Raw genomic sequence first — 138499 nt, forward strand, 5'->3', positions numbered from 1 at the left:
TTTTGAACTACCAGTGAGCTGTTGCATGCCTTCGGTAGCCCAATTTAAACCTCAGACTAATTGAGAAATCCTGAAGTAGACTGCAACTGTGACAAGTCCCCTGGCCTCGGGGCATCCATCACTGCTTGAACTTTCACACATTTGTGAAATCCTTATGCGTCAATTGTGTCACCAGATTAAGTGATGCTTGTTTAAAGAACTCACAGCTCTCACATTGAGCTCTGTGCCCATAATCTTTTGAATTTTTTTGGAGATGGAGCATAGATCAGTACAGCACAGGAACGGGCCCTTCAGTCCACAATATTGTGCCAAACCAGCTAAAAAGCAAAACACCAATCTCTCCTATCTACACTATGTCCATATCCCTCCATCTTCCTTACATTCATGTGCCTATCCAAATGTCTCTTAAAAACCTCTGATGTATTTGTCTCTACCACCATACCAGGCAGTGTATTCCAGGCATCCATCCCTCTCTGAGTAAAAAACTTCCCCTCTCACCTTCAATGCATACCCTTTGGTTTTAGACATTTCAACCCTAGATATTCTCTATTCACTCTATCTACCACTCATAATCTTGTTAACTTCTATCAGATCTCCTCTCAGCCTCTGCCCCTTCAGAGAAAACAACCCAAGTTTATCCAGCCTTTCATGATAGCACATGCCCTCTAAACCAGGCAACATCCTGGTGAACCCCTTTTGCTCCCTCTTCAAAACCTCGGCATCTTTCCTCAGTGGAGTGACCAGAACTGTATGTAATACTCCAGATGTGGCCTAACCAGAGTGGTATAACCTCCTGAACTTTGAACTCAGTGCCTTGACCAATAGCAGCAAGCATTCCATAAGCCTTCTTAACCACTCTATCAACCTGTGTAGCCAATTTTAAAAAGCAATGAACATGAATCCCAAGGTCCCTCTGCTCAGCAACACTGTTAAGGGTCTTATCCTTAACAGTGTACTGTCTCCTTGCATTTGCCCTACTAAGGTGCAACACCTCATATCTATCGGAGTTAAATTCCATCTGTCATTTCTCAGCCCATATCTGCAAATGATCTATATTGTGCTGTGTTCTCCACAATTCCATCAATCTTAGTATCATCCGCAAACTTACTAATCCACCCATCTACATTTTCATCCAGGTCATTTATATACCACAATCAGCAGAGGTCCAAGCACAGGTCCCTGATTGTAATTTTGTCTTGGATAAGTCCCTTCAACCATTACCCATTGCCTTCTATGCCCAAGCTAGTTCTGAAGACAAACAGCCAATTTACCATGGACCCTTTGCATCCTAATCTTCTGGATTACACCTCATGGGGCGGGGTGGGGGACTAAAATCCAGGTAGACAACATCCACTGCCCTACCCACATCAGTCTCTCTCACCTCCTTGTCAAAAAACTCAATCAAGTTGGTAAGGCACAACCTGCCACCACAAAACCATGATGACTCTTCCTAATTTGACCATGGATTTCCAAATATTCTTTATCCCTAAGAATTTTCTCCAGCAATTTCACTACAACTGATGTGAGACTCAACAGTCTATAGCTCCCAGGATGTTTCCTTGTTCTCTTCTTAAATGGAGATACACACTCCTCCAGGACCTTGTCTGTGGCTAGCGAGGACTGAAAGATACTGGTCAAGGGCCCAGCAGTTTTGTGTATTGCTTCCTTCAATAACCTGGGGTGAATCTCATCAGGACCTGGGGATTTATCCACCTTAATACTCATTAGAAGGCCCAACACTTCCTTTTCCTTGACCTCTAAATGCCCTAAAGTATTTATATACACAGCACTGATCTCCTGGTTCTCTATTTCTTTGGTAAATACTGATCAAAGTACTCCACATTTTCTACATCCAAATAAATACTCCCCTATTAATTCTTGAGTGGTCGCACCCTCTCTCTAGTTATTGTCTTGATGTATGTATAGTATGCCTTGGGATTCACCATTCACTATTTGCCAAGGACTTTTCAAGGCCCCTTCTGGCTTTCCTAATTCACTGCTTTAGTTTTTCTCTGGCTTCTTTATATTCCTTATGTGCTTCGTTTGATATAACTTCTGAAGCTTTACATACTTTTTTTTTCTTCTTGACCAAATTCATCGCCTCTCTGGACATACAAGTTTCTCTTATCTATAAATCCCTGTCCTTCCTTCTAACAGGAACATACCTTTCCTGTACTCTGTGTACTTGAGCTTTAAACAACCTCCACATGGCCATTGTGGACTTGACAGAGAACAGGTGTTCCCAGTTAACATTTTTTTTGCTCCTGCCTAATGTCCTCATAATTTGTCCTACTCCAATTCAAAACTTCCCTGCTTAAAAAAAAGTGAAAAAGCTTACCTCTTCTTAACTATGTCTCCGGCAGTTCATGCCAAAGCCCGTTAAGCCAAAGCTTCCTCACTCTATCTCTCAAACAAATCATGCAACCAATGGCCACTCAGCTTGAGCCTACCTTTCCTTTATTTGCAGCTGATTTTAGGCCTCTGAAGCTCAAAAAGACAGCCTTCCATGGATCTGCTCTCTCTCCTGACTTCCATCGGGCTCTGACACCAACATCCACACTCACACTCCCTGTGCCTGAGCCACTGAAAAAAGATGGAAGATGAACCAATCCAAGAAAAGTGTATTTTATACAGAGGACCAATGTACATATTACAGTTTAATAGTCTCAACTATTCAGATATTACAGATAATTGTCTCAGGCCAATATAGGGTCAAGGATTTATTGACTGCAGTTTTACACACTTTGCTGGTGAATGAGCACCATTGAGCCTGAGATGATCTTGAACTCTCCCCCAGATTTGTGCTTCTCGATTATCATTTCCCTGACTTGTCTTGAATGCTCTTTCGTCTTCATTTTGGTCTGGCCTGCTGACAATCTACTCTACTGTTGGACCTTACAGAGAGAGGCAGTATTTACTTTTCCCTGGGTCCCTTTCTCCTACGATCCTCTCCTATCAGATTCCTCCTTCTCCAGCCTTTGACCTTTCCCATCCACCAGGCTTCACCTATCACCTGCCAGCTAGCCTCCTTCTCTCTCTCCCAACCTGTTTATCCTGGCATTTTCCCCTTCCTTCTCAGTCCTGAAGAAGGGTCTTGGCCTGAAACATCGACCATTTATTTATTTCCATAAAGGGAAATGATCAACACCAACTCCCATTTTAATAAGCCAATGATTTACAGCATCCAAGTTGTTAAATTGGTTTATTATCATTGCTTATGCCAAGGTACATAAAAACACATTGTTTTGCATGCCATGCAAATAATTACATCACGTTAGAATTTTGAAGTAGTAAAATTAAATGGCAAATTGGTTTATTATTGTTATGTGTATCAAGGTACAGTAAAAAATGTGTTGCATACACATCATTTTCACTATGTTAGTGCACTAGTTGGTATGAAAGAAAACAGCGGCAGAATGTAAGATAAGGTGGTACAGTTCCAGAGAAAGTGCAATGCAGGCCGACAATAAGATGCAAGGCCATAACCAGGTAGATTTCATCATACTAGTGAACCATTCAGCTACAGCAGGACAGAAGCTATCCTTGAGCCTGGCGGTATGTGATTTCAAGGGTTTGTACCTACTGTCTGATCGGAGGGGGGGAGGAGGTGTACTAGGGTAGTGTTAAGCAAGAGGAAAGCCATGCTTGCTAGAATGTGGAAGCAGGAAGGTGGATTCTTTTGTTAAAACATGTAACACTGAATTAAGAGTGAGCTAATCAGTACAAACCTTGCATGAATTGTTGGCCAGACGCTGTTGGGAAAGAAATTTCACTACTTAACCCTGGTGGCAATGAATGAATGGAAAATACATTTCCACATCAAGCCGCAGTGTCTTGGAGGGCATCATGCACATGCACATATAAGTGTTCTTATTTCCTTTGGCCTTGGTGGCTGAGCCTTGGACTTGACTGCCCAGCAGGCGTCTCACACAGTGTGCTAGTGGCTGTGTATATATTCTGAGTGGCAAACATATTACCGATCAAACAGTCTACTTTGCTCTGGATGGCGCCAGGCTTTTAGAGGGTTGGAGCAGCACTGATGCTGGCACACGGTGCATATTTCTTCATACACTCCTGTGCTGAGCTCTGCATATGATGGAAAGTTTTGGAGAGCCAAGAATGAAAGCACTCAAGCCAGGATGACGGAGAGCATTCTGCTCTAGTATTTGTATTCTGGTAGGAGTTAACATTTTTATCAACTGCAACCCACAAAATATTAACGTTGGGGCATTTTGCCATGGAAATGCCATTGAATTTCAAAGAGAAATGATCAGTCCACAAGACTGTAAGTTATAGGAGCAGAAGCAGGCCATTAGGCCCATCGAGTCTGCTCCACCATTCAATCATGGGCTGATCCAGTCATCCCCGCTCCCCTACTTTCACCCCATACCCTTTCAAGAACCTATCTATCCCTGCCTTAAATACATCCACAGCCACTCATGGCAACAAATTCCACAGATTTACCACCTTCTGACTAAAGTAATTTATCCACATCGCAGTTCTAAAAGGACATCCTTCAATCCTGAAGTTGTGCCCTCTTGTCCTTGAATCACCTACCATGGGAAATAACTTATCTAATCTGTATCTAATCTGTTCAGGCCCTTTAACATTCTTAGTATTTCTATGAGATCCCCTTCATTCTCCAGAACTCCAGGGAACAGAGCCCAAGAGCTGCCAGACCTCATACAGTAACCCTTGCATTACTGGAATCATTCTCATGAATCTTCTCTGAATCCTCTCTAATGTCAGTATATCCTTTCTAAAATAAGGAGCCTAAAACCCCAAACAATACTCCAAGTGTGGTGTCATGAGTGCCTTATAGAACCTCAACTTCACATCAATGCTCTTATATTCTATACCTCTAGAAATGAAAGCCAACATTGCATTCAACTTCTTCACCACCAACTCAAGCTGGAGGTTATTCTTTAGGGTATCCTGCACAAGGACTGCCAAGTCCCTTTGTATCTCTGTATCTTGAATTCTCTCCTCATCTAAATAATAGTCTGCCTATTTATTTCTTTCACCAAAGTGCATGACCATACACTTTCACACATTGTATTTCATTTGCCACTTCTTTACCCATTCCCCTAAACTATCTAAGTCTTTCTGCAGGCTCTTTGTTTCCTCAACACTATCCACTCCTCCACCTATTTTTGTATCATCAGCAAATTTAGCCACAAATCCATTAATACCGTAGTCCTAATCATTGACATACATCGTAAAAAACAGTCTCTCTTCCTTGTGGCCTGCAACACGTGCCTCACTACTGTAAAGACAATACAGAGTGGAGGCTTGGACAGTTTTGTTATCTGAGAAGTTACAAATGAACACTAGCAAGAAGTCTTCACTCTTGGGGAGCAAAAAACAATTTATGGTACATTAAGTGAGCTCCAGAGTTTCTTCCTTCATATTCTGAATGGATTTCTTATCAGTCTTTTAATACTGAGGGACATCAGGAAACAAGAAGTGGAAAAAACTGATGTAGGTCTTTCCCAGCATATATGACTCATAAACACTTCTCAGACTTCCAGTCAGGTCCAGATGTCAATTTCAACCAATGTTTCGATGACAAACTCCACCAAGAATCTTCATTAAGGATGATGCCTACGCATAGTCTGGTGGTAAATAATTTCAGATCCCGTCATCCATCTCTCCTGATTGGTTAGTCCTCAACCAATCAGGTTTCTGCTGTCCCCTCTTGTTTAAAATCATATTCAAGTTCTTACTTTGTCTGTGTTGAAATTCTTATTCTCTAGTTATATTTCAATGGCTTCCTTCACCAGGCATGGTACAGTAGTTCTGTGCTGTCGAAGTCAATCCTGTGGTGATTATGTATGCAATGCTCTGCTACTGCTGATCTTTATTTCTTTTTTTTTGTAATTTATTTTTTTATTGAAGTTCATCATCAAACAAACATTTCCATAAGATGTATTTCAGACATTGTACATATATATTATATAATCATACGTATCACAAATCTCCACAAAGTATTTATCTGAGGTATACACTTATAGAAAAGAGTGGAGAGAAAAAACAAGCAAAAGGAAAGAACTATGTACAAGTAGGGAGGGATTTTTTTTTACAACATTGGTTTGTGAGAATAAGATCAGGCCTATGAGGCATTATGTAATTAAACCATTTTTCCCAGTATGGATCAAATTGTTCCAGCTTATGATTAACAGATGCTGTTATCGTCTCCACTTTGTAAATGTCCATTGTAATTTCCATCCATGTATTTAAAGTTGGGCTCTCCTGTGATAACCATTTCCTAGTAAGAGTCTTTTTACCAGCCACCAACAGGATATTTTTTAAAAATTTAACTCTTTTCAACCATTCTTGAGGTATATATCCAAAATATATGGTCTTACTCTCCAAGGGTATTTCACATTTAAAGATGTCTTGTAGGGCATTGTGTATCCCCCTCCAATAGTTTTTGATAACAGGGCAGTCCCAAAAAAATATGATAATGATTTGCATCTTGATTTCCACACTTTCTCCAGCAAACAGGGATATCATAATGGGATTTCTGAGAGGGTGTAATAAAATATCTTATCAAGTTTTTCCATCCAAACTCCCTCCATTTCTGTGAACTGGTACACTTCCATTGATATCTCCATATTGTTGTCTATTCTTCCTCAGATATAATTATCCCTCCTTCCTTCTCCCATTTTGTTTTAATATATGAAGTCCAATATGTTTTAAGATTTAACAACCCTTATATGTGCTTTAAATGATTCTACTACCATTATCTGAATTATATGCTTTTCTAAAGAGCTCTATCAAGCATGTATTTGCCTTGGTTACATTTTTTTTAGCATCTTATTAGCATATTGTCGCATCTGTAAATACCGATATAAATCTTGTTTTTCTAATAAGTGTTTCTCTTTAAGCATTTCAAAACTGAAGTGTTCCTTCTTTCATTATGTTGCAAAGAACTGTTATTCCTTTAGCTGTCCAGTCCTTAAATCTAGCATCCAGTTTATTCGGCATAAAATCTGGGTCATATGCACACCATTTAAGAATTGCAATATTTTCCTCTAGATTAGATTCTTTTATAGTAGTTTTCCATATTTTAAGAGTCAATTTAACCCATGGGTTATCAATAGTATTTATGTACCTTTGCAGGTTGTTATCAGCCAAAATTGCTTGTATGGGGATGGGTAGTACCTGCTCGTCAATGTTTTTCCATTGAGCGTCATATGATGGGTTGCACCAACATATCACAGCTCTCAACTGTGCTGCAAAACAATAATCTCTAAGAGAAGGTAGGCCCCATCCCCCCTTTTCCTTTGCTAATTGCGAAGTTTTGAGACGAACTCTAGGCCTTTTACCCTGCCAAATATACCTTGATAACATCTTGTTCCATTCATTGAATTGATTTTGATTAATCTCTATTGGTAGGGTCTGAAAGAATATATTCATTTTAATAGACTCAATCCTTGAACTGAGACTGAAAAAAGGTATCAGGTTCCATCTTGCCACATCTTCCATAATTTTTTATATAAAGGCTGATAATTACATTCTGATAATTTTGCCAGATCTTTTGGCATAATGATGCCCAAATATTTGAAAGACTCTGTGTGCCATGCCCAGGGGTATCAACTTTCAATTTCTCTTGGTGGGCTATAGTAATATGAAAGTAATTGGGTTATATCTATGTTGATCTTGTATCTTGATAATTGACCATATTGTTCAAAGGATTGCATCAATTTAGGCAAAGTGTATGTTGGTTGCCCTAGATAGATCAAAATGTCATCCGCATAACAAGCTAATTTATGCTCTGTCTCTTTAATAGTAATTCCCCTGATATCTTCATTTTGTCTGATGTATTGAGCTAATGGTTCCAGATATAACGCAAAGAATAGTGGTGACCATGCACAAACCTGCCTAGTGCCCCTTTCTAGGGTAAGACTATTTGATAAATATCCATTGATTTTAATCCTAGCAGTAGGATTGTCATATAGTGTCTGTATAGTTTTAATAATTGTGTCTTGAAAACCAAATCTATGTAAAACTCTGTAAATTCCAATTAACTGAATCAAATGCTTCTTCAGCATCCATGCTTATCACTATTGCTTCGATTTTATTTTTTTGTATATGATCCATAATGTGAAGTGTCCTTCGTATATTGTCTTGTGTCTGATCATTACTTATCAGTATGGGTAGAAACTCCTCTAATCGTTTGGCCATGATGGAGGTAAATAACCTATAAACTACATTAAGAACAAATATTGGTCTAAATGACCCGCATCCCATTTTATCCTTGCCTTCTTTCAGTATAGCTGAGATTATCACTTTGTTCCAACTGGGTGGCATTTGTGCAGGAATTAACTCATTTTTAAATTATTTGTACCACTCTGCCGTATACCCATCTGATCCTGGTGACTTGCTTAATTGAAGCCTACTAATTGCAGCTTTTAATTCAACTTCAGTTATGTCAGCAGTCATCCTTCTATTTTGTTCTTCGCTTAATGTGGGTAACTCTAGAAAATTCAAAAAGGTGTCAATTTGGGTTATGCTTCCCCCTGGAACTTTGGAATATAGAGTTTTATAAAATACTTCAATAGCTTCTTGAATTTCACTTAGTTTATTTTTTTATCATTTTTGTTCTTGGGTCCCTAATTCTATGAATTGTATTTTCTGCTATTTTTTTTTTCAGTTTCCACGCCAGTATTTTCATAGATTTCGATCCACTTTCATAATGTCTCTGTTTCAGAAACATTGTTTTTCCTGATTTCTTGTGTAGCCAAATTATTTATTTCATTCCTAATTCTTTTAATTTCCCCTAATGTATCCTGTGTCAAATTCAATTTGTGTTTTTCTCTAGTTCCCTCAGCCTATTTTGTAATTCCTCTAATATTTTATTCGTTACTTTTTTCTTATATGAAGATATCGCTATAATTTTCCCTCTTAAGACTGCCTCCAGAGTATCCCATAAAATGGGAGGTGAAACCTCACCATTATCATTAAATTCTAAGTAGAGACCAACTTCTTTTTTAATTTGTTCCTTAAAGTACGGATCATTGAGTAGACTTGAATTTAGTTTCCAAATAGTATTCTTTGGTTGTAGGTCAAAATAAACAGATAAATATATAGAGCTCAGCCCAAAACATCGACAGTGCTTCTCCTTATAGATGCTGCCTGGCCTGCTGTGTTCCACCAGTATTTTGTGTGTGTTGTTTGAGATAAATATATAGTTGCATGGTCACTTACATCTATTGTACCAATTCCACAGGTGGTTATTTTGTCTTTGTCTTTTCCAAATGTTATGAAATAGTTTATTCTTGTATATACAGAATGGGGAACAGAATAATGAGTGTAATCCCTTCTGTCGGGGAAAAGATCCCTCCATATATCAATTAAACCAACATCCTCAAAAAGTGCAACTCCTCTCCTATGTCCTGATTTATATGAGGAGAAAAACAGATTAGTGAAGCCCATTCTCTTTAGTTTTTTATACTCATTATCATTTACATGAGTTTCCTACAAATATACTACATGGGCTTGTTCTTTTTTCATGCAAGGAAAGAAGACAATGGACGACAAGTTTTTCCACTGTTTGATTGTGATAACTATAAAGTAAATAAAGCAAGGCAAACTGGAGCAACAATTAATGCATTTTTCCATGATTGACCAACACATTTTTAATACATTATTTTCTTAATTTGAGACACTGAAAAGCACTTTGATTAACTGTTTTATTGGCATGAAAGGTAAAGTAGATCTCATAAATTGAATTTCAACCATAGTCTTATACAAAACACTAGGTTACTGCTATCGTACATATGCATACAGGACACACTTTCTAACAGCAGTTTAAAGCTGGATTTACTGTACAAAAGCAGCTTAACAAAATGCTGACATTATAGATGATTTTACGTTGTTTTAGTGTTGCAGCATTTCTGTTTCACATAGAGAGCAAGCCTACATGGGAAGGAGGCCCCAGGATTTTAACTAACTCATAGCCTGTGCCATCCCACAACTTCTGGCTACCCATATCTCTCCCTCCCTCCTCTTGAGATGCAATGTAAAACCTACCTCACTGACCAGGCTTTCAGTCATCAGATTTAATCTCGCCTAAAGCTTGGTGTAAATTTAAGTTGTCTGAAATTGACATCAGAAACTTCTACTTCTTTTTAAAATGGGATCTGCATTAATACAAGATTGCTTTCCACTTTCTGTACCTCCTCCAGCCTTATCCTTCAGAACTATTTGTGAAGATTGGACATTAGGAGGAGCAGGATCCCTCTTCAGCCTGCTGTTATTCAATACTACAGCCCATCTGATTTCAGTACAGCAGCTGGTGGTGACCCACGGCCAACAGCATCTGTGCTAATCATGAAGCCAAATTAAGTGAATTCTTACGGTCTGCATATGACCGTTAACCCTCGGTACCCTGCATATTCATGGGTCTATCTAAATTGCTCTTAAACTCTTGCTATCAAACTATCTACTTCCACCACAGCCTCTGCCATGTTTGCCAGGTATGTACAAATTTCACTATTATGACCATTCCTGAGTGTTTCCCAGAACCTTCAAGTTCCATAAAGATTAAAAATTTGTACAAGTCATCCATTTCCTAGGATAGAGCATTCCAGATATTTATGACTTTCAGAGAAGGAATTCCTCCTCAACTTTGTCTTTAATGGATGACTCACTCTTCCCAAACCATGTCTGTCACTCCAATTTCACTCTATCTTCTTAGCACATGCCTCAGAATCTTATGTTTGGATTACCTTTCATTTTTTTAAATATAAAAACTATAGACTCAATCTGATCAACATTTTCTCATAAAACAACATTCTTCCAAGGAATCAATGAAGCCAATCTTCTTTGTACTGACTCCAAAGCAATCACAGTTTGAGTTTACTTATTTTAAATAGTTCTCCAAGTGTGGTCTCATATCCCATCAATACTGAAATCAGGTGGGGGAAAAAAGGTATAATTTTGGACTTTATTAGAAAGTCACTTAAATAGTATTCCTTAGTTTTTAAAACACCAGTAGAATAATTGTGCTTTGTCTTAAATGTCTCTGAACTTAGTTTAGACAATAGTAATGATGACTTTTACTTGAAACATGTTTTCCAATCAAAATTATACTTTCAAACACACTACTGGGAACAAAAGCTGTGAATGTTTTCCAGGAAAAAAATACATCTATATAACTTCAACCCATTTTCTTAGATCTATCAAAACAAAATCACTGCAATATATTTGAATTTTGCACCAATAAATTTTCCAAGTTGGGTTAAGCTGAAGAGCTGGCTTTGCAAACATTCAAGATGTATATATAAATGGCTATTTCTGTGGAATATTGCCACTATCTAGGACATATTTTAACAGCTTCTAGATGCTGTGTATAATTAACAGTTATTGGAGCATGAACAGACTCAATTATGAATGACAAACAATGCCTTATTCTTCGTGAGGAATGCCATTTAGTGAGAAAGTCCAATGAGTTCACGTGCTACGAAACCCTAAATCATCTAGTTACACAGTTGTATCCTGTATTAAATAAAATGTAGGTCTGTAAATGATCTGTGTAATACAGTCAAGCATGAAATGTATAGTGCATTGGGCATTAAGAATCACTGTAACTGGTTAACACTGCACGAGTTAATAATTCTATTGCTCATTTATGTGCCCAATTACAAATATAAACTAGTGTAATCAGGCAAAATATACATATAAATAAACTAAGCATTAATTAGCTAATTTTATAAATTGTTGCTGGTTCTTACATCTTGCAGTTTTACATTTATTGTGAAGGCCTCTCAAGGGAACGTTTCTTTACATACACACAAAATTCAAGTTAAGGCAAGACATGGCAACAAAGGACGTGGAAAGAACAACTTTCAAAACAAAAAGTGGAAAATGTAGTGTAGCTACCATAAAACTGGCAGAAAACAGGAGTCATTTATGCTTTGGTGGGGTAAAAAAAAGCTTTTTTAAGTAAATCTTAAAAACAGAATGTGAGAAGTTATCATATTTGATTAATCCAAATGTTCCCAGTTACGTTTATTTCTGAAGAGCACACTTGTAAAATAATTCTCAATGAAACATAATTTCCAGAAATTTTATTATGACACATAGCATAAAATATTTATGAAGAATGATAAAAATATTATTCTCAATTTCATGGTTACATTTGAAGCAATTAAAACAACTGCCTTTGTCATCTATGACCTTTTGAAATGAATGGGTTTCCATCAGCATTATGATTTGAAAACCAATGCTTTCATGCTTATTATTGACCTGTTTAAATCAAAGGCATCATCTTAGCTCTTCCAATTGTGCCCCTTTCAGAATACATGAACGACATGCCCACACAATAAGACTTAAACCAAAAGCAAAGTTACTCTTTGGACTAAGAGTGTTAAAAGAGGCTCATACTACATTAGTCACCCAGGTAAATTGTCATTAATATTATCCTTCTGTACTGTATCCATTCCTCTTGGGATCTGTGTATACTTAACATTGAAACATTTTGCATCAGTTTTAAAATTAAGTGCATATAAAATACTTTTCTAAATTACATGAATAACAAAAATACTGGACTTGTAGTAACTGCTACCTAACTCTTCACCCAGGCTAGAATATCAATATGGCACAGCTGTGATGAAAGTTTTTTTTTTAAAAATGGACGTAGAATTTAATTCAAAGTTCCTTTGCATTGCTCAAATTAACTTCATTCCTAATTGAACAGTGAATTGAATAAAATGAAAACAAAATTGATTAATTCTTATAAAAATAAGCAATATTCACATAGAATTTTGTACAGTGAGAAAATTGACATTAAGTTAAATATAAAATTCAATATTTATGACTATTTACAATTATTTACAGATAATATTCACAATTCACTATTTACATGCTAAATAGAGTTACTGTTTTTTCTTCAAATTCCTTTGTACAAGATCTTCAAAGGCTTTTAGAAATTCTCTTACACTTTTTTCTTGAAATTCCTCACATGTCGTACAGCCCTAACATTGGATAAGAACACAAGTTTAGGATAGCACACTGTCACAGCTCTTAATTGAATATTAAATGTAAACCGTATTTTCCAAGAAAGGCATATAAATCAAATGGCAAGATACCAGGATTATTTCATAAGCATCACAGATGTGAAATGTTAAAGAGACACATCTGGACACACAGACTGACAAAAAAAAAATCGAGACAAGGAGGAAAATAAAACATTAGCAGCAACTTTGATCAAAGGTCACCAGCAAAAGAGAATTACACCATTTATTTTGGCCTGCCATAAGTTGGCATTATATCTTTGTCAATAACACAAACTTCAATTTTCTGCTTGCCTTTGTAAATCACTACCTTGGTGTCAAAAGAGAGAGATGACCTCAGTGTCAACAAACAGCTTCTGCTCCTGCCTAATGCAATCCATTTGGAATAAACGGCATATTTTACATGTTAGATTTTTAACACTGGTTCCATTGGAATACAAGAGTTTTAGTTGCAGGTGCCCTGGCAACTGTTTCAATTCTGTAAGGCTATATTGTTTTCTGGAAAGCTTCAGAGATAACATTTTAAATGTAGTTGTAAGTCATTTTGTGGCTGGATAAACAGCAGTGAAAATTGAAGGACAAATCTGAAGCAAGAATGGATCAAGAACATTCAAAAAGATGCAACACGCAAAAAAAAATCAAGATTGAACAACACACACAAAATGCTGGTGAAATGCAGCAGGCCAGGCAGCATCTATAAGGAGAAGCACTGTCGATGTTTCGGGGCGAGACCCTTCATCAGGACTAACCGAAAGGAAAGACAGTAAGAGATTTGAAAGTAGTGGGGGGGAGGGGGAATGCGAAATGATAGGTGAAGACCGGAGGGGGTGGGGTGAAGCTAAGAGCTGGAAAGGTGATTGGTGAAAGTGATACAGAGCTGGAGAAGGGAAAGGATCATTGGACTGAGGCCTCGGGAGGAAGAAAGGTTGGAGGCTACCAGCCGGTATACAAGGTGTTGTTCCTCCAACCTGAGTTTGGATTCATTTGTCCACTCGTCCCCCCCCCCCCCCCCATCCCTTCCCACTGATCTCCCTCCTGGCATTTATCCTTGTAAACGGAACACCCTCCCTTACACTTCCTCCCTCACCACCATTCAGGGCCCCAGACAGTCCTTCCAGGTGAGGCGACACTTCACCTTTGAGTTGGCTGGTGTGGTATACTGCGTCCGGTGCTCCCGGTGTGGCCTTTTATATATTGGCGAGACCCGACGCAGACTGGGAGACTGTTTCACTGAACACCTACGCTCGGTGGCCACACATTTTAATTCCACGTCTCATTCCCATTCTGATATGTCTATCTATGGCCTCCTCTACTGTCAAAATGAATCCAAACTCAGGTTGGAGGAACAACACCTTATATACCTCCAACCTGATGGCATGAACATTGACTTCTCTAACTTCTGTTAATGCCTCCCCTCCCTTTCTTACCCCATCCCTGACATATTTAGTTGTTTTTTCTCTCTCTCTGCCTATCACTCTGCCTGTTCTCCATCTCCCTCTGGTGTTTCCCCTCCCCTCCCCCTTTCTGTCTCCTGAGGCCTCCTGTCCCATGATCCTTTCCCTTCTCCAGCTCTGTATCACTTTCGCCAATCACCTTTCCAGCTCTTAGCTTCATCCCACCCCCTCCGGTCTTCTCCTATCATTTCGCATTTCCCCCTCACCCCACTACTTTCAAATCTCTTACTATCTTTCCTTTCAGTTAGTCCTAACGAAGGGTCTTGGCCTGAAATGTCGACAGTGCTTCTCTCTATAGATACTGCCTAGCCTGCTGTGTTCCACCAGCGTTTTGTGTGTGTTGTTTGAATTTCCAGCATCTGCAGATTTCCTCGTGTTTGCTCAAGATTGAAGAAGGTGTTTTTCCATAATGAAATTAACACAAGTAAAACTAACAAAGGAAGATTTTCTGGAAAACAACAAGAAAATGGACGATGGCAACTCTAGTCACAATGGCAGCTGCTTTCTCATGGTCTAAGCTCTGACATGATCTCATTTACAAGTAGCTGTTGGAAAGATTTATCTGCAGCCAATTCAACTGTAGATCAGTAGCACAAGTACGTTCAGCAAATTATTCAGTTAATCCCACTTATTTCTTTCATGCAGAGGAAAATGCTCTCTTCCACAAGCCTAACAAGCTAATGGCCAAGCTGTGGTTGGTTGTAAATAACCGAAAGCTTGGATGTAACTTTATATTACCTCAACAGGTCCAGAACTGAAAAATATAGCAGGATGAAAAAAATTTAATTTGATGTAACAATTCTATTTGATGAGTACTGAGAGCAGTTCTCATTGCTACATTGTAAGAAAGATGAGCAGCTGCCATCCAAAGCATGAAGAAGGCATAGCTCACTCAGCTTCACCAGTTGAGTAGGTAGGGAATACGAATTCCCAGCTCTCTACTTCACCCTCTCGCCTCACCTGGCTTCACCCATCACCTGCCGCCTTGTACTTCTTCCACCCCCACCCCCCCCCCCCACCTTCTCACTCTGACTTGGAACACAAGAACGTAAGAAACAGGAGCAGGAGTCGGCCATCCGGCCCGTCGAGCCTGCTCCGTCATTCAATAAGATCATGGCTGATCTGACCATGGACTCATCTCCACCCACCTGCCTTGTCCCCATAACCCTTAATTCCACTACTATGCAAAACTTTATCCAACCCTGTCTTAAATATATTTACTGAGGTAACCTCCACTGCTTCATTGGGCAGAGAATTCCACAGATTCACCAGTCCTAAGGAAAAGCTTTACACAGCGATTCAAGTGGAGTCTGACCAGTGTTTTGTCGAGCTCTAAAATAAAATCCTAGCTTTTACATTATATTGAAGTGTACAGCCCAGAGTGAGGGAGTGGGATGGAGAAAGGAAGTGTAATCTGGAAATGATGAAAACACCCAGCAGGTCAGACAGCATCTGTCAGAGCTCTTGTACGATGATGGTGAAATCCCAATCTTCCAACTGGCACTTTGTGGCCCTGATTGTTTACCTGCACCCTATTTTCCCTGTAACTCTAACACTGTTATATATTCTGTTTCCCATTTGCTCTGCCCTGATTTGTCAGGACAGCACACAAAACAAAACTCTTCAATACAAGTGAGAATAACAAAGCAATTATTAAAACAGAGAAGCAGGTCAATTGTCAATTGTGCTGTGGAACTGCAGAGGGGAGTGGGGGTGGAGGATGTCCCTGATGGGCTAAAACTGAGGTAACCATGGGGAGAAGGTGTGGACATGCTCAGAGTGATTGGGAGCAGTTGGGGAATGAAAACAGACAGGGGAACATACGTCACAGGTTTACAGAGACACAACCTGCACACCCTCACACTCCCAAACACCCAACCTGCACACCCTCACACTCCCAAACACCCAACTTACACACCCTCACACACCAAACACCCAACCTACACACACCAAACACCCAACCTACACACACCAAACACCCAACCCACACACTCTGTTGAAAATTTCCAGAAGGACGGGAGTGTTATCAGTGATGAACAGACCTGATGGACAATTGGGTGCAGAGTTAACTATTCCCCCTCCCTCCTGAGAACTACGAACTATTGCTGTTGCTATGCTGCTCATGAGAGAGATAAAGCCCAGGCAAGAACATCTGCTACAGATAAGACGGGGAGAGAGACTGTTGATTTACTGTATTATGACTCTTTCTGGATTAAATTACCTTCCACTACAAGGACTGTACTTTGCTCGTTAACATTCCTCAGGAGATAGCAGGAGTGGCCTGATTTGATGGACACATTCATTCAGAGTTGATGGATAGCTGAGACCCCGTGAGTGGGGATAAAAGACAGGTCTGGAGAGATACCCTTCAGACACCCCAGTGGACACTGACTGAGTATTGTGAACCCACAGAAAGGTGGGGGGGAGGGGCTTTGGAGACCGAACCAGGAGATCGGTCAGTAAAGCTCAGTGTTTCAGCAGGGCCGGTGGGGACTTGTGTGTGTGTGTGTGTGTGTGTGTGTGCCTACTCATGCCAGAGTGACAAGTCCACCACAGAACGGTCTAGCTGAAGAACAGAGGGGTCGTAACTGAATGGCCACAACGACACGACGGATTAAGAAAGCCACAAAAAAGGCTTGCCTGCCACAGCAGTTGCTGTTGCATCTCGCTCGCTCTCTCTCTCTCCCCAACTATTTCAATACGACAACCATAACCACCTCAGCATTTATGAACTGAACTCTATACTTTCCTATGACAATTCATTTACCCCGAGACATCGATAGAGCTTGTTTATTATTGATTATTATTATCATCCCTACACTTTTAGGTTTATTACTGCTAACTTGTTTTATATGTATATTTGTGTTTTTGATATTGTATTGTGTAGTTTACTAATAAACACCTTTAGTTTGGTACCACCAGACTCCAACGGATTCTTCTTTCTCTGCTGGTCAGACACCCAGTTACGGGGTATGTAACACCCTAAACACCCAACCTACACACAGCCTCACACCCCAAACACCCAACCTACACACAGCCTCACACCCTCACACCCAACCTACACACAGCCTCACACCCCAAACACCCAACCTACACACAGCCTCACACCCCAAACACCCAAACTACACACACCCTCACACCCAACCTACACACACCCTCACAGTCCCTTTCGTTCCAGTCCCGATGAAGGGGCTTGAAACGGTAATTATTCTTCTCATGGGTGCTGCCTGGCCTGCTGAGTTCCTCCAGTATTTTGTCTGTGTTGCTTTGGGTTTCCAGCATCTGCAGATTTTCTCATGTTTGACGCAAGGCATCGGTTCACAGCTGTTTGGTGTTTTGACAGCAGCCAAACAGCGATTGGAATTGATTGGCAAGAACGAATTAAAATAAGGCGGTGGCAAGCATAGCGGCCATTGCTGGAGAGGCTATTGTTGGAGCGGACAGTGTCAGAGTGGGATTCTGAGGCGTTACCTCTTTGAGGCTTTAGCAAAGAGAGGACTGAGTGAGAGAAGGTGAAAAAGTTGTGGGTAGATTCTCCCCCCCCCCCAGTTTTTTTATTGTTTTCCTTCTTTATACTTGCACAGTAAGAACAGTAGAGATGTTGGGCAGGATAGTGGGATGCACATCTTGCAGGATGTGGAAGGCAGGGAGACCTCCAGGGACCTGCAAGAGGTGCATCCATCTGCTGCTTCTAACAATTTGTCTTAAGGAGTTGGAGCTGGAACTGGATGAACTCCAGATCATTTCTGAGGTTGAGAGGGTGATATGTAGGACATATATTGAGGTAGTTATTCCCACGGTGCAGGATACAGGATACTGGGTGACAGTCAGGAATGGGAAGCAGGTTAGATAATCAATACAGAGCACCCCTGTGACCATCCCGCTCGACAATGGGTATACCACTTTGGAAACTGTTCGGTTGGGGGGGGGGGGGGGGGACCTAGCAGAGGTAAGTCACAGCGATTAAGTCTCTGGTACCATCTGACTCAGAAAGGGAGGGGGAAGAGTCAAACAGTGGTGATAGGGGACTTGTTAGCCGGAGAACAGCAGGTCGTCCTATGGACAAGAATGAGATTCCTGGATGACATGCTGCCTCCTGAGTGCCAGGGTCTGGGACATCTCAGCATTCTTAAGTGGGAGAGTAAGCAGCCAGAGGTTGTGGTCCGCGTGGGTGCTAATGACATAGGTAGGAAGAGAGATAAGGTTCTTCAAAGAGATTTCAGGGAATTAGGTGCTAAGTTAAAGGGTTGTGATCTCAGGATTGCTACCTGTAACTAGTGAGACCAGAACTAGGAAGACTTTAAAATTTAACACTTGGCTAAGGAGTTGGTGTAGCAAGGAGGGTGTCAGATTTTTTTTCCCCCACTGAGCTCTCTTCCAGGGTAGCTGGGCCCTGTACAGAAGGGATTGCTTGTACCTGAACTGGAAGGGGGATAATACCATAGTGGGAAGGTTTGCTAGTGTTGCTAGGGAGGGAGGGGGAGGGTTTGAACTAGAGTTGCAGGGTGATGGGAACCAGAGTGCTGGAATAGATAGTGGAGAGGCTGTGGACACAGATGTTGTTAAGACCTCAGATAAAGTCAGGAATGAAAAGGTTGAGCATGGTGCGACTAATGTCCCGAGCTGCCTATATCTTAATGCACCAAATATTGTAGGAAAGGCGGATAAGCTCAGGGCTTGAATCAACACATGGAATTATGTTACTATATCCTCTAGTGAGACTTGGTTGCAGGAGGGATTAAAGGAAGAGGGTTGGCATTACTAGTCCGGGAAAATGTCACTGCAGTGCTCAGTCAGGACAGACTGGATAACTCCTCTAGTGAGGCTTTATGGGTGGAACTGAGGAATAAGAAGAACTGTAAAGAGATCGCAGACTGTTGCAAGAAACTTAAGGCTGTTATAGTAAGTGATTTTAACTTTCTATATATTGACTGGAACTCCTACACTGTTAAAGGACTAGATGGGATTGAGTTTGACAAGTGTGATCAGGAAAGGTCTCTTAATCAGTACATAAAAGTCTCAACAAGACTGTGTGTATGAGGGAATGAGTCAGGGCAGGTGACAGAGGTTTGGGTAGGGGAATTGTGATGGTATAACAAAGGATCTGGCAGGCACAGATTGGGACAGGTTCTTTTCTAGCAAAGCTGTACTTGATAGTGGGAGGTCCTGAAAGGCGAAATGTTGAGAGTATGAAGCTTGTATGTGTCTGTATGAATAAAAGGAAAAGATTACAGGTGTAGTGAACCTTGGTTTTCCAAAGATATTGAGGCCCTGGTTAAGGGAAAAAAAAAGGAAGTGCATAGCAATTATGGGCAGGTAGGAAAAAATTAGGCACTTATGAGTATAAGAAATGCAAGCGAACACTAAAGAAATAAATCAGAGGGCTAGAAGAAGGCACGAGGCTGGCCCAGCAGACATGGTGACAGAGAATCCCAAGAGATTCTACAGAAATGTTAAGAGCAAAAGGACTGTAAGAGACAAAATTGATCCTCTGGAAGATCAGAATGGTAATCCATGTGTGAGGACGAAAGCGATGAGGAAGATCTTGAATGGAATTTTTGCACCTGTATTTACTCGAGAGATAGACACAAAGTCTATTGAATTGGGGCAAAGCAGCAGTGAGGTCATGGGCCCTGTACAAGTTACAGAAGAGGAGGGATTTCCTATCTCGAGGCAATTTAGGGTGGATAAATCTACTGGGACTGACAAGGTGTTACCTTGGACCCTGTGGGAGGCAAATGCAGAATTTACAGGGGCCCTAGCAGAGATATTTAAATCAACCTGCATGACTGGAGAACTAATGTTGTTTTGCTGTTGTAAGAAAGGCTCGAAGAATAGTCAGCATGGCTTTATGCGCAGTAGATCATGACTAACCAATCTTAAAGAGTTTTTTCAGGATGTTACCAGGAAAGTTGATGAAGCCAAGGCAGTGGATGTTGTCTACATGGACTTTAGCAAAACACTTGATAAGGTCTCGCAAGGGAGGTTGGTCAAAAAGGCTCAGTTGCTCTGCATTCAAGATGAGGTAATAAATTGGATTTAACATTGGCTTTGTGGGGGAGCTAGACAGTGGCAGTAAATATTTGCCTCTCTGACTGGAGGTCTGTGACAAGCCGGGTGCCACAGGGTTTGGTGCTGGTCCTGTTGCAGTTTGTCATCTTAGTCAATGATCTGGATGATAATGAGGAAGAGTGGATCATGAAATTTGTGGATGACACCAAGACTGGGGGGGGGGGTCTAGTGGACAGCGAGGAAGACTATTAGAACTTGCAAGTGGGATCTGGAACAGCTCGAAAAATGGGCTGAGAAATGGCAGACGGAATTCAATCAGACAAGTGTGAGGTCTTGCACTTTGGTCGGACCAACCAGGGTAGGTCTTACACAGTGAGCGATAGGGCACTGAGTGGAGTGCTAGAACAAATGTATCTGGGAATACAGGTCCAGAATTAAGTGAAAATGGTGTCACTGGTAGACAGGATCATAAAAAAAGCTTTTGGCATATCAGCCTTCATAAATCAAAGCACCGAGTACAGGAGATGTGATATTCTGCTGAAATTTTATAAGACATTGGTGTGGTCTAGTTTGGAGTATTGTGTGCAGTTTCGATCACCATCCTACAGGAAGGATGTAAATAAAGTTGAAAGAGTGAAGAGAAAACTTACAAGGATGTTACCAGGTCCGAGGGCCTAAGTTATTAGGAAAGATTGAATAGGTTAGGACTTTATTCACTGGAATGTAGAAGATTGAGGGGAGGTTTGATAGTGATGCACTAAGTTAGGAGGGGTGTAGATAGGATATTTACAAGCAGGTTACCTTGACTGAGGTTGGATGGAACTACAACTAGAGGCCACGGGTTAAAGGTGAAAGGAGAAATGTTTATGGGGAGCATGAAGGGAAAATTCTTCAACCAGAGGGCCATGAGAGTGTGAAACTGGTGGTTGCAAGCTCGGTTTCAACATTTAAGGAAGTTTGGATGGTACATGGAGGGCTATGGACTGGATACAGGTTGATGGGACTAGACCGGTTAAAGGGTTCAGTATGGATTAGATGAGCCAAGGGCCTGTTTCTGTGCTGTACTTTCCTATGACACTATGTGCTTTTACTGGAGAGAAATTCACCATGATATTGCTTGAAATAGATGATTTTAGTCCTATAGAGTGATTTGATAGTGCTGGGGTTACTTTCTTGGAGCAACGAGACTGACTGGTGAGTTGATAAAGGAATGAGATAGTAAAAAGTCTTTTCCCATCAAAAGAAGGCATAAGGTAAGCAGAAGGAATTTTAAAGGAGGACCTGAAGAGTAATTTTGTTTTCTAAGCAATGAGTAGTTGTTATCTGGAACACATTGTCAGGGGAGGTGGTGGAATCAGATAAAATTACTATGTATTACAGATATGTAAGCAGGCACTTAAATTGGAAAAGCAAAGGAGATACAGTCCTAATGAGTGGGCTTAAAACGAGAGGAAAAAGTTTTAAAAAAAGGAGTTGAAGGGAACTGGTTTTGTTCTAAAATACAGAGAATGATGATAACTGGGTATGCCTGCCAGAGGGACTGAAGTTCAAACACTAGGTTTAAGAGACATTTAGATAGGCAGTTACTTTGTATAGACAATGCAAAGAAGATGACACACCCAAAGCATGAAAATAGGATTAGTGCAGGCGAGCAAAATGGTAGACTTGGATTTGTTGGCTGAAGCCCATTTCTGCACTTCTGCACCGTACAACTTTCATTCTATAATAATCAACAATTTGCCAGGGAATCGTACAAGAAACCAAAGGCCCTAAATGACGTTCCTGTTTTGTGTGCTTGGCAACTTAACTGCCACAAAGTTTTAGTAAGATCCTACTACCCATGAATAATTGCTCAGCTCGTCCTAATATCCATGCAATTCCCATGTGTTTTTTCCTATTCCATTTGACTTTAATGACTTGGCCGTATGTCCAAGACATTGATAAAAAAAATTGAAATGGTTTATACCACAAGATACCTGCCTGCATATTAAAAAATTGTAGATTACCTCAGGCAATGAACATTATAGAGCTGACAGCAAAGAGACAGGCCTTCTGCCCACCAGAGCTATGACAACATTTTTGCCTGTATTAGATGTGTGTGTGTGTGTGTGTGTGTGTGTGTGTGTGTGTGTGTGTCTGTGTCTGTGTGTGTGTGTGTGTGTGTGTGTGTGTGTGTGTGTGTGTGTGTGTGTATATATATATATACACACACACACACATGCCTTGCCTATTTAAGTGCCCGTCTAAAGATCTGCGCAGCTTTGTGATTCTGAATCCACTAGCTCCTTTAGCAATTCTGGAAAATCCAGAAAGCTTAGGCACCTCAGCGCCCTTACATCTCTTGCATCCTAACTGCACAAAAGCAAAGAAAACTAATTATTTAAGAAGCACCTGAAATTAGGAAGAAGTCATTGCACATAGATAAACTTCATAACTCAATATGAGGAAGCAGATTTCTTATTTGCCATTATCCATTTAGTCAAAGATTCCTTGGCAAGTAATTTATATGTGGTGCTGAGTATTGTGGGCATCTGTACAACCCTCCCCCTCCACCCAGAAAAAGTTAAAATATTAAGGGTAAAACCCAGCAGAAACTCCACTATCTGTCCAGATGATATACACCTTACACTACATATTTTCTCATGCCTCACTTGTTGAGCAATCCCCTATTTTAGGGTCACAGAACATTGCAGCACAGAATTAAGCCTTTTGGCCCTTCTAGTCTATGCCGAACTGTTAATCTACCTAGTCCCATTGACCTGCACCCGGACCATAAGCCCTCCATACTCCTACCATCCATGTACCTATCCAAATTTCTCTTAAATGTTGAAAATGAACCACTTCTGCTGACAACTTGTTCCACATTCTTCACCACCCTCTTAGTGAAGTTCCCTCTCACGTTCTCCTTAAATCACCATTCATTCTTAACCCATTACCTCTAATTCTTGTTTTACCCAACCTCAGTGGAAAAAGCCTGCTTACATTTTCCTTATCAATACCCATCAAATCTATCAAGTCTCCATTAATTCTCCTACACTCTAGAGAACAAAGACCTAAACTATTCAACCTTTCCTTACAACTCAGGTTCTCAAGTCCCGGCAACATCCTAGTAAATTTTATCTACTGTCTTTCAATCTAATCGATAATTTTCCCGTAGGTAGGTGATCAGAACTGCACACAATACTCCAAATTAGGCCTCGTTAATGTCTTATACAAGTTCAACAAAATATCCTGACACCTGTAGTCAATATCTGTGATGCCACTTTCAAGGAATTTAAAGGAAATCCCTCTGTCTTCTGCTCTCTTCAGTGCTCTACCTCTCTGTGCAAGTCCTACCCAGGTTTGTCCTCGCAAAGTGCAACACCTCACATTTGTCTGCATTAAATTCCATCTGCCATTTTCCAACCCATTTTTCCAGCTGGTCTAGATCCTGCTTTAAGCTTTGAGGGCCTCCCTTGCTGTCCACAATGCCTCCAAGCTTGGTATCATCTGCAAATTTGCTGATCTCAGTTTACTATATTATTATCCAGATCGTCAATAAAGATGATAAACAACAAAGGACACAGCACCGATCCCTGAAGCACACCACTAGTCACAGGACTACAGTCAGAGAGACAACCATCTAATACAACTCTCTGGTTTCTCCCACGAGGCCAGTGGATAATCTAGCTTACTACCTCATCCTGAACACCGAACGACTGAACCTTCTTGACAAACTTCCCATGCCGGACCTTGATGGATGCATTTTTCTGATATTGAAGTAAATATGAATCATTTAATTTATTGGTGAGCTGGAATCAGCTATGATTTTCAGCACGTGATTTCACACAGAACATCATCATAGAGGAAAAGAGACATTTTTATTCTTCTTGGGACCAATGATCGGCTGTCAAGTTTAACAAAACTAGAAGTGGTATTTGGCGCAAGCATGCCTCTGCGACTGGTCCCACTTTGAATATAAATTGTTTTCAAAATATGGCACATTTCTTCTCTGCAATTTGTAGCACATAGGATAATGATAATTAAAAAGCCAGTATGCAGTTCTGTCACAGACAACAGACAGAATCCCCTCTCTTCCTCACTAATTACTATGGGGCAACATCACTCTGGGCACATATGGGAAAAGAAACTGGACAGCTCATTAAACTTGAAAAAAATGAAGCTTCTTATAGTTGGGACAAATTTTATTTGTTTTCAATGACAGCTGAGGGGAAAAGTTAATTATTTTCCATTTTTGGCAGCTTGGAAAGATCCATCCTGCAGATAAATGGCACAGTTCAAACTTCCCTTTCTCCTCCTCCACATCACTAAAACACCTCACACTTTGTAAAGCTAATAAGAATTAAGACTTTACCTCGGCACGTTTATTATATCCATTGGCGTTTGTAAATATGATGCCTAATGCAGCTATTTCAGGACAGTCAAGTTTGTATTCATAGTCTACAACGAACAACTCTGAAATGAAGCATTTGAATGCAGTTTCCAAACAGTCATCCTATAGGGGAAAAAAAATAAAAAGATTAGATATATCTGGGTAATTCTGAATCTTTTTGAGAGTCCTTCATTTCTTGCATGTCATTTAAGGAACTGCATGTTCCAACTAATGAACTGGAAAAGATCCTAATGTTTAAGAGTTTATAATGGGACATTGGTTCAATGTGTCAACTCACTATTACAGTTGTGGAACAGCTGCAATGAAAATACCAAACTCAATCATTAATAAAGCATGATACTAATAAAGCATTCTCATTCATTTTGAACTAGCTGATAAATTACAGAACATCATTCAGACTGGTTACTGATTACTTACTTGGGTGTTAAAATTACTAAGAAGCATAAGGATCTATTTAAAGTTAACTTTTTACCCTTAATTGATCACGTTAAACAACTGCTTACTAAATATTCCTCATTTGTTGATTGGTAGAATTAATACTATTAAGATGATTATTTTACCTAAACTTCTGTATCAATTTCAGGTGATATCAATTTTCATTTCTAAATCCTTTTTTGATATTATTGACTCCAAAATTTCTTCATATATATGGCAGAATAAAAATCCTAGATTAAGTAAGAAACATTTACAGAAATCAAAAAAGGAGGGCGGTTTGGCAATGCCGAATTTTAGATTCTATTATTGGGCAATTAATATTCGATATTTAATGGTTTGGACACAAGATCTGGATGAAATTCATTGTCCACGATGGGTGAACTTCCGAGTGTGAGTTTGTATAGGGGTTTTCACTGGCTTCTATCTTAGAGGCCTCACTTCCCTTTGCACTTACTAAATTATATAAAATAAGCTTAAGTATAATTTATTAAGGAAATTACTCTACATCCCTTATCTTTAGATCTAGATTCAGACAGTATAATACTAGCATCTTAGTAATATGAACAGGATGAAGTTGCCTGTTTGAACACTGTTGTAGACATTCAGTTCTGTAGGCCTTTGTGCTTAATAGAATATTGAGAAATCATCAATTTGATTCTGTAGTAGAAACAACTGGCATTCAAAGTGAGGGCAAGCACAAGGACTGTCAAAAGATCAATTCTCTCTCCAATTTCACAGTTAAGTTATAGGCCAACCTTATCTTGGATCTCTCAATAATATAGAGCTACTACTTAATCTTATCCCACAAAAAGATAAATTCCAGTATTCTTCAATTGATAACAGCCAGGTGTTGGAGCTAGGAAAGTTCATTTTGAGATAAATAAAATCTTGTTTTGATTCAAAAAGGTGGCTGTGTTGACCTTATGATTGCCCATATTTAAATTGAGTTGGTCACCCATTGAGCTCCTGAGAGCTGGAAATAATACAGCAGCACATGGGCTACACATCTTGCAATCCCCCGCCCCACCACACTCTCAGCAGATGTGGCCTGCTGAACAGAGGAAAGTTTCTGGCTGTGTGAAATCACAGCCAGGATTTTTAGCTTTGGATGTACAGTGGAGAGCAATCTGATTGGTCACATCACATTCTGGTACGGTGCCTTCAATGAACAAGATTGCAAGAGGCTGCAGAGGGCGAGAGACTCAGTCAGCTCCATTATGGACACAACCCTCCTCACCTTGGAGGACCATCGTCACCCAGGTCTCTTACTCTCCTTACCACCATATAGCAGTTACAGGAATCTGAAGATGCACGCTCAATTACTTAGAAACAGCTTCTCCTCCACTATTTCTGAACTGTCCATGAACACCACTTCATTATTCCTTTGTTCTTGGCACTATTCATTTATTCTGTAATTTCCAGCAACTGTATGCCTGTACTGCTGCTGCAAGACAACAGATTTCACATCGCATACAAATCTGATTCAGATTCTGAGCTCAGGGTTCACTGTGGTGGGGGAGGGAAGTGGTGAATGAACTGGGATGCCAATGTTATTGAATAAAATTGTACTTCAAACCTTAAAAGATTCTCAAGCATGATCATTATTGTCTCTTTAGTATTTATCAGGCTGTGATTAGAGGATGTGGTGGAACTTCTTATACAACAAAAGTTGACGTATGAAGGATTGCGATTCCCTCAGAACACACTGCAACAATTAGAAGCAATTCATGGACTTCTTTCTGCTTTTGAAAACTAATGTAATAGACTACAATTGTAATTTTAAAATTTCATACACAAATACTTATAAAAGGGAAACTTGTTATGTGAGATCCCAAAGCAGAAGGTAAGCTAAACTTTAATTTCAAATAAATAGTCTTGATATATACAAAATAATATATATCAAGTAACAAGCTGTGAGCTGAAAGGACTATTCCTGTTCTATATTCAATGCAAGTGACTGTGGTACTAAGTTTAGAGACAGACAAGTTCACAGTGTCACAGCATAATGTTGGGGTCTTCAGCTCACCACATCGGTGCAGATTATACTCCTCTGCAGTAATCCCACTTGCCTGCATTAATTCCATATCCCTCTGTGCCATGCTCATTCAACCAATTGTCCAGACTCTCCTTAAATAAAACGAGACAAATTGAGAGGGTAGATAGTCGTGGCTACTTCCCATTGTGGGGGTGTCTAAAACTAGAGGACTACCTCCCCAGCAACTCAGTCCAGATATCAAGTAACCTTTATACTTGTATGCCCTTATATCCCAAAATCACGGTATAACAATACACCCCAGTATACTGAAATCTTCCGTGCATGTCCTGCCCTGGTCTGACTTCACAAAATGCACCACTGAACACTTGTCCAAATTAACTTCCATCTGGCCATCTCCTTGCTAACTTTCCCAATTGATCTATATTCTGTTGTAACTTTAGACAACTTTTGTCACATCCATTGTGCCACCAATTCTGTCATCATCTGCAAACGTGCTAATCATGCCACATACATGCTCAGCTAAAACAGTAAATGACCATTCTTGTGACAGGCCCATTATAGGAAAAACAGCACACTCTACTTCCTACTACCAAGCCAATTTATGTATCTAATTCGCCACCTTACTCTGAATCCCAGAGGTTCAACTTTCTAGATGAGTATACCAAATGGGAGTTCGTCAAAGGTGTTACTAAGATCCATGCAAACAATATCTACTGAGCTGCTCTTGGTCAGCTTTTTCACAAAAAAAACTGAATAAAATTTGAGAGACACAGGTTCTCACACACAAAACCATGCTCATTATCCCTAAGCAGTCCTCATATTTCCAAATGCAAGAAAATCCTGCCCATTAGAATCCTTTCCAACAACTTTCCCACACTGAAGCAAAGCTCAACTGGCCTGTAGTTTACAGAATTATCCCAGCTGCCCTTTTTGAATAAAGGCACACTAGTTATTCTCCGACCTTCTGGTACCTCACCTGTGGCTAACAAAGATACAGAAATTTCTACATGACCCATGCAACCTCCTACATTTCTTCTCATGACACAATAAGGTACACCTGGTCAGGACCTGTCCAATATTCCTTTACAAGCAAACAGCAAGATCTAATGCCATTGATACTAGCCTACCCTTATTTTTTTCCTTCCACAAAGACCAGTTACAAGCTTCCTATATGACATCTTAAAACTATTGGAATATGAGGATTAGTTCCAAAGCACTCTCCCACAGTCACATCAAACACTTGATCAACCTCACTTCCTAAATTGTTAGGTGTAGCTCATTCACTATTAGGGCCATCTCTATAATCCCTTTAGAAAACTTGCCTGGACAAATTCTGCCTCATCTAATACCAAAGCAGGTCTAGTCAATATCAGGGAAGTTAAAATCACCTACTATTGCAACGCTATTATTCCGACAACTGTGTTTTCTCTACATAGCCTTTCCTCCAATAACCACTCTAAATCCCACTGACTATATTCATTCACAATCTTTTATCAACACTCAGCAAAACACCTTTGTCTAAAAAGGTCTCTTTATGTCACCTGTATTTCAAGTGACCCAATTCAATTGAGAGAGGAGGCCCCACACAGGTCGGGATGAGTGATTCAAAAAGGAGTGTTCACAGGTTTCCAACTTTTTCCAGCGACACAATCAGATCATGATTCATTAGCATGGGCAAATAAATTAAGGTAGGGACAAGCAGAGTGGTCATGGGGGATGTCATGTGATGACGGAGGATCGAGACGTGGAAATCCAGCTCTCCCGAAAAAAAAAACTAATAAATTAATGTTTAAGTGAAGAAAAGTTAGTAAATATTTTCTAAAAACTACGTCAAAACTACTCAGGATTTTCCTTAGATATGCCTCCTAAACAGACAAAGAAGAAAACTTCTACTTTGAAGACAGTACAAGCTGGGCCGGCCACCATGAAGAAGTCTCGGACTCAAGTGCATCTTACCTCTGGCGATACAGAACAGGAATCGGCGGCAACATCAACAGTCTCCAAGCAGGAACAACAGGAACTGCGCCTGCGCGCAGGAAAGGGCATGCACAAACATGAGCAATTGAACAACAAATCCCAGCTACGATTGGAAGTGGAAGTGAAAATGAATCCGAGGTGGATTCGGATTCTATGGAACATACAGATGAAGATGAGGAGGCAAAAGAACAACAGGAAGAGGTTGGAGGTGGAAGATCTTCTGGAGACATAAGAAAAGCTTTGGTGCAAAAAACGCATGAATTAAAAGAATTAAAAACATTAAAAATAATAAAAGATATTAAAAATATGAAGAATATGTTTGATGAAATGGTGAAAAAACAGGAGAAAATGGACATGAAAGTTAAAAAGCTGATAGAAATAATGGGAGACACTATTGAAAGAGTGAATAAAATGGAAGATAATATTCTTGCCTGGACATCAGAAAGAAAACGACTGTTGGAAAAAACAGACGTGCTTGAAAATTTTAGTAGACAAAATAATATTAAAATTGTTTCTCTTAAAGAAGGGATAGAGGGAGAGGATGCAATAAAATTTTTTCAATAATGGATCGCGGAAAATTTGGAAATGGAAGAGGGAACCCAGTTGATTGAAATCGAAAGGGTCCACAGAGTCTTGAGACCAAAACCTCAACCTGATCAAAACCCATGACCAATCTTGATAAAATGCTTAAGATATCAAGCTAAAGAAAAGATCCTGAAGGCGGCTGCCCAATGTGCAAGAAAGAGAAATGAGCCATTGATGATAGAAGGGAAAGCAGTTCTTTTCTATCCTGATATAATTTATGACCTTTTGAAGAGAAAGAAGGAATTTAATCCAGCGAAAAATGTTTTATGAGAAAAGGGTTATAAATTTATATTGCGCCACCTGGCAACACTGATAATTTTTTTGGATGACGGAAAAAGAAGATTTTTTACTGATCATCGGGATGCAGAGGAGTTTGCACAAGAACTCCCAAATATTCGCTAGACACAGTAAAGATTTTAAAGTGAAACAAATTAAAGACGAAGACGGGGACAGTGAAGTGAGTTGATGGACATCAAGGACAGAAGAATATTTAAATATACTTTTAATTATATGATACAGGGCGAGAAAGGTAAATATTTGAGAAATATTAATCGAGAGTAGTGACATTATTCTTTCTTCTCTTACATATACTTTCTTCATGCTACGGGGAGCTGGGGGAACTTCGAATCGATCGCTACGGGATTCACGTGTGTAATCATGGTGTTTGCCATGACCTGCACAACGGAGGGGGGTAATGTTGTGTTTTTTTTCATTCACAACATCAGCAGGGGAGTTTTTTGTTTTTTTTTTCCTTATAATCTAGTTTTCTTTTATCTTTCTTTCTTTGCCTGGATGATCGGAGGCGAGACACATAACAGCATGGAGAATTTTAAAATAATTCCCCAAGGTACTATGAGAGTTGAAATATTATGTATTATTATAGACTGGAGTAACCCTGTTAAAAATGGCTAATTTACTGAACTTTTAAAGTTTTAATGTAAATGGGCTTAATGGACCGGTGAAAAGAAAAAGAATTTTAACATATATTATGAAAATGAAAATAGATATAGCTTTTATACAAGAAACACATTTAACAGAGATAGAACATCAGAAATTAAAGAGAGATTGGCTCAGAAATGTTATTGCAGCTTCATTTAATTCAAAAGCGAGGGGAGTTGCAATTTTGGTTAACAAAACTTTACCAATTAAAATACAAAATGTATTAATTGATTCTGCAGAAAGATATGTAATTATACATTGTCAAATCTTTTCAGAACTATGGCCTCTTATGAATATTTATGCACCAAATGAAAATGACGTAAAATTTATACAAGAGGCTTTTTTGAATTTGGCTGACGCACACAATAGAATATTAATAGGCGGAGACTTTAACTTTTGTCTAGACCCAGTTTTAGATAGGTCAACAAAGGTTGTTACAAAACCAAAAGTAGCAAAATTAACTTCATCACTGATGAAAGATTTAAATTTGATTGATATATGGAGAAGAATTAACCCAAGAGAAAGAGATTATTCATTTTATTCAAATAGACATAAAACTTATTCAAGGATAGATTTTTTCCTACTATCAGCGAATAAACAAGAAAGAATGAAAAATATGGAATATAAAGCAAGAATATTGTCAGATCGTTTCCCCTTGATAATGACAATGATAATGATGGATAAGGAGGAATCGATTTACAGATGGAGATTTAATTCAATATTATTAAAACGTCAAGATTTTTGTGATTTTATGAAAAAACAGATTCAGTTTTTTTTAGATACAAACTCACATTCAGTTGATGATAAATTTATATTATGCAAAGCGATGAAGGCATATTTGAGAGGCCAGATAATAAGTTATACTTCTAAAATTAAGAAGGAATATATGGCAGAAATAGATCAATTGGAAAAAGAGATTACAAAATTAGAAAAAGAATCTCAAAGATATATGACTGAAGAAAAACAAAGACAATGTGTTAATAAGCTACAATACACTTCAGACATACCGAACAGAAAAAGCAATTATGAGAACTAAACAGAGATATTATGAACTAGGTGAAAGATCACACAAGATTCCTGCTTGGCAGTTAAAAACAGACCAGGCTTCCAAAACGATAAATGCAATTAGAACAAGTGTAAATAAAATTACTTATAAACCTTTAGAAATCAATGAAACTTTAAAAAAATTTTATTCTGAACTGTATCAATCAGAATCACAAAATGACATTGTTGAGATAGAAAGGTTTTTATCACAAATAACTCTCCCAAAATTGAATTCGGAAGAACAGAAGGGATTAGATGTGCCTTTTACATTAAAAGAGGTCGAAGAAGCTCTAGGATCACCTCAGAGTAATAAATCCCCAGAAGAAGATGGTTTTCCGCTTGAATTTTACAGAAAGTTTAAAGATTTATTAATTCCTCCTTTTATGGAGCTAATACACCAAGCGGAAAGAACGCATAAACTTCCAGAATCTTTTCTGACAGCTATTTTAATAGTATTGCCAAAAAAAGACAGAGATCTTTTAAAGCCAACATCATATAGACCTATTTCTTTGTTGAACACAGACTATGAAATAATAGCAAAGATTTTATCTAATAGATTATCTAAATACTTACCAAAATTAATACACATGGACCAAACAGGATTTATTAAAAATAGACAATCGGCAGATAATGTAACTCAGTTACTTAGCATAATTCATTTGGCACAAAAGAGGGAAGAAATGAGTGTGGCAGTTGCTTTGGATGCAGAAAAAGCATTTGATAGATTGGAATGGGATTTTTTATTTAAGGTATTGGAAAAATATGGATTTGGAGTATCTTTTATAAAATGGATTAAAACCTTAAAACTAACCCCAAAGCTAAAGTGGTGACAAATGGCAAAATTTCATCATCATTTCAGTTAACAAGGTCAACTGGACAAGGTTGTCCATTATCACCTTCATTTGTGTTGGCGATAGAACCATTAGCTGAATTAATTAGAACTGACTCAGATATTATGGGTTTCAGAGTTAATCAGGAGGAATATAAGATTAACTTATTTGCTGATGATGTTCTGATTTATCTAACTAACCCATTGCATTTGTTGTGTAAATTATCTTCTAGATTGGAAGAATATGGGAAAATATCAGGGTACAAAATAAATTGGGATAAAAGTGAAATTCTACCCCTTACTAAAGGAGATTATAGTCAATGTCGATTAATAACTCAATTTAGATGGCCGATAAATGGTATAAAGTATTTAGGTATAACAGTTGATAATGATATAAAGAATTTATATAAACTAAATTATTTGCCATTATTGAAAAAAATTCAAGAGGATATTGATAAATGGATGATGTTACCAATAACATTAATAGGTAGAGTCAATGCTGTAAAAATGAATATATTCCTTAGATTACAATATTTATTCCAAACACTACCAATACAATTACCGCAGAAGTTTTTTCAAGAGTTAAATAAATGTGTGAGGAAATTCCTTTGGAAAGGTAAGATGTCAAGAATATCGTTGGAAAAATTGACATGGAAATTTGACCTAGGAGGGTTACAATTACCAAATTGTAAGAATTATTACAAAGCAAATCAACTTAGATTTATTGCATCTTTTTTTGATGAAGATAAACCGGCATGGATTAGAATAGAATTAGACAAAATAGGAGAAAATATACCAGAAGATTTTATATATAAATGGGAATCTAAATGGATACAGGAAAAGAAAGAATCTCCTATACTAAAACATTTGATTGATTTATGGAATAAGATAAATGTTGATGATGAGATAAAGAAATCTTTATTAGCAAAGAGACCTTTAATTCAAAATAAACTTATCCCTTTTACAATGGATAATCAACTTCTATATAATTGGTTTCACAAAGGGATTGGGTATATAGGAGACTGTTTTGAAGGAGGTATATTAATGTCATTTGACCAATTAAAGAATAAATATAAAATATCAAATAACACTCTTTTCTGTTATTTCCAATTAAGGGCTTATTTAAGAGATAAACTGGGTCAAACAACGTTATTGCCGAAACCTAATGAAATAGAAACTTTAATTCATAAAGGAAAAATTTAAAAAATTATTTCTGGTATGTATAATTTGATACAAAAACAGGTAATTAAACAAGGAATTCATAAGTCAAGACAAAAATGGGCAACTGATTTGAATATTAAAATTGATGAAACAAGTTAGTCAAGATTATGTCTTGACAGTATGACAAATACAATAAATGTTCGACTAAGATTAGTACAATATAACTTTTTACATCAATTATATATTACACCACAAAAAATAAATAGATTGAACTCAAATTTATCTGATTAATGTTTTCGATGTAATCAAGAAATTGGTACTTTTTTACACTCTACTTGGTCTTGTTTTAAAATTCAACCTTTCTGGACAAATTTAAGAGTTTTACTGGAACAAATTATTGGAATACAACTTCCACATAATCCAACATTATTTTTACTAGGCGATATTGAAGGGATAAAATCGAAATCCAAATTGAATAAATATCAGAAAGAATTCATAAAAATTGCATTGGCAGTAGCCAAAAAGGCTATTGCAGTTACTTGGAAATCGGATTCATACTTAAGTATAGATCATCGGAAGAATGAAATTTTTAGCTGCATTCCACTTGAAAAAATTACTTATAATTTAAGAGATAAATAGGAAATATTTCTGAAAAATTGGCACCCTTATTTACAAAAGATAGGATTAAATATATTGGAGCTCTGAAGATAAAATTATTGGTTATCTGGGGAAAGAAATAAATATACATATTAAAGCTATTATGAACTCCATGGAGCATGTGGAGATCTTCCAATATCCAGGCATTCTTTCTTTTTTTCTTTTTTCTTCTCTTTTTTTTTCTATAGGGATATGTTAGGGGAAGAGGATAAGGGGAGGGGAGAAGGGTTGATAATTTTTTTTCTTCTGTAACCTATTTGAAAATTTTTTAAAAAAAGAGTGGTCATTGTGTGAATAGACCAGTGTTAGAGTATGGAGGATTTGGCTCAAAATGCTTAAGCGAGTTAACTTTCTTCTTCATCTGTTAATGCATAGATAGTGCAGGAGAATGGCTCCAGGGACTGTGTTGTGTTCTTTGTGTGAGATATGGGAATTCCGGGAGACCTCCAGACACTTGGATAACCGTATCTGACCAGGTGCACTGAGCTGCAGCTCCTCAGAGAATGTGTTAAGGAACTGGAGCCACAGCTCAATGACCTTTGGCTCATATAGGAAACTAAGGAGGTGATAGATTGGAGCTACAGGGAGGCAGTCACCCTTAAACTGCAGGAGGCAGGTACCTGGGTGACTATCAAGGGAGGGAAAGGAAATGGCAACCAGTTCAGAGTACCCCTGTGGCCATTCCCTGCAATAATAAGTATACCACTTTGGATACTGTTGAGGACAACGACCTACCAGGAGGGTAGCCACAACAACTGGGTTTCTGGCACTGTCTGGCTCTGTGGCTTAGAGGGGAAGTGGGGGGGGGGGGGGGTAAAAGAAGAGGACTGCAGTAGAGATAGAGGATTCCATAGTTAAAGGAGCAGAAAGCAGATTCTATGGAATTGATATCCGGATGGTAGGTTGCCTCCCAGGTGCCAGGGTCTCGGATTGGGTCCATGGCATTCTACAGGGCGAGGGTGAGCAGCCAGAGGTCCTGGTACATATTGGCACCAATGACATAGGTAGTAAAAGTGAAGTTGTCCTGAAGAGAGAATTTAGGGAGTTAGGTAGAAAGCTGAAAAACAGGACCTCCAGGATTGTAGGCCTGTACTACGTGCCAGTGAGGGTAAGAATAAGATGATTTGGCAGATGAATGCATGGCTGAGGAACTGGTGCAGGGAGTGGGGTTCCAGATAAATGGATTACTGGCATCTCTTCTGGGGAAGGTATGCCCTTTACAAAAGAGATAGGTTACATCTGAACCTGAGGGGGATCAATACCCAGCTGTTGGGGAGGATATAAACTAACTGGAGCCAGAGTGATAAGGTGAAGGATGGGACAGTTCACACCAGCAGCAGTGTGCAGCAAGCCTGACAGGAAAGACAGTCAGTGGGATAAGTTGCAATGCAACACGAGGACAAAATCAAAATCAAAAAGGGTGACCAATACAGGACTAAAGGTGTTATATTTGAATACACGCAGTATATGAAATAAGGTAGATGATTTTTTAGCACAATTAGAAATTGGTACGTATGACATTGTGGGCATCACTGAGTCATGGCTGAAAGATCATAGTTGGCCAAGGATACACCTGTATCAAAAGGACAGTCAGAGGGGGTTGGGTGGCTCTGTTGGTAAAAAGCGAAATCAAATCCTTAGAAAAAGAAAACATAGGATCAGAAGATGTAGAGTTTAGAAACTGCAAGGGAAAAAAGCCCCTGATGGAAGTTATATAAAGGCCTCCAAACAGTGGTCAGTAATGGGAGAGAGGTAATGCATGCCAAAAAGGCAATGTTATGATAGTCATGGAGGATTTCAATATGCAGGTAGTTTGGGAAAATTAGGTTGGAGCTGGATCACATGAGAGAAAATTTGTGGAATGCCTACAAAATGGATTTTTAGAGCAGCTTGTGGTTGAGCCCAATAGGGAAAGGCAATTCTGGACTGGGTGTTGTGTAATGAACCAGATTTGATTAGGGAGCTTAAGGTAAAGGAACCCTAAGGAGACAGTGATCTTAATATGCTATACCATGTTGCAATTTGAGAGGGAGAAGCTAAAGTCAGATATATCAGTATTACAGTAAAGTGAATTGGAGGCATGATAGGAGCTGGGCCAAGTTGAATGGAAGGGGACACTAGCAAGGATGATGGCAATGGCTTGAATTTCATTTTGAAGGACATTAGCAGTATGTTGGAAGTTCAAGAATGCCGGGGATATAAGTGAGTGTAATTGCTATTACAAGGGAGAATAAATCTCTTCCTCTCCCTCCTCCCCCACCGCCCATTTCAGTAAAAAGCATCAGCACCTACCAACAACAAAGCACCCAGAGACTATGATCTGCCGTCAACGAGAACTATTGTTCATCTGACAGTTCAATGTGCCACAGACTCTCTCTTAGTAACAAGGGAAAGAGAGATGTCACCCATTTTCACAGCATAAGGGGAGACTGACAGGGAAGGGGGCAGCTTGATGCATCGATGCTTGCTGCTGCTTGGGCGGGGGAGGGGGAGAGGGGGCTTTGGGGTTCTACGGTTTTCTGAATTCATTTTTTTGGGGATCTTCTGTTTCTGCAAAGACAAATATTTCAGATTGTGTAATGTATATATTCTCTGATAGGAAAAGAACCATTTGAAGAAGGAAAACAGAAAAAACAAAACTATAGGCCAGTTAGCCTGACTTCAGTGGATCTTCAGAAGGCCTTTGACAAGGTGCCACACATGAAGCTGCTTAACAAGAGCCCATGGTATTACAGGAAAGCTACTAGCATGGATAGAAGATTGGCTGACTGACAGGAAGCAAAGAGTGGAAAAAAAGAGGGCCTTTTCTGGTTGGCTGCAGGTGACTAGTGTTCAGTAGGGGTCAGTGTTGGGACGACTTATTTTTACATTATATGTCAAGGATGATGATACAATTAATGGTTTTGTGGCCAGTTTTATGGATGATACAAAAATAGGTGGAGGGGCAGAGAGTGTTGAGGAAGCAGGGAATCTGCACTTCCACCCCCCATCCTCATCACATTCTACAGGGGTTGTATTGAGAGCATCCTGAGCAGCTGCATCACTGCCTGGTTCGGAAATTGCTCCATCTCAGATCGCAAGACCCTGCAACGGATAGCGAGGTCAGCTGAGAAGATCATCGGGGTCTCTCTTCCTGCCATTACGGACATTTACACTACACGCTGCATCTGCAAACCAAACAGCATTATGAAGGACCCCAAGCACCCCTCATACAATCTCTTCTCCCTCCTGCCGTCTGGGAAAAGGCACCAAAGCGTTCAGGATCTTACGATCAGGCTATGAAATAGTTTCTTCCCCCAAGTTATCAGACTCCTCAATACCCAGAGCCTGGACTGACACCTTACTGCCCTATTATCTTGTTTATTATTTATTGTAATGCCTGCACTGTTTTGTGCACTTTATGCAGTCCTGGGTAGGTCTGCAGTCTAGTGTAACTTTTTTCTCTGTTGTTTTTACATAGTCCAGTCTAGTTTTTGTACTGTTTCATGTAGCACCATGGTCCTGAAAAACATCTTGTTTTTACTGTGTACTGTACCAGCAGTTATGGTTGAAATGACAATAAAAGGTGACTTGTCTTGACTTGTGGAAGGACTTAGACAGATTGGGAGAATGGACAAAGTAGTAGCAGATGGAATACAGTGTCAGGAAGTGTATGGTCATGCACCCTGGTAGAAGGAACAGAAGTATAGACTATTTTCTAAATGGGTAGAGAATTCAAAAATCGAAGGTCCAAAGAGACTTGGGAGTCGACTTGCAGGTTGATTCATTGGTGAGAAAGGCAAATGCAATTACAAAGTCAGCCTACCACAATCTTAAAAATTTAGTGAGAGTTAAAGGCTCAGCAAGATCTAAAAAAACTTGTCCATACATTTATTTTTATTTTGGTTGGCTACTATAACTGCATTTTCCCAGGTCTCGAAAATAGCCCTCGGACAGCTGCAGCTCATTTAGAACACTGTTGCTAGAGTCCTCTGGCAGACCAAGAAAACAGAACATAATACTCTAATTGTCAGATCGCTACACTGACTTCCTGTCCATCAGAGTATTGACTTTACGATATTACTGCTCGTTTATAAAGCACTTGAATGGTCTGGGGCCAAAATACACCTTCAAGCTCTTACTGCATTATTGACCTTCCCGAGCTCTCTGGTTATCTGGGGCAGCTCCAGAGCCAAAACAAAGCATGGTGAAGCAGCTTTTAGTTACTATGCTCTACATATCTGGAATAACTTTTCAGAGGACCTAAAGTCTGTTCCAACTTTAAGTTCTTTTAAAAGAAAAGTTTTAAGCTTTTCTTTACACTGTAGCTTTTAATTAGAATCTCGTACACTGTAACTTCGATTTATCACATCTATTTTGAGATTTTGTTCTCTTTTATATTGTCTGAAACTTGATAGTTTCATTTTTATATCTTGTTCTATGTAAAGCATTTTGAACTGCCTTTTGATCAAAAAATTCTACACAAATAAACTTGCCTTACATTCATTTTGAGAGGACTAAAATATAAAAGCAAGGATGTGATACTGACACTTTATAAGGCATTGGTCAGACCACACTTGGAGTATCATGAGCAGTTCTGGGACCCTTACTGTCATTGAAGAGGGTTCCAAGGAGGTTCACGAGAATAATTCAGGGAATTAAAAGGTTATCATATGATGAGTATTTTGATGGCCTTGGACCAGTAGTTGCTGGAATTTAGAAGAATGAGGGGGATCCCATTAAAACCAATCGAATATTGAAAGGGCCAGGTAGAAGATGTTTCTTATATGAGAGACACTAGGACCAGAGGGCACATCCTCAGAATATAGAGATGTCCATTAGAACAGAGATGAGGAGGAATTTCTTTAGCCAAAGGGTGGTGAATCTGTGGAATTCAATGCCACAGCAGATGTGGAGGCCTGGTCATTGAGGGAATTTAAGGCAGAGCTTAATAGGTTCTTAATTAGTCAGTGTGTGGAAGGTTATGGGGAGAAGACTGGAGAATGGTGTTGAGAGGGAAAAAGGATCGGCCATGATGAAATGGCTGAACAGACTTGATGGGCCAAATTACTTAATTCTGCTCTTATCTCTTATGACCTTATGGAACTATTGACTCACAATTTGTTGAGCATTATCAGTTGGAGTTGGCAAAGTCACAGATACTGAAAAAAATATGTTGCTTAGCACAAACTGCAAGCATAGAATGTATCACTATTATTTAAATATATTCGTATAAATCTACAAACTGGTCAATTCTTGGTTAATATGTCATGTCACAACAGAAAATGGGGCCTAATAAATATAGCAAGTTAACATTTTTCATGCAAACCTGATTGGCGTTTCTGGTGTCTGAAGTGGAAATACAAGTTAATCCTGACCAAGAGGAACTAATTTGTCACACAATTATGTGACATAAATAATGAGTGAAAAATGTTCTACACAATGGAAAAATATAACAAACAATTATCACAAAATGCAAAATTATCTCCAGGAGTTAAATGTATTATTACAATGACTGGAGTTTAAGAAATCAGGTTTGCTGTAGAACAAACCGTTACTTGCTGTTGAATGAGTGGTAAACTTATCTTGTTAAAAATGCATGAAACATTATTCAATCACCAATAATCATTCCATCCCCACATAGCTTGGTAGCATTTACTTTATTACTAGAAAGTTAATGAAGAAAATTAAAAAGGTTAAAAATTAATAAGCAGTTGACAAAAGTTGAAGGGAGAGAATTATTTAAGGGACTAATAAAAGTGTATTTATAGACTTCTATAAAACAATTTAAGAATTCTTGTAGGTAACGACATTGATTTAAAAATATTTGCTACTGCTGCAGGTAATGCTCGTGCTTGTACAGACTGGCAGTAAGTTATGCATGCCAACTACAGAAGTGCTTTGAATAAGCCGAGAAACAAGCTTTCTTGGTGTCAGGTTGCTAATCATAGATGCAAGGAAGGGACGATCGTGTGACCCTCCTCACACACCAATGACACTAGTAAGGTGCGATTCGTTGGTGGGATAAACCCCAGGAAGGTAGTTAATGTTACCATGCTGGAAAAGCACTCACTGTGCTGACGCCTTGAACTATTACACTAAAAGGCAGTCCTGGCTGGGATTGCTTAAGGATTCCATTTTTGAAAGGTGCTCATATGCTGACTGCTTGAGTCAGAAATGTGCGTCTTCTATAGCCGCCTACAGCATAACCACACTGAATCCTGTTTTATTTTATTACCTCCATGTATTACGCATGGCACGCTCTAAATGAATGGCACACGGGGGAAAGAAACATTTCACTGTACTGCAGTGCACGACAATAAACTGATGCACATACTCGCTAAAATCTTTCATGACCTTAACTTATCTATAATTAAACTAATGGCATACAGTATATACCACATCTGGTCATTAATAAACACCACTAAACATTTTGCTATTATAGAATCAGCATTCCACAGCTCGGAAACAGGCCACTTCTTTATACTATCTTCAAAGTACGAGTAAATTTGCATAAAGCTGAATTTCCATACATCTGGTTATCCATTATCAGCTGAAACACTGTATACTGGAGGACATGATAAGGAACCCAACAATAAATGTCATGTCCTGAAAATTTTATGTTAAGAGTTCAAAAGAAACCAAAAGGTTTCCTGCACTAAAACTCAAACACTTCCAAAAGCAAACATCGAGTTACTGCTGACGTCTGACTACAGAGCACACGGGAAAACTTTCATCTACAGGTTTGGTTACAGTATCAGGAATGGTTCTTAGTCAGACCTGAAAATATTAACTCTATTTCTCATTCCAGAGATTTTATTTAATCTGCTCAGCGTTTCAACAGTCTTGGATTTTATTTCAGAGTTCCAGTATCTGCTGTCTATTATTTGCTTTTCCAGATTCAAAGATGGCCTGTCAACTTGACAGATTAACTTTCTGCAGACCATCCTAGGTTCTGGGGCTACTTTTTTTTTACTGATTCATTGCGCTGAGATTAATGTCATTATTCTGTTAGGCAAAAAAAAAGCTATACAGTAAAAAGATTTAATTTAAACTTGTTTCGATCATGCAGAAGTGTTCTTTTTTCTTTTCTTTTTCAATCTTTTTATTGTTTCATATATAAAATAAACATAACATAATAATGAATAGGTTATAAGTGCAATAGACTTGAAATTGCATTAATAATAAGATAGCAATATCCTATTAAATATCAACAAAAAAAAGTACATTAATCAATCAAGCCTATAATAATTATATATTAAAAAAATAAAAATAATCATCAAAAGAAAAAAAATTTAAAAATAGAAGAAAAAATATATATTGAGAAAAAAAAACACTAAACTAAACTAACATGGGCAATAATAACAGTTTATATGTATATGATAGTGTCAAAAACTCCAGAACTCCATACCAGAACAAGAATAAGCAGAGAGAAGGTCTGGAAGAGGCCAAATTAATTCATATGAAAATGTCGAATGAACGGTCCCCAAGTTTCTTCAAATTTAATTGACGAGTCAAAAATAGTGCTTCTAATTTTTTCCAAGCTCAGATAAGAAATAGTTTGAGAGAACCACTGAAACGTGGTAGGAGGATTTACTTCTTTCCAATTTTGTAATATAGACCTTCTGGCTATTAATGTTACAAAAGCAATCATTCGTCTAATTGAAGGGGAAAACTGATTACCATCCTCATTTGGTATACCAAAAATTGCAGTAATAAAATGAGGTTGTAAATCGATATTCCAAATTGAGGAAATGGTAGCAAATATGTCCTTCCAATAGTTATGTAAAGTGGGACATGACCAAAACATGTGGGTCAATGAAGCCACATCTGAATGACATCTGTCACATTGAGGGTTAATATGAGAATAGAATCGAGAATAATATCGAGAATAGAATTTTAAATTGTATTAAAGCATGTTTAGCACATATAGAAGAAGAATTAACCATTTGTAAAATTTTTTCCCATTTTTCTGTTGATATATTATATTGAAGTTCTTTTTCCCATTCTTGTTTAATTCTACCTGATATTTCTGGTTGTATCTTCATAATCATATTATAAATAAAAGCCACTAATCCCTTCTGACAAGGATTTAAGGTAAAAATCAAATCTGAGAAATCCACTGAAGTTGAATTGGGGAAAGATCGTAGAACTTCATGTAAAAAATTTCTGATTTGTAAATATCTAAAAAAATTAGATTTAGGTAACTTAAATTTGTTGGAAAGTTGGTCGAAAGACATCAAACTACCTTCAAAAAAAAGATCACGAAAACATTTTATACCTTTCCTTTTCCATATGCTAAAAGCTTGATCTGTCAAAGAAGGTTTGAAAAAAAAATTAAGTAAAATAGGGCTATCAAGAACAAAGTTTTTCAGAGTAAAAAACTTACGAAATTGAAACCAAATTCGTAATGTATGTTTGACAACAGGATTAGATATCTGTTTATTGAATTTAACTAAATCAGCAGGAAGAGAAGAACCAAGAAAGGAGAATAAAGAATATCCCTGTGCCTCATTGCATCCTAAATTTACCCACTGTGGGCACGATGGTGAATTCCAATCTAATTTCCAATATATTAAGTTTCGAATATTATTCGCCCAATAGTAAAATCTAAAGTTAGGTAAAGCTAAACCACCATCTTTTTTAGATTTTTGTAATTGCCTTTTACTTAACCTGGGGTTTTTATTTTGCCAAACAAATGAGGAAATTTTTGAATCAATGTTATGAAAAATAGATTTAGGAATAAAAATTGGTAAAGCTTGAAATAAATATAAAAATTTCGGTAAAATCATCATTTTAATAGCATTAATCCGACCAACTAATGATAAGGATAGGGGAGACCATCTTGTAGTAAGTTGTTGAATTTGATGGAGCATAGGTAAAAAATTCAGTCTAAATAAATCTTTATATTTCTTGGTAATTTTTATACCTAAATAGATAAAGTTATCAGTAACAAATTTAAATGGTATCCTATCATTCAATAAAGTTTGCACGTTTAAAGGGAATAAATCACTCTTATCCAAGTTTAGTTTATAACCAGAAAAACTACCAAATTGAGCCAACAAGGATAAAATAGCGGGAATAGACCTGTCAGGATCAGAAATATATAACAAGTCATCAGCATAAAGTGATAATTTGTATAACTTCTCATTACGGGTAATACCAAAAATATTAGGAGATTCACGAATAGCAATGGCTAAAGGTTCTAATGCGATATTAAATAATAAAGGACTTAAGGGACAACCTTGTCTCCTACCACGAGATAATTGAAAAAAAGAGGATCTGTAATTATTTGTAAGAACAGAAGCAACAGGTTTATAATATATTAGTTTGATCCATGATATAAAATTAGGACTAAAATTAAAATATCTCAAAGCGTTAAATAAGTATGTCCATTCAACTCTATCAAAAGCTTTTGCAGCATCTAATGAAATAACACATTCTGGGATTATGGGTGATGAAGTATAAATTATATTAATCAATTTTCTAACATTAAAAAAGGAATACCGATTCCTAATAAAACCAGTTTGGTCTTCTAGAAGTGTTCTAGTGATTAGTACTTACAGTTACATCTGCAGGTGTGTATAACCTCAATTCCTAAGAAATGAGAAAGGTTCAATGAAAAATTGTTCTTTTAAATCACTACAGCAACCCCTTTAACTTCATATGCAAGCATAATGAGAAATGTAGCTTCTGTCCATACCATCTGACTCAAAAGAAGATTTCAAACACTGTTGCCTATTGCTAGAATCACTTTTTTTAATGTGCTGACGGTTAATATTTGTGGCATGCTTTGTGATTAAAAGGAGTTAAGTCAGTCTAACAAGTTCCATTCTAATTGGAGACCAGGGATTTTAAATATACAGGCATTATTGTCCATGTACCTCTTGTAGCATTTCTCTGATAGCAATCTTTTGTAGAAAAAAACTCTATTGCAACATCATCTGACATTTGAATCAAAATGGCTCATGGGTGAAATTTATTAGATTTCAAATAATTTAAGCAGTGACTAACTGGTTGTAAGAGCCATGAAATAGTGGGGTAGAGAATGCAGAGTGAAAAAATAATACTTAGTGGGAATGTGAATTGTTAGTGTTTACCAAGCACAGAAAAGTGAAGAGAAAATTATGTAAAAATATAGGGATTTTCAGGATAATGTATTGTTAGGTATTATATAGTAATTAATTTAATGCATGGCTCCTGGCAATAGGAATTTGGTACAGATTAGTCTGAATGGAGATGGTGCCAAAAATGAGCTCAAATATTGTGCAAGGTAATTACTGGTAAAGTAATTGGAGTTAACTATGAGAAACTGTGAGGATTGGAACTTGATTGCATTTAGTGATTTATAAATTATGGTTCCTTACCACGGGAGATCTATACTGGTTCCAAGACCTTTCAGGACAAATATCTCTAAAATTAAGAATGGAAGAAGGAAGGCTCGTAGAGTACAGACACTGGAAATGGGGGCACAAGAGTGTAGATATTGTAGACTCATTCACAGTACTCCCTGCCAAAGTTATAACTGAGTTATAACTCCTCAGAGAATAACTGTAAATATGCTCATCCCAGGAACACAAGAATATTTGATAAGCATAACACCATTCCAAATGTAGAAATAGGAATTTATACACATTTTCAGATCTCCTGTAACAATTTACTCCCACCTGAATACTCCCTTGATGAGGTTAATGTTGAGACTGTAACTTCCCGACACTTAAGCAAAAGTCATAAAAAGTTTTATTACTTAATGAGACAATGAAATATGCAATAAAATGGTTCAAGGCTTCAGTTTGTCTAAAGTGTAAAAAAAAGGCACTGTAGCCAAATACTTACGGACACCTCCGAAGTAGTTTTTATTTTCAAATTCTACAAATTAAAACAAAGTTATCTGATTAAAATGACACAGGATTTAACACAAACTTTCAGAAAAATAAGTCTGTGTAGTAATCTTTTGTCTTTACTTCATGTGTATGCAGAATTCTAACAACAGTATCCTTTCCCCAAAAAAATCAGTTACTGATGTTAATTCTATAGCTTTTATCAAACTAATTTTGTTTTGCATTTGCTAGAAACATTTATATGTTCGGAAGCTGCTCATAGACTTCAGTTCAGCATGCAACACAATCATCCCTCAGAAACTGACTGGAAAGCTGAGCCTACTGGGCCTGAACACCTCCCTCTGCAACTGGATACTAGACTTCCTGACTGGGAGACATCAGTCAGTCTGGATCGGGAGCAGCATCTCCAACACCATCACACTGAGCACGGGGGCTCCCCAGGGTTGCGTGCTCAGTCCACTGCTGTTCACTCTGCTGACCCACGACTGTGCTGCAACACACAGCTCGAACCACATCATCAAGTTCGCCGATGACACGACTGTTGTGGGTCTCATTAGCACACTCAGCTTACAGAGAGGAGGTGCAGTGGCTAACGGACTGGTGCGGAGCCAACAACCTGTCTCTGAATGTGAACAAAAGAGATGGTTGTTGACTTCAGGAGGGCATGGAGCGACCACTCCCCACTGAACATCGACGGCTCCTCGGTAGAGATCGTTAAGTGCACCAAATTTCTTGGTGTTCACCTGGCGGAGAATCTCACCTGGTCCCTCAACACCAGCTCCATAGCAAAGAAAGCCCAGCAGCGACTCTACTTTCTGCGAAGGCTGAGGAAAGTCCATCTCCCACCCCCCTATCCTCATCACATTCTACAGGGGTTGTATTGAGAGCAACCTGAGTAACTGCATCACTGCCTGGTTCGGAAATTGCACCATCTCGGATCGCAAGACCCTGCAGTGGATAGTGAGGTCAGCTGAGAAGATCATCAGGGTCTCTCTTCCCGCCAGTACAGATATTTACACTACACACTGCATCCGTAAAAGGCATCATGAAGGACCCTGCACACCCCTCATACAAACTTTTCTCCCACCTGCCACCTGGGAAAAGGCACTGAAGCATTCAAGCTCTCACAACCAGACTATGTAACAGTTTCTCCCCCAAGCCATCAGACTCCTCAATACCTAGAGCCTGGACTGACACCTTACTGCCCTATTGTCTTGTTTATTATTTATTGTAATGCCTGCACTGTTTTGTGCACTTTATGCAGTCCTGGGTAGGTCTGAGTCTAGTGTAGTTTTTTTCTGTTTTTTTTTTGTGTAGTTCAGTCTAGTTTTTGTAATGCATCATGTAACACCATGGTCCTGAAAAAACGTGGTCTCATTTTGATTATGTACTGTACCAGCAGTTATGGTCGAAGTGACAATAAAAGTGACTTGACTTGACTTTGTGGGGAGGTGTCATAAAAGAATAGAGAATAAAGGTTGGAATAGTAAGTAGTAATACACCAGAAAAGTAATATATTTACATGAAACTATCTCAGTAAAATTTTAGATTTCATTTCATGAATTCATGAAACAGTTCAGAAAACAATAAAAATGAGGCTACATCAGTCATAACTAAAATCTTGCTTATTAATATTAAATGTATTGCAATAACTAACATTATGGAATAGCCTATCCAGGGGTTTTCATGTGACACAAAAATAGGTGGAAAAAGTTATGAGAAAGCTGTGATACTGCAGAAGGACTTGGACAGATTAGGAGAATAGGCAAAGAGTTCACAGATGGAATACAGCGTGGGGAAGTGTGTGGTTATGCACTTTGGAAAAAGGAATAAAGACATAGAATAGTTTCTAAATGGGGAGTTAATTGGAGGTATAGAAAGACTTGAGAGTCCTAGTGTAGGATTTCCTAAAAGCTAACTTGTAGACTGAGTCCGCAGCAAGGAAGGTAAATGCAATGTTTCATTTCCAGAAGACTGGAATATATTATTTTATTTTTATTTAGAGATGTAGTGCAGAACAGGCTATTCCAGCCCTACTGTCTGTCTGTGATTATAAATTATGGTTCCTTACCATGGGAGATCTACACTGATTCCAAGATTCATCTCTAAAATTAAGAATTGAAGAAGGAAGCCTTAAGGAGTACAATCACAGGACAATTCACAATGACCAATTAACTTACTACTAACCTGTACACCCTTGCCTGTGAGAGGAAACTAGAGTACCCAGAGGAAATCCACGTAGTCACGCTGAGAATCTACAAACTCCTTGCAGACGGCTACAGAATTGAACTTCCAAACTCTGTCACCCCAAGCTGTAATACTATTACAAAAGCAAGGATGTAATGCTGAGGCTTTATAAGGCACCGGCCAGACCACATTTGGATTATTGTGAGCAGGTTCGGGCCCCTCATCTATCTAAGGAATCATGTGCTGGCATTGGAAAGGGTCCGGAGGCAGTTTACAAGAATGATCCCAGGAATGAAATGGTTAACATGTGAGGAGTGTTTGATGGTTCTGGGCCTGTACTCACTAATGTTTAGAAGAATAGGGGTGGGGGGTTGGAATCTCACGGGCATCTACTGAATATAGTAAGGCCTCAACAGTGTGGACATGGAGAGGATGTTTCCATTAGGACCGGAGAGCATAGACTCAAAATGGAAAGACGTCCCTTTAGAAACAGAGATGAGAAATTTCTTTAGCCCGAGGGTGGTGAATCTGTGGGATTCATTGCCACAGACAGCAGGGGGTTCTCTTCTAGGCCAACGTTCGTAGTGACAAGACTCTAACTACATTCAGTCAGCTCTAGTGGATAAACAACATTGTTTGCATGCACAGCACTCAACTCCCCAGGTCACCCTGCTCTGAGCTCCATCACAGCATGAGGTTATCTGAAACAGGCCTGCTGGTTTAGCTGTTGCAAAACAGGTAGTTCACAGTTATTGGACAGATGAGCCTGTTCTGGCATTCACTTTTAACGGCACTTCCACGTGCAAGGTTCTGCTACCATGCAGGTGTTCAGGGGATCCCGAGAACAGCAAGTTCACTCACTTAGTCTGCTTCCAGCACAAACAGCATGTTGCTATCTGGCCCAACACTTTACCGTCATAATAACATTAGCCCAATCTAATTTGTCAGTCGATAAGGGTAATACTTACATCACAAGAAAGGTTCACCACTTGATTCTAAAAGAAAATAACATTCAATAAGTAAAGGCAATTGTACAGGTAATAATGACAAATTGCTTCAGAAGTACATCGAATACTAACGTGAATATTTTTCAGTACTTTTAAGATTTCTTCCAGTTCGGCAGATCTCTTCACTTTCCTTGCTCTATGAGAGTCGGCACCATCTGCTTTTGGAAGACACATGGCAAGGCTGCTGAGCAACGCAGAGAGGAAACAAAAATCAGTAACCCAGTTAACTTTTGTGCTGTAGTGCTCTGTGACTGTACGACTTTCTCTTTCTTAACCACATTTTTTATGTAGTTTGGTGAGATAATTCTCCTGGTGTTGCTCAGCCAACATGCCGTGCAATTGTATCGTAACATTCCAACTCCGGTACCTAACAATAGAGGCAAGAATTAATGCATTCTCTTCACCACTCTATCTCCCCGTGTCACCACTTTCATGGAACTTGTGTCCCTGGGTCTCTCTGGACACTCCTCGGGTTCTGCCATTCACTACGCATGTCACGTTCCCAAAATGCACCACTTTGCATGTGCTGGAATTAAATTCCATCCATCATTCTTTTGTCCATTTCCCCAGATAGACATTACCCTGCTGCAACTTTAGACATCCTGGTTCACATTCTACTTTAACAACATTATTGGTGTCTCCTGCAGACTCATGCCTACTAATTCCCATCCAAATTATTAATATACATAACAAATAACAGAGGACATTGCACTATCCTTACACCACACCACTGCTTACAAGCCTCCAATTTGAGAAGCAACCCTGCGCTGGCACACTCCGACTCCTACCACTGAGGCAGTTCTGAACCCAAATCGGCCAGCTTACTCTGGATTCCAAATGCTCACGATTCAATTTTATTTGCCACGTGTATATTGGAACAAACAGTGAAATGCATCATGTACTGTATATTAATGACCAACACACTTGAGGGTCTGCTGGGGGCAGCCCACAAGGGTAATGGCACAGTCCAGTGCCAACCACACTTCAGCAGAACAGCAGCAGCAAAACAGGCCCCCTTCCTCCTACTGACCCACACACATACACAGTGCTGTAACTGCGGGACAAGCCTACAGACTCCAGCTTTCAACAGACTCTGACTTGGGACTGCAGACACCAGACTAAAACCTCCCCAGCAGATGTGGACAGACTTACAGACTCAGCTCCAGCCAATGGGCCTTGATTTCCAGACATCTGATTCAACACTCGGGCCTTGCTACTTCCATTGATCACAGGACAAGCCGATCACTGAAAACCAGCTCTTGAACCTTCCGGTCTAGGTGGGACCTGTGCAAAATGCTCTTTCAGTCACCATCTTCTGGCTAGATCATGAAAACCATATGCTTCATTTCCTTTATGTCTTTTATGTTTGTTTTTCGTCTTGGATGTGATTCCAGATCTGCTGGAGCCCGTGATTTGCTGTTTGGAGATTGTTTAGGTGTTCCAGCACTCTGCAGTCTCAGAGAGGATTTCAGGAGGCAGGGGCAGCACATGCGAACCTTGTGGTGGGAAGACTGAGGAATGGGGCGTGAGACGATGTTAAACTCCATTTCTCCGATTAAAGCTTCCACTGTTGCCAATTAAATCAATGACAGAGACTGAAACGTCAAGGTGAATGTGGAAGTTTGGAAATCGTTTGGGTGCTTCAGCACACCGCAGACTCCTAGAGGATTCTGGGTATGAACCTCATGGTGGGCAGGCCATGCGATGGGGCTAACGTTCCACTCCATTTTGCCGATTAAAGATTCCATTGTTTGCTGATTAAAGCAATGAGGGAGATTGAAACAGAGGCAAATGCGAAAGTTTGGAGATCCTTTGGGTGCTTCAGTGCTCTGCAGTCTCCGAGAGAATTGCGGGAGACTGAAGCAGTGTGCTCAGACCTCGTGGCGGGCAGGGTGTGGGACAAGGGCGCGAGCTGATGTTTGACTCCATTTTGTTGATTGAAGCGACGAGGGAGTTTGAAGCATCGAGGTGAGCGTGGAGGGCAAGTACTGGCTGACTGTCTTTTCATCGCTCTGCTACTGGAGAGGGAGGTCATTGTGCCCAAAGAGTGTTGCCCAGGTTTTCTGTGATTTGGATGTGGACTTGGGACTCCAGTCTTCATTTTTGGTCTTATAGTTTTTTTTAATATTCTGTGTTTTTCACCCAATCTTTCTCATTGTTTTTTTGAGCAGGGTGGGGGATTTTGGGGGTTATGTGCCTGTTCAGTTCTGTCCTTTTTTTTTGTGCAGTCGCAGAGATTGATGTGCCTGTTCAGTTTTTGTTTATTTCTTCTGCGGGGGAGTGGGTGTTTTGGTTGATGATCACACTGCCTTGCTTTTCTTTCTTGGTTTCATTGCTACCCGGAGAAGAATCTCAGAGTTGTAAACTTAGATCATAAATGAAACTTTGAACCTTTAAACTCCAAATCTGTTGATGATAAGATCCCAAACACTAGATGTCGAACTCCAGTCTCACCGATCCGTAAGCCTAGGGGCACAGTAGATCTTGTTCCTCCTGCCCACAGAGAAATCGGACTCTGGAGCCCACTGAATTGGGTGGAAGGGGCGAGGGAGTTGACCACTTTGCCCGTCTGGCATCGACTATACAAGTCCCATGTCCATGTCCCTAGTCTTTAAAACACAGAGTGGAGACTTAGACTCCAGCCTGATCTCTAATGCCCCCTCATCCCTATCCCAAAACCATAACCTGACCCCCAACTCCCCTCAGTGTCCTTAAAACCATCCTCACAATCCTAAAAAACAAATAAATCTGAGCTGTGATGTGCAAATGTTTAGTCACTGTCCTCACAAATCCCCTTCAATGACTGCTTCCAAAAAAAATGTCAGCCAAACTTGTGGGACAGATTTCCCACACACAATGTCATCATAACAATCGCTAATCAGTCCTAATCTTTCTAAGTGCAAATAAATCCCATCTCTCAGAATCTCTTCCAATAACTTTCCTGCCAATGATGACGGGCTCACCAACTGGTAGTCTTTGGCTTCGCCCTGTTGTGGTTTATAACAAAGTTTCAATATTGGCCATTCTCCAAAACCTCACCTATGGGAAATGAGGTTACAATCAGGGTCTTTGCAGACTTTGGTATCTCTAACACATCCTTCATAATTTGATAAGCTGCAGAATATCAATATTCCCTTCCGAGAACTTTGGAAGGACAAACTCCAAGGCAGAGTACAAAGTAAATGGCAGGATACTTGGTAGTGCAGAGGAGCAGAAGGATCTGGGGGTACATGTTGCCTCACAGGTAGATAGGGTAGTTAAGAATGCTTATGGGGTGTTAGCTTTCATAAGTCGAGGGATAGAATTTAAGAGTCGCGATGTAATGATGCAGCTCTATAACACTCTGGTTAGGCCACTTGGAGTACTGTGTCCAGTTCTGGTCACCTCAGTATAGGAAGGATGTGGAAGCATTGGAAAGGGTACAGAGGAGATTTACCAGGATGCTGCCTGGTTTAGAGAGTATGGATTATCATCAGAGATTAAGGGTGCTAGGGCTTTACTCTTAGAAGGAGGATGAGAGGAGACATGATAGAGGTGTACAGGATATTAAGAGGAATAGACACAGTGGACAACCAGCACCTCTTCCCCAGGGCACCACTGCTCAGTACAAGAGGACATGGCTTTACGGTAAGGGGTGGGTTCAAGGGGGATATTAGAAGGTGGTTTTTTTTAAACTCAGAGAGTGGTTGGTGCATGGAATGCACTGCCTAAGTCAGTGGTGGAGGCAGATACACTAGTGAAATTTAAAAAAACTACTAGACAGGTATATGGAGGAATTTAAGGTGGGGGGGGAGATATATGGGAGGCAGGGTTTAAGGGTCGGCACAACATTGTGGGCCGAAGGGTCTGTACTGTGCTGCACTCTTCCAGGTCTATGTCGAACTTGTTAGCTTGCATGTCTTTCTCTACAATAAATTCATACATAATAACTAACACAAGAATTTCTCTAGATACTTGATGCTGCCTGACGTGTTGAATTCCTCCAGCTGGTTCTGGACTACAGGAAGAATGGAGACTGGCTCACCCCTATTGACATTAATGGATCTGGGGTTGAGAGGGTAAACAGCTTCAAGTTCCTCGGCATCCACATCATTGAGGATCTCACATGGTCTGTACTAATCGGCTGTGTGGTGAAAAAGAAGCACATAAGCGCCTCTTCCACCTCAGACGGTTGAAGAGGTTTGACGTGAGTCCCCAAATCCCAAGGACTTTCTACAGGGGCACAATTGAGAGCATTCTGACTGGCTGCGTCACTGCCTGGTATGGGAACTGTATCTCCCTTTATCGCAGGACACTGCAGAGAGTGATGCGGACAGCCCAGCACATCTGTTGATATGAACTTCCCATGATTCAGGACATTTACAGAGACAGGTGGGTAAAAAAAAGGCCCAAAGGATCACTGGGGACCCAAGTCACCCCCAACTACAAACAGTTCCAGCTGCTACCATCCAGGAAATGGTAATGCAGCGTTAACAGGCTCCGGGACGGTTTCTTCCATCAGGCCATCATGCTGACACAATTGTATTTGAAATGAAACTACGAAATATCTTTGCCATTGTATAGTATAATTTACCATGCACCAATACAGCGAAAATGAGTTTCTAACTCTCATACTCAATGCTATAAAACAATAAATAAAATCAAGAAACCAGCCAGTACAAGCAATGTCTAGCAGTACAAAAGTGCAAGTCTGATGCATGACAGCCATAAAACCAGCATTAAAAGCAGCAACATAACAAATTTATGGATGATGCTTGATCGATTGCTTCAGAGCAATTATAGCTCTGGGGGGAAAAAGCTGTTTTTCAGTCTGGAAGTGCGGGCATAGAAAATCGTATAACGTCTGCCAGATGGAAGAAGTTCAAACAGATGATTGCATGGGTGCGTATTGTCCTTACAGATGCTTGTAGTTTCTGTAAGCGTGAGCTGTAGGTGTCCTCCAGGGCTGGGAGCTGTGTCCCGATGATCTTCTGGGAGCTGGAGACGACCCGCTGAAGTGCTCTATCAGCTGCTGTACAACTGAGATACCACACACACATGCAGTATGTTAAGATGTTCTCTCTTGTATTTCTGTTATATTGCCTGTTCTGTTGTATGTCTTACTGTATATACTATTTATTACAAATTACTATCATTTGCACATTGAGAAATGTAACAAAAAATTTTATTCCTTGTGTATGTGAAGGATGTAAGAAATAAAGTCAATTCAGTTCAATTTTGTGGGTGTTGCTTCAAACAATAAATATTTATTTATGACCTCACCCATTTCCTCTAGCACCACACATCAATTATTAAATTGGCCCTTAAAAAGACCTCCTCTCTCCCTAGCTATTCTTTTAACATACTTACACAAACCTTTAAGATTCTTCTTTATCTTATCTGTCACAGATATCTCATGGCCTCCTTTTTGCTTTCCTAACTTCCTTCTCATGTCTGCCGCTATATCCTTCATACATTTCAGGGGACTCACCCGATTCAGACTGCCTATATCTGACTTATAGATGCCTTGTTTCTCCAAACCAGGCCATCGATGTCCCCTGACAACCAGGTTCCTCAATCCTGCCAACTTTGCCCAACATTTGTACAGGAACACAATGCCCCCAAACTCTTCCTCTCTGACACTTATAGCTTCCCTCTTGCTAGATGCATTTATAGCTTCCCTCTTGCTAGATGTCTCTTTATCTGTAAACAGCCTCTTCCAATCAATTTTAAGAGACCCTGTTTGATGCCATCAAATTTAGCCTTCACCCAATTTACTCTGAGGGCTATCTATATATTGCTTTAGAAATCCCAAGAGTGAACAAAGAAAAAACTCACCAGTCTGATCTAAAGGCACTGCTCTTCCCACACCTGCAGTGAAAACACATCCTCTAATTCCAAAAAAAAATCTCATCCAACCATCCCTTTACCTCCATAGATACAGTTTGACCCACTGGGTTTTACCAGAAGTTTGATTTTCAGAATCAGGTTTATTATCACCGGCATGTGACGTGAAATTTGTTAACTTAGCTGCAGAGTTCAATGCAATACATAAACTAGCAGAGAGAGAGAAAAAAATTGTAATAAATAAAATGTAATAAATAAATCAATTACATATATTGAATAGATTATTAAAATGTGCAAAAACAGAAATACTGTATATTTAAAAAAGTGAGGTAGTGTCCAAAGCTTCAAAGTCCATTCAAAGTCCATCGGATGGCAGAGGGGAAGAAACTGTTCCTGAATCACTGAGTGTGTGCCTTCAGGCTTCTGTACCTCCTCCCTGGTGGTAAAAGTGAGAAAAGGACATGCCCTGGGTGCTGGAGGTCTTTGGACACTGCCTTTCTGAGACATCGCTCCCTAAAGATGTCTTGGGTACTTTGTAGGCTAGTGAATCTGTTCCAGATTCAAGTCTCTTGTATCTCTCAAGATTCCCACTGACTAACTCTTCCCAGTGGTAAAATGACTAAATTTTACTAAAGTCTAGCAGTCAGCTGGCTTCAATTATACACTATTAGTAACTGTAAAGATGCTAGAATATGAAGGCTAATATTTACTGAAGGATTTAATCGTAAAACCCAATAATTACTAATATTCACCTTAGGAATGAACTGTAATAATTAGAATCATCCCAAAAGGGTAGTGAGTAAATGCTACTGGTGTAGTCTAAATGAAAACAAAAAAAGTGTTACAAGTGTAATTTGGAAATCACTTTTACATTTGATACATCTTCATACTTTCTCAACAAGAGCAGGTTCTTGTTGAATTGAGGTGTACAAAATTGAGAGGTGGTGATTGGGTGGTTAGTGAGAAACTCTTCCTTTTGGCAGAAGAGTCTAACTCCTGAGGGCATAGATTGATGGGCAAGAGATGTGATGTTGGGATCAACGGGAAGTTGTTTGTTCCCCCCCCCACTCAGTGGGTAACTGGAAGCTGGAAATCACTGCCCAAGGCACAGACTTCAACTGTTATGCCCGCAGCCCCCTCCTTTGTGAGAATCGCAAGAGCACTAGTTGGGGGCTGGGGTCAGTAGACCCAGGAAATGGGAGAGAGACATGCCGGATGCCTCATTCCCTGGCGATGCAAAATAATGCGACATTGACCATTGTCTCCTGGAGACCACGTTTGTGGATTGGGGACTATGCTACGTGCAAGCCCTCGGGCAAAGTGGGCTGGTTGAGAGAGAGATTGCATCATCCCAACCTGATTGACTGGTAAGTGGGATTGGTATAGATGAGACTTGAGGGTCAGCATGGATCTGGTTGGCCAAAGGACCCATCTCATATGACTCTGCAAATTAATATAGATCATTATATTCCAAGATGCCACATCTATCCTTTTACTTCTTCCCTTCCCACCATCCAAGATTCAAAGTGCTGCCACTGATCACTTGCTCTTTTTTAGCTAAAACACTGCACTAAGTGTATTCTCCTCTCCACTGGAGAAGCTGAACTCAAATCAGGTGACTGCTTCTGCCGAGCACCGAAGGTCAAGTCACTGGCGTTTCCAGGAGCTTCCATGTTCCTGCCACTTTACACTCCTTACCACTCCTACTCTGACTTGTCAATATATGCCCTTGTGTTCAGGCTGATCTCAAGTTTGTAGAAGATCAGCTCATTTTCCACGTGAATACGTCTCGGTCTTCCTCACTCTGTATTGAGCATCAGCCAGCTGAGTCTTCAATTATTCCCAAAGCAACCCTGTCCTTGCCCCACCAGGGATTTACCCCTTTGTCTACAATTTAAAATTACATTCTCTCCCAGTTCCGAAGAAGGTCCTCAAAACTACTTTTCTTTCTGTAAACGCTACCTGACCTGCTGAGTTTTCTCTTTTATTTTAGATATCATGTGCTTCTACATACTTCTAGTCTGAGTCAGTTAAATGGAATTAAAGGATTGAACAATTCAAAACATAAAAATCAGTATTGCATCCACTTTTGATCCTTCAATAGATTACGCTAAGTAGTGAAGGTTAAGAATTTTATAGTGTACTAAATGATAAAGTAAAACAAAGAGAAAGAAAACGAGATTAAGGTTGTTAAAGAAAACAGAATATTAACTTTAAAATATACAACAATAAATAAAATCTGATGCCCTGACAATACTTCAAGTTTGTAATGTTAATTTTCAGACAGATCTTTGGGGTAGTAACTAAAACTTTCCACACCTGCTTTTCAAAAGATGAATCACTTTCCCTAGAATGGCCAAGACCTTTTCTTTTCAGGGATATTTAGTGGTCATCAGTCAACTCCGGCACCAAGGCTTTCAAGTGTTAGAATAGCATGATTATAGTTTGGGGCAGCTTTTTCGAATGGCAGTGCAACAGACAAATTTTAATTTCAAAATTTAATTGGTTACATGCAAATGATACAAGTTAATGTCCAATTATATAATTAAGTGTTTAACTTCCTATAATTCAGAGCAGCAGTATTATGCACTTAACCTATTATACCCTATGCTTAAGCTAGAACATACTTCTGAATACAATTAATAATGACATCACCAACCACCTCTTCCAACAACAGGAATTTCCAGTTTTATAACAGTGTCTGCCAATTTATGCAAAATGCAATTTTTAATAAATTTTACTTAGTGATGTTACTTAGTGCAAGGAAGAAATTTTAATTTAGTTTGAAGTTATTACAAGTACACAGTAACCAATACCAAACAAGAGAAAATGTGCATATGCTGGAATCACACACACACACACACCCCCCCCCACCCACCTACATAGGCTAGGCAGCATCTATGGAAAAAGAGTACAGCTGACATTTCAGACCAAGACTGCACTGATGACCCACTGTCCTGTCTTCAACCCTCCTCCTCTACCTGGACAGCCTGCTCTGGATCTTTTCATTACTAACTGCCAACCGGGCATCAACCATCTCAACTTCACCACTCCTCTCTCCAATTCCAACCTCACTTCTTCCAAATGCTCTGCTCGCCACTCTCTCTGCAATAATCCTAACCTCACCATCAAACCGGCAGATAAGGGAGGAGCTATCGTAGACTGGCGGATCAATCTCTTCCTTGCGGAGGCCCAACAACCACTGTCAGATACTTTCTCTTACTTACCCCTCAAAAAGGACCCAACAAAGGAGGGTCAGGCCATTGTCTCCCACACCATCACCGACCTTATTAACTCTGGGGATGCCCCATCCACTGCCACCAACCTCAGTTCCCTCACCCCATACCTCCTGTTTCTACCTCCTACCCAAGATCCATTTGTCCAGGTAGACCCATTGTTTCTGCTTGTTCCTGCCCCCCTGAACTTGTATCTGCAAACCTTGACTCAGTTATATCCCCCCCCGGTTCAGTCCCTTCCCAATTACATCCAAAACACATCACACACTCTGAATCTTTAAGGATTTCAGGTTCCCTGGTCCCAAATCATCTTATTTTCACTATGGCTGCCCAGTCCCCATACACCTCCATCCTCCCACCAGGAAGGCCTCAAATCTCCCCACTTCTTTCTGGACACCAGACCCGATCAGTTCCCTTCCACCACCGGTCTCCTGTCTGGCAGAACATCCTGACTCTCAATATTGTCTCCTTTGGCTCCTCCCACTTCCTTTAAACAAAAGGTGTAGCCATGGGCGCTCGCATGCGTCGCAGCTATGCCTGCCTTTCTGTCGGCTACATGTCTGTCTGTCTATGTTCCAACACTGGTATCACTCCCCAACTTTTCCTATGTTACACTGCTTCCAGCACCTATGCGAAGCTCGTTGACTTCATAAACTTTGTCTTCAACTAACACTCTGCCCTCAATTTAACTGGACCTTTTCTGACACCTCCCTCCCCTTTCTCAATCTGTCTCCATTTTTGGAGCCAGCTTATCTTCTGATGTCTATTATAAACTCACTGACTCTCATAGCTACATGGACTACACCTCTTCCCACTCTGCTACTTCTACAAACGCCACCCCCTTCTCTCAATTCCTTGGTCTCCACTGCATCTGCTGTCAGAATGAGGCTTTTTATTCCAGAACTAAGGAGATGTCCCTCTTCTTCAAAGAAGGGGCTTCCCTTCCTCCACCATCAAAGCTGCCCTCAATTTCATCTCTTGCATTTCGCAAACACGTGCCCTCACCCCATCGGGGATTGTAATGACTTTGTGTGATGATTCAAGTAGGAAAATAAAGGAACTGAAAACAAAAACAGCAAAGTAAACATTGTTAAATGCAATTACCCAAACACACCTTGGTCAAAGTTATATTAACCTCAACACCAAGCCACGAGACTTCACAGCAGATGACTGAAAGGTTACTCAAACAAATTTAAAAGAGGAATAGGAATAGATTTTGAAGTAGAATAGGAGGTAGAAGTGGAAGGGTTTAGGTCTAGGCAAGTGAAGTTATGGCTGTAATTGTTGAAAGGGAGGAGAATGTATTAAACTCACAGTTGATTAACAGCCTAGATTAGAGGCTGGAAGAAATTACAGAAAGAAAGGGAAGGCAGCATTGAACCAAGGGAGTAAACAAAAACAATCATTTTACCTAGAAAATTGCGGTCTTTGAAATAGCTTCTAAAGAACTCCGTCTGTCAGGTAGTGAAAATTCTATTTACTATTTCCTAAGCACTGCATGCTGATATTTTAATAGTACATTTCCTGGTGTCAGGACTAGATATGACATTAGACTCCTATCCTCTGTCCACTAAAATTTATTAGGCTGCAACACTGAAGCAGGCTGGTAGTTCCTCATTGAACTAACTATCCCAATCTGCCTGCTCTCTACCTAGACTTCAAGAATGGAATTTTAAGCTCAGGTACAATCTTCAGACACAAGGTACTGATCTGTTGATTAATTCATTAACTGCACTCTAAAATTTAACTGGCAAGAAGTGGCTCAATTGCATGACTCAACTGTATCCCTTACACACCACTGAACTTAAAACCGGTTCTTTGTCACATAGCTTCAGTAATTCCATGTTGTTACTAATCTTGCAATTAAATGGACTACAACACTTTCTGAGTCAAACATGACCGAAAAACACGAAAATATTGAAAATCATTTCAGCTGGCATCTGTGGAAACAGCAACTGGGTCAAAGTTCCATCCAGAAACAATTACTGTTTCTCTTCCCACAGCTGCTGTCTGACCTGATGACCATTTCTCACATTTTCTGATTTCATTTCAAATTTACTGAATATGAACTTCATTTCTGATTTCGACAGGGAGCCTCAGGTACATGGGGGGACGCTGGGGTTGTTTACAAGTTGGGAAAGATGACTTGAGGTAGAGAAAGAAAAGGCAGCTCCGAGGATAGCAAAGAGCGAGGGAGCTCGAGGGATCACAGAAACAAAAGGAATATAAAAATGGCGCAGGGAAGACATCAAGAAGAACAAAACAAGAAGAGGAATGTGGAAGACAAGATTTAGTAAAACATCTTTGTCAAGTCTGGAAAGAGTTCAAAGCCCCTTAAGCAACTCACACAAAATGCTGGAGGAACTCATCAGGTCAGACAGCACCTATCGAAGGGAATAAACAGTCTATGTTTCAGGCCGAGACCCTTCATCAGGACTGGAAAGGAAGGGGCAGAAACCAGAATAAGGTGGGGAAAGGAAACCCTTCTTCCTGCTTCTGCCTTCTTTTCCTGTCGTTTTGGTCCGGCTCAGTCCAACTGCTTATTCCTCTCCATCGATGCTGCCTGATTTGCTGAGTTACTCCAATATTTTGTGTGTTGCTCAAGATTTCCAGCAACTGTGGAATCTTGTCCAAAAATACCATGGCTTCAAAACTGGTCATGAATTGGCAAGCTGTTTTTTTTAAAAAAAAACATAGATCGGCACAAATTTTGTGAAAGATTGCTTTGCATTAAACGTCTCAAGTTGCATCCTAATTTAGTTTCAATTTGGGAAAAAAAAGTCAGCCCTGAATTGTAGAATTCATCAGCACCATCAGGAAAATGACAACTGAAAGAGGTCTTAAAAACTGTGCTTACTTCTCCCTGACAACAGGTGAACGTACCAACTGCTCTGACAAGATCAGAAAACAGGATTTATTTGATTTGCACGACATGAAAATTTGCTAGTTGTGAAGAACTTGGTGGAGGAACACTTCAGAGTTAAGCAACAGGAATATACTTGATCAAACTCCAGGACAAGTCAAAGCATTTATGTTTGGAATGGGAAGACCTGGCCAGAGTTTCAGACTGGGTGGATGGTACAATTCCAACAGAGGATACCAACTCTACCCACCAGAAATACAGGCATAGCAATGATACTGTTTGAACTCCGGCTGTCATCTCCATGGGAAATTCTATAAAGTCTAGGGGAAATCAAATCTCTTCAATTTCCAAACTTATTTAAAAGAAACTGAGTAATTGGGAATGTTGTTTATTATGCACAACTGACTCATGTCAAGGGTGTAAAGATTTGAAAGGGTAATACTGCAGCACCAAGCTTTTTTATTGCCAAATATAAACCCAAGGCTCCTAGAGGAGAATTCTTACTGACTTATTTAATTAACTGTCTTAATGGCCTCCACCCCACCAACCAAAAACCATTGTTTCAAACTAATATGGAAGCCATCTATCTACCAGCAGCAGGGTTTGCTCTCTGCCAGGCAGCTGCCTGGTAACCCCCAAGTGATAGCCCCCTTCCCTACTCTCCAGCAGATGTGCCTGAAGGTTGTCATATCTTGCAGCCCCATTCTGATATCACAGAGTAACTTCTGTGATCATGTGAGCAACAACCTCTGATCCTCACTGAGACACGAAGCAACTGAAATTTGTCACTGACCCATTTTCAGCCAGTCCAGAAGAACAGAATGATCATTATTGACCTTTCCAATATCGCATTACGTAGCAATTGTTTCTGAAACTATGACAGCTATCATGATTATTTGGCAGAACATTCATTTGTGACCTGGTTTTTCCTCCCTTCAATCACCACAAATACACTCCAGCCCAAGGGTTTCTCAACCCACTGGGTGGGCTGGACAGTGGCATCAGGAAAGGGCAGAGACAGCAGCAACATTGCATCAAGCATTTTCTCCCAGATGAGCTCAATGATCTACAGAACATGGAGGCCCATCACAGCCCCCAACAACCCCCTGACTGCAGTCTGAGGACATTGTGAGGGCATCCTTCAAGAGAGTGAATCCATGGAAAGCATCTGGCCCAGTACTATATATAAAAAAATGCTAATTAACTGGCGGGCGTGTTTTCGGACATCTGCTACCTCTTGCTTCAGCAGTCTGAGGTACCCGCCTGCTTCAAGCAGGCTTCAATCATAGTGGTGCCCAAGAAGAACCTGGTAACCTGCCTCTGACTATTGTCCAGCAGCACTTACATCCACTGTGATGAAGTTCTTTGTGGGACTGGTCATGAAGCACATGAACTCCTGCCTGAGGACTGACCTGGCTCCACTCCAATTTGCACACCACCACAACAGGTCAACAGCAGATGCCATTCCACTGGCACTTCCCACAGCTCTAGAGTGAATTTTGTGAATGAAGTGGAACATCTAGACAATGAAAATACACAGCAACACACAAAATGCTGGAAGAACTCAGTAGGTCAGGCAGCATGTTGAAGATGGCATAGATGTTGCTTTTCCACGCTGAGGGTGGCCTCATCATAGCAGAAGAGGAGGCCATGGACTGACAAGTTGGAATGGGAACTGGGATAGGAATTAAAATGGTTGGCCATCAGGAAATTCTATATTTTGTAAATGGAGTGTGGGTTGCTTGATGAAGCAGTCCCCCAATTTACTTCTCACCACTGTAGATAGATCATATCAAGAACATCAGATACAACAGAAGACCCCAACAGATTTATAGCTGAAGTGTTGCCTCACCTAGGAGGACTGTTAGGGCCCTGAATGGGGGGGGGGGGGGGTAAATGGGTTGCTGTAGCATTTCTGCAGCTTGCAAAAGTTCAAATTCAAAATAAACATTACCAAAGTACATATACAGTATGTCACCATATACCACCTTTTCTTGCGGGGAAATCACTGTAAATACTAGAATCAATGAAAGAAGAAGTTTTGTAAGCAATTTGCAAAGCGTCACTATGATTCACCAGTGCCATTTTGGTACAGGGATACATGCTAGGAAGAACATTAGTTGGGGGGGGGGGTAAAATGGACAAGGGTATCAAGAAGAAACTGAGCCCCGTCATCAGCAGAGAGCAGAGAGTGCAGTGGGGGTGGGGGGGCAAAAGGGCCAAATGGCCTACTCCTGCACCTAATGTCTATTGTCTAAAGAGGTGTTTGGTGTTAGGGCCCCATTGAAGATGGTGGACGTTACAGAGAATGGTGTGTTGGATGCAAAGGCTCATGGGGTGGTAGGTGAGGACAAGGGGAAACTGTACCCACGTTAGGCCGGTAGAAAGATGGGCTGAGTGTGGATGTCCAGGAAATGGAGGAGATGTGGGTGAGTACAGCATCGATGGTGAAGGAAGTTAAACCCCGTTCTTTGAAGGAGGAAGACATCTCTGGTGTCCTAGAAAGGAAAGCCTCATCCTGGGAACAGATGCGGCGGAGACAAAGGAACTGAGAAAAGAGAATACCATTTTTACAGGAGAGAGGATGGGGAAAGGTATAGTCCTGATAGCCATCTTCAATGGGATCCCAGCAGCAAGCACATCTTTATCTCCCCTCCACAGGAGATTTCTTCCTCTACAATTCCCTTGGCCATTTGTCTTTCCCCTCTAATCCTCCTCCTGGCACATGTCCCTACAAGCGACAAATGCCAAACCTGCCCTTTCACCTCCTCCCTCAGTTCCATTCAGACCCCAAACAGTTCTGCCAAATGAGGCAGTACTTCACCTGCAAATCTGCTGGGGTCATTTATAGTACCTAGTGCTCCCAATGTGGCCATCTCTACATTGGTAAGTCCCAAATGGGGAGGGGAGGGCAGCACTCTATCAAGCACCACTACTCAATCTGCATAAAGCAGAATTTTCCCACGGCCAACCATGTTAATTCCTACCTCCATTCCTGTTTTGACACGTCAGTCCATGGCCACCTCTTCTGGGTCAATGAGGCCACTCTCAGAGTGGAAGAGCATCACATTGTATTCTGTCTAGCTAGTCTTCAACCTATTGGCATGAACATAGAGTCCTCCTTCCAGTCATTTTCCCCTCCCCCTTCACTTCCCTACCTCTTCTTACCACCCATCACCTCCCTGAGGTGCTCCTCCATCTTCCCTTTTTCCCCCATGGTGCACTCTCCTATCAGATTCTTTCTTTTCTAGCCTTTTGCCTTTCCCACCCATCAGCTCCCAGCTTTTTAACTTCATTCCTCTCCCCCGCACCCCCCCCCCCATGCATCTGGGTTTCACCTATCACCTTCTAGCTTGTTAACCTTCCCCACCATCCACCTTTTTGTTCTGGCATCTTCCCACTTCCTTTTCAGTCTTGAAGAAGAACCTCACCCCAAAAAGTTGATTATCCATTCATTTCCATAGATGCTGCATGACCTGCTGAGTTCCTCCAGCATCTTGTGTGTGTTGTTTTGGATTTCCAGCATCTGAAGAATCTTTGTTAATGAAAATGCATACATCAGGATGTTCTTCATCAACTATAACTCTCAGCATTCAACACTATCAACCCCTCAAAACTAATCACTGATCTCCAATGCCTAGACCTAGATAACTCCCTGTGCAACTGGATCCTCAATTTGCTCACTTGTGGACACCAGTCAATATGGATTGGCAATAACACCTCCTTCACAACCACCAAAGGTGAATCACAGGGCCGTGTGCTCAGCCCTCTTCTCTACTTGCTTTATACTTATGACTGTGTGGGTCAGTACAGTTCCAACGCAATGTTTAAGTTTGTTGACAACACCACTGTCAGATGGTGACAGATTGGCATATAGGAGGGAGTTCGTAAATCTGATTGAGTGGTGCCTCAATAACAACCTCTCACTCAAAAACCAAAAAGCTGATTATCATTTGCAGGAAAAAGAAGCCAGTCCTCATTACAGGATCAGAGACGAGGAAAGTCAATAACTTTAAAGTCCTTGGCATTATCATATCATAAGCTCTCTCCTGGGACCAGCACACGTGCCATTACAAAGGCGGCAAAACAGTGCCTTTACTCTCTTATAGGTCTGTGCAGATGCAGCACATCATCTGAAACTCTGACACATTTCTGTAGATGTACAGTGGAAAGTACCCTGAAGAGTTGCATCACAGACAAAAATGCAAAACGCCAACACCCAGAAATGAAAAAAGTCGACAGAAAGTGGTGGAATCCGCCTCATCCATCACAGGCGAAACGCTCCCCACCACTGAACTCATTTACAAGGAATGCTGCACTCATCATCAATACCCCAACACCCAGGCTGTGCTCCCTTCTCATTATTACCATCAAGCAAGAGGAAAGTGCAGGATAGATGTATTCCAAAAGCACAGAAATACTCAAATGGCAAAATAGTAAAACCGTGGCTGACAAGGGAAATCAAAGCTAATGTAAAAGCAAAAGAGGTCATGCAACAAAGCAAAAAATCAGCAGGAAGATAGAGGTAGCTTTTAAAAATCTACAGAGAGCAACTAAAAGCATCATTAGGAGGAAAAGATGAAATCTGAAAGCAAGCTAGCAACCAATAGCAAAGTGAATAGTAAAAGCTTAAAAAATAAAAGAGGTGAAAATAGATATAGAACTGCTAGAAAATGAGGCTGGAGAAAAAAATAACAGGGGACATGTAGATGACAGATGTACTAAATGAGTATTTTGCATCAGTCTTCACTGTGGAAGACACTAGCAGTGTGCCAGATGTTGAAGAATATGAGGGAAGAGAAGTGAGTGCAGTTACTATTACGAGGGAGAAGGTGCTCAAAAAGCTGAAAGACCTAAGGATACATAAAATCACCTGGACCAGATGAACGGCACCCTAGGGTTCTGAAAGAGTTAGCCATAGGGATTATGGAGACATTAGTAATGATCTTTCAAAAATCATTGGACTCTGGCATAATGCCAGAGGACTGGAAATTGCAAATGTCACTCTACTCTTTAAGAAAAGAGGAAAGCAGCAGAAAGGAAATTATAGACCAGTTAGCTTGATCTCAATGGATGGGAAGATGTTGGAGTCAATTATTAAGGATGAGGTTATTGAGTATATAGTGACACAGGACAAGATAGGACAAAGTCAGCATGGTTTCTTTAAGGGAAAATCTTGCCTGACAAACTGGTTGGAATTCTTTAAGGAGATTACAAGTAGGATAGATAAAAGGGATGTACTGGATGTTGTATATTTAGACTTTCAGAAGGCCTTTGACAAGATGCCACACATGAGGCTGCTTACCAAGTTAATAGCCCATGGTATTATAGGAAAGTTACTAGCATGGTTAGAGAATTAGTTGATTGGTAGGAAGTAGCGAGTGGGAATAAAAGGATCCTTTTCTGTTGGCTGCCTATGACTGGTGGTGTTCTGCAGGGGTTGGTGTGGGACCTCTTCTTTTTATGCTGTATATCAATGATTAGATGATGAAATAGATGGCTTTATTGCCAAGTTTGCAGATGATATGAAGATTGGTGGAGAGGCAGGTAGTGTTGAGTAAGCATGGAAGTGGAAAATAAAATACAATGTTGGAAAATACATGGTCATGCACTTTGATAGTAGAAATAAATGTGCAGACTGTTTTCTAAACTAGGAGAAAATCCAAAAAATCTGAGATGCAAAAGGTACATGGGAGTCCTTGTGCAGAACACTCTAAAGGTTGAGTCAATGATGAGGAAGATAAGTGCAATGTTAGCATTCATTTCAAGAGATCCAGAATACAAGAGCAGGAATGTGATGCTGAGGCTTTATAAGGCACTGGTAAGGCCTCACCTTGAGAACTGTGAACAGTTTTGGGCTTCATATCTAAGGAAAGATGTACTGGCATTGGAGAAGCTTCAGAGAAGGCTCACAAGGATGATTCGGGGAATGAAAGAGTTATCATACGAGGAACGTTTGATGGCTTTGGGTCTGTACTCGCAAGAATCAAGAAGAATGGGGGGGGGGGGGGTAATCCTACTGAAAGCTTTCAAAAGTTAAAAGGCCCAGACAGAGTAGATGTGGAAAGGATGTTTCCCCATGGTGGGGGAGCCTAGGACAAGAGGGCACCTCCTCAGCATGGGGGGGGGGGGGGGCATCCATTTAGAACGGAGGTGCAAAGAAATTTCTTTAGCCAGATGGTGGTGAATTTGTGGAATTTGTTACCACAGGCAGCTACAGAGGTCAGGTCAGGTCGCTGGGTGTATTTAAGGCAGAGATTGACAGGTTCTTGATTGGACACGGTATCAAAGGTTACAGGGAGAATGTTGGGGAGTGGGGCCGAGGAGGGGAAAAAGGATCAGCTTTGATTGAATGGCAGAGAAGACTTGATAGGCCAAATAGTCTAATTCTGCTCCTATGTCTTATGGTCTATTGTCTAATAGGAGCCTTGGGTCCCACACCAGCAAGTTATTACCATAGAACCATTAGGCTCCTTGACCAGCATGGAAAACTTTAACCACCTCAACACTGAAATGATTCCACAACCTATGGACTATTCTCAAGGACTCTACAACTCATATTCTCAGTCATATTTATCTTTTATTTGCACAATTTGTCATCTTTTGCACGTTGTCATTCTTTATGTATAGTTTTTCATAAATTCAATTGTACTTCTTTATTTTCCTGTAAATAGCTGCAAAAGTAGACAAATCTCAAGGTAGTATATAACATATACTGAACATACTTTGACAAAGTTGCTTTGACTTTGAAAGGCATAATTGAATCACAGATAATAACTCAAAACCACCTGCCACAGCAGTTATGTTAATCCTGAAGTGTGCATTGTTGAAATCGTACAAATTCTTCTTCAACCTTCACCACATTGTTCTGGATCTTGAATCTATAGTTCAAGTAATAATCTGACTTTTTTTTTTAAATGCTACGCTTCAGAAAAGGCAATCTGTCACCATTACTTATTTAGTCTATTTGTGACTCCAAATGTACCAATAGTTGAGGATCCCCACGACCCATCCCACACTATCCCTTCGACCCTCTACCATCAGGAAGGAGATACAGGAGCATCAGGACTAGGACTGCCAGACTGGGCAGTAGCTTCTTCCCTCAGGCTCTGAGACTGACGAACACTCTGCCACCACCAAGGTCTCGTTCACATTGTTTAATGTTTACAGCACTGTTCATCTGCACTACATGCACTCTGAATTATATTTTATTAACTTATTTGTAGTAATATTTTGTTTTACGTGCTGTGTGTGATGTGTGTTTTGTTGGATGCACTGCGGTCCAGAGGAACATTCAGCTGTGTATATGTAGTCTTTGGAAGGGCCCAAAATATGATTTGCAGAGGACATTTAAGTTCAAAGTGCAATTAGATAGGCAGTAAATGCTAGCTTTCCATTAATGCCCAGATTTTTAAAAATTATGCTGTACAAGTTACTAAGTGCAATCTAGGCTGCAGAAATTAAAAATCGTATAGTTGAAGGCACAATAATGACCAGCTTTACATAACATTCTTTATACATTGCAATATAACTGTTATCCGTAAATACTAAGTTACCATAGTAAGAGCAAGGAAATCCCAGTCTCGGTGTTAATGAATGTGAAAATATGGCAGTCCAAATTAAGGTGGTGGTAATAGTTGAAATAAATTCGTTTCACTTGCCTTCTCTGCAGAGAAAACAAAATGATACATATAAATTAATTTCTGCTAAAATATCATTGTCTAATTTCAACAATACACTCCATTATTGCTCAAAAACTTCCAATTGGTCAGTACTTTTGAAAAAAAATCAAAATTGAATATGAATACTCAATTTAAAATATATTAAATAGTAAAATTATAATATAGAACTACATGTAATGGCTTTACTATATCAATATCTTGCATGCAATATTGCTCTGCATTAAATATTAATACATTTGCATTCAAATATATATAATAAAAACTTCAATAATTCTATCAACACTTTGATGCAAATCCAGAATTAGTCAAAATATGAGACACCAGCTCAACTAGAATTCAACTTGCTAGCTTCAGTTATTATTTTCAGGTATTTTAAATACCATTGGCACTGGCATGCGTAACAGTGCAACAGATTTTAAGTATCTGTTGTCTCCTGTAGTTTGAGGGCACAAAGGACTAACAGAATTCCTTAAACACAAAACTACAAGGCCCATTAAAAATGCTGTGTGTTGTAGACAGTGCTGGGCTTTCAAACGCTTCTTTCTGTTCCAATGATTACCTTATCCTTTTATAATGAATCTTCCTACTTTGCGCCTTGTAAAAGTTATAATGTTGGTACATTTACCTCTAGCCACTCATTGAATGCCTTGCTTTCCAAAGTCATACAAATTGAAAATGATTTGTATATCTTGCAGCTCCCACTAAGTGGTGTGATCATCCTTGTCTGATTGTGACTTATTACAGTGACCCAGGCTCATTCTCCAATGTTTCCAAGGAGTCTGCTAATAATTATCCATTTTGTTAAAATAGTGAGGGCATAAGGAAAATTCAGTCTGAAGATCTTCTAATTTTCATTATAAAATATACAATTTTCAATATCCTAAATGAAAATTTTCAAGTAACTTAAACCAAAGTGCATTTTAACTGGATATGTCCAAAAATCACGCTGTAAATATCATTCACTAACATCAAAATGTCAACACCTCAAATTTTGATGACACTTCTGAAATACTGTAACTACATGCTTTACAAATTTCTTTACAACTCCCCTTTATCAAAGTAAATTTACCAAGAAATCAGTCCAACATGTTCAGCCCACACAGATCCCCAATCTTCCCAATGTTTCAATGATCCAAAACTCTGTTCATACCCCTCCACCATAGCATGCTCTTCACTTCTACTATGCCCTTACTCCTGCCTATCAAGTGGTATTGAGAAGTTAATATCGCTACATTCAATATCCTGCTTACTAATTAATGTCTTTCCTGCTTTTTGACTGCACACAGTACTTAAAGGACAACATTCTCTTTCCAAGTGTATCGTTGGTACTAAAATGAACTATTACCTTGATGGACCTTGTTCCCTCAAAATATTCCACAGCTGGTGACTTGCATTTCATGCTGGCTCTCCAGCGAGGCAGAATACTGGCCAAAAACTACACACTTACCAACATTTGCTTATGTCTCTTAACTCGATTCTGCAGTTCTATTAGAATCACAATTATCTTGAAAAATGGAGAACCCTGGATGTTCCCTCTTCTCCCCTCCTCCTATTGGACAAAAGATATAAAACTCTGAAAGCTTGCATCACCAGGCTCAAGGACAGCTCTGGACTGCTATACAACTACTGAATGTGCTGTCAGAGGACTCGGACTTCTCAGCCGAGTTATTCATAGCACACCCCTGTTCAGTGTGCTGTACCACTCTTCAACCCACCTATTTAACCCTAGCCTAACCGCAGGACAATTTGCAATGACCAATTAATCTACCAACCAGTACATCTTTGGAGTGTGGGAGGAGGAAAGCTAGAGCGACCGGAGGAAATCCATGCAGTCACAAGCACCGTACAGACAGTGAACTGAACTCTGACACCCCAAGCTGTAATAGTGTTGCACTAACCGCCACCTACCCTGGGCCGTGCTTGCACCTTACTGTCTACCTGTGCAGCACTTTCTCCGTATTGTAGCACGTTAGTCCACAGTTATTTGTTTTAACCTTGTCACAAATTGATCTGTATGGATGAATTGCAAGACGAATTTTTCAGTGCACTTCAGTCCTTCTGACAATAATACCAATTTACCAACTTATGTACCCAAGAAACAGCCAGCAGCCAAGCACTCACAGCAAACCTTAATATGATGCATTACTAGCAACATTTGAGCTAGCAATGTGCATGGAATTCAAAACTCAGGGTACTGTCTCTCATTCATAAGTCTGTTCAAGGGTTACACTGTCAAAACCCCTGTTCATGCACCCTTTTTAGTTCCATGCTCACAGGCTCTGCGCTTGTATGTTACTCAGAACTACTCATAAACAAACTTTGTTTTTTTCTGTGAGTTCCTCTGTGTTTTCTGTGTTACGCCTGAGCCCCCCCCCCCCACTCCTTTTTGAGAATCGCAAGATCGCTATTAAGTCAGGTCAGGAGACTAATTTGTAATAGTCTATCCAACCCAAGCTAGTGTTCTCAAAGCAGTTTTCCCCATCTCGTCCATGATCTGAAGACAATTCCCAACACCTTTGCCTCACTTACACATTTATTTCTCCTCCAACATTATACCCAATTAGTAATAAGGCCCATTTGACTAGTGAGGCATGTACAAGATGTAATCTTATAGACAGCATGCAAGACAAGACTTTAATTGTATCTTAGTGCATGCAACAATAATGAACCAATACCAAATTTGTAGTACATTCTCATAGACTTAGCTGAATTCCTGTGTCCCCAAGCTGCAATCCCACCGTTCATTGTGCAAATCTCTGCTTAAGTGATCACTGACTTACATGTGGCACTTATACTTCTATTGTAAACACTTTGCCTTCATTTTTTCTATAAGTGTACACAGCGAGTGTATGTGTTGTTTCAGCTTTGTTCCAAACAACTGAATAAACTACTGTGACTATCACTTGTGATCAGAATTACATCAGTCTGTTGACACTAAGCAAAGCCATGGATAGATTCATACATTGCTACCCCCACTTCATATGTCATCCCACCCGGATATGGTTTCCATTTCCATTAATTTTGTTCCAACTTCTTGAGTCCATTGTATGATGTTAACATAATTTTTGCAGCACTGCTTTGGATTTTGGTTTGCTGTTCTGATAGAATTAGTACAGACATCCTAAATATGAATGTCCTTAATATATTGTACAATATTTTTCTTGTCCTTTATATGTCACTTTCGAAAGGGTGATACCTGGCCTAGTTCACATGAAAAGGTTCTTTAAGTCCGCATTGAGAATCTGGAATAACTATAAACTGGGCACATTATGACTGCACCTGCTGCTTCAAATACTTTCTTAGTAATAATCTATTCTCTTCCACAGCATTATGATTTTCAAACTACACATTACCTTATTTGATAGCTATCACTTGCATTTCTGCCTAGAATAACTTCATTGACTAAGGGTTATTAGGACTACCATTTATACAAGTCCATTGCATCTATTTGCACTTCCTAAATGTTATTTTAAAAATCACCTTAGGTGCCTTCCTAAGTATAAGCACTGTGATGTGACGATAAGTAATAACATTTAACCAATCTGGAACAGTTAAATACAGAAGATCCACTTTCTCTGTCAAATGTGCTATATCCAATTCCCATTTATTCCAAATTATATCCAATGCTGTTATCCATTATATTCCTTTTCTGCCTTAACTATTTTAATCAGTTTAACAAGTACTTTACCACCAATTCATTTACTCTACACGTATTGATCCCAATTTTTGCATTTGTGTCATTATTACAAAGTGCAAGCAGAATGTTTTTAACATGTTAGCATTCTCAAGATTGTATTTACATTTCTGCTATCCAAAATATCGACCATCTTCCATGTCCAGATCATTGTAAAATCCCCTTCTTTGCATTCCCTTTCTTTAAAGCCCTCTAATTTCCTGCTTCAACAAATTTTTAATGTAAATTATTAACATTGCAAGTAAAGAACAATTATATAATACTGAAAAAGCTATTTTCACTGAATTAACACATTATAGCATTATAACTTTTGCTACTTATTAATTTTGCAACTGATACTAATAATTCTATACCTTGCTGGTTTTTAACATTTTCCCTTCTGCTCTGTCTTTAAAGCCTCACATGCATCTTTATACAAAAGATGATCATTGTTAATTGTAGTAAGATAAAAAATGAATATATGTACTGAACATTTATATTCTGTGGTTACTTTATTAGTTATGCCTCTTTAATGAAAATTTCTAACTAGCCAATTACGTGGCAGCAACTCAATGCATGAAAGCATGCAGACATGGTCATGAGGCTTAGTTGTTCAGACCAAACATCAGAATGGGGAAGAAATGTAATCGAAGTGACTTTGACCATGGACCGTGACTGGTGTAAGATGGGGTGTTTTGAGTATCTCAGAATCTGCTGATCTTTGGGGATTTTCACAAACAACAGTCTCTAGAATCTACACAGAACGGTGCAAAAAGCAAAACAAAACATCCAATCAGCGGCAGTTCAGTGGACGAAAATGCCTTCTAATAAAAGAAGTCCGAGGAGAACGGCCAAACTGGTTTAAGCTGACAGGGGGGCGACAGTAACGCAAAGAAAAGGTGACCAGAGGGATGCAACATTTGAGGTTGAGATCATTTCCCGATAAGCTCAAACTACAAAATGCCAATTCAAAATAAGCACAGAGAAATTATAGGAAATGGAAGTTCTTAAATCAAACCTACACATGGTTAATGTGGATGATAAACAGAATGTAAGCTCATGCTTACATTTTTTCCATAAAAAGACTTTGCAAATAACTGTAAACATGGAACATAGAGATTTACAGCACATTACAGGTTCTTCGGCCCACAATGTTGTGCCACGTAACCTACTCTAGAAACTGCCAATAATTATCCTGCCACATAGCCCTCTAATTTTCTGAGCTCTATGTACCTAAGAGGCACTTAAAAGACACTATTGTATCCGCTTCCGCTGCTGCTGGCAGTGCATTCCACGCACCCACCACTCTGTGTGAAAGACTTACCCCTGACAGCCCCTCGGTACCTATTTCCAAGCACCTTAAACTATGCCCCTGTGTTAGCTATTTCAGCCCTTGGAAAAAGCCTCTGGCTATCAACACAATTAATGCCTCTATAATCTTATAAGCCTCTATCAGGTCACCTCTCATCCTCTGTCACTCCAAGGAGAAAAGGCCAAGTACACTCAACCTATTCTCATAAGCTACGCCCTCCAATCCAGGCAACATCCTTGTAAATCTCCTCTGCATTCTCTCTGTAGTATCCACATACTTCCTGTAGTGAGGTGACCAGAATTGAACACAGTACTTCAAGTAGGGTTTGACCAAGGTCTTATATAGCTATAATATTACCTCACAGCTCTTACTCCCATGGTCAATGAACACTGACACACCAGACATCTTCTTAACAAAATTGTCAACCTGTATAGCAGCTTTGAGTGTCCTATCAACATGGACCCCAAGATCTCTCAGTTCCTCCACACTGCCAAGGGTCTTACCATTTATATTATATTCTGTCTTCAAATTCGACCTACCAAAATGACCAACTTCACACTTATCTGGGTAGAAGCCCATCTACCACTTCTCAAACCATCTCTGCATCCTATCAATGTCCAGCTGTAACCTCTGACAACCCTCCACACTATCCACAACAACCTCAACCTTTGTGTCATCGGCAAACTTACTAACCCACCCTTCTACTTCTTCAACCAGGTCATTTATAAAAATCCCAGAATAGATCCCTGCTGAACACGACTGGTCACCGATCTGCATGCAGAATGCGCACCATCTACAACCACCCTTTGCCTTCTGTGGGCATTTCTGGATCCGCAAAGCAAGGTCTCCTTGGATCCCATGCCTCCTTACTTTCTGAATGAGCCTTGCATGGGGAACATTATCATATGCCTTATTGAAATCCATATACACTACATCCACTGCTCTACCTTCATCAATGTGTTTTGTTACATCCTCAAAGAATTCAATCAGACCCATAAGGCACGACATTCCTTTGACAAAACCATGCTGACTATTCCTAATCATTTCGTGTCTCTGCAAATATTCATAAATCCTGCCTCTCAGGATTTTGTCCAACAACTAGCCCACCACTGAAGTCAGACTCACTGGTCTATAATCTCCTGCGTTATCTCTACTCCCTTTCTTGAACAAGGGAACAACATTTGCAAATGCCTAATCCTCTGGTACTTCTCCCGTCCCTATTGGTGACGCAAAGGTCAACGCAAGAGGCTCAGCAATCTCCTCCCTCACTTCCCACAGTAACTTGGAGTATATCTAGCTGGTCCCAATGACTTATCTAACTTAATGTTTTTCAAAAGCTCCAGCACATCCTCTTCTCTTAATATCTATATGCTGAAGCATTTCATCTGCTGTAAGTCATCCCTACAGTTGCCGAGGTCTTTTTCCTTGGTGAATACTGAAGCATTCATTAAGTACCTCCACTACTTTCTCCGACTCTGTTCACGTTTCCACTATCGCACCTGATTAGTCCTATTAGCACGCAGCTCATCCCCTTGTTCTTCACATACTTGTAGAATACCTTGAGGTTTTCCTTAATCCTGCTCACCAAGGCCTTCTCATGGCCCCTTCTGGCTCTACTAGCTCCATTCTTAATCTCTTTACCAGCAACCTTGTAATTTTCTAGAGCACTAACAGTACCTAGTTTCTTGAACCTTTTGTAAGCTTTTCTTTTCAATTAGAATATCTACATCCTTTGTACACCATGGTTCTTTAACCCTACCGTCCTTTCCCTGCCTCAATGGAACATACCTATGCAGAACTCCTTACAAATGTTCCCTGAAGTTTGCTACATTTCTGCCGTGCATTTCCCAAAGAGCATCTACTCCCAATTTATGCTTCTAAGTTCCTGCTTAATAGCATCATGTTTCTCCCCACCCCAATTAAATGCTTTCCCAAATTGTCTGCTCCTATTCCTCTCCAGCGCTATGGTGAAGGAGAGAGTTGTGATCACTACCTCCAAAATGCTCTCCCATCGAGATATCTGACACCCCACCAGGTTCACTTCCAAATACCAAATCAAATATAGCCTTGTAGCGGTGTGCTACACGCAGCGCTAAAATTACGACACGGAGTCGGTAACTGCAGTCGAAGGAAAAAACTTTATTCGAAATCTTCAGCCTCACTTTTAAACCTCCCTCAACCTGCCCCCCATGGCGCAGAGGCTCCAAAGCTCTGTGCTCGCAAACCCCCGTAGGCTATCTAATTGTGAGTCGGTTCGGATGTGCCAGGAAATGGGTCGCCACAGCCTCTCCTCTAGTTGTGTCAGGAAATCTTTCTGAAAACACCACAAACTTCATCCCATCTAAACACCTTGCTCTAGGGAGATGTGAATCAATATTAGGAAAGTTTCTCATCACAACAAACCTGATGTGTTTCCATATAACTAAAAAAGCCCTTGCTACAGAACTATCATTCTCACCAGCATACAAATGGTCATTAAGCGTACTTAGATAGCAAGGTCGATTTAGTAGGACTTCTGCCTTATTTCTTTGTGTTCATTCATTGTCCGTGGGTGGATACCGATTCCCCTTTTGCATTTACAGTCTTACACTGTGTGACGAGAACCAGGGACAACTCAGTCTTTTAGATACACACAAGAAATATTAATAATTGCTCAAGCTCTCAAATCTTAAAATCTGAAGCACTCCCAATGCATGTAGGTTTTCTAGATATAACAGTAGGGATTTTGCCTCAGTACTTTGCTCCTTTGGACACATACCGCCTTATCATTAAGCTCTCTAACAAGGTTAAACTTAACACGAGTGAATCTGCAGATGCTGGAAATAAATAAAAACACAAAATGCTGGCAGAACTCAGCAGGCCGAATAGCATCTATGGAGGAGGTAGTGACGAAACCACTCCTGATGAAGGGTTTCGGACCGAAACGTCGTCACTACCTCCTCCCATAGATGCCGTCTGGCCTGCTGAGTTCTGCCAGCATTTTGTATTTTTACAAGGCTAAACTTCATCAATTGAATGATACACATTTACCCATTGTTCAGTTATGTACTTAATATTTAATAAATATGTAACCCCCTGGGTCGCCTCAGGCTCGCTCAGCTCGTTCTTGTCTAGGGGGAGCAGCCTTCGGCCCCGCCAAACTGGGTAATCAGCTGGTGTGGATGCTGTGTGATGTCCCCGCCTCACCCAAAAACAGACAGTACACCATATGCGATTAAATGAGTACAATTTATAAAGGTTACTATAACTAAGTGATTAATAACGATACAGTATATATGAAGAGAAAATTAAAGAAAAGGCGCCAAACTTATCAAAGTCCAAACCACTTCGTGCACAGCCGTTGGAGCTCAATTTCTGAAGTCTTCTGGCCACCATTCGATCCCCTCCGAACTCCTCGACTCGCAGCTCAGGACCCTCCGAACTCCTCGGACGCTCCAAACAGCTCAGGACCCTCCGAGTGGTCAACCAAGCACATCTAGCTTCATCCCCCCCCCTCCTCGAAGAATCTCCTGGCCTCGGACCCCCTTTTGGGGTCCGATCCTCACCCAGCTTAGAGCATTTCGTCCTCTCTCTCAACCCCCTCGCGCCGATCTGCCCAAAAGCCCGTCAACAAAAGCTTACAGACTCAGAAGAAAGAACATTAATCCCTATTTGGTTTACAAAGGAATACCATTCTCGTTATCAGTAAATTAGCATTCCTGCGAGTTAACAAAAGGAAACCCTTTCCCATAACAAAAAGAAAAAAAAGAAACCCCCTTTACAAATATATCAATGTAAATGATTACCAGTTACTTTATCCACCTTTGACATACTGTGTTGTCAGTCCTTGACAGTTATCCTGTGCCTCAGAGCAGCGAGCTTCTCCAGAAACTCTCAACCTGCCCTCTCTTTCAATCTGTTGCTATTCAGGGATCCCACACTTTTAGACCATTGAAAGGAAGAAGATCAGTGTGGTGAGCAGAGGATACAAAAACCCAAAAGCGCATAACCACCAGGCTCAAGGACAGAACCAACTCCACTGTTAAAAGACCAACACATAGTTCTGTAGTAAGATATTGGACTCTTGACCTGCCGTAATCTACTTCATTAGCTCAGTAGCTGTTACACTTCATTCTGCATAGTTATTATTTTACCTTGTTCTACCTCAATGCACCGTAATGGTCTGACCTTTATGAACAGTGTGCAAGACAAGCTTCTTCACTGTATGTTGATACATGTGACAATTCCAGTTTGACTTAGTTTTCAGAAGGGAGGATATTTAGATTGTAAAATGATCAAAGAGGGGTGCAAATCAGTCAGAGAGCTTAATATTCAGAATTTGTTTTTACTCATGAATTAGAGGCCCAAATGAGAGCATGGTATTTTAAGATGATGGGATCTTCTTTTAAAACCATCGTTCATGATCATTTCTTCTTCCAGTGGTTGGCAAATCACTGGAATTTTCTACCCAAGAGGCTAAAGGACACTGGCTGTTTAGAAGTATTGAAAGTAGAGGATATAATTTTTGAAAGATCAAGGACTGAGGGCAATAGGGATCTAAAACAGAGAAGGAATGAGGACAGGAGCAGATCAGTCAGGTCATTTGGAACAGTGGGGCTGGATTTAAGAGGTTAAAGGACATAGTCTCAGTCCCATTTTATTCCGTTCTTGGGGTTTTAAATATCCTGCTTCAAGGAAATCAATCCACCTTCTTAGCCAGTCTGATGGGATCAAGGAGAATTGGATTCCACACTGGTCCTTTGGTTTCTCAGGAATCATCATAGCTGAGACAAGTGCTTTCTGGGTGCTTTGTTGAGTGATGAACTCCTCCTATTGGTCTTGGGCTTCCTGTGTGCTTCTCTATTAAGGATAATAATGTTTTCATTGCCTTCCTAAGTATTCCTCCTTCACTTTTTTTGTGGTCAAGAGCAACGAATTTGGAGGGAATATTGCATTTTTAAGGGAGTTGAGGCATTAAGAAATTTTTTTTCAATCCAAGTACAGCTTGAATTAATTGCCATGGAAGTTAGTTTTTTGCAGCAGCAGCATGGAACACTACAAAGCAAGGACAAACACAAGGATAGTCCAACTGGGGCAACTGAATTTATTTTAAGTCTCAATGTTGGAGAGGCTGGGCCAGGAAAGATGCTGATGCTGGTTCACTTATCCCAACAGTTGACAAAGAGGATTTTGCAGACATTGACAGTGGTATCTTGCCATTGCTTTGAGATACCTGCTTCAAGTAGTCTATGTCTAAGAAAGCTATGGGAGGACAGGTATCAGTGTTGCCCAGTAGACTGTGACTTTTGTGTCAGGATTGAAATCTCAGTTCTCAAACACCCTCTTTTCTCCAACAGCCAAAGACTGAGTTGATACACTAATAGTGATTTTCATCACTAATGCCTGCTTTTGCTGAGAAGCGGCTCCTGAGATGGGAAGCATTCTTGGTTCTCATCATGAACCTTCATTATCCGTGACACACACAAAACGCTGGAGGAACTCAGCAGGCCAGTCAACGTCTACAGAAAAGAGTACAGTTGACATTACGGTTCCAAGGCCCTTCAGCAGGACCGAAGAAAAAAAGACGAGTAGAGTTAAACCCTTTTTTTGGATTTCTAGCATCTGCAGATTTTCTTTCGTTTGTTTCTTCATTGTTAACGATCGTATTAGTACAGCTGGGGAAGAGCGGGAAATAGTTACATTGCAGATAAAGTGTGCAAGGTTCATCCCTGCACATGTTTCAGTGGACAAATTGGTGAATATCTGGAGTTTGACCTCTAGAGGTGGTCATAAATAAGTGCTATCTGCAATATGTATCTTGACTATTGATGTTGTGATAACTGCGTTCTTGTCTTACCTTCATGAGAGACATAAAATACATGGTTTACCAATGATACCACAACAGAACCAGTGTCGGTACAGGCTGGTGTTGAGCAGCACTGTCATCACATCTACACTTCGTTCAATCTGGTCCCCACCGCCACCTGCTCACCAGTGTTTATCTAACTTTATCTTAAAAGAAGTCAAAATCTCTACTTCTAACATCTTCTGATAAAAGTTCCAAGTTCCACCCACCCAATCAAGCAGTCCCTCTCATACCCATGACAAAAATTTCAGAATCAAGAGCTGGAGTGGGAACAATTCTCCCAGTTTCCAAAGGGTTGGCCAAGAAGGTGGGCTAAACTGCTTGAAACAATATTTCAAGACCTTCAACAACACAGGAATGAAACAAAAAAAAATCTCATCTCTGCCTTAAATGAATCATCCTATATTCTTAAACAGAGACCTCTAGTTTCAGGTTTTTCCAGAAGAGTAATATCCTCTCTACATCCAACCTGTCAAGGCCTCTCAGGTCCATTTCCAACACCTCCCTCCCACTGTCTCTATCTCTATAGTCAGCTTATCTACTGATGTCTTTTATAAACCCTCCGATTCTCACTGCTACCTGGACTATACCTCTTCCCATCCTGTTACTTGTGAAAAATGCCATTGCCAATCTGACCTGTCAGTCCATAGCCTCCTCTTCTGTCACGAAGAGTCCACACTCAGGTTGGAGGAACAACACCTTGCATTCTGTTCAGGAACTATGTTTCAATCAAATCTTCTTTTACTCTTCTAAACTCCACCTAATTCAAGTCTTGCCTGTACAGTCTTTCTCTTAAGAAAATCTGCACATTCCAGGTATTAGTCTCGCAAAGGCTGGACTGTTTCCCATGCATTTGTGAGAATGACACTGTACACTTCACATGTGGTTTCAAGCAAAGTCCTGTACAATTGAACCACAACTTTCCCTACTTATATCTTCGATTCTTATTGCAACTTTTAACATTCTTTTAGTGTTCCTAATTAATTGCCTTATCTGCTTACAAGACTTTTCCCAGCTCATGATCAAGGGCACATAGATCCTACTACATGGAAGTGTTCATTTAGACAACATTTTTAAAATTCCTTCCAAAAGAGAAAATTTCACATTTTTTATCTACATCCATCTTGTCAATCTTGTAGCAAAACAATTAGGAAAACCAACAGAAAGCCAACCTATGAAGCAAACACAGAAAATACTTTGTTATTGTCATAAAATGTCATTACTCATGAACACAAATCCACTTCCACGAAAGGCCAACATGCATGAAAAAAATCAAAAAGACTGTGTATTCAGGAAATCTGAGTCAAAACAGAAATTGCTAGCTGTAGATCAAGCAGCAATTTTGGACATAGAAACAGTCAGCAATTCAGACCTTTGACACTTTGTCAGATAACGGTTGCAGTGTCCAAACTACTGACTGTTTTTCTTACCACTGATGTTCCCTGACGTACTAAATTTTTCAAGTGTTGTTTCCGATTTTTAGCTGCAGTATTTCTTACAATTTTCCTGTACATTGACATTTACTGCAAAAGGATTTGAATACAGCAGTAATTTACGGGCCTGGTCTCCCTACCTGATACACTGGTTTTAAAAGGGAATATAATGAATATAAAGGGAATATAATACAGAGTGATTCCTAGAACGGCAGGTATGAAGTACAAGGAAGGATTAAGCAAACTGTTTCTGTACGCTTCGGAATTTTGAATGACAGATGAGCTCAGTAAAATGAGGAAAAACTCTTAACGGATCTTCACAGAATTCATTCAAGGACAGATGTTTCACCTGGGAGAGGTTTCTAGAACAAGGAATCATAAATTAAAATTGATCATCCAGATCAGAGATAAGTAGATGTTTCTGAACTCAGAGGACAGTGCATCTTTGGAATTCTCTAACCAAAGAAATCGTGAAGACAATCTCTAAATATACTTGACAAACATCTGTAGACCCCATACATATGAAGAGAAAGGAGGTTTAAGGGATTACTGCTGGAAAGTGTCACTGAGGTATAGGGCTAAGCGTCATCTTACTGAATAGTGGCAAGAACAAAGAGTTCACATGCAATAATAGTATAGAAGTTAGTGATTCAGCACATGGTTTTCAAAGCCATTCCATTCCCCACAACCCATTCTCTCTCTCCAGCCACCTACACTCAAGGTAGCTTTAGAGCAGCCAATTAATCTACCAGCCAGTAATTTCAGGATGTGGAAGGAAATTGGAACTGCATAGTCACTGGGAGAATGTGCAAACTCCGCCCAGAAAATAAAAGCGGAAGTTCGGATTGAAGTCTGGTTGCTGGAGCTCTCAAGACAGCTGCATTACATTTAGCACATTCTGCCATTGTAAATAGCCTACCCTTGCTCGCATTGCTCATGTAAAATCGTCCTCTTGAAGAAGTTTTAGTACCCTGTTACAAAGAAGATAGAAAAAAACTCAGGAGGGGCAAAGTACAGCATTTACTTGCTAGGTCTAAGGAATGAAATACAAATATGAACAGATAACCTGTTGAACTATTGATATTATTTTCTCATGGGAGTTGAGAAGAATCAGCGAACCAGTGGAGAGAATGTCTATTTAGAAAGAGCAATATCAAAGATCGGACGACTCACGCGGTGAAGAGCAAACATCCAAACTGTCAACTTCAATCCAGTTTTGTCAAAATTCACAGAACAAGCTAATGTCAAAGTTTGACAGCAGTTAACTGAGATTTAGGGGGAAACTCATTCATAAGCACAAGCCTGATCTACATTGGAATCACAATCTAATTCCCCTTTTAATTTTCTTATTTATTTCCTTTTAGAGATACAGCATGGAATAGGCCCTTCCAGCCCAGCAAACCCCGATTTAACCCTAACCGATTCACAGGACAATTTACAATGACCAATTAACCTACCCGGTACCTCTTTGGACTGTGGAAAGAAACCAGAGTACCTGGAGAAAGCACACCCATTCCGTGGAGAGGACGCACAGAGCATCCTTAAAAAGGATGCTGGAAATGAACTCTGAACTCCAGTGTCCTGAGCTGTAATAACGCCAGGCTAGCCACTACACTACCACAGCGCCCAATCTATAATAAAAATTTGACTTCCATTCTTGCTTTGCTCAGAAGCTTTTAACAGGGACCAATATACCTTCAACCAGAACAATTCTAACAGATGGTGAAATCTCCCAATTATTGTTCTAAGAGGAAATGAAATAATGTATTATTAATTTAGCCACTAATTTAACCCTCAAGCTTTAAAAATCTTCCAATTTTAATTTAAACTTTCTTTCTGGCCGATCTGATAGAGCCTACTTTATAGGATTACTCGAGGCCCACCACTAGTCAGGGTGACCATGGATGTTGCGTCCCTGCAGTCTACACGACACACAAGTCTAGGCTGTACAATATGGAGAGTGAGCTTTACGGTGCAGCAAGCTCCATACAACTGATGGGTCCAAAGGAACAGTGGAGTCTAATACAGTTTGGCACCAGCGACATCGCAGGAGTTGCCAGTCAGTGCTGAACTCAGCTTAGGATTGCTTTAAGGTCTCCCGTTCCAGATTTTTCCTTTGTGTTTACACCCGAATTTTCCTAACGCATGGGTATAGCCGCAAGGTAGCAGAGGTTTGAGATCAGAGTTTTCCTTCTCCCGGAGGAGTTGTCAACCACAGCTGACAAGCCGCACCTGTCCAAAGCAACTGCCTTTAAGGGCCACATTTGCCCCTTCTCCTGTCAGTACAAATGGTTCTGCCAGGCTTAGTAGCTAAGCCACTCCTGAAGGCCAGGAACTAGACTGGTTATCAAATACTATTTGAGACACACACCATTGGGAGCATTGGTAGTGGGAGCCGATCCCTATTACCACTTGCGGCCTTAAGGAACGTAGTATTCCTAAAGTCACTATTACTCATCAGTGCATTACAATTCCATAGGTTATCAAAGCAATTTAATAATTCTGACTGCACTAGTAGCCACCTATGCAGAACTCCAACTGTGTTTCAGAGTATCAGACTATTGGTATATTGCTAGATATGCTATGAGCAACACAACTGTAGATTCACCAACCTATTTAACAAGCTGGTAAAGAGGACGTGGAAGAGCCGACAGCCTGGAGTCAGGCAAATAACCTCTTCCTTAATGTCAATAAGATAAAGGAGATGGTCATTGCCCTCTGCAGAACTCGCACCAATCACATTCCTCTTCCCATCGGTGGCACGGCAGGGCAAATTGCAAGTAGCTTCTAATATCTGTATATCTGTGCACTTGTAACGCTACTGTGACACTGTAATTTCCTTTGGGATCAATAAAGTATCTATCTAAACTCCTAGGAGTGCACATCTCACACAACGTCTCATGATTCCAGAACACATCCTACACAATCAAGAAAGCTCACCAACACCTCCACTTTGAGGAAGCTGAAGAGAGCTGGATTATCCATATCCATACCCACGGCATCTACAGATGTGCATTAGAGAGCATCCTGACAAGCTGCAAAGCTGTTTTGTTTGGAAACTGCACTGTGTTAGACAGGAAGGTTCAACAACATGTAGTCTAAACTGCCCTTCATAACACCTGCACCAGCCTACCTGCCAAAGACATATGAAAAAAGGTGCTGGGAAAGGGGCCAGTAATCATGAAGGATCCCACTCACCCTGCTCATGGACTGTTTGCCCCACTCCTGTCAGGGAGGAGACAGTGTCACATCCATGCCAGAACCCCCAGATTCAAAAACAGTTACTTCCCCCAAGCAGCAAGTCTGATCAACTCCACCACGACTTTAATATTACCCATCAGTCACCTTATGTACAGCCCAGCATCACTTTACGTACATATAAATCAAGATATACAAGCTATCCCATGTATTTATAGTTATTGCAATCTTTATCTCTTGCAGTTGTTTTGTGTTGTTGTGTTAATGAAATCACTGGAGAAAATTACTGGTAGATACAAAGCAGTTTCTTTATTTGACAAAACAAGGTACAGCAGGCATTATATGGAGACACTTTCGGTGGAAAGGTCTGCTAGCCCGGCGTGGGGCTCCATATTTTATGTGCCAAACATCAAAGGGCATCTCCATATTTACAATGTATGAACAAAAACTACATACAACCTTCACACCTCCTGATACACATCCACACCAGACATCCAAATGAATTTAATCAGCATTGTCTGGATTGGGATTCACAGCTTTTAGGAACCCATTGTTCAGCGCTGCACTCCAAATTAAATGCACAATACACTTTCAGATGTGAAGACTGGTAGCCACAGTCAACTTTTATATGTCCTAAACCCAAAACTCACTCTAACATTCTGGGCTACATCAGATCTGGAGTAACAATGACTTCACTCTCATTTACACTTGTGTACAAGAAATAACATTCAATAGTTTTGAATCTCAAACAAGTTTTTGGCACATTTCATGTTTGTATTAAATTTGTTCATTGTTAAAATTCTTCTGATTGACCCAATTATTAACAAGTGTGAAAGGCCAAAAGCGACTTATATACATTCAAAAATTTCAGTTTCCCAGCATTGTAGTGTGAGGAATGGGAATGACATTACTTTACAATATAAATTAAGAAAAATCAAGTAAGAAAGAATACAGTTGCAGATTAATTGCCTTGGCTGTTCGTGGGATTACATACAATAATTATTTTTAAATAAGAGATCAAGGCAGACAGCTGACAGATGTACATGCACTGATGCAAGTCAACTGACCACATCATGATGAATAATTTTTCCTCCAGGCACCTATTGGAAGTTATTGAAATTAAAGTCCATGGCACCAAAAAGATCCTGAGCTGAAACCCAATCCCAATGCAGGTACACACCATCAGCGATCACTATAGCATATCATCTTTCATTTCCTTTTACTTTAAGCAAAACAAACTACTCACAATGCAGTGACATGTTATATTTGTTCTGACATTCATTTGTGGTTCCAGTTTTCTGCTCCAGAGAATGCTTATGTAAAAAGTGATTCTGACTCTTTCTTTCCTCCTGTAACATGTCCCAGGCAGTCCAGGGAATTCCCTTTTAATTGTGACTAGTTTATCAATAATCTTTCTCCATCTTCATCCCAGCATCACTTCTTTCAGACTACCAGCATTTCTATAAAAAAGTGTCCCTGGTAGTACTGACAAGTGGAAATATGGCATGTCATATTGGTATATGTGCCTCTAGAATACCCTTTTTCTTTTAATCTTCTCAAGCATTAGTGATGTATCATGGAAAAAGTATAGCCTATCCAGTACTCCAATTCCAAACATTCCTGTAGATCTTTCCTTGCATGCTGTCCAGTTTAAAGACATCCTTGCTAGACCAGTCTGTCTACCTTCAACCCCTCTTTCATAGAACTATGCAACTATGTACATTCTATTCTACAGCACACCCTGGGGCCCTGTTACTTACTTCATAATTTCCCTACTTTGTTATTTTCTTCCCCCAAATTTGGATTCTCTTTTGCTATTTGTTATTTTATTGCATGAGGGCTTCGCATTTCAGCATTATCTTTAGCTTGGACTTTGTTTCTTCTGCTTAATTTGTCTTTAGTGTTTCATTCTTTGCTAGCTTGTTGGATTTATTTAAAGCATTGAAGAATATGTCACCTGAATGGCATTGACTTTCATTTTAAATACTTCCCACAGGTCCATATTTCTGATTTTTGTTCCTTGGTCCATTTTCATCCCATCGAAATTACTTTGGTTGCTGTGCTTTCTCAAACTTTTTAATACTTCATTGTAATTGCCTAAGTGATCTGTGTATAATTCCCTCACCTTTATTGGTTCTCTTATTATTAGGTCCAGCAACGACTCCTCTCCTTGGACTTCTTTGTTTTTATAATTAAAAACATGTCTTCCGATCGTTGCTAACATTCCCCACGTAACTGACCTGCCTTCTTCTATGTCAGTGATCACCCCACTGGCCTTTACTACTTATTACAATCCACCTGCACTTTGAGCAGTTGCATATGCTTTTTAATAATTAACAGTGCTAATAGTACAAATACATCATCTGGTTGACATTCTGTGGTCCACACTCCCTCTGCTGTCTGTAAGGAGTTCACACGTTCTCCGTGTGACTACCTGGGTTCCCTTTAGATGCTCCGATTTCCTCCCACAGTCCAAAGATGTACCAGCTGGTAGGCAAATTAGCCTGAGATTAGGCAAGGGTTAAATCGGGGGTTTCTAGGCAGCATGGCAGGAAGGAACAAAAGTGTCTACTTCACACTATCTCAGTAAATAAGTACCTCCTGTAGTTTAGCATGTTTTGAATCTGTAGCACTGATCAGTACTAATTAATTAGTTCTAACTAAGATCTGAGATCTAGAATTAAGTAACTTAGATATGGGGCTAATTAACTTCCCAAAGAAAGTTTTTGCAATCTTAGCTTATTGTTTTTCTGAGATAAGATAACTTTGGTGTACAGATAGTTGTCAGAACACTTATGTAACCTGGAGGAGTTTAAAAGCATTCTTCTTTTTCATGTGACTTGCACGTTACACACTTGGGCGATCACATCAAACGAGCCCTCACAGCATCAATGATATCTCTCACAGTTAGATTTGTTAGTTCTTTTACAGTGTCAATATATTTTCTTCTTTGCCTTTCTCTTCTGCGTTTCCCAGGCATGTAATGTAAGGTATTCTAGTTCTCCCTTTCTGATGACATGGCACAGGAAATTAAGATTCCTCTCATTTAACATTCTCATTAAAGATCTTCTTGTATGGGGATGTTGGAGTGCTGTCTCATTAATTACCCAATCTCTGTATGATAATTTCAGCATTCTTCTAAGAAACCACACTTCTGTTGCTTCTAAGTTTCTTTGGAGTTCTGGTGTTATAGTCCATGTTTCAGAAGCATACAAGAAGATTGACCAGATGTAACATTTTAGTAGCCTAAGCCTTGTTGTCATAGAAATGTGTCTGTTGGTAAAATAGGTTTCATTCTTCAGAAGCTGGTTTTGGCAATGGCAATTCTTTTTATTTCTACTTTACTTCTAGCATCTTAATTAAAGCTGGTCTTTTGTTCAATTGCTTGGTTACCGATGTACAATTGGCAGTTGAGAGTATCCTGCTGTTTTGATATTACCATACATTTGTGTTTTTTTTAAAAACAGGTGATGGTTAGAGCAAAATCTGCACTTGTTTGTACTACTTCGTCTAGGAGGGTTTGTATGTCTTCTGCAGCACCTGTTATTAGAGTGGTATCGTCTGTATATCTTATATTGTTGATGTTAACACCTCCAGTTTTTACCCCATCTAGGTCTATTTTTCTGAGAGTCATTTCACTATAGATATTAAATAATTCCGGTGAGGCAACGCATCCCTGTCTAACTCCTCTTTGAATTTTAGTCCAACTGCTTATATTATCATCAATTTTTACCGCCACTGTTTGATTCCAATATAAATTTTGAAGCAGTTGTTGGTCCCTTCCGTCAATGTTTAGTTTAGCAAGAATTTGAAATAATTTTTCATGTTGCACTTTGTTGAATGCTTTAGTGAAATCAATAAAACATAAAAAGACATTTTGATATTTAATTGCCCTTTCTGAAAGCATTCATAGTATGAAAATTGCATTCCTAGTTCCTCTATCCTCAATAAACCCATATTGCAGTTAAAAGTTTCTGGCCTTAACTTGTTTTTAATTCGACTCAGAACAATTCTTAACAAAATCTTTATTATGTGACTTATAAGACTGATTGTTCTATAATTTTCGCAGTCAATAGTTCCCAGAATTATTGGCGGAGTTATAAATACTGATTTCAAGAGAACGTCAGGCAATACACCAGACTCATAGATGCCATTAAACAGTTCAAAAAGAATATCTGTGCCCAGATCTTCTAGGGCTTGTATCATTTCCACTGAAATTTCATTAGGTCCAGTGGCTTTACCATGTTTCATGCTTTTCATTGCTTTAGTTATTTCTTCTTTGGTAGTAAGTGGGGCAGAATGAGGGTGTTTAATATCTGGGGATTCCTCTCTATTATCTTCAAAAAGCTGCTGTATATACTGAATCCACCTCTCACATACATTATCTGGATCTGTTAGTATGGATCCGTCTGCTGATCTTGTGCACCCGGTAGAGGGGATTTTCTTAATTCCAGTAATTTCCTTAATTTTCTTGTGCAGTTCTTTGCCGTTGTTAATATGGCCTTCTACTTCATTGCATTTTTGATTCAGCCATTCTTCCTTTGCAACATTGCACGATTGACTGGTTTGACTTCCTCGCTGTGTTGCACTTCATTATTCTTCACTAACCTTCTTTGTTCCATCAGATCTAGAATTTCTTGGGTTATCCACCCCTTGTTGGTGTTGGATTTCTTGTACTGGGATTATCTCCTCCGCTGATGCTGTATAGCATATTTAAATCTGTCCTAAATAGGTGTCGTTTAGCTTTTGTTGAGGAGTTCATCTACAGCTGTTTTGAATTGTTGCTTAAGTATACTATCATTTTCAAGTTCTCCCAACATATACTTCTTTCTCTTTTTTCTACGTTTCAGCTTTGATTTTGTTTTGATGGTAGCTATTACTGGATGGTGATCTGAATCACAGGCTTTAGAATTTGTGATATTATTTCTAAAGTGTTCATTGATGGTAATGAAATCTATTTGATTCCTTGTTCTATCTCCAAGGTAATCCAAGCACACAATCTACATGGATGGTTTTTATACCAAGTACTGGTGATCACTTGGTTGTTTCTGACACACCAATCAATAACCATATAACAATCACAGCACGGAAACAGGCCATCTCGGCCCTCCTAGTCTGTGCCGAACTCTTAATCTCACCTAGTCCCACCTACCCGCACTCAGCCCATAACCCTCCACTCCTTTCCTGTCCATATACCTATCCAATTTTACCTTAAATGACACAACTGAACTGGCCTCTACTACTTCTACAGGAAGCTCATTCCACACAGCTATCACTCTCTGAGTAAAGAAATACCCCCTTGTGTTTCCCTTAAACTTTTGCCCCCTAACTCTCAAATCATGTCCTCTCGTTTGAATCTCCCCTACTGTCAATGGAAACAGCCTATTCACGTCAACTCTATCTATCTCTCTCAAAATTTTAAATACCTCGATCAAATCCCCCCTCAACCTTCTACGTTCCAATGAATAGAGACCTAACTTGTTCAACCTTTCTCTGTAACTTAAGTGCTGAAACCCAGGTAGCATCCTAGTAAATCGTCTCTGCACTCTCTCTAATTTATTGATATCTTTCCTATAATTCGGTGACCAGAACTGTACACAATAAACCTTTCTCCATTTTCATTTTTCTCCTCTAATCCAAAAGGTCATATGATGTTATCAAACCTTTCCTGTCCAACTTTGGAGTTAAAATCTCCCGTGACTAGTTTTATATCCTGAGATTTACATTGCTCATAAGCACTGTCGAGATCTTCAGAAACTTTGTTGATATCTTCATCTGCATTATTTGTTGGCACATAGGCTTGGATTGAGCTAATGTTAAAAGAGTTACCCCTTAACTTAACTAAAAGCAGCCAGTCAGATATCACCCAATATCATTTATCACCCAATATTATTTGTTTACAATAATTCAACTCCTTACATACGCTGTTGACTTCCAGAATACATTATCAGAGAACTATTCTTAGTGAATTTGCCACTGACAGTCCATCTAATTTCTGACAGGCCTAAGATATCAACTTCCAACCTTTTCATTTCATTTAATGCGTTGTCCAACTTCCCTTCCTGGTAAAGTGTACAGATGCTCTATGTTGCTACCCTTAGCCTTTCCTTATTGCTTACAGTCTCTGGATAATGGTCTGGTGTCACCTACAGCCCATGACTACCCCTATCGAGCGAGGTGTTCTGTTGAATGGAATCAACCCCATTCACACCTTTGTCTGGTTTTCTTCTTTTGTTTCTTTCCATGATTGACTAGGCAGAAATTTCAACAGTGGTTTGCCGTTGCCTTATGTCGCCGCAGTGCACACCTAACAAGAGCATTTGACCTCTACTGGTGTTCCCGATTGGGATTCATACACGAGATGTCGCACAACCTTTGCTGTTGTTGTACAAAGACAATCCTCCAAAGTTTGGAATCCGTCTCCCTGCTGCTGAAGACTTCAATGATTTTAGGTGACACCACCACCATTGGTCCGGTTATTTTTCTGGCGCCAAACACTTGCCATAGACAGAGCTCCTTCAGCGAGACAGGGTGCACCTGGATCCAAGTCCTACGTGAAGGCCGAGTTGTCTTGGGTGGGAGAAGCTATATAATCATTATTGGCATTTCCTGATATTTAGTCAGGACCAAACCACCCCATACATAGCATTTTTTAAAAATTCTCATGCTCAGAGGAAGATGATCGAGGGGCAATTTTTGTGCTCTGGAATCAGTTAAATCCCAAGGGCACCAGTCTGAAGAATTTCAACTTTAGTAATTTGGGATCTTCACCAAGATAACCACTTCCTGTTTTATTTGGCAGCAATGTATATTCCTGAACTCCTATAGTTGAGTAAGCTTGTTTTAATTGTTGCCTTGTTTACTTCGTAGCTTCTGTTATGAAACAGATGAACTAAGGTTACTTCTACTATGTCTGAACTTAAATGCCATCAATACATTTGGTTTCCATACCAATTTGACTGAATATTTACTAATATTCAGTCAAGCTGGAAAACTAGTGTTCTGCAGAAGAATGTTCTTCAGTCTGGAAAAGTCTTCAGTTCATTACCAACTACAAATACAAGACACCCACCCTGGTCCACTAACCCCACTCCTCCCAAACTGGTTGAACAAGTTCCACTGTAGATTTAACTTGCAGATCACGCTTCAAGAACCCTCTCGACTGCCTGTTCAGCCAGACCCTTTGTCGTCAAGGAAGGTGGCGGGGGTGGGGGGGGGGGGGGTGAGAAATCTTTTCAGCAAGAAAAATACCAAGGCAGCTGCAGGCCCCGATTCCTTCTCCTCTGCCATCCTTCAACACTGTGCTAACTAGTTATCTAAGTTTTCACAGACATTTTCAATCAGTCTCTCTAACTATGCACTGTTTCAGCATATTTCAAGTAATTTGTTTTTATTCCAGACTCACCCCCCCAAAGAAAATCAAAGATCATGGGACTGAATGACAACAGTCAAGATACACGCAATTCAGTCAGACTGAAAACTTTTGAAAGGCTGATTGTGTCATTTCTCAAATCCATAACTCAATTTTCTAGATCTGCTGTTTGCATACAGAGCCACCAGATCTGTAGATGATGCAAGTTAATACCAGTCTAGATTTCATACTACAAAGCCTCGATTCCCCAGTACACAAGTTAGGATTCTCTTTGTTGATTTCAGTTCAGCCTTCAAACCATCATCCATGAGCTTCTGCAAGAGAAACTCTCCAAACTTAACACTCTAGGTCCCATCTACAGGTGGAGCACAAGATACCTCACTGACAGGAGGCAGTTTGTGAGATTAGGCAAATTCATCTCCAGATCTCGCTCAGTCAGCGGTGGTACGCCTCAGGAGCATGTTCTCTCCCTATCCTATTTTCTCTAAGCACTAATGACTGCGTCTCCAGAGATCCATCAGTTCAGCTGATAAAGTGTGCAGATGACACTGGACTAACCACCAGAGGCTACAGATCCAAGTACTACTAGAAAGTAAGCTGATGTACTGGTGCAATCACAACAATTTGGAGCCAAATGCCCTCAAAACAGCCGCTAGTCATAACAACTTCAGGAGAAATGCGGCTCCTCTCTACCCACGCATCATTAGCAACACCGCAGGTAGCACCATTCCAACATTCAGATTCTTAACCATCATTATTTTGCAGAACCTCATGTGGAAGAACTACATCTCCTTCAATAACAAAAAGGTTGGGGGGACGTCACATGATGACGTAGGATCGAGATGCTGGAACCCAGCTCTCCCGTAAAAAAATCAATAAATTAATGTTTAAGTGAAGAAAAGTTAGTTAATACTTTCTAAAAGTTACTTATAAACTACTCCGGATTGTTTCAAGTTATGCCTCACAAACAGAAGATGAAGAAAACTACTACCGTGAAGACAACGCAAGATAGAACAGAATCAAGACCCACTTCTGCCAAAGAACCGCGGGCTCAGGTACATTATACCACCGGCGATACAGAACAAGAAACTGCGGCAACATCAACCATTTCTAAAGAAAAAGACCAACGAGAACTGCGCAAACGTGAAGGAAGGAGCATGCGCAAACGAGAGCAACCAGAACTACAAATCCCAGTTACGATTGAAACCGAAAGTGAAAGTGAATCTGAGGTAGATTCAGATTCGCTGGAAAAATCAGACGAAGATGGAAGTAAAAGTTTTTCTGGAAATATAGAAAAGACTTTGATGCAAATAATGCGTAAATTAGAAAAAATAAACGCATTAAAAATAATCAAAAAAGTGATAAATATGGAGATTATGTTTGATAAAATGACAAAAAGACAGGGAAAAATGGAAAAGAGAATTATAGATTTGGAAACTACAACGGAAGACATGGTTGAAAGAATGAATAAAATGGAAGATGATATTACGGCCTGGACATCAGAAAGAAAACAATTTATGGAAAAAATTGATAAGCTTGAAAATTTTAGTAGACGAAACAATATTAAAATTGTTGGACTTAAAGAAGATATAGAAGGAGAAAATCCAATAAATTTTTTTCAAAAATGGATCCCTGAAAAATTGGAAATGGAAGGAGAAACTCCAATTGAGATTGAAAGGGCTCATAGAGCCTTAAGGTCAAGACCTCAAGCTGATCAAAATCCACAATCAATTTTGATAAAATGCTTAAGATACCAAGACAAAGAAAAGATCCTGAAGGCAGCTGCCCAATGTGCCAAAAAGAGATTGATGATAGCAGGGAAGGCAGTTCTTTTTTATCCTGATACAAGTTATAACCTTTTGAAGAGAAAGAAGGAATTTAACCCAGCAAGAAAAGTTTTATGGGAAAAGGGTTATAAATTTATAATGTGTCACCCAGCAACACTGATAATTTTTTCGGAGGAGGGAAAAAGAAGATTTTTTTAACCGATTATCAAGAAGCGGAGGAGTTCGCACAAAAACTTCCAACTACTCACTAATTACACAGAGACTTCCAAGCGTAATGGATTAAAGATGAAGATAGAGACAGTGAATGGAAGTGATGGACATTTAAGGATGATACAGGGGAGTAAAGCAAAATTTCAGAAATACTAATTGAGAATAGTATTTTTTTTATATATATATACACACACACACACACACACACGCACTTTTTTATGTTGCGGGGGGGCTGGGGAGCTTTAGATCGATTACTACGGGATTCACATGTGTAATCATGGCGATCGCCATGACCCATACAACAGAGGGGAGTAATGTTGTGTTCTTTTTTTTCCACAACATTAGTAGGGGGGTATTTTGTTTTTTCTTCATACTCTATTTTTCTGCTATCTTTCTGCCTGGATGATCGGTGGGGACACACATAGCAACATGGAGAATTTTTAAAAGATTTCCCAAGATACCACAAAAGTTGAAAGATTACATATTATTATAGATTGGAGTAACATAATTAAAAATAATGACTAATTTACTGAATTTTTTAATGTTAATGGGCTTAATGGACCGATGAAAAGAAAAAAGAATTTTAACATACATTGAAAAAATGAAAACAGATATAGCTTTTTTTTACAAGAAACACATTTAACAGACATAGAACACCAGAAAATAAAAAGAGACTGGGCTGGAAATGTTATTGCAGTTTCATTTAATTCAAAGGCGAGAGGAGTTGCAATTTTGGTTAATAAAAATTTACCAATTAAAATACAAAACATATTAATTGATTTGGCGGGGAGATATGTAATTATACATTGTCAAATTTTTTCAGAACTAAGGACTTTTATGAATATTTATGCACCAAATGAAAATGATGTAAAATTTATACAAGAGGTCTTTTTGAATTTGGCTAACGCACATGACAAAATATTAATAGGTGGAGATTTTAAACTTTTGTCTAGATCCAGTTTTAGATAGATCAACAAAGGTTGTCACAAATAACAAAATGGCTCAGCCGAGGGTGTACTTCTTGTGGAGGGTGGTAAAACTCCCCATTTCCTGGAAACTACTGGTACTATTCTACACTGTCATCATAGACAGCATCCCCACTCCAGCTGTCACTGTCTGGATCGCTGCAGCATCCTCTCACAATAAGCAAAATCTACAGCAAAACGCTGGGTCATCAGCTGCAGACTCCCATCACTGCAGGGCTGGTATGTGGCCAGGAAAAAGAAGGAAGCAGGAAAATTATTGTGGACACTAACCACCCAGCTTTTCCAAAAACTCCCTTCCTAAAAGCACCATGAAGCTATTAAAACAAAAACTTAACAAAAATAAAAACTTTTAAAAGTTTCTTCGTCCAGGCAGTTAATCTGATCAACCATTCTAGTTAGGTGCTCTTCCCCTTTTATCTATTACCCTTCCCAAATCACTGCACTGTAAAAACTTAAAACCACTTATGATAAAGCTGTTTACATTGTAAACACATGGCTGCATTCAAGAACATTTTATTCAATATCTGTACTTTAACTTCGAAACTTTTGTATAACCCTTTATCATTGAATTTATTTTTGCTGCATCTTGCACCACACAACACAGCAAATTTATGGTACATGTAAATGCATATGGTAAATAACGTTGATCCTTAAACCGGCAGTTCATAACCTGGGGTCCACTAACACTTTACTTAATGGTATTGGTCCATGGCATAAGAAAGGCGGGGAACCCCAGCCTTAAAATATTGTTATTAAATCCCTGTCATTTAAAAGTAATCCTCTCTGACTCAGATGGAGAAACTTGTCACAACAGTGATGACATCTGTGTCCGATATAAATTGAGTCTCCACTTCTCTACCAGTCTTTCAGCTACGTGTTATCTGTGTATATAATTAAGAACTTCAGTTCCCAATGTGCAATGCAGGTGGTTCACCTGAAACCCAAAGTGCCACTGGCAAATGGGACACAGACACACTCTCGGTGGGCTGAAGTTTCCAAGTAAAAATGTGATTGAGCTGAAGCCATTCTGTAAATAAAACAGTTCCAGCATTTTTACCAACGTAAAGTTTGTCTTTGTTAAAGAACAAACGTAACACCACACTTGCACTTTCATATTGCACACTGCCTATTCTTATAACATTTGATCTCCAAACTATTAGTTTTGTATTAATATTGAGCACACTTCTTCCTAACAAAACCGAGCTTTACAATTCATTAAAAGGGAAATATTTCAAGAGCATGAATGCTGGATTGTGATTCATGGAGAAGGGAGGTTGTCGTACTTTCATTCCACATGGATAATCATCACAATAAACAAAATTTATTGTAAATAAGAAATAGTTTGATTAAAGTAATTGATCTGCTTCTAGTTTTGCACAAGATAGCTTCCAATATGTATTCTTCACCTAGACCGGGGGTCGGCAACCTGCGGCTCCCGAGCCATTTGTGGCTCTTTCACCTCTGTGCTGCGGCTCCCTGTGGCTTTGGGAAATAATTGGTCAGTATTTAATTAAAATGTATTTTATGTTAGTTTGTTAGCTTTTGAAATGTAATTATGGTGATCTTGTACAACCTAAGTGTAGCGACACATTTCCTGCCACATCCGAAACGGCTCACAATTAGCCAGCGTTCAGGCTAAGGGAGATAGCCTACGGGGGTTTGTGAGTACGCGTCTTTTGCAGCATCTGCGTCCATGGGGGCTGGGTTGAGGGAGGCTTAAAAGCAAGGCTGTTTAGTTCGAATAAAGCTATCTTTGACTGCAGTTTACTGACACCGCTACAACGTGTTTTTATCGCTGGCTGTCCAGACGGAAGGTGCTGAAACGCTTTGTCGCGTGTCTGGAAGAAGTGAAAACTTTCCTGGGCAGCAAAGGGCTCACCTTTCCTGAGCTGGAACAGCCAGTGGCTGGAAAAGCTACACTTCATGGTAGACATGACAGCGCACCTGAACACGCTGAACACAGCTCTTCAGGGGAAAGGACGTACAGCCCTGCACATGTTGGAGGATGTTTTGGCATTCGAGCGCAAGTTGACAGTGCTTGCCAGAGATTTACAGAAAGGCACTTTGTCTCACTTCCCCAATTTGAGAGAGTTCAAACAAGGTCACGACATGATAATTTCGGAGTATTTACATTCTGCAATCATCGCAATGCAAACATCGTTTGGGAAACGCTTCTGTGAGTTCAGAGAGGAAAAAAACACATTATCCTTCCCGGTCACTCCCTTAAGCATCGATCCTTCCCTACTGAATACGACTGCATTGGCAGGTGTGAGTCAACCTGATCTTGAGATGGAACTGGCCGACATAGCCGACAAAGACATATGGGTGTCCAAGTTTAGACGCTTGACAGCAGACCTTGAAGATGTTGCCCGTCAGAAGGCCGTTCTTGCTCAGAAACACAAATGGAGTGATATTGAAAACCTCACAGATGACAGCTTGCGATCCTGTGTAAAGATGAAGGTGACATCATACAGCCCTGATGTGCAGACGCTGTGCGCTGAGGTCCAGGAGCAGAAATCCCATTAACCAAGTATGATAAATATTTTAATTGCCTATTATTTTACTTATATTCATATTTTTTCATTGTTCAGTGAAATAGTCCTTTCATTTTTCAGGATGACAGCTGGCTGACGTTATTTTTGGTTTGCTGCTGGTGGAAAATTTAAGTTCGGCGTTTTTCATAAATACAAGAAGGACTCAAATAGACATTGAATATTTTACTTAAAAGTAACTTTCAACCCAACGTCTTTTTTTCGGAGTTCAAAATGTTTTTGTTGCATGCAGAAATGTAATTTCGTTTTCTCTGCAGGAGTTCATCAATTTCATAAATGCAACACATTATAGTTTGTTTATACATAGCATAAAGGCAAAAAAAACGTTGTATGCAGTGTTATTTCATTTTAAATGTCAAACGGGTTTTGCGGCTCCCAGTGTTTTCTTTTCTGTGGGAAACGGGTCCAAGTGGCTCTTTCAGTGGTAAAGGTTGCTGACCCCTGACCTAGACATTCATTCACACAGCACTGCAAGTTCATCTGAGCGTATAATAAAACATTCACTGTCATTTACACAGGAGATTCTGCAGATGCTGGAAATCCAGAGAAACACTTTGTGTGTTCTTCAATGTCATTTGTTCATTCTTAGAAGGATAAAGTAAGTAAATGAATCCCTGGTGGGAGCTGCAGCCACCTGGCTTTGATCATCCTGCTGAGTTCATCCAGCTTTTTTGTACGTCTGGCTTTGATCCCGTCTTCTAGAGCTTTCTGTGAAAAGAGTGTGTATGAACTCCCTGTGACTAACTGGGTTTTCTTCCTCATCCCAAAGACACAGATGCTGATAGGGTACTTGGCTACTATCAATTGCCTTAAGTATAAATTGGTAGTAGGAGAATGGGGTTGGAGTTGATGAGCATGTGAGGAAAAATAGGTCACAAGGGAGTAAGTGGGTGAGAGAGCAGGGATCATCTTGTTGGGCTGAATGGCCACCATCTGTGTCATAAAAGGGAAAAAAAACTTAGAAATCATTTGGATTTTACTTAACCGTATAGTCCCTTGAGGTTTATTTCTTCATTCAATCAGCTAATATCAATTTTTAGCCCCCACGAGTGCCATTGAAAACACACTGCAGATGTCTGCTACAAATAACCCACTGACAGTTTGCTGATATGAGCGTATAATAAGAGTTTAATCCTATAATTCATTCCATAATTTAATACCAACAGAAGTGCATTAAAGTTAGAACACACGAATGACAAGACAAAGGAAGTAATTTATATTCCTCAGTGCTATGGCTGTTCCATGCAAGCAGCACTTACCGTGCGCGATCGAGCTTACATTGCTGGTAATCAGCTAGAGTTCAAGAAATGCAGTGACAGTCTGTGGAGAGTCATCAAGGCAGCAAAGTAATAATAGAGACCAGGTTCAGACTCAACTTTCTACCAACAACACATGCAGCTCATGGCAAGGTCTGCAGACTTCAAAGCTAAGCACAGTGGAGTTTCCAACATCGATGCCTCTCTCCCAGACAAACTAAATCTTTTTACTCTCGATTCAATGTGTCCCTAAGGAGACCTGCAGATGATGTGACCAGTAGCTTGGTCATCTCTGAGGCCAAAGTACGTGGGTGTTTCCAACGGGTGGACAGTCGCAAGGCTGCGGGACCGGAGGGCATCCAGGGCGGGTACTCAGGATGTGCGCAGCACAACTGGCAGGTGTGTTTACAGACATTTTTAATCTCTCCCTCTCCCAGTGTAGAGTGCCCTCCTACTTCAAAACATCCACCATTGTCCCTGTACCTAAAAGGCCCAAGGTAACACATTTGAACGACTGGGGTCCTGTCACACTCACCTCAATAATAAGCAAATGCTTTGAGAAGCTGGTCAAAGGCTACATCTGCAGCTTGCTACCACCCAGACTGAACCCCCTTGATGCACCATCAATAACTCTGAGATGTGAGGCGAGATGTGAGTCTGAGATGTGAGGCGAGATGTGAGTCTGAGATGTGAGGCTTTTATTGACTGGAAGAAAGAACAAGCAGTAGTTGACCACCACACTGCATCCTGGAGACTGAGGGCCGGGCTCAGGCCTCAATCACCTTTATACCGGGGTCTGTGGGAGGAGCCACAGGTGCAGTCAGCAGGTGGGGTGTGTCCAGACAGGTGTATGTAGTTCACCATACCCCTACAACTCACCTACCAACGCAACCAATTGACAGATGACGCAATAGCCACAGCTCTACACACCGTCCTTACACACCTGGAGAAAGGGGATGCTTATGTGAGAATGCTGTTCTTGGACAACAGTTCAGCACAATACCGTAATTCCCTCCAGGCTTGACAAGAAGCTCAGAGACCTCGGCCTTCACTCTGTCTTGTGCAGCTGGATCCTGTCAGATCGCTGGCAGGTGTTAAGAGTGGGCTCCCTCACCTCTGCCCCCTGCCCTTCAGGGCTGTGTACTAAGCCCCCTCCTTTCCTCTCTGTATATCCATGACCGTGTTACCACCCACAGCTCCAATATGCTAATTAAAATTGCTCATGACACTACACTGATTGGCCTAATTTCAAATAATAATGAGGCAGCCTACAGAGAAGTTGTCACCCTGACACAGAGGTGTCAAGAAAAAAACCTCTCCCTCAATGTGGCAAAAACAAAGGAGCTGGTTGTGAACTACAGGAGGAATGTAGACAGGTTGGCTCCTATTGACATCAATGGTTCTGGGGTTGAGAGGGTGAGCAGCTTTAAGTTCCTTGGCATAAACATCCCCAAGGATCTCACGTAGTCTGTACACACCGGCTGTGGGTGGTGAAAAAGGCACAATAGCGCCTCTTTCGCCTCAGACGGTTGAAGTAGTTTGGTATGGCTCCCCAAATTCTAAGAACTTCCTATAGGGAACACAATTGAGAGCATCCTGACTGGCTACATCACTGCCTGGTATGGAAACTGTACATCCCTCAATTGCAGGACTCTGCAGAGAGTGGTGCAGACAGCCCAGCACATCTGTAGATGTGAACTTCCCACTATTCAGGACATTTACAAAGACAGGAGTGTAAAAAGGGTCTGAAGGATCATTGGGGACCCGAGTCACCTCAACCAGAAAATTTTCTGTCTGCTACCATCCAGGAAGTGGTACCGCAGCATAAAAGCCAGGACCAATAGACTCCGGGACAGCTTCTTCCACCAGGCCATCAGACTGATTAATTCATGCTGACACTACTGTACTTCAATGTTATATTGACTGTCCTGTTGTACATAATGTTTATAATAAATTACTAAAATTGCACATTTGAATGGTGGCATAACAAAGATTTTTATTCCTCATGTATTTGAGGGATGTAAGTGATAGTCAATTCAATTCTGTATCACACATCTAATGCTAAAGGTAGAAGGAAGACAGTAAACACCAAGATCAAATGCACAAGATAGTAAAGAGTTTACTTCCTAGAAAATACCTGCATTATGATTTCTATCCTAAATGGCTGATTACATTTTATATTTTATGAGCAAGATAGCTGATCACATGATTCATAAACAGGTTGTAGACGTGCTAATTAGAGTTTAAGAAAGCATACTGGAAATAAAGTGAAATGAGTAAAACACGGTGGTTAAGATGAAGCCCTTTGCATAACTTCTTATCTTCCGAAGATACAACTCAAAAGCTAAACAATGAGCAAGGCATTAGTTCTGGTGCCAGGTGTTCATTTAATATTTAATATTCACTCAAAAGTCCAACACCCAGATGACATGTAGCAACAGAGCTCAGCGACGAAAGTGTGACAGGATAAAGAAAAATTCAAAAAATTCTCTAGATGCCAGAAATATTGAGCAACACTGGTTCAGTAGCATCTCTCGAGGGAAATGAACAGTCAACACTGAAGGATCATGGCCTGAAACATTTACTATTCATTTCCTTCCATAAATACTGCTTCACCTGCTGGGTTCTCCAGCATCATGCACGTTACTCAGAACGGACTGATTCTTCATCGGTCGGAAAGTGACTGAAAATCTGGATGAGTGGCTCAATATTGCAAACCAAGGAGATGGATCATTGACTTCTGGAGGAAGCTGGAGGTCTAGGAGGCAGTCCTTATCAGGGGATCAGAGGTGGAGAGGGAGGGTCAACACCTCTAATTTCTCAGTATTATCATCTGTCATGAGTCTAGCACAAAAGTGCCATTATGAAGAAAGCACAGCAGTGCGCCTGCTTTTGCAAAGATTCAACGTCATGTAAAAATTGTACGGCGGAAGGTATATTGACTAATTGCATCAAGGCCTGGTATGAAAATACCAATGCACTTGCATGGAAAAACCTACAAAAAGTAGTGGATACAGCCCAGTCCAACACGGGGAAAGCCCGCCCTACCATTGTGCATATCTACATGGAACTCAATTGCAGGAAAGCTGCATCTATCATCAGGGATCCACACCATACATGCCATACTCCCTTCTCACTGCTGAACAAAAGGTACTGCAGCCTCAGGATCTGCACCACCACATTTAGGAAAAGTTATTACCCCTCAACCATCAGATTATTGAACCATAGGGGATAACTTCTCTCACCCCATCACTGAACTCCCTTTCAAGAACAGTTCATCTCATGTTCTTGATATTAACTGCTTATTTATTTAACATTTTTACCATTTCTTTTCCCCCTCTCTCTTTGTAGTTGTACATTGGTTTTTGTTGGCCTTGTTGGGTGTGATCTTCCAGTAAATGAATTGTTTTATACAAGAAAATTAATCTCAGGATTGTATACAGCTATTTATTTGCACTTTGATAACAAGTCTACTTTGAACCTTGATGCAAGATTAACCACCTGCATAATGCCTCATGGCAAAAAAAGAGATAATATTCTGACACATCATTATACTTGCACGCCAAAAGCTGCCTTTCCTCCAATAAGAAGTCATGTCTCTACAAAGTTACATCACCAAAAGAGTGGTTGGCTCTGAGTCCTTTCAGACTCAATAAAAATTATTTTCAAGAATTATTGAATTAATCAAGAATTATCCACACCTGCACAAACAAAACAAAATACCCATATGTGAAATAACAGAGGATACTTGGTGTAGTTCATCCATTTACTACTCATGTACCTTTTTTAAAAAAAAACATGGATATACACCAAATACAGCAGTACATTCTGCTTGATGAAACTTCAAAAACTAGCCATTTTGTGTGCATCATCCTACCATACCCTGGAAATCACTACAAATCTGTACGCCAGTAGCTGCAGCCCTTATTTTGCACGCATTTTATACATCAGCTCAAACTCGGTACTAAGACCCAATGGTAAATAAGTTTTCAAAGCAAGCAGCCACATCATACAGCCAAGTAACATTCTGCTATTAACTATTCAAGAGTATATCATTCAGTCACACTGTTATCACATACAGTCAGTGGCCATGCTTTAGATACGCCTGCTTGTTAATGCAAATATTCAATCAGCCAATTATGTGGTGGCAACTCAATGCATAAAAGACTGCAGACATGGTCAAGAGGGTCACTTGTTGTTTAGACCAACCCCCAGAAAGGGAAGAAGTGACTATTGATTATTGGTACCAGACACAGTACCTGCTAATCTCCCGGCGTTATCATGCACAAGTCTCTAGAGTTTACAGAGACTGGTGCAAAAAACAAAAAAAAAATCATCCAGTGAGTGGCAGTTCTGTGGTCAAATAACTCTTGTAAATGAGACAGGCCAGAATGGGTCAAGCTGATAGGAAGACCAAGGTAACTCGAATAACCATGTGCTACAACAGTGGTGTGCAGAAGAGCATCTCTGAACACAGACTAAACTTTGAAGTGGATGGGCTACAGCAGCAAAACAAAGCACCCGGCACTCCACTCCCGCACTAATAAAGTGACCATTGAGTGCATGCACTGTACACTTACATGGTATAGCTAGCTTAACAAAGTTGAAGCAGTATCGATTGCCCAAATAAAAATTTCAGTTACACACACAAAATTCTAAAATCAAAAGGCATCTCGACTTGCGGCGAGGCACGAGGCAAGATGGCACAGCACTGACATATAACCCCGCCTTTTTCACATTTTTTAGGGCACATAGACGGTCTTAATACAAGTCTGAGTTGGAGAAAGATCTAACTAAAGACATGACCTCAAAAAAAATCCAAATTCAACCAACAAACAAGATACCAGCAGACGACACCAAGCGAGCAATTGACCTGAGGAAATAGCTATGCTAATTACGCAAACAATGGCAACGGAGATGGAATCGCTGCAAGAAATGGTAACCCACTTGCTAAAGAAGTTGCTGGAAAAGGCTCTCGACCCCATGCAGACGCATATGGCAGAGAATGGCGCAAGCGGACATTCACCCTAAAAAATATAGCACAGTCTTCAACAAAATAGACAACATTCAGGTTAGCTTACGCAAGAATGAGAAAGTTACTAACTCCTGTCTCACTGAGGTGACTAAGATGTGGAAGAAGTTAAACAACTTAGAGGATAGATCCAGAAGAAACAATGTGCGGCTGGTTAACTTAGCGACAGGCGCTGAGGGCAACAATCCAAGAGGCTACCTCCAGGGGATGCTGCCTAATTGGATTCCTGCACTCAAGAGTTCCCACAGCACTCCATTGGAGATTGATAGAGCACATAGGATCTTTTCCAACAACACCTCAAGACTGCGGACCATAGTTTTTAGGCTTCTATGGTACACCGACTGACAGGCTAGTCTGGAGGGCGCGGGGAAAGCCAAACCTACTCTCCCTGATGGCACCCAGCTGCAGTTCTCCACTGACTACAGCCTTGGCACGATGCAGGATCGGCAGGGATACAAGGAGATCCGTGCTAAGCTTCGACAGAAGGGGATCGACACCTTCCTCATATACATGGCGATTTTGAGAGTGAATATCAAGGGCATGAAGATGTTGTTTAACTCGGCAGAGGAAGCAAAAGCCCTGAAATCATCGGTGCTGGGAGATGTGGAAGAAGTCCACATGCCCCTCAGAAGAAGGTGGAACTGCAATAAGAGCTCAGACAAGCCTGTATGCACAGTCCAAAAGGCACAGGCAAGTTAATGTCCTAGGTGTGAAGTTTCCTGGTTATTTATTGGAAAGTCATTCGATGCACTTTTGTATTTAGTTAATTAAGGGGCCAGTTTGTTTCTGAGTATTGTAGGTCAGCGTTTTAAGGCAATGGCTCAGTTATCTTGTTAGCACAAGGGTAATATGGTAAGGTGACACAAGTCCGCCTAGATTATACTTTTTATCTTTTACTTTCTAAGGTGATATTCAACACACCCAAATGTCATACTCATGAAGCTGAAAAACAGCAGTTTGTTCTGAATAACTTTCGTTGTACATGTTTATTTCAGGTTATATCTCCAGTAGACTTGTTTACATTCCTGGGCACGAGATGAAGACATCACTGGCGTTATCACTAAGCGACGGTGTATTAAAGCAACAGTCTCCTGCAAGAGAGCTGTTGGGGTCTTGATTATGTGTTACACTATATTTGAGACAGGAATGGTTTTAATTATATAGGTTAACAGATTTGACCAGGTTTTTTTTCTTGTCTCTTTGATAAGATTGTCTATGAGAAATGCTTTGCCTTTCTAATGTGTTGGTGCTAGAGGGGGGCAGTTAATGTTCAGTGTCTGACATTGCTAAGTGACACTCTCAGATGTTACAAAGGGTTGAATGGGAGGGGTGATGGGAAGTGGGGTGGGAAGGAGGTTCCATCACCAACTTACAACAGATCCAGGGGAAGATGAGCACTACAGATAAATTAGAAAATCTTACTATTGTATCATTTAGTGTTAGAGGATTAAACTCTCCCTGCAAGTGTTTTAGATTTCTTACGCAGTTACCTGGAATAATCAACAAGATTAAATGATGTGTGACCAAACACAATCTTAATATAAACAAATTTGATGTCCAACTTAAAAGATCTTCTGTTAAAACAGGAATGCTCTGTCTGTGTATGCACCACTATTCCGTTGGTTGGTGGAGGGGCAAGGGGTGGCTGGGTTAAACAGTCAAAATGTAATCGGCAACTGGTTGTATTGAATATAATTTGTTGGCGTTGGAATAAAAATTAGTGATAAAAAAGGCATCTCTTTTTTTTAATGTTTATTCTTGTAGGACCACAATCCCATAATAAATAAATTCACATGACAAGCCATGGAATTGGTTTTACATAGTGATCAAAGCAACGTTTTGACCTATTACTGTAAATTGTGACTCTACTTAAGGATGACCCCAAATCAACTCATGCAAACTTGATGATCAACATCAGTCAGTAATGTACAAAATGTCTAGCTCTATTCTAGATCATAACATTGCATCATAATACAAAACATTCCCTTTTCCCTTTCAACAGCTTACAATTAACATAAAATATTTGTATTTATGATAAAATAAGCCTGGTGCCAAAATACCACTGTACAAAAACAATGAACTTCACTTCTAGTCTAATGGACCATTTCATTGTGATGCTATTCTTAATGATTTTATGTAGAGATTAAATGATGCCATCAATTTTCCTACTCTCATTTCAGCACACACTTGGATTCATTTATTTGGAATGCTGACATGCCTAGAATAACCAAGCATAAAAGCAAGGCTATTAAGATGACTGATTTTTGATGAACGCTCCACATGAAGTCATGTTACCTTTACATCATTAATTTCCTCATCTGGTTGCAAATAATAGCACTATTCAAAATATGGGCAGATCAAACAAAGGGAAAAAATCTGCAGATGCTGAAATTCAAAGCATCACACAAAATACTGGAGGAACTCAGCAGACCAGGCAGCATCGAAGGGGTGGGGGGGGGGGGAAGCACAGTTGACGTTTTGGGCTGAGATCCTATGGCAGGAGTGGACAAAAAAGAAATGAGGAGAAGGTTTGAAAAAAAAAGGGGGTTGGGGAGAGAGAAACACAAGGTGATAGGTGATGTGGGAGGGATGAAATAAGAGTGAGGAAGTTGATTGGTGAAAGATACAGGACTGGAGAAGGGGGAGTCTGATAGGAGAGGACAGAAGACCATGGAAGAAAGAAAAGTGGGGAAGAGAGGAGCATCAAAACAGAGGCAACAGGCAGGCAAGAAGACAAATTGAGAGGGAAAAGGGGATGGGGAATGGTGAAGGGAAGGGAAAGGTATTATCAGAAGTTTAAGAAATGACAATAGGTGCAGGAGTAGGCCATTCGGCCCTTTGAGCCAGCACTGCCATTCACTATGATCATGGCTGATCATCCACAATCGGTACCCCGTTCCTGCCTTCTCCCCATGTTCCTTGACCCTTGGATGTTCATGCAATCTGGTTGAAGGCTACCCAGTTGGAATACAAGGTGTTGTTCCTCCAACCTGAGTGTGGCCTCATCGTAACAGTGGAGGAAGCCATGGATGGACATGTTGGAATGGGAATGGGAAGTGAAATTAAAACAGGTGACCGTGGGGAAATCCCACTTCTGCTAAACAGAGCACAGGCGGTTGGTGAAGCGGTCTCCCAATCTAAGTTGATTTTCGCCAATATACAGGAGGCCACACCAGGAGCACTGGATACAGTTTATGACTCCAACAGTATCACCACACCTAGAGAGACTGTTCAGGGCCCTGAATGGTAGTGAGGGAAGTGGTGTAAAGGCAGGTGTAGGAGATCAGAAGAACTGGGATCTCCCAGTGGCCACCCATTTTACTTCCACTTCCCATTCCCATATATCCATCCATGGCCTCTCTATTGCGATGAGTCCATGCTCAGGTTGAAGGAATAACACCTTATATTCCAACTGGGTAGCCTCCAACCTGATGGCATGAACATCAATTTCTCAGACTTCTGGTAATACCCCCCTCCCCTTCACCATTCCCCATCCCAATTTCCCTCTCTCATCTTCTTGCATACCCATTGCCTCCCTTTGATGCTCCTCTCCTCCCCACTTTTCTTTCTTCCATGTCCTTCTGTCCTCTCCTATCAGACTCCCCCTCCTTCATTCCTGTATCTCTTTCACCAATCAACTTCCTAGCTCTTCAACTCATCCCTCCCACTCCTGGTTTCACCTTTCACCTTGTGCTTCTCTCCCCATCCCCCCACCTTTTTAAATCCATTCATCTTTTTTTTTCCCTACTGTGCTTCTGAAGGGTGTCGGCCCGAAACGGTGAATGTACTCCCCCCCTGCCCCCCCGAAGATGCTGCCTGGCCTGCTGAGTTCCCCAACATTTTGTATAAGGGGAGATCACATTAGATCTTTCAAATGTACCCAAAAAATAACCTTGGTGATGTATTGTGCTCCTTCCCAGAGAAGTCGTGGGCTAAAACGTCACTCTTCTGCTTCACTGACCAACACTGAATAAAACTCACTTTGCAATCGGATTAGAGCAACATAGTTTTGGTAACACAAGCTGTTCATAGTTCAAAACTTTGAGTGCTTTGTTATTTGCCATGTTTTAGGCACGGGTCATGCCAAGCTTCAAATCTGATAGCTTTCTACTTTAAATAACAATGGCGGACAAGGTGTAAGAAAATTCCCAGGTGCAAAATTTAGCTCCACGGCACCAAATATTCAATTGTTAACATCGCTCTATATTTTGCAGCCAACTCTCACACAGACATTTGATATTCAACGAGTTCAGCCGCCAAGTAGAGGATGAGATCAACCTACATCTCAAGATCCACTCTGCTCCGTTGAGAACATTTTGCCATAAAACCAAGCATTCTAATAGCTATTTACTATTCATAAACTGTACTACCATGATGATTCAGAGTTACCACTCAAAACCAAATAAATGGTCAGAGGCCTTAAAACTAGCTTAGTCAACATGGTCAAATTGGACCAAAGAGCTTAATTCTGTGCAGCATTACTCTGCAGCTGCATGACCCTACGTGCTTAATATTGTTGCACTATGTTAGATTCTTCAATTTCTTTAAATGCATTCCAAATCATTGGCTTGAACTCAATAATGAGACTAAATTTACAACAAGACACTTAACACCAAAATATGAAAGGGGTCAAACTAATACAAGGCAGTAATGCAGCTTTCACATATAGATTGTCATATCCTAGCAACCTAGGAGCTCTTAAACCAGGGCTTCCCAACCTTCTTTATGCCATGGGCCAATACCATTAAGCAAGGGGTCCATGAACACCAAGTTGGGAACCCCTGATTTAAGTGAACTTTTGAAGCAGTCTGTAAGGTGTGTTACATACCCTGTGGGTATCTTGTGACTGTCTCATGACCATGATGTAATGGAGTATCTGGTGAGCGTGATGTAATGGTCTTGTGATGGTGGGCTGATGCATTTCCCTCCCAGTGTGAGGTCACATGATGTAACTTTCCCATCAGTGTGAGGTCATGTGATGGCCTGTTTTCAACAGGTATAAAGCAGGGAAAGCCTGCTGTGACATAGGAGTTTTTGTTGGGACGTCGTTTAAGTCGCCTATTACTCTGCAACTATGGTTTCATGATGCAGTTTTGTTTTAAAGTGGAGTTTTGATTCATACTGTAAGATACATTGTCATTGTGCCCGCAGTTTTGAAAATCACTGCCAGTTATGCTTGATGTATCATTGATTTAATTTTAAAGTCTTAAGTATTGGAGAGTGAAGATTTATTGAGGTACGGAAACCTGGAGGATAGAGTAAAGTTGGTGCCGTCAGCGGTAATACAGGATTGACCTTATTGGATCTTCGTTCCGGAGTTAGTAACCTGCATCCGAGATAACCCCTGTCTTGTAAGGTTGGGCTCAGCATTATTCGTCAAGGAAAAGGTCAGTTCCTTCATACCATTTTTATTTCCTTCATCGTGAATCCTTCGGGCGAGGCATATTTCGGCTGGGATCAGCAGTAATGGCACGTCGTCAAGGAATTCGTTACTTCAGAAAAGTCTCTCCTAATTGACTGTATAAGTCACTTGGATTTTTGCATTTATCGCTTTAAGAACTGTTCGAGTTGCCGTATAGCGGTTAAGTTTTGGTTAAATTAGTTGTTTATTTACTTTTCACTTTTATTGAGCAGAGTTTAAATGTTTATTTGTTTATAAAAAAAACTATCTGTATTCTATATCCACTGTTGCCGAATCGTAACAGGTAAAAGTAGTAGTCCCTGGTTCCTTTTCTGAATTCCAATTTTCTTCTTAAGTAGGAACAGCCTTTTTAATTTTTTTAAAATTTATTCATTTACAGAATGTGGGCATCACCAGTTAAGCCAAGATTTATTGCCCATCCCTAGTTGCCGTTGAGAAGGTGATAACGAGCTGCTTTCTTGAACCACTGCAGTCCCTGAGGAGTAGGTACACCCATAGTTCTGTTAGGGAGGGAATTCCATGATTTTGGCCCAGCGACAATGAAGGAACGGCGATATGCTTCAAAGTCAGGATGCTGAGTGACTTGGAGGGGGATTTCCAAGTGGTGTTGTTCCCAGGTATCTGCTATTCTCATCCTTCTAAACAGTAGTGGTCGAGGGTCTCAAAGGTGCTGTCTCAGGAACATTGGTGTACTGTTGCAATGAATCTTTTAGATAGTACACACTACTGCAACTGTTCGATGGTGGAAGGGTTGGATGCTTGTGGAAGGGGTACCAATCAGTGGGCTGCCTTGTACTGGATGGTATCAAGCTTGTTGAGTGTTGATGGAGCTGCACTCATCCAGACAAGTGGTGAGTATTCCATTACACTCCTGACCTGAGCCTTCTAGATGGTGGACAGGCTTTGGGGAGTCAGGAGGTGAGTTACACGCTACAGGATTCCTAGCTGTTCATTGCCACTCTGTTGCCAGAGTGAAATCACCCTTTTTTTTTAGAAATTTCCTAAAACATGTTTGTATTAGGTTAAAACACCAAAACAAGATTCCTTTCATTGAAAATGCAAAACCCTAGGTTACAAATGAACTCTTCTCACAGAAAGATGGTAGATTGCCCAGATTAAGCTAACAATGGTATAAAAATCAAAAGCCAGTGGCAAAGGAAGAGTTTCATCAAACAAAATGTCACAAGTGTGACTTCTGTAAAATCAGGAAGGTTCAGCATAAACTTCAGCAAATTGTAAGAAATCCAGAGACAGGATTTATGCCCTGTTCCAAGTGCTAACATACTCGTCCACATGAGCTGCAGTTAAATGACATTGTACACAAATATACTTAAAACTTAAAGAGATGTTTACAAGAAACTCTGAACTATCATGCATCACTTTAGACATCATCTCTTATACAGCTGGGAACAATCACCTTCAGAATTAGAGATGTACAAGATGATGAGAGGCATTGATTGTGTGGATAGTCAGAAGCTTTTTCCCTAGGGCTGAAATGGTTGCCACAAGAGGACACAGGTTAAAAGTGCTGGGAAGTAAGTACAGAGGAGATGTCAGGGGTAAATTTTTTTTATAAAAAACGCAGACAGTGGCGAGTGCATGGAATGGGCTGCCGGCAACAGTGGCTAGGATAGGGTCTTTTAAGAGACTTTTGGATAGGTACATGGAGCTTCAAAAAATAGAGGGCTATGGGTAAGCCTAGTAATTTCTAAGGTAGGGACATGTTCAGCACAACTTTGTGGGCCGAAAGGCCTGTATTGTGCTGTAGGTTTTCTATGTACACGTATATTGAAGTTGCAGTTAAAAGTTAGAACTGTCCAATGTCATTAGAGTACCCAGGTTATATTACTTGCACCACTTTTGTGACTTTATGACTATTCAGACTTTTAAAAGCAGTTCTAACTGAGGCTGCACTGGCAGCCCTTTCCAGCCTTACATAGTATGGATGAATTCAGGGTTAACTTAAAGTGGTGCATGAGATGCCAATGTGGAGGCTTGTTAAGAGAAGTTTGTGAAGATCTGCCCTTAGGTAAGTACTAACAGTCATAACTGGTGGTAGAGGTAGATACACTAAGGAGATTTGAGAGATTCTTAGGTAGGAACATTGATGAAAAGAATGGGAATTTGTGGGAGGGAAGGGTTAGATTGATCTTGGAGTAGGCTATTTAACCTACTGTACTGTGTTGTACTGTTTTAGAAGGAAACATAGCATTCAGAACAATTGAAGATGGTAAGACATAGGTGTTAGTGTACATATGGGCAGAGAACAAGTCTCTCAGAATATTTTTGTCCAGAAAATATTGTGAAGTTGCAGAAAAGTTAAGAAAGATGCAGTGAAGATAGGATTTCCAGAAGAATTGTAAAAAAAAATAAGTAGGAGAAAGGTAGAACAGAATGGAGACAAGATAGTTACTTAGAAGCACTGAAGGTTGGGAAAATGGGTAAAGAAGTGAAGTGAAGTGAAGTGGACAAATTGGTTGAAACAGATGCTGGTCATTCACAAAGGAAGCAGAGATTGAATGTTTTCAGCTGAAGCTACAAATACACAAGATACAACCCATTCCCAGGTAAGAGTTCTGGAGAAATGGAATGCATTAGACATTTAGTGAAGGAAAGCAGAAAAATAAAAATGCCCAGAGGACAGACAAAAATTACACTGGTGACTGAGGGGAAGTTGCTTGTGCTGAATTTAATGAAACTTAAAATCCCCCACAATTACAGTAAGCAGCAAGGTTTTCAGGAACCAACAGGAAAGAGATTTCCAGGAATATTTCCAACATTTTAAAATTATGACTGCAATGCATAGTTCTGATGAATCCAAGAAGTGGTGTTAGTTTGTTCTAGATAGGATAGTTGTAAACTGGGCTACCCCCAGACACAAAACAGCACATTAGATGAGCTAGCAGGAGCAAAGGGTATTCCAGTTAAGATAATAACACAAACTATTTATGGAAAGGAGGAACACCCAGAAGTGACTGCCAGCAGAGTGCTGCCTGTTATAATGACTAAACTGCAAAAGCAGGTTTTGTGGTTTCAAATGCATAAAATATTGGGTAGGCTTCATTGCCCAGTGGCTTTTCTAGGAGGCTCTGGGCTGAAATAAATGAAGTTGGCTGCACTCTCTAAACCCCTGTAATCTAGCTATCTGCAAGATTTAATTAATTGCAAGAAACCTGAAGATCCCATGACAAAGGAATAGATTTCAACTGGTCATTAGGTTCAATGTCAAGAGCTTAATAAGTTTTCATGTGCGTTGTCATTTTTATGTTAAAAAAAGGGCAGCTTGCAAGGTACTGCGGACAGGACTGATCACTTCTACAGAGGAAACATCTTGAATGATCAGTAGGATAACTTGCATTCAGAACTGAAGTACAAGTAAATTGAAGTTACAGTCAACATAAGAAATAGGAGCAGGAGTAGGCCATCTGGCCCGTCGAGCCTGCTCCGTCATTCAATAAGATCATGGCTGATCTGGCCATGGACTCATCTCCACCTACCTGCCTTTTCCCCATAACCCTTAATCTCCCCTACTATGCAAAAAAAATCTATCCAAACTTCTCTTAAATATATTTACTGAGGTAGTGTTCACTACTTCATTGGGCAGAAAATTCCACAGATTCACCACTCTCTGGGAAAAGCAGCTTCCCCTTATCTCCATACTAAATCTACTCCCCAGAATCTTGAGGCTATGTCCCCTGGTTCTAGTCTCACCTACCAGTTGGAACAGCTTTCCTGCCTCTATCTTATCTATCCCTTTCATAATTTTATGTTTCAATAAGATCTCCTTTCATTCTTCTGAAGAATGAGCTGCCCCAGGCAACTCAATATTCCTTCATGCTCTAACCCCCTCCTCTCTGGAATCAACCTGGTGAACCTCCTCTGCACCGCCTCAAAAGCCAGTGTATCCTTCTTCAAGTAAGGAGACCAGAACTACACGCAGTATTCCAGGTGTGGCCTCACCAGAACCCTGTACAGCTGCAGCATAACCCCCTGCTCTTAAACTCAATCCCTCCAGCAATGAAGGCCAACAATCCATTTATCTTCTTGATAGACTGCTGTACCTGCAAACCAACCTTTTGCAATTCATGCACAAGCACTCCAAAGTCCCTCTGCACAACAGCATGCTGCAATTTTTTACTAATTAAATAATCTGCTCTCTTAATTTTCCTTCCAAACTGGATAACCTCACATTTACCAACATCGTACTCTATCTGCCAGACCCTTGCCTATTCAACCTATCTATATCTCTCTGCAGACTCTCTGTATCTTCTGTACAATTAGCTGTTCCACTCAATTTAGTATCATCAGCAAACTTAGTTACATTACACAACGATAGTGCCCCCTGAATTATGAGCATAACCGGACTAGCAGAAGTTGTTGTTAGTGTCAATAACAGGGATCTTGTCCTCCATTCCCACCACCTCAAATCACCATCCACAAGGTGGTTTCAATATTGAAAGGAAAATTAATAACTACATACAGAATGATAAATGGGCTAAGGAATTAGAATTCATTTACAAAAATAGATTAGGGTCAGAAAGATGTGTCAAAGTCATGGCCACATTTATTGATAAAGATAATATATTGAGAAAGCAAACTCAAGCAGAAAAGTACTTCAAGTCACAGAACAAAGGATGCGAAATTGAACCTGGTTCTGAAAGAATGCAAGAAAAGTAAAAATTAATTCCTAAATTGAGAAAGGAAGTCATATTGGCAAATACCAAACAATGGAAGAAATGAAAGGCAATTTATCCTGGACACAAAACAGTCAGCCAGTTAAAAATGAAGCAGGATATTTGTTAATATCTGAATGACAGGAAACATGCTAACCAAAACAGAAAGTCACAGGCCACACAGACTTCAACTGATAATCAGTTTTAAGGCATTTCAACTTCCCAGTTCAGGTCCAAAGTAATGCCTCATAATGAAATCTAGTCAGCAGAATTTTTCTTACCCTGCTTAATCTAATAATGTCTCTGTGTAACTTAATACTTCTAGCAACTTCTACATCATCAGCAAATGTAGATAGATTCTTTCCGAGATCCGTTGGCACACCAGTACACACAGTGTGCCAACTGAACTTCTCTCCTCTGCTGTTTGCTATTCAACTAATCTCACGGGCAGGTGACTTATTTTAATCTTAACGCCATGAAGTGTAATCTTAGTTGACAATGTCTTTTTTTTAAAAAAACCTCTTCTTTCAAATATGATTCTACTACTAAGCTGCATGTGATTGTAATCTGTGGTTACATTTTGATGGTGTTTTTGGGACCAGTTGGGCAATGCAGCATTTTGCTGTCTTCAAGAGAGTTCAGTGAGATTCAAGGCAGAGTGTGCGGCCTGGAGGCAGGCTGCAGGCCCGAGGTGAACTCTCTCTGACTGAGGTGTTGAAGGCAGGAGCCCAGGATTGCTTCGCTCCGACTGAGGCGCTGAGCAAGGTTGAAGTCCACAAGGAGGACAGAGGAGGATGGGCAGGTGTTCACTGCTGTCCACCCGTGTTTGACCGGTCTTCCTCTCCTTCTCGCTAGCTGCTCTTGGAGGAAGGCACAGCAGTCCTGAGAGAATTGATCAGCACTCATTTTGGGGAACTGTGAGGTTTATGTTGCCCATGCTCCTGGATTCTGGTGCTCTTCCTTGGCTGTTTTTGAGTGGTTTGATTGATACGGACTGGGGCACGTCAGTAAAGAATGGCCCTGCGACCTGAATTGGCTTGCTGAACTGAACTAAGCTGGCTTGAAATTTAATGCATTATTCACTCACGTTTTGTCATTTGTTCAATTTGTTCTTTTTTTCCATCGTTGGGTATTTGATGGATTTTTTTTTAAAGTGTTCCATGGTGTTTCTTTGTTTCATAGCAGTCTATGAATCTCAGAGTTGTATTCTGTATACATACTTTGATTATAAATGTACTTAGAATCTTTGAACCTTTGATGGGTTTTATGACATGCACCGGCAAATCCATATAAAGAGCATTCAGACAGACATCATCTTCCTAAGTACTTCAGTCAGTTCCTCAGGCAAGTTTGTCAGGAATTTAGCATTCACTCCTTTCCCAATTATAGACTTCTCAAAAACTTCTGGGCCAAATGGTCCATATGTTCTATCATGATTCCCTCATTTACTTTACTACTGGAGTAGCACATTGTTTCTAATTTAAGTTAACTATTCTTGGACATCTAGTGCACATTTCCTTAAAAAGCTAATGCTGTAAAACATTGGTCAAACAATATGATTTTCAAGTGTCTTCATCATAAACCAATGTCTCAATTTCATAATTCCCTTTCAATAGGATTCCAACATGCCTTTTTCTTCGTCTGCCTCAAATACTGGCCCGAAGTAAATATTTAATACACCTGTTAATTTCTTAATTTTATGTCACCATCCTTTCCCAATTTAAGGATCCTGATTATTCTTAACCATCACCCAGTAAACCCTAATATATTATAAAATCTGCCAAGTTTTCCTGCTAACTCTACATTCACAACCTTCTATCACCCTTTCCTGTTGCACCCATTTGCTTAATATCAAATCATTTATCTTTTAGTCTTATCCTGTTCCTCACATTCAAAAACTCAATAGATAAAACCGCCTTCCCTTTTATCATATAAACTATTTCTGCTATGTGTAACACTGAATATTTGTTCAATTAGCAAACAAGTCAATGTAAACTGATGTAAATCTGTTTTGTGATTTATTACTGGTCATGAACTTCACAGACAGCTGTGCTGTGCTGTGTTGTTTGACATAGCATTACAATTGCTCTCTGTGGGACAGAGGGTCTGGCAGCATCCAAACCAGTGCTGTGGACTATCAGCAGTTGTTAAAATGTACACAACCACAATCTGAAGCAACCTCGGCCTCATCGTCTCACAGCTGTTACAATAAAGCCAGGTAACCATCCTGGTTCAATGTCTGCAAAACGACATGGTGAGATCAGCACAAGCACACTTTTTAAAAAGGTTACACGCTGAATTGGTGGGTTTGCAACATCGGTGCTAAGCAGCTACAAAGGACAGCACATTAGCAAATGTGTCTAGTGATGTTCTGTCCACAAAAATAAGCAATATAATTATATTTAGTCTAAATATAATTAGTCTAAATCAGTACTTTCTACTCTTATCAAAGTTAAACAAGACAAGAATCCCTGGTGCACTTGTAACTTGCCATGGCAAGCTACTAGTATGGATAGAAGACTGGCTGACTAGCAGAAGTCAGAGAGTGGGGGTAAAGGTCAGCTTTTTGGATGATTGCTGGGCTGCTGGTGACTAGTACGCAGAAGGCTGGGAGAGTGGACAAAGAAGGGGCAGATAGAATACAGTACAGAGAAGAGTACGGGCCATGACCTTTGGCAGGAAGAATGAAGGCACAGACTGTTTTCTAAATGCAGAAAACATCCAGATATCTGTGGCGCAAAGAGACTTGGAGTCCGAGTTCAAGATTCCCTCAAGGTTAACTCACAGACTGAATCAGTAGTAAAGTTGGCTAACTCAGCGTTAGCGAGTACTGATAGATAAGAGCAAGGATGTACTGCTGGGGCTATACAAGGCAATGGACAGATGCATTTGGAATATTGTGTGCAATTTTGGGTCCCATATACAAGGAAAAGATGTGCTGGGTATAGAGAGTCTCCTGAGGAGGTTCATAAGAATAATCCCATGATTGACAGGCTTAACATCCAAGGTTCATTTGATCGCTCTGGGCCTGGAAAAAATGACATTCAAAAGAATGGAATTTTCATTGAAACATACTGGAAACTGAAAGGTCTGGGTAGAGTGGATGTGGACAGCATGGTTCCATTAGAAGAAAAGCCTAGGATTCAAGGGCACAGTCACAGCACAAGACATGTACCTTTAAAATTTTCTTCAGTCAGGGGTGGTAAATCTGTGGAATTCATTGCCACAGACTGCAGTGCAGGCCCAAGTCATTGAGTGCATTTAATTTTGACAAAGATTGACAGGCTCTTTACTGACAATGGAGTCAAGGGTTCTGGGGAGAAGGCTGAAGACGAGGGTTAAAATAAGGTCATGATTGAATGGTAGAGCAGACTCGATGGACTGACTGGCCTAGTTCTGCTCCTATATTTTACCACCTGTAAAATCAAAGCTAAACCTCATTGATTGTGCTGTCAATGTGTACATGCTTGGAGATGACCTAATCACTGATGCATAACTTGGTTTCTAACAGAACTGCCTGGCTCAAAATCTCTTTACAGCACCTGTGCAACAAGGACAATGAACTCTAAAACAAAGTGATTGTGACTAGCCATTATCGCTGACACACTACCGGCAGCTGTGATTCCAGTTGTAGAGTTCTCAAGCCTTTCAATTCCAGCTGTAAACCTTCCCACTCCTGCCCTGCAAGACCATCTTTGAATGTTGTTTGAACTGTAGTTTTTTTTTCCCCAACTCTATCACAAATACCATGAGGTTATTTGGTTTCGAAAGATGGCACCGATAAGGGGTGACTCATTGCGTGTGGCTCCGATGGAAATCATAATATATTCCCTTTCTGGACTACTATGGCTGTCCACAGTCATAGCGGTGAGTACTTCAATAAGCAACATAACTTAAAAGACATTTTCAAAATCTATCGATACTCAAAATCAACAGATCCCTGAATGCAGACTCCTGTCACAAGTACAGCCTCCCTGTAGGAAAATGGAAGCAAAGATAGTTTTCTGGGCTGCAAGTAAAACTGAAACACAGAGGCCTTAGACCCCACTCCCAACTATCGTTCGGAGGAATGTACAGTCTCTGGAAAACAAAACTGGATGTACCAGAGAAACATCAGGGATTGCTGGATACATTGCTTCATGGAAACATGGCTATCCCCTGCCATTTTGGATGCAGTACTGCAGTTCACCATTCACTGTAAAAGACAGGACAGCTCAGTCGATTAAAGGCAGCAGAACTGGCGTATGCTTTATAATTAACATGGCATTGCACAGGAATGGTAATTGTGTTTCAGTCCTCCTCACCCGACCTGGAAATCTAGCAGACAAATGTCATCCTTTTTTATCTGCTGAGGGAGTTTCCTGCCATTGTCCTGGTAGCGATGTACATTCCGTCTCAGACTAAAATGAGGCAGGCACCAGAGGATCTGAGCTCCATAATCAACAGGCACGAGGCAGCGCACCCTGATGCCTTCCAGATCACTCTGGGGGATTTCAAACAGGCCAGCTTGAAGGAGTCTCTGAACAGCACCAACTCATCACTATGGAACCAGTGGAGCCATCGCACTTGACCACAATCAAGAACGGCTACAGTGCCGCCCCAGGCCCACGCTGGAAAGTTCGATCACCTGGCTATACTTCTACTCCCAGCATAGAGACAAAGGCTAAAGAGCACAGCATCAGTGGTGAGGACCAGGAAGGTATGTTTAAGAGAGGTGGAGGAACACTTCCAGGACTGATTTAAGTCAATGGACTGGAAAATATTCAGGGATTCATCTTCGAGTCTGAATGAATATCCACTAATTTCATGCATGGATTTCTGTATGGATAAATGTTTGCCTTCAAAAATATACCGGACTTGGCCAAATCAAAACCCGTGTATGAACTAGGAGATTCATAGTCTGCTGAGGGCTAGATCTATGGTACTCCTGACCAATGATCCAGAAATATACAAGAAGTCCAAGTACAACCTATGGAAGGCCATCTTAGGAGCAAAAGCAATAAATTCCAGTTGAGGTTAGGGACAGAATCACCAGCTCTGGCAGGGTTTGCAAGAGAAACCTAACATCACTAATGGCAGTGATGCTTCACTCCCACTTTGAAAGGGAGAACAAAACTCTATGGGCCATGGCACAGGATTGGAAAAGGCTGCAGAAAGTTGTAAACTCAGCCAGCTCCATCATGGGCACCAGCCTCCCCAGCATCCAGGACACCTTCAAAAGGCAATGCCTCAAAAAGGACTCCCATTACTCAGGACTGCGACCATCAAGGAAAAGGTACAGGAGCCTGAGGACACACACATTCAGCATTTGACAAACAGCTGGTTTCCCTCTGCCACCAGATTTCTGAATGAACAACGAGCACATCAACACTTCCTCAGTAACTTTTTTCCCTTTGTTTTTGCAATACTTATTTATTTTTCATATATGCCTCTTAACTGTAATTTATAATTTTATTACTGTGTATTGCACAATAATACATGTTCTAGAGATGTTAAATATATTGATTCTGGACTTTATCAGTGTCGTGATGAACTCCGAGATATTTTAGGAACTGAATAATCATTGACCTAATATTACGATATATTTTCTCACAGCCCAGAAGCCAGTCAATAAATTCGGAATTTCACCCAAATCAGTGAGAAAACAGTCTTACTAGAATTTTGCTCACCCAAATTTAATTCCAATTTTTAAAAATGGGAAAGTTACAGCATACTTCGCTTCCGTCTCCAGCCCAAACACTTAACAGCTGAAAGAAAAATTGTTACGCAGAAATCTTTTGAGAAAGCATTTGCTATATTTAGAAATACGTGGCTCAGATCTGGACACTCACACGGTGGTGTTTTGCTCAGACCAGGTGGGAGAGGTCTCAAGTGAGAGGTTTCCTCCGTTTTTTTCCCACTTTTTCAATGGTCACAGGTTGTAAGCGAATGGGAGGAACATCGAGTTTCTAAAACCCGGCTCTTCCCCAAATATGCATTTAATATATTCGCAACGAGCAAATACTGAGCTGGTAATTACGCAGTTAAAACCACCGCCTTTCGAGAATTCTGTTTAAGGTTGAACCTTAAACCTTCTGTTGCAAGTAAAAGTGGAAAACCTCTCGGCGCCTACTTATTCCAGATCTCCCAACTTCTCGCCCAATCCGATAACAACCAATAGATTTTACCAGCAAACAAAAACTTGCGTAACGAGGGGTTGAATTTAGGCAGACGATAATGCATTATTTTCGTTAATTGATTAGCGCAGTGCAATGGCAGGGAACAGAAGCGAGCACAAGCCGAAAGAGAAACTAGGCACCAGTCTGCAGAATGCAAACACGATAATATGAAAGGGATTACCTGTGTGAATAGAGTGAACCGCATAAGCGACAGAGTAGTGAGACTTAGAACGAAGATGCAGAATAGAGTGCTCATCCGTCCGCTTTACTTCCTCTTCACGGTAGTGAGTGCGGTGGTTTCAGGGCGAGGCGCATGGTCCCAGACAATGTCGACTGATGAAGCCCAAGCAAACTCCAGCTTAACTCCGTAAACCGTTCCCTCCCCCTCAAACGCGTGTACGAAAAGAATCAGCTGCAAGCGGTGACCACAATAACAATGTTCCGCGATCACCCGGGCACCCCCTGTCGTTAAATATGCATTCAACGCACTTTCGAAAAAGAAAGTTCAGACTTGAAAAGTTGGGAGGAGTCATAACTTTACGAGAAAATGCCGCGCACATTCTCAGCACTACTATCAAGAGCCACTCCTACCTCAATCAGTTATTTGCCCGTTTCTCTTTTTGCTACTTATCCTGTCTTAGAGAAGGCGGTGTATGATTTTACGGTTGGTTACTCTGACTCGACCAGTTATTCGCATCTTGTTTGTTTGTTACTGGAGTCTTCGGTGCTGCAGCCTACAAAAATAGTGCTTGTCAACAGGCAGTTTTTATTGCAGGGACTGAACGCTCAACTAATTGCAGTGCCAAGTACAACAAAAATATGGTCCAGCGTATCGATGCGGCTATAAAGAAAGCAAGACGGCGACTATATTTCAAGATGAGTTTGAGGATATATGGTTTGTCACCTAAACTACTCGAAAATGTTCACAGATATACCATGGAGAGCATTCCGACTGGCTGCATCACCGTCTGATGTGGGGGAGAGGGCACTGCACAGGATGGAAGTAAGCCGCATCGAGCTGCAAAATTAATCAGCTCCATCACGGGTACCATCCAGGACGACTTCAAGGAGGAGTTCCTCAAAAAGGCGGCAGCCACCATTAAGGACCCTCAGCACTCAGGGCATGGTCTCTTCTCATTGTTACCGTCAGGAAGGAAGTACAGAAGCGTGAAGGCACACACTCAGCGATTCTAGATCAGCTTCTTATCCTCAGGCTGCACATATTGTCAACACTTTTGGGCCCCATATCTCAGAAGAGATTCGTTGTCATTGGAGAGAGTTCAGAGGAGGTTCACGAAAATGATTCCAGGAAAGATCGGGTTAACATATGAGGAGTGTTTGGCAGCTTTAGGCCTGTACTCGCTGGAATTTGGAAGAATGGGTGTGTGTGGGGGGGGGGGGATCTCATTGAAACCTACTGCATGTTGACTAGATAAGGTGGATGTGGAGAGGGTGTTTCCTGTAATGGGGGTATTCAGAACCAGCAAGCACAGCCTCAAATCTGAAGGGCAACCTTTTAGAACAGAGATGAGGAGGAATTTTTTTAGCCAGAGAGTAGTGAATCTGTGGAATGCTCTGCCACAGACTGTGGTGGAGGCCAAGTCCATGGATATATTTAAAGGAAAAGTTTGATTGGTCAGGACATCAAAGGATGTGAGAAGTCAGGTGTATGGGGTTGAATGGGATCCAGGATCAACTATGATGGAATGGCTGAGCAAACTTGATGGGCTGAATGGTCTAATTCTGTTCCTATATTTTATGGTTTCATGGTCCTCTGCCGTCCCATTTCTGAATGGACATTGAAACCATGACCACTACCTCACTATCTTTTTAATTACTCTTTGCAAAACTTATTTAAATCAACAATTTTATATACATACACCGTAATTCACATTTTTAAAAAATATATTATCGTGTATTGAATTGTACTGCTGCTGCAAAGTTAACAAATTTCACGATGTATGCTGATGATTTTAAACCTGATTCTGATTTTGATTCTGGTCTCAGCTGATAAACCGGCAGAGCAATAGCAAACAGAGTTCAATATTGATAAGTGTGAGGTAATATTTCTTGTGAAATTAAGTAACTGTCAGGCATATACAATGGCCCAAAAGTGTACTGAGCAAAGGAATTGAAGGAGGCAACATATGTCGATAGGGTAGTAAAAACGACTTGTGGGATGTTTGTTTTCGTTAGCCCGGGCACTGGGCATAGAGCATGGATGGTATGTCACAGTTTTATTGACTTTGGTGAGGCCACATCTGGAGTATTGGATGCAGTTGTAGCAAATGTCATGATTGCTCTGAAGAGGGTGCAGAAGAGCTTCAAGGGGAGGATGGTGTCTGATTTATGAGGAGAGACTGAATGAACTAGGTTTATTTTCCTTGGAGCAAAGCCTGAGGTGGGGGGGGGGGATCTAATTGAAGTGTGTGAAATTATGAAGGGTACAGGTAGGGTCCACAGTGGTAAATGTTACCCCATAGTGGGGGTACCTATAACCAGGGGCATGGGTTTAAAATGACAAGAAGTTTAGAGAATGTAATGATTTTTTCCACATGGAGGATGGTCAGAATGTGAAATGCACTACCCAGGAGGGTGGTGGAAGGTGAGGCCCTCGCAACATTTAAGAAGTATCAAGGCAAGCCCTTGTACTGCCAAGGCAATGAAGCTACCTACTAAATGTTAGTAAAATAGCATTCATATAGATAGGTTCTTGATGTTTGGCATGGACAGACAGGATAAGCCAAGGGGCCTCCTTTTCTGTTGTATGACTCCATGACTGCAATGAGCTGGCTTTTCGACAGCAGATTTTTCCCACCAGTTTTCCTTTTAGTTAGAGCCACAACATACCTCTTTTAAGGAATTCTCACTGACCTGGCCAAAACTGGCTTCCATTAATCATCTCAATGGGAACATGTCAACCTCGTCAACGTTCATAGAAGTTGGCCCTTGTGTTCATACATACTGTATTTATTAAAAGTTATTCACAATTTCCTCCACATTAACATTGAATTGTACACCAACATTGTTACTAATCTTGTTATTTGTGTATATTATTTATAGTCCAGAAACAAATGTAATGAGCAACAGCATATTTGCATGAGAAAAATCACTTATGAATCAATGTTAAAACTGGAATAAACTCATTAAATGTTGGCTTTTATTCTGGGGAAGACTGGTGTGAATATTAAGGAGTTTGAGCACATGCTCTTAACAGTGTAACCACAATAAATATATTCCTGATATACCCAAAGTATATCACAGAAATTAATTTCAACTGAGTAAGTTATTTTGAAAGTCTTCGTGCTTCTTAAATTAATAAATAACTGGCTGTTAAGTATTCTTGCCAAGAAGCAGTGTCATAATTTTCCAGATGGATCAAATTAAATTGATTTATAGTATGCCATGTGTTGGAGAAATATTGGACATTGTTTTCTAAAGTCAAAGGGAACTACCCAAACCATACAAGGTACTAAATGTAGGATATAATTCGGTATGGCTTTGTGGTATTATAATATCTCTTTTCCACTATATTCCCCCGCCCTACCTTCAACTCCCAATTTTAAGTGCCAAATTGAATTAAGTGCTCAATCTGCCCAGATGATAAAATAATCTACAATTGATATCTGGAAGATTTAGTGACTAATATGAGTCATAAGCTGAGCAAAATATCCAACAGTACAGCAATCAGAACACCTTCAGACTTAGTGGGGTGGAGGGGGTGAGGAAATAGAGGTCATATCACTTGGTACAGTCAGTTCTTAAAGGTCCATTTACATTTCGTGCCCCATAATACTTCCTTCTTAGAATCAGGTTTAATATCATTGGCATATGTTGCGAAATTTGTTGTCTTGTGGCAGCAGTACATGGCAATAAGTAATTAAAGTATAAGTTACAATTAAGTGTACCAAAATATTAAATTAATTAAGCAGTGCAAAAAGGAAGGACAATATAGTAAGGTAGTGTTCATTTATTTACTGTCCATTCAGAAATCTGATAGCGGAGGTGAAGAAACTTCCTGAAACACTGTGTCTTCAGGCTCTGGTACCACCTCCTTGATGGTAGCAATGACAAGTAGGCATGTCCTGGGTAATGGGAGTCCTTAATAATGGATGAGACATTGCCTTTTGAAGATGTCCTCGATTCTGGGGGGGCTGGTGCCATCCATGGAGTTTACAACATACTGCAGCTTTTTTCAATCCTGTATACCAGACAGTGATGCAACCAGTTAGAATGTTCTCCATGATACATCTAGTCCCATTGCTCACATTTAATATAGAGTTTCTAAACCCCTTCTATCCATATATTTATCTAGACAGTGTTTAAATGTTGCTAATGAGCCTACCTCAACCACTATTTCAATCAGTTTGTTCTAAATATGCGTTGGACTTTGTGTAAAATATCTGTCCCTGATTTCCCTTATAAATCTCTTGCCTCTGATCTTATTTTAATACCCCCTCCCTGGGGAAAAAAGATGCTGTGTTTTCACCCTGTCATGCCACTCGTGGTCTTATATAACTCTATGGGATAACCGCCCAATCTCCTACGTTCCAGTCATAATCTATTTAACTTCTCCTTGTGACTTAGGCCTTCGTCCCAAACTGGAAACAGCGCACCAAGTGCAGCCTCACCAATAACTTCTGTAACCACAACAAACCTTCTCAACTCCTAAACTCGGTGTCCTGGGTGATGTAGGTCAGCATACTTTACTACACTATCTTCCTGTGGTGCTGCTTTCAGCAAGTTATGTATTTGCATTTCTGGGTCCTTCTGTTCCTCAGCACTCCACAGGGCTCTGCCATTGACTCTTTAGGCCCTACTCTGTTTTATCTCCCAAAATGCCTCACATTTTTCTGGGCTAAAAGCCATTTGCCAATCCTTGGCCCACATCTACCTTGGCTGGTAGATATTGCCCTGTAATTCTTCATATCCTTCTACAGTATCTACCATAGCACCTGTGTTAGTAACATCCATAAGCTTACAAACCATGGCTTGTACATTCACATCCGAGTTGTACAAGCAGCAAAGAACCGGCCACTGACCCCTGTGGTACACCTCTGGAGGCCACAACCGGCCGTCATATTCTGCTTCCTACCACTGAGCCAATTATGAATACGGTCCACTATCTCCACCTGGATCCCATGCTATCTAACATTCCAGATTAGCTTGCTATGTGGAACTTGTTAAAGACTATATGGACAACATCCACTGCCTTACCCTCATCTATCCTCTTGGTTAGTTCCTCAAAGAACTCCAAGAGATATGTCAGTCATGACTTCCCATACACAAGGCCTTGCTGACTGCCCTAAAAGCTGTTGCTACAAATATTGTAGGCCCTGTGTCCCAGAATCCCCTCCAGCAATTTACCCAACACCAATGTCAGACTCACTGGCCTATAGTTTCCTAATTTGTGTTTGCTATCACATTAACCACTCTCTGGTCCTCCTGAACCTCACCTCGGCCAGAGATGATTCTGCAATTTCTCTCCTAGCATCCCATGAGTTTTAAGAGTTCACTAGGTCAGGCCCTGGGCTTTATCCACCTCAATTCACTTTAAGGCATCCAATACCTCCTCTCTGCTAATTCCCATGTCTTCCAAGATGACACCACTCATTGCCCACATTTCCTTAGCTACCTTCATTTTCTCCACAGTAAAGAAGAAATATTCATTTAAAACCATTCCTATTTTGCTTGGTTCCACAGGCAGATGGCTATGCTGATCTTAAGAGGCCCTATTCTCTCCCTAGCAACTCTATTACTCTTAATTTGCCTTGCCTTGTCTGCCAGGTTCTTCTCACAGCCTCTTTCAGCCTTTCTAACTTCTGCTAAGTTTGCTCCTTCACTTCTTATAGTCATCAAGAGATCAGCAAGTTCCTAACTGCTTATGCACAGTGTATGCCCCCCCCCCTTCATCTTGACTAGAGCTTCAATATATTCTCATCAACCAGGGTTCCTGCAACCTGCCAGCCTTCCCCTTCACTTTTTACAGGAACACCCAGGCCCTGAACTCTTGATATCTCTCTTTTAAAGGCCTCCCACTTGGCAATGCTCTTTTCCCTGCAAATGATCTCACCCAGCACCCTGGAAAATGCCTTCAAAGTTTACTCTGCCCCAGTTTAGGACTTTAATCTGCGAGCCAGTTGAGTCTTTCTCCCTAATTACTTTAAAACTAACAGAATTATGGTCACTGGATCCAAGGTGCTCATCGACAGATACTTCTGCCAATGCTCTACTTCATTTCTAGGAGGAGATCCAGTGTTGCACGCTCTAGTAGTTCCCTCTCTATACTGATAAAGTAAACATTCTTTGACACATTTGACAAGTTCCATTCAGTCCAAGCCTTTAATACTCTGGTTGGCCAATCACTATTGGTAAAGTTAAAATATCCTACTAATTCAACTTATTATGCCTACAGCTAACTTCAGTCTCTCTACATATCTGCTCCTGCAATTCCTGCTCATTACTGACGTGCCTACGATGCAATACCATCAGATTGAGATCTCCTTTCTGTTTGTAAATTGTACTCATATGGCCTCACTGGATGATCCTCCAAGAATATCTTCTCTAATGCTGGTTGTTGTTATGTCCCCTTTCATTGAGAAAGCAAATCAACTTCCGCTCTTACCCACATCTCTATCATGCCTGTAGCATCTGTGTTGTAGAACACTGAGCCGCTAGTCCTGCTCTTCCCACAGTCATGTTTCTGTTATGGCTATAATATCCTAGTACTCAGAGACAATTCATGCTCTGAGTTCGTTCCCCTACCTTCAAGCCTCTTGCATTAAAATAAAATCAATATGAACCAATGGTCTCTCCTCTCTCTTTACTGTGTTCCTGTCTATCCTGATGTCTGAAGTTGCTCTCATGTTACCACCTGATCTCTCATCAGTCACTCTACTGCTGATGGCCCCACGTCCCGGCCACTCAGCTTAAATCCTCTCGAGAAGCACTAGCAAATCTCAAAACTAGAATAATGGGCCCGTCCAATTCAGGTACAACCCACCTCTCTTGTACATAAAATATACTGCAGTTCAAGGGAAAACACGAGGAAATCTGCAGATGCTGGAAATTCAAACAACATACTCAAAATGCTGGTGGAACACAGCAGGCCAGGCAGCATCTATAAGACACCCCCTCCAGTCTTCTCCTATCATTTCACATTTCCCCCTCCCCCCACTACTTTCAAATCTCTTACTATCTTTCCTTTCGGTTAGTCCTGACGAAGGGTCTCGGCCCGAAACATTGACAGCGCTTCTCCCTATAGATGCTGCCTAGCTTGCTGTGTTCCACCAGCATTTTGTGTGTGTTGTTTGCAGTTCAAGGGATTCTTGATTTGAACCAGGAGAGTGAGAGCTATTGATCTTTGGTTAGAAGCCAGAGGTTTAAACAATGAATAATTTATCTCCAAGAAGTGGATAATGGTAAATCATCAATGCCAAAAGCAGTATGATGCAAGAGCACTCATCTGAAGGACTGGACATCCAGCTATCTCTTCTTACAATGTTTATTTTCAACATAGATTTTTCTGTTAAAGAATCAGAGTAGGACTTGAATACAGAACCTTCTGAGTTATTGATAACACCAATCAAACGAAATGTGTCTGGAAGGATGCATTGACCAAGTGGTCAAGTTACCAGAAGGCAACCACACTTACATATTATTGTTGTATCTGATTAAACTTAACAATGAGTTTAGAAATAAGTAGGTTTGGTAATGTTCTTTTAGCATCTGATAAATAATATCCTTTGCTGGATAAATCTTTAAAAGCAAAGTATGTATAGGCAAATTAATGTAAGAAAAAGATGTTTTATAATTTGCCAATATTTAAGTGTCCTCTCTGTAACTTGCTGGGCTATTTCGTTATGATTCAACACTTTTGGTGAGTGAGGAATCATATAGAGACTGGACCATGTAAGGATAACAGAATTCCTTTCCATGGTGAATAGGATAAGTTTTCACAACATTTGCCACCAAAATACTGAGGAAAGCCATAATTTATTTCAAATGTTATTTAGTTATTTGTATTTATATTGTTCCATTATTGCAATGAGATTTTGAATTCAAGTCCCCAAAACAAAGATAAGTCTGTTAACACAGCTGCTCTGGTACCATGCTCATGATATTGATTAAAGAAAATCAGCATTGAGCTGAAGTAGTGTTGAGTGATTATTAAGTTTGATGTATGTCTCTTGAGTGGAGAATTATATATAAAAAGTATGACTCAGAGCAAGTTTCAGGAACTTTTGTATTGGTCTCTGACTCATAAGCTAATTGTTCATGTTTGCCTCCCAAGTCTTTCATTTCTAATTTGTAACACATTGCTTAAGTAAAACAAATGAACAAAAATATGAAACAACATGGAACCTGTAATGCAGACTTGCTATGTACTTCTAGTATATATTTGTAATGAGGCAATTCTATATGTAATAATTAATATCTTGATAACTGCTTTTGACTAGAAAGTTCAGGAAAAAATATAATTCATTGCTATCACTGTTTAGAAAGAAACCCAGCAATTTATATTAAACAGATACACACAGATGCCACCGTACAATGTACAGTGTTAAATTTTCCTGAACAGCAGCGGTGCCTTCTCACCGAAAGGTTCTCCACTGAAGTTTATTGCATTCATGAAATTGCTAGATAATTGATGGATAGAAAACAAGGCTATTTAATCACTGTCAGATTTTCTGCAGTTAATCTCACTAATCTCTTTCTGTGGAATTATTCTCCCCATCACGATTAATTAAATAGAAAAAGAAACACACAAAGAAAGGAGTGCATGTATGGAAAATTATTAGGCAGTTACAATAAGAAAGAGTAACTCTTCACAATTGAAAAACAACTTAGAATACATAGAATAATAAACCTAGCCAAGCTCAATTTATCAGAGTTAAGTTTTCACCTCAGAAGCTTTCAGCTTAGGCCTCCATGACAAGGAAGCAGCACAGAAACATGATACATACAGTCAGTAAAGCTAGCATGCCCAGGTAGACAATCAGAAATTGGTTATAAAGCTGACCATGCGCCACATCGGTGGACAATGAGGATAAAGGGCTGGAGGTACGAACATCAGAACCACATTTGTAACAAGTTCAAACTAACCTAACAGTAAACCAACTTAGTCATCCTTAACTAAAAAAAAATTATATTTATCCTCAGAACAATTTGTGAGGGACAGTTATACACAGTAACTTTGTTATTTGCGAATAGAATAGTTTAGGTGATTTGCAGCATGCAACACGTGAAATGAATAAAGAAGTACGGTTATCCTCGTTATCCGTACTGTAAAGGCTGAACTTGTATAAGGAACAGAAATGTTAGGAGGTCTCAGTTCTGAGTTTTCAGGTAAACTACTTCCAATCCTTTCTCTCCAGTCATGGACAGAAGATCACAACATTGTCATTGTCTGCACTTCCTTGTCCCATATCTCAACAAAGACTTTTCTATGGATTTTTCTTGTTTCTCTTTTGCTTGTTCTATCTTGGCGACATCATTCCAGAAACACATCACCTTCTCTGAGTAGGCTGCCATCACCAAGCATTATTTCTTTGTAGTTCCCAACAATTCCATTAACTCTAAAAGACTGCTTGAAAAACATCCAGTATTGGAATAATGACATTGGATTAGTTTCCTTAATACTCAAATATGTTTTGACAAATTTACATTTCCTGTGATAGTTATTCGCTTTCATATTAATATCAAGTATTTTAAACTAATCTGAACAAAGAAAAATGAAGTAGGTTTGATGAACTGGGCTACCTTCCTTGAAGAATTACTGTATGTGTGGTTGGAAAATGAACGGTACCTAATTCAGAAAAGTTCTTGTGCACTAGTATTCAAGATACATAAATGGAGAGCCTTTTTTCACTGATTGGATAGGTACTAGTTTAAGCAAAGTTAAAAGTACATGGTGAAAAGTCCCACAGTCTAGGGTCTCAGACTTTCTGGTGAGTAAACTTAATGGGATGAGATGTCAGTAAACATACTCAAATGGGAAGTTCCAGAAAATTAACTCCAGAGTAACAGGCTTTAAGGGGGACATAATTCCTTTCTCAGCATTTGTGAATATTTTAAAAAAAAGCTTTGTTTCAGCATCAAAGCTTTCTGCTCAGTTTTAGTTCTCTTTTCACAGTTTCATTTCCTGAGTAAACATGACAAATGGATTTTCCCGTAACTGGTGGAGTCACGGTCCAGGATCTTTGCCCTTTCTTGGCCTGCATTTGTATCCTCCTCTATCCTGGCATGGGTCTAATTAGATAAGTGGTAAAACTTAATTACAGGCTTTCTTGGAGGGTGGTAAATATAACTTAAAATGCCAGCCAACTGAAAAGCCACATACTTTTTGTGAGTTCATTATCTACGTCAGAGGAAGAAGGACTTAAGGTTTAGAAAACAAAGATCAGACAGGGCTTTTGAGACTTGTATGGAATCCAGGAAGGAACTCAAAGAGTCTCAGGAGAGCTAGGAGAGGATATGAGAAGGCCTTAGCAGAAAGATTATGAAAAACCTGAAAGCATGTGAAGAAGAGGAGAATGATTAGAGTGAGGGTAAGACTGATCAGGGATAAAAAAAAGAAACATGCTTGGAATCGGAGGAGGTAGGGGAGGTCCTCCTTTGCTTTGCTTTAGTATCCACCAGTAGGATGGACCTTGATAGATGTGAGGTCAGCGAATGCTGGAACATGTCGACATTGAGAAAGAAGATCATCTGGAACTTTTGAAAAAATATTAAGATAGATAAGACCTGCTGGGATATCCACCAGGTTACTCTGGGAAGCAAGAGAAGAGATTGCTGATGATCTTTGCACCCTCATTAGCCAGAGAAATAATACAAGAAGCTTAGAGGGTGGCAGATAAGAAATGTTAAGTCTTTCTTCAAGAAAGGTAATAAAACTATTCCTGCGAATTTTAAACGGATAAGTCTTAACATCAGAGGTGAGCAAATTACTGGAAAAGATTCTTAGAGGCAGGAATTATGAACATTTGGAGAAGCATAGGCAGATTTGGGACAAACAGCATGACTTTGTGACTGAATTCTACGAAGTAATGACAGAACAGTTTGATAAAGATAGGTGTGGTGTACATGGATTTTAATAAGGCATTTAACAAGGCTCCCCGTGGTAGGCTCAATCAGAAGGCATGAAATCCAGGGGAACCTGGCTGTGTGGATTCTGAATTGGTTTGCCCACAGAAGGCAGAGGAGAGGAGTTGATAGAGCATATTCTACTTGAAGGTTGGTGACTGGTGGTGCTCTTCCGGGCTCTCTTTTGGGACATCTGCTCTTTGTAATATTCATGAATGAGTTGGATGAGTAAGTGGTAAAGTGGGTTATAATGGAACAATGACAGGATGCAGAGCTGAGTTGAGAAGTGGCAGATGGTGTACCATCTGGAAAAGTGTGAAGTGATACAGTTTGGAAAGTTAAATTAGAAGGTCAAATACAGGGTTAATGGCAGTGTTCATAATAATGTGGAGGAATAGTGGAATCCTGGGGCCCCTGTCTATAGATTCCACAAAGCAACCAATGCATGTTGATAGGGTGGTTAAGAAGGAATATGATACGCTGGACAAACAAGAGAAAATATGCAGATGCTGGCAATCCGAGCAACACACAGAAAGTGGCGGGAGGAGCTCAGCAGGCCAGGCAGCATCTACTGAAAAAAAATACAGTTGATGCTTTGAGCTGAGACCCTTCGGCAGGTCTGGAGAAAAGCAGATGAGAAGTCATTGCTGGCCTTCATTAGTCAGCATATTGAGTTCAAGAACAATGAGGCAATGTTGCAGGTCTATAAAACAATGGATAGACCACAGATTAGAGTGTTGTATTCAGCTTCAGTCACCTCATTGTAGAAAGGATGTGGAAACTTCGAGAGGGTGCAGAGGAAATTTACCAGGGTGATGCTTGGATTAGAGAGCATGGTTTATGAGGAAAGCTTGAGAAAGCTAGGGCTTTTCTTTTTGGAGCAAAAGAGAATGAGGCAACCTGATAGATGTGTTTAAGATGATAAGAGGTGTAGATAGAGTGGAGAGCCAAGGCAGAATGGCTAATACAAGAGGGTAAAATTTTAAGGTGATTGGTGGAAAGTAAAAGGTAAGTTTTTTTACACAGCGTTGATAACTATGTGGCATATTCTACCGGTATACGGTAGATGCAGATACATCAGGAAGAATGAAGAGACTTTCTGTAGGTAGGAACTTGAATAAAAGACTAATGGAGAGCTATGTGGGAAGGAAGTGTTAGAGTGAGCTTGGAGTAGATTAAGTGGCTGGCATGACATTGTGGGCTGAAGGGTCTGTACTGTGCTGTATTGTTCTGCGTTCAATATTCTATGACTAACAGGGACGGCTGCCTTGCGGGCAGCGGGGAGTTATTCAGCTATACTAATTACATCCAGGTGTGCTGATACATGATTCACTGCACCGAGGACTCAGAAAATGGAACATCTCATTCAGGGTGTGAATTTGGCTGCTGTTTATGTAGCTCATTTATAGGGTAGCATTAGTAGTAGGTTGGACAAATGAATATAATTAAAATCATTTATTGCTGTTGCAAAGCAATTGTGTCAAAATCACACATAGACCAATACCCACATCACAAAACTTAGCTAACACCAGGAGCATTTGCCTATGTGCGCTGTAACTTCTTTGGGTCAGTTAGAGGTCCTCCTATTCCTTGCAGCTAATTAGCAGTGCTGTGAAGAAACTTATCTCTTTGATTTATCATACAGTACAAAAACTGAAGTGTACGTGTTAAAGGTGACTAATTAATACAAATTAAAAATGGATAAAAATAGGTATGGAGTAGAGAATAGTTATGAGGGAATGCACTGTATTGTTCTTCAAAGACCTGTATAGACACTGCTTTATTTTGATATGGTGATTTTACCTGTACTTACCTGCCAGAATGCCAACGTTTTTAGTTAATCAGTATGGTGCCACTAAGGCTGTAGGATTCTGTGTATCCTGTAATCGTGACTCTGAACATGTTTATTTGGAACAGCCATTAGATCAGCTCAAATAGAATAAAGGGTGATATATTATAAAACTTAGCTGTTTCCACACCTTACAAGTGTTGGATGTTTTCACCTTTGAATTAATTGAATAGCATCATTTTGATTTGGTGATTTAATGATAAGTAATTACACTTTATTAGGTACAGGAATGAAACCCTGTGTTATCTTCTGCTGCTGAAGCCTATCCACTTCCAAGTTTCAAAGTGCTGTGCATTCAGAAGTTCTTTTTGATGCACCAAACACATGGTTATTTGAGTTACTATCGCCTTCTTGTTAGCTTGAATGAGTCTGGCCATTCTTCTCATCAACAAAGCATTTTTACCCACAGAGCTGTTGATATCTGGATGTTTTTTATTCCTTACACCATTCTCTTCAGGCTCTAGACACTGTTGTCCGTGCAAACTGCACCATCTGGCACCAACAATTATTCCACGGTCAAAATCACTCAGATCACAGTTCCTCCCCACTCTGATGTTTAGTCTGAACAACAAGTGAACCTCCTGACCACATCTGCATGCTTTTACTTATCAAGTTGCTGTCGCGCAACTGCCTGATTAGATATTCATATTAGATGTACCTAATAAAGTGGCCATTGAGTGCATATTAGACCACTCCAATACAATAGACTTCCACTTGGAATGGTGTGTCAGCCCCAGGGATCTGCTAGAGACCACTGGTCGATTTTATCAGAGGTGTCCTGGTATTATAAGTTGTCAAAACAACGTCCCTAAAAAAGTAGACAGTGCAGGAACTTGAGGAGAATCTAAAAGGTCTATTTTAATGATTCCTAGATGTAGAATGTTCCTGAGGGTTTGCCATAGCTGGGATGGTAATGGGGATAAGCTCCCACTACCTATTAAATGCTCCCAATGCTGTGCATCTCAAGTAGCCTCTAACAACTAAGTGTAGCTCCTAGCTTTCATGTGTGGGTTTGCTATGTACTCATCCTGGCAGAACCATTTCTACTGACAGGAGAAGGGACAAAGGCAGGTTACTAGTGCCTTAAAACCAGTTACTTCAGGCAGATGGGGCTCATCAGCCGTGGTTGGCAGCTCAGAAGGAAAACTTCTTGATTTCGAACCTCCGCAGCATTGCAGCTTTACCCACCCATGGTGAAGGCTTCAGAAGTAAATCCCAAGGGGAAACATGGATCCAGAGTCACCTGGGCAGTCCTACGTTGAGCTCAATGCTGACTGGCGACTCCAGGTGCCAAACGATTGGTCTTTGCTATTCTTTCAGATTCATCAGCTGCGTGAAAAGTTGGAGTCTGCTACATGGTCAACATCCATTGATTCTCATTTGTCTATCCTGCAGATTTGTCAGGAAAGATTACTCCTTTGGTTTTTTTGGTCTACTTTGTCATGTGCCCCCAGGTACCTCAAAATCTCAACCTTGATAACAGACTCCAACATCTTCTCAACTACTGAAGTCAGGCTAACTGGACTATAATTTCCTTTCTTCTGCCTCTCTCCCTTCTTGAAGAGTGGAGTGACATTTGCAATTTTCCAGTCCTCCAGAACCATTCCAGAATCTAGTGATTCTTGAAAGGTCATTACTACAGTCACCACAATCTTTTCAGTTACCCTTCTTTCAGAACCCTGGGATGGGATCCATCTAGACCAGGTGTTTTATCTACCTTCAAACCTTTCAGCTTTCTAAGCACCTTCTCCATAGTAAGAGCAACTATACTGTACTCACTTATGCCCCTTGATACTCTCAAAGTTCTGGCAAACTGCTAGTGTCTTCCACAGTGAAGACTGACAGGAACTACTTATGAAATTTGAATGCCAGTTCTTTAACTCCATTACTACCAATATCCACTCTTGCCTCTCTTTTACTCATTATGTATATGAAAACAAAACTTTTGGTATACTCTTTTATACTATTGGCTAGCTTACCTTCATATTTCATCTTCTCTCTCCTCATGGCTTTTAGTTGCTTTCTGTTGGTTTTTAAAAGCTTCACAAAATCCTCTAACTTTGTGCTCATTTTACTGTTGTACACTTATAACTGTGATAGCTTTGTTCTATTGTATGAAGAATAAAGGGACAAATCAATTTTGAATGACAATCCCTTTTCAAATCTCTCTGTTACCCTGTAGTTTACATCTGGTTTCCTTTTGCATCTTAAACATCTTCTGGAAGGTTAATTGGTTGTTGTAAGATGGCCCAGATGTGGATGGGTGACAAGTGAATCAGGGTGTGGGGTGATCTGGTCGCTGGGCACATTCAAAGTTCGAAGTAAAACTTATCATCTAAGTACATAGAAGTCAGAACATACAATCCTGAGTTAAGACTCTTTTTCCTGTGGGCATACTCAGCAAATCCATAGAACAGTAAATGCAAACAGGATCCATGGACAACAAGCTGTGAAAATGCAAATACAAATAAATAGCAATAAATAATGAGAACATGAAATAACAAGATAAAGAGTCCTTAAAATGAGACCATTGGTTGTGGGAACACCAGAAATAGAATGAGTGTAGTTATTCCCTTTTGTTCAAGAGCCTGATGGCTGAGGGGTAGTAACTGTTCTTGAACCTGGTGGTGCGAGTCCTGAGGCTCTTGTACCTTCTACCAGATGTCAGCAGTGAAGAAAGAGTATGGCCTGGGTGGTGAGGATCTTTGATGATGAATGCTGCTTTCTGTGGCAATGTTTCATGTAGGTGTGTTTAATGGTTGGGAGGGCTTTACATGTGATGTACTGGGCAGACCCCACTATCTTCTGTTGGATTTTCCACACAAAGGCATTGGTGTTCCCATACTAGGCCATAACACAGCCAGTCAATACATGTGAGAGAGTTAATGAGCCAAATATGTCACCTAATGTTCAGATACTCCTGCACCTAGTGTCACTTGTACATCCAATAAGTCTACGTACATGCTAACCTTATGCATACACAGCCAGACTGAGTTACTTGTACATTGTGTTTTATAGGATTGATCTTATATATATTGTATTTTTGTGCTTATTGTGTTTTTTATGCTGCATCAGGTCCAAAATAATGATCTTTTTATTCTTCTTTACTCTCTATACTGAAGAATGGCAATAAAACAATCTTGAAATGGGTCAAATAACCTTCTCCTGTGAAAAGGAACTACTGTATGACATGGTTGGTCCTGCATTCAGTAATGTAATTGCTGATCTACTACATCAGTGTCTCTTTCCTGCACTACTCCTGTCCCAGTTAACACTTGATTCCATTAACAATGAAAATAAACTATCATTTATTGGCATATTCTGGAAAATCATACAAGTTGAGCATATAGAATGGAAAGAATGTTTTGTGTGTGCTGTACTTGTATCATTGTAGGGAAGAACAGACATTCTGAATAACCTAAGGTGGACCTCTCGTCAAGTAAGTTGCCAGGAGTTATTTATGTCTGTGCTCTTGTGATGACAAGCAGTTGGAAAACCATATGTAAACAAAAACCTGAAGTGACAAAAGCGTCATTGGAACTCACTCGACACTCTTTCAAACTGTGCCTTGAAAAAGCAAACTGAAATCAAAAAACTTAATATTGACTTTTTTCAAATCCAAAGATGAGAAAGAATGGTCTTCATTGTAATGGGTGCACATTCCTGCTTCTACCATTGTTGATGTTATTGGGTTTTTTTTTGCTAACATGCATTTTCACCTTTTTCTTTGACTACTTATCTGATTAAGGGGCACTTTTCAGACTAAGGGGCAGAAAGAGATATAGTAATACTGATGTTCTAAGATCATATATACAGACTGAAGAGTTCAATTCACTAACATTGTACGTTATTGTATTCCAAAGAGTGCCATCTAGTGTTCATAGAGCTAATCAAATATGACAATAACTTGGAGCACCTCACAATATGGGACCGTGTTATTCCTACATGTAATGAGATCCTCCTCTATTTGGGATACCCCACTCTGGTTCTTTACTTGTCCTGGATTCTGGATCTTTTCATCTCTTTGCTGACAACACTTCAACTGGCTCAACTTCAGCACTCCTCGCTCCTCTTCAGACCTTAACTCCACTGAATACACTGCCCTCCACTCTCTCTGCCCAATCTCAACTTCTACCTTGCTGAGGCCAGTGGTAACTCTCAGATGCCCCCTTTTAATTACCCCTTGAAAAAAAACTCCACTCCAGATCATCAGGCAACTGTTTCCCACACCATCACTAACCTCATGAAGTCTGGAGATCTCCCATCCACAGCCACCAACCCCAAAGTCCCCTTACCTCTCCGCAAGATCCAGAAACCTGACTGTCTGGGTAGGTCCATTGTTTGTGCCTGTTCCAGCCCCTCTCAACCCTTCTCAGTATACATCGACTCTCTTTTATCCCTCTTGATTCAGTTCCTTCCCACCTAGATCCACAACCTTTTGCAATCTCTCAATCTCCTCAATAACTTTCAATTCCCTGGCTCAGCTACCTTATTTTCACCATGTTCCAGTCCCTGTACACTTTTATCCCTCATTAAGAAGCCCTTAAAGTTCTCCACTTCTTTCTTGACAATTAGACTCAACCAGTTCCCTTCCACTAACACCCTCCTCCATCTGGTAGAACTGGTCCTCACACTCAATAATTTCCTTTGGCTCCTCCAACTTCCACCAAACTCAAGGTGTAGCCAATGACACCCACATGGGCCACACCTATGCCTGCCTTTTTGTTGGTTATGTGGAACAGTCCGTGTTCCAAACCCTCCCTGGTAATGCTCCCCAACACTTTCTGTGCTACATTGACAACTGTATTGGTGCTGCTTTATGCAGAGCTCACTAATTTCATTAATTTTACCTCCAGCTTCCTCCCTAACCTTAAAATCACTTAGTCCATTTCTGACACCTCTTTTCCCTTTCTTGTTCTCTCTGTCTCCATCTCTGGAAACAAACTGACTACTAATATCTTTTTTAAACCTACTGATTTTCATGACTGTCTTGACCCTTTGTCCTGCCACATCTGTTCCCAGGATGAAGCTTCATCAGAAATGTCCTCTTTCTTCAAAGAACAGGGTTTCCCTTCTTTCACCATTGACGCTGCCCTCACCCACATCTCCTCCATTTACCGGATATCCACACTCATCCTATCCTCCTACTGCCCTGACAGGGATAGGGTTCCTCTTGTCCTCACCTAGCAAACCATGAGCTTCTGCATCCAACACAACTCCACAACTTCCGCCATCTTCAATGGAACCCTACCAAAAAAAAATCTTTACCTCACCCCAAACTCCGCTTTCTGCAAGGATCTCTCAATCTGTAATTCTCTTTCCCATTCGTCACTCCCCACTAATCACCCTCCCAGCACATATCCCTGCGAGTGATAGAAATGCTACACATGTCCATTCACCCGATTCCTCACCTCCATTCAGGACCCCAAAAAGTCTTTCCAGTTGAGGCAACATTTCACATGTGAATTTACTGGTCATGTAGTGCTCCTGATGTGGCCTCCTCTACATTGGTGAGACCGGACATAAACTGAACTATTTTCTCAAGCAAACACAAGGAAATCTGCAGATGCTGGAAATTCAAACAACACACACAAAATGCTGGTGGAACACAGCAGGCCAGGCAGCATCTATAGTGAGAAGTGCTGTCGATGTTTCGGGCCAAGACCCTTCGTCAGGACTAACCGGAAGGAAAGATAGTAAGATTTGAAAGCAGTTGGGGGAGGGGGAAATGCAAAATGATAGGAGAAGACTGGAGGGGGTGGGATGAAGCTAAGAGCTGGAAAGGTGATTGGCGAAAGTGATACAGAAGGGAAAGGATCATGGGACGGGAGGCCTCAGGAGAAAGAAAGGAGGGACGGAGCACCAGAGGGAGATGGAGAACAGGCAAACAACTAAATATGTCAGGGATGGGGAAAGAAGGGGAGGAGGGGCATTAACGGAAGTTAGAGAACTCAATGTTCATGCCATCAGGTTGGAGGCTACCCAGCCGGTATATAAGGTGTTGTTCCTCCAACCTGAGTTTGGATTCATTTTGACAGTAGAGGAGGCCATGGATAGACATATCAGAATGGGAATGGGATGTGGAATTAAAATGTGTGGCCACTGGGAGATCCTTTGCATTTACTGGCGGACCGAGCGTAGGTGTTCAGCGAAACGGTCTCCTAGTCTGCGTCGGGTCTCACCAATATATAAAAGGCCACACCAGGAGCACCAGACACAGTATACCACACCAGCCAACTCACAGGTGAAGTATCGCCTCACCTGGAAGGACTGTCTGGGGCCCTGAATGGTGGTGAGGGAGGAAGTGTAAGGGCAGGTGTAGCACTTGTTCCGTTTACAAGGATAAGTGCCAGGAGGGAGATCGGTAGGAAGGGATGGGGGGGGGGGGGGGGGAAACGAGTGGACAAGGGAGTCACATAGGGAGCGATCCCTGCGAAAAGCAGCAAGAGGTGGGGAGGGAAAAATGCATTTGGTAGTGGGATCCCATTGGAGGTGGCGGAAGTTACGGAGAATTATATGTTGGACCTGGAA

At 40.3% G+C, this 138499-nt stretch overlaps 2 protein-coding genes across 7 annotated transcripts; one reads left to right on the plus strand and one right to left on the minus strand.

Moving 5' to 3' along the window:
* Positions 1-9681: 9681 nt before the first annotated feature.
* On the minus strand, positions 9682-119573 carry LOC132391662 (interleukin-15-like). Of its 6 annotated transcripts, none has more exons than XM_059965148.1 (8): positions 119216-119573; positions 68000-68109; positions 48609-48699; positions 48480-48506; positions 45320-45352; positions 44048-44080; positions 24843-24983; positions 9682-12983 (listed from the first exon to the last, which is right to left on the minus strand). In XM_059965148.1, the coding sequence occupies exons 1-8, from the start codon at positions 119288-119290 to the stop codon at positions 12885-12887; spliced, it is 609 nt and encodes a 202-aa protein (XP_059821131.1). In that variant the 5' UTR covers positions 119291-119573; the 3' UTR covers positions 9682-12884. The 6 variants fall into 6 exon arrangements, with proteins under 6 accessions (XP_059821131.1, XP_059821130.1, XP_059821129.1 ...); XM_059965147.1 differs by having other exon boundaries at positions 48609-48702; positions 119216-119571; XM_059965146.1 differs by having other exon boundaries at positions 48591-48699; positions 119216-119569.
* LOC132390845 (general transcription factor II-I repeat domain-containing protein 2-like) lies at positions 95826-96822 on the plus strand. Its single transcript, XM_059963384.1, has 2 exons — positions 95826-96471; positions 96557-96822. The coding sequence occupies exon 1, from the start codon at positions 95865-95867 to the stop codon at positions 96465-96467; it is 603 nt and encodes a 200-aa protein (XP_059819367.1). The 5' UTR covers positions 95826-95864; the 3' UTR covers positions 96468-96471; positions 96557-96822.
* Positions 119574-138499: the final 18926 nt, after the last annotated feature.

The sequence above is a fragment of the Hypanus sabinus genome, chromosome 3 (assembly GCF_030144855.1).
Source record: "Hypanus sabinus isolate sHypSab1 chromosome 3, sHypSab1.hap1, whole genome shotgun sequence".
Classification (NCBI taxonomy): Eukaryota; Metazoa; Chordata; class Chondrichthyes; order Myliobatiformes; family Dasyatidae; genus Hypanus; species Hypanus sabinus.

Coding starts and splice junctions, on each gene's coding strand:
- LOC132390845 (XM_059963384.1), top strand. CDS start 95,865: ATGGTAGACATGACAGCGCACCTGAACACGCTGAACACAGCTCTTCAG.
- LOC132391662 (XM_059965145.1), bottom strand. CDS start 119,290: ATGAGCACTCTATTCTGCATCTTCGTTCTAAGTCTCACTACTCTGTCG. Junction 48,703..67,999: donor ATTTCCTTGCTCTTACTATG/GTAACTTAGTAT, acceptor TGCGTTGCTCAG/CAGCCTTGCCATGTGTCTTC. Junction 45,353..48,479: donor TGGTGAACCTTTCTTGTGAT/GTAAGTATTACC, acceptor TTTAATTTGTAG/AATTTGAAAATAAAAACTAC.